The sequence below is a fragment of the Dendrobates tinctorius genome, unplaced genomic scaffold (genome assembly GCF_039654945.1).
Source record: "Dendrobates tinctorius isolate UK_male_01 unplaced genomic scaffold, ASM3965494v1 ptg000019l, whole genome shotgun sequence".
NCBI classification, from domain to species: Eukaryota; Metazoa; Chordata; class Amphibia; order Anura; family Dendrobatidae; genus Dendrobates; species Dendrobates tinctorius.
This window is the reverse complement of record NW_027361687.1, coordinates 58,088,011-58,232,189: the sequence shown is the minus strand read 5'-3', so window position 1 is coordinate 58,232,189 and position 144,179 is coordinate 58,088,011. Positions and strand designations below refer to the sequence as shown.

General features: G+C 46.6%; 1 protein-coding gene across 1 annotated transcript; it reads right to left on the bottom strand.

The window, feature by feature from the left end:
• Positions 1–31,844: 31,844 nt before the first annotated feature.
• On the bottom strand, positions 31,845–92,524 carry LOC141082976 (CD48 antigen-like). Its single transcript, XM_073567069.1, has 5 exons — positions 92,459–92,524; positions 39,275–39,583; positions 38,763–39,062; positions 36,390–36,485; positions 31,845–32,821 (listed from the first exon to the last, which is right to left on the bottom strand). Exons 1-4 carry the CDS (start codon positions 92,490–92,492, stop codon positions 36,397–36,399), a joined length of 732 nt encoding a protein of 243 aa, XP_073423170.1. The 5' UTR covers positions 92,493–92,524; the 3' UTR covers positions 31,845–32,821; positions 36,390–36,396.
• Positions 92,525–144,179: the final 51,655 nt, after the last annotated feature.

Sequence of the window (144,179 nt, the reverse complement as noted above, 5' to 3'; positions counted from 1 at the left end):
AGGGGACTGTTCATCGGATCGCAGTGATTACAGACCACAAGAACCTGTCCTACATTGAGTCTACCAAATGTTTGACTCCTATACAGGTGAGGTGGTTGCTTTTTTTTCTCGCTTTCATTTTTTCATCACCTTTCGACCTGGTTCCAAGAATGTTAAGGCTGATGCCGTATTTCGCAGCTTGGATCCGATATCACCTCCTGAACCTCCTTCCTCCATTCTTCAGCATGGGTTAGACATGGCACGAGTGTCCTCAGAATTGGATCAGGAGATTCGTGAGGCTCAGTCTTTCGCTCCTCCGGCTTTGCATGATAATAAGCTCTTCGTTTCTGTTCAGTATTGGTTGAGAGTGCTTCGGGAGTTCCAAGATTCTGCTCTCAGTGGGCATCCTGGAGCCTTGGCCACCCAGAGAGCTATTGCTAGGCTGTTTTGGTGGCCCTCTATGGCCTCTGATGTCGCCGTGTTGGTGTCATCTTGTGATAATTGTGCCTGTGCTAAAAGCTCCCATAACCGGCCGGCCGGGGAATTGGTGCCATTGCCAATTCCGGATAGACCTTGGATTCATTTGTCCATGAATTTTTATCACTGATCTCCCTCCTTCCAATGGCAAAACTGTGGTCTGGGCAGTGGTTGACAGATTCAGTAAGTAGGCACAATTTGTACCTTTGGCAGGTTTGCCTAATTCTGAGACACTATCTAAGTTGCTTGTCAAGCAAGTTGTGCGGTTACATGGCGTGCCTCTGAGTGTGGTTTCTGATAGGGAGGTACAATTTGTGTCCAGATTTTGGAGGGCTTTTTGTAAAAGGTTGGGCATTTTCTTGACCTTCTCCTTGACCTACCATCACAAGACCAACGGTCAGATGGAGAGGACCAATCAGTCACTTGAACAAATTTTGTGGTGTCTTGCCGTGTCTCAGCAGGATGATTGGTGCTCTTCATTGTCCGTGTCTGAATTTGCGTTTAATAGTGGAATTAATCAGTCCAATGGCACCTCTCCATTCTTTTATAACTATGGGTTTCACCGACATTTTGGTGAATTTTCAAGGTTGAATTCAGGATGTCCAGGGGCAGATTCGGCAGTTCAACGGTTAGGGGAGGTTTGGAGAGAAGTCCAGAAGAACATTGGGGAGGCCCAGGGCAAACATAAATATTTTGTTGATAAGCTACTATCTATAGGACCTGTATTTCTGGTAGAAGATAAAGTGTGGTTGTCGACTACCAAGAACATATGGTTGAATGCTCCTTCTGCTAAGCCGGGTCCCAAGTTTATAGGGCCTTATGAAATCATTGAGGTTGTCAATCCAGTTGCCTTTCATTTATGCTTACCTCCGTTGCTTCAAATTCCCAATGTGTTCCATAAGTCCTTCCTGAAGTCATTTGTACCTTCCACTATTGAGACTCCATCACCTGTCTCTGTGGATGGTCAGACTGAGTATGAAGTGGAATGGATTGTGGATTCTCACATGGTCCGCCATTCACTTCAGTATTTGGTTCATTGGAGGGGTTACGGCCCCAAGGATCGATCGTGGGTCCTGGCGTGATCTGTCCATGCTGACCGCCTGGTTTGGGTCTTTTATGCTCATTATCCTAGGAAGCCTGGGGGTCCGGTGGCCCTCCCTTGAGAGGTGGGTACTGTCATGATCCAGGCCTGGTTTTGTACCCTATCTCTCCTTCCCGGTCTGATCATGTCAAGGGTTAACTTTTATTTGCCTTGTTCTGACGTCAGGTCAGCTATTTCTCTCCACTGCATCCTGCAGGTGGTGTCAGTTATAGCTTTTGTCTACGGCATGTGTAGCTGACTCTGTGTACCCTGATTCATCCTGCTGTCTTTTCCCCTCTTGCCATCCCGATTCTGTGTTTCCCTTTCGTGTTTGGACTCCCTGGTTCTGGACTTAGCTTGGACACTGACCTGCTTTTTTGTCTCTTGTCTTTGGCATATCTGCTCCTGACCGATACTGACCCTTTTGGCTTGTTTCTGACACTGTGTTTGCTTATTCCTTTGGTACTGCGCTACAGAATAATATCAACCCAGCTTTTTTCACTATCTTCTGCCACCTGGTGGTGGCCTCGCAGCTATGCTGCAGGTCTGCTCTTGCTGTGTGCTGTCCTCCCTTCACTCCATGGCCATCTAGTGGAGCTTGCTTCTACCTGCATTGCAGCAGCATGATACCAACCTTAAACTCTGAACTGAGCCTTGGGGAACACCGAAAGACAGGTGTGGGAGAAGGAGGCAATGATTGTCCCACTAACAGTCTTGTTGTTTTTTAAAGACCACCTCAAAAAGGCCATTTGCACCACTGGTCGTGTCAACATCAGCAGGGGTAGCAAAACTACCAGCCTTACCACCACCAGCATGATCAGGCACATGGCAGTAAAGCACCCGACATTGTTGGTTGAACTCCAGGCTCCATTAACAGTGTCTGCGGGTGGTACCACTGCTTGTTCCACTGTTGTGCATGCAAGCCAATCCCCTGTCCATGGTGCATGCAAAGATGCATCCTACCCTGCATCTGGAGTTGCACACAAACTCAACTAGCACCATTAACAAGCACGTCCATGACCTTGTCCCAATGCAGCGTTCAGTTGTCCATACCCCAGTCCTTGGAATGCAAGCAGAAATACGCAGTCAATGCCATAGTACTAAATGCACACATTTCTCGTCTGCTTGCGCTCGAAATGTTGCATTTTAGGCTCATTGGAGATGGAAGCTTTCTGTAACCTGATGGCAGTGACGATCACAAGGTACTCGGTCCCCACCCGCCACAAATTTCTCCTGGTCTGTCGTCACAACATTACACAAGCAAGCACGTGTGTGGCGACTCCTGGAGTGGACCCTCTGGGTCGTGGCACCAACCCTCCCAGGGCAAGCTGACCTAGTGAGGACCACCCCCTATACAGGGAGTGTCAGGAGCAAGCCCAAGGGGGTAAGGTACCACGACTGCTGGCACCAGGTGGTCAGCTCACAGGAGATACGAGTGAGTGTATCTGCAGGAACATGCAAAGAGTAGACACAGGGACACGCCGGGTACAGGACAGTACAGGGCGAGTGTACGGAGGCACGGAGAGAACTGGACAATACAAGGCAGAGTACAGGATCAGAGCGTGTGCGAGGAGGCACAACTGAGCACAAGGCAGAGGACCCAAATACAGTGCACAGCCAGGTAAGGGCAAGGCAGACCAAGCCCGGAAGCACAACAATAATCAGGCACCTCCCATAGGAAGAGGTAGCCTGAAATAGCACATGATCACTAGGACTTCCGGGTCAAGTCCTCCAATACCATAGAGAGGACAGGTCCGGAGACAGAACTGAGAAGAGCATGCGTGCGCACAAATAACATGGTGCAAACATGAACCTAAGTACGAGAGGTCTGCGTGCACACCCGACGGGAGCCCTGGAGCAGCCGTGGCTCCAGAAGAGGTGATGTCGGGACCGAGGTTCCACTCCCAGGTTAGAGCGGCATGACAGGCGGTGTGACAGTACCCCCCCTTTACACCCCCTCTTTCTAAGGCTGGAGAGGAAGTTAGACAAAATCTGGGGTGCGTGGATATTCTCCCTGGGTTCCCATGACCTTTCCTCAGGGCCAAAACCCTTCCAATCAATTAAGAACAGGGTTCTCCCTCTTACCTTCTTCATGGCCAAAATGTCATTCACCTCAAACTCATCCCCCATGCCAACAGGCTGGGAAGTGTGGCTTGGAGAAGGATGAAACCGGTTAAGTACCACAGGTTTAAGGAGTGACACATGGAAGGAATTGGGGATACAGAGCGAAAGGGGTAACTTCAGTTTTATGCAACATCATTAATACGCATGAGAACCTCAAAAGGACCAATGTAACGGGGAACCAGTTTATAAGACGGTACCTTAAGGCGGATGTATTTGGAGGAAAGCCACACCTTGTCACCAGGGAGATATGGAGGAATGTCCAGGCGCCTCTTGTCAGCGTGTAGTTTCTTTCTGTCTTGTGCTTTCTCGAGAGCGGTTTTTGTCTCCTGCCATACCCTGGAGAACTCCATGGACAGAGAGTCAGCAGCAGGTACCCCCGAAACAGGAAGTACCGGTAGAGGCACACTGGGATGCTGTCCAAAGTCGATGAAGAAAGGAGACTTGGTGGACGATTCACTGGAGTGGTTACTGTAGGCGAACTCAGCCCAAGGAAGTAGACTGACTCAGTTATTCTGATGAGCATTTGAAAAGTGCCAGAGATAAGATGTAAGGATTTGGCTGGTACGTTCCACCTGCCCATTGGTTTGGGGATGATAGGTGAAAGAGAAGTCCAATGACACTTTCATGAGTCTGCATAGAGCTCTCCAGAACCGTGAGGTGAATTGGACTCCTCTGTCCAACACGATGTGCAGAGGGAAGCCGTGAATTCCGAAGATGTGGGAAATGAAGATCTTTGCCAAGTCAGGAGCAGAGGGTAAACCGGGAAGAGCAATGAAGTGGGCCATCTTCGAGAATTGGTCTACAACCAGTAGGACTACAGTGCAACCGAAGGAACGAGGCAAATCAGTAGTGAAATCCATGGCTATGTGCTGCCATGGAGCCGACGGTACGGGAAGTGGGAGCAGAAGACCGGAGGGTGGGTATCTTGTTCTGGGCGCAGGAAGGGCAGATGCCACAAAGTCTTTAACATCATTTAAAACCACCAATAGTATCGAGAGATTAGGGAAAAAGTATTTTTGACACCAACGTGGCCGGCAATCTTGGACGAATGTCCCCAGTTTAACACTCGTTTTCGGTTGTTCTCTGCCACAAAGGTTCTTCCCTTAGGTAATGTGGTTAACTTGATAGGAGCCACGGTAATTACCTTGGATGGGTCAATGATATGAGAAGGTTCTTCTTCTGTATCAGATTACAGGAAAGATCTTGACAACGATCTTGTGACCCGTTGAAGCGCTTGAGTAGTGCGAAACGGCCGTTGTCAGTCTTTTTGCACTCTAGATGTCACCTTCCCGACTATGACATGTAACGTGTCAATAAATTTGAAGAATTTATCCCTACGAGTGCGACCTTTCTTCTACAAGGATACCTAGTTGTGATTTCTTCGAGGTCAAGCACCCGGGATCCCTGGCTGTTGGGCTTCTGATTGCCGCACATCACCTACACATTAACGGTAAAAGCGGTGCCGTCCGCATTTTTTCTTGTTGTGGTTGTAAGAAAAGAACAAGAACCACCTGGCTTGCCGAGGGTTGAGCCTCTGTGCGGACTAGATGTACGTCAGGTTTTTATGGTCCGTGAAGATCTTGAACGGATGTATGGCAGCTTCCAGTAAGTATCTCCATTCCTCCAAGGCTAATTTAATGGCCAATAGCTCTTTGTCGCCAATGGAGTAGTTCTGCTCAGTTGAGGAGAATACTTTAGAAAGCAAGCCACAGGTGACTATGTGTCCAGAAGAAGATTTCTGCAGAAGGACTGCGCCTGCCCTGGTAGAGGATGTGTCCACCTCCAGAGTGAAAGGTCTACTAACCTCAGGATGATGAAGCGCCGGAGCAGAGGCGAAGGCTTGTTTCAAGGACTGGACGGCCTCTTCAGCCACAGGGGACAAAGCATTTGGGTTAGCTCTTTTACGGATAAGGGATGAGATGGGGCGAACCAATGAGGAGAAATGGGGAACGAACTGTCGGTAGTAGTTCGCAAAACCAAGGAAGTGTTGGATTGCCTTCACCCCATGGGGCCGTGACCAATTGAGAACGGCAGACACCTTTGCCGGATCCATGCGTAGTCCAGATTCTGAGATAATGTACCCCAAGAATGGCAACGAAGTCTGCTCAAAGGCACATTTCTCGAGCTTGGCGTAAAGGCAGTTCTCCCTCAGGTGCTGGAGGACTTGACGCATGTTCTTTCTGTGGGCAGAGAGATCTGGAGAAAAAACAAGGATGTCATCCAAATAGACTACCATTTAGTACAGCATATCCCGGAAGACATCATTCACGAACTCCTGGAACACCGCTGGGGCGCTGCAGAGGCCGAAGGGCATGACCAAGTACTCTTAGTGACCATATCGTCACCGGAACGAATGCGGATCAAGTTGTAGGCCCCACAAAGATCCAGTTTGGTGAAAATTCGAGCTCTTCTTAGCCGGTCAAAGAGCTCCGGGATCAATGGCAATGGGTACTTTTTCTTGACCGTGATATCGTTCAGCCCTCGGTAGTCTATGCAGGGACGGAGGGAGACGTCCTTCTTTTTGACAAAGAAAAATCCAGCTCATGCGGGTGAGGAGGACTTACGGATAAAACCTCTATCAAGGTTCTCCTGAATATAGTCAGACATGGCTTGGGTTTCAGCAGGAGATAGCAGATATATTCTACCCCTGGGCGGAGTAGAACCAGGAACGAGGTCAATCGGACAGTCGTATGGCCGATGGAGAGGCAGAGTCTCGGCCTCCTTTTTGTTGAAGGCATCTGTAAAGGACCAATAAGCTGACGGCAGACCTGTAGGTACCGGGGACGGAGAGGCAGGTCTCATCGGATGGACGGGCAACAGGCACTTCTCCTGACAGAATGGTCCTCAGCGGAGTCCAGGGTTGGCTCATGAGTAAGTAGCCAAAGGAGACCTGGAAGAAGCGTATGAGACATAGTAGTCAAGACATGGAAGGAGATCTTCTCTTGGTGCAGGGCTCCGATCTGTAGCTCGATCTCTTCGGTGGCCTGGGTAACGGTCTCCTGCAAGGATGTACCGGTGACCGAAACAATCGACCGAGGAGTTTCCAGGGATCTGACAGGAATCCGGTATTTTTTAACCGCCTCGAGTGTGATAAAATTCCCAGCCACACCGGAATCTAGAAAAGCCTCCTCTGAATAACGCTTGGTACCAAGATTCAGTAAAACAGAGACGACCAGGAAGGAAGAGGAATCACGTACACCTAGGGAGACCTTTCCTAACAATCCTAGGCGGAGAAGTTTCCTGGGTTCTTGAAACAGGAATGAAGGAGATGAGAGGGACTTCCACAGTAAAATCAGAGACCAAGAATAAGCCTCTCCTCGCTACGCCGTTCAGCTGACTTGCAATGGTCCACCTCCATACTCTCTGCCATGGGGACCGCAGAAGCCATGGGGAGCGAGTTGAGAGGTCTGCGGGTAGTCGAAGGGAGATGAGGAGGCCTTCTTTCTCAGGCTGATTCATGGGCACGCTCTGGAATCGCAGATGTATGCATCTCCCTAGAGAGATCAGATCCTCTAAAGAGGTGGGGGTATCCTGACCTGCCAGTTCATCTTTGATCCGAGCAGACAGGCCACACCAAAAGACCCCTATGAGGGCCTCGTTGTTCCAACCGAATTGGGAGGACAAGGTACGAAAACGGATGGCATACTGTCCTACCGATAGGGCACCCTGATGGAGGTTAAAGAGGGACTTGGTGGTGGAAGCCAGATGACCCAGATCATCGAACACCTTGCGGAAGGAGTCCAAAAAGGTGGAAAGCTGAGAGACGAGTGGATCATTACGCTCTCAGAGGGGATTCACCCATGCTAACGCCTCCCCCTCTAAGTGGGAAACAATATAGGCTATTTTAGCGGCTCGGTGGGATAGTGCTGTGGCAAAAGCTCAAAATGTAACTGGTATTGGTTCAAAAATCCTCGACAAAACTTAGGGTCACCACTATACCGGGGTGGCTTGCATAAGCGCGGCAGCGGGTGCAGGGCCGAGGCCTGGGCAGAAACGGATTGTATGGAAAGGAGACGATTATCCACCGACGCCATATAGTTGAGGATATTGGCCTGGGCGTCGTGTTGCTCCGTAAGTTCTTGCTGGAGGCTGGCCAACTGTGAAGCATTCCCAGGATCAGTAGAATGTAATGCAAAAAAATGGGACTCCATGGACTTCAGAAATGACATAATCCTGGTCTGGTTTTCCCGGAGGAACACCAGCTCTGTGACGACTCCTGGAGTGGACCCTCTGGGTTGTGGCACCAACCCACCCAGGGCAAGCTGACTTAGTGAGGACCACCCCCTATACAGGGAGTGTCAGGAGCAAGCCCAAGGGGGTAAGGTACCACGACTGCTGGCACCAGGTGGCCGGCTCACAGGAGACATAAGTGAGTGTATCTGCAGGAACGTGCAAAGCGTAGACACAGGTACACGCCGGGTACAGGACAGTACAGGACGAGTGTACGGAGGTACGGAGAGTACTGGACAATACAAGGCAGATTATAGGATCACAGTGTGTGCGAGGAGGAACAACTGAGCACAAGCCAGAGTACAGGATCAGAGCGTGTGCCAGGAGGCACAACTGAGCACAAGGCAGAAGACTCGAATACAGCGCACAGCCAGGCAAGGACAAGACAGACCAAGCCAGGAAGCACAACAATAATCAGGCACCTCCCATAGGAAGAGGTAGTCTGATATAGCAAATGATCACTAGGACTTCCGGGTCAAGTCCTCCAATACCATAGAGAGGACAGGCCCAGAGACAGAGCTGAGAAGAGCATGCGTGCGCACAAGAACATGGTGCAAACATGAACCTAAGTACAAGAGGTGTGCATGCGCACCCGACGGGAGCCCCCAGAGTGGCCGCAGCTCCGGAAGAGGTGATGTCGGGACTGAGGTCCCGCCCCCAGATGAGAGCGGCGTGACAGGCGGCGTGACGTGTCTCACAACGTTACCTGGACCCTCAACAATGCTGTTACAGGGAAAGTGCACCTAACCACGGACACATAGACAAGTGCTTGTGGACAGGGATGGTACATCTCGCTGACGGCACACTGGGTTAGCTTAGAAGTAATGACCCTGTCGGACATTGGGAGACCATGTCACAGATGTGTGGAGGAGACAGAATGTGGAAGCCTTTGTACGTCATAGTTAGGGTTTTGAACAGTAGCCTATGGGCAATAGGAAGGCAGTGAAGGGCCAGGCAGAGAGGAAAGGCTGGGGAATAACAGAGGGACAGTTTGATTACTCTGGCAGCAAAGTTTAGGATAGATTTGAGTGGTGCAAGAGTGCTAGAGGGGAGGCCAGAGAATAGAAAGTTGCAATAGTCGAGGCAGGAGATAATGAGGGAGTGCACAAACATTTTTGAAGTTTCTTGGAATGTACGGATCCATGAAATATTTTTGAGTTGTAGTGGGCAGGAGGAGGCAAGGTCTTGGATATGTAGCTTGAAAGAGAGGGCAGAGTCGAGGATCACCCCGAGGCCATGAACATACAGGACTATTTGTCCCGGTGTGCCGTCTCAGCATTAGACAGGCACGTGTCCCACAACATTACCTGTGCCACCACAATGCTGTTACAGGGAAAGTCCACCTAACCACAAACAAGTGGACAAGTGCTTGTGGTCAGGGACGGTACATCACACTGAGTGCACACTGGGTTAACATAATGGAAGCCGGGACCCACTCCGACCTTGGCATGGTGCACATCCCATTCTCCCAACTCCAAGTATTGCGGACCCTACGTCAATCTGGGTTGCCCACACAGTCTACAGCTTCTGCATCTCCTCCTTCTTTGCCTTCACTTCAGCCTCCATCTCCAAAAGTGTGCTTATGTGACAAACGGCACAATGATGAAGAGTTGTGGACAGCTCTGAAAGAGCAGGCAGATCTGTGGCTGACATCGCTGAACCCACAGCCAGGCATGGTTGTGTGTGACAATGGCTGGAACCTGGTAGCTGCTCTGTGGCGAGGTTAGCTCACACACGTGCCATGCTTGGCTCATGCGCTTAACCTCATTGGTTAATGTTTTCTGAAAAACGACACGGAGCTGCCAGATCTGCTAGGAAAAGTACAACGTTCTGCGTACCAATTTTAGAAAGTCAGCTACAGCTTCATCCGCCCTTGCCGTGCTTCAGCAGTGCTTGCAGCTTCTGGCTCACCGAATGGTGTGTGATGTATCCAGGCATTGGAACTCTACACTGCAGATGTTGGAAAGGATTTGTGAGCAGAAGATTGAAGTTGGTGACTAGACTACCAGCATCAGCAAGGTTGTCGGTATTCAGTTCTGACTTCACACATAAGATCTCAGAAGTGGACATGGATGTCAGACATATGTACCATCCTCCAAAACTTTGAGGAATCCACCAAGATGGTGAGCGTCAATGACACCATAATTAACATCTCCATCCTGCTTCTCTGTGTTCTAATATTAATATTTATAGTTATTTATATAGCGCAAACATATTTACAGTTTAACAGTTTCAAACACAACAGTCCTAAGTAACAATGATAACAATAATACAATAATTAAACCAAAATAAAACGACCCTGTTAATGACAGCTCACAATCTACACTAAGTAAATATGATAACAATAATTAAACCCCAAAAAACAAGTCTGTTCTTAACAACTTACAATCTACAATGAGGTGGGGGAGATAAAAACTTCAGGGTGTACTTACAAGAATATATTTACAATGCTGTTTTTACAAAGATATTACTGAGGTTAGTCGAAAGTCATGGAGGCCTGAGGACAAGGAGGAGGAGGAGAGCATGGTCAGTCATCTTCTTGGTGAGGACACGGAAGTATTGACTGTTAGCAGTATTGCACGCATGGCTGAGTTTATGTGACGCTGCCTTTCCTGTCACCCTCACGTTTTCCAAATTTTGTGTGATGGCAATACTGATTGGTGACACTTCTAGACCCACGCTACCAGGAGAAATTTATATCTCTTATTTCAGAGGCAGACAGGTGTACTAAAATGTTAGAAGACCAGAAGGCCCTTCTTACGGAATTACTAAAAAAATTCCCATATGAAAACGCTGGTAGCAGAGGTCACAGTTCGTTGGCGAAGCAAGGAGTACAGGTGAGAGAGACACAACTCCAATCCAGCAGAAGCAGTGGAACACTGGCAAAGTTAGGGGAGAGTTTTCTCAGACCCTCCCATCGCCCTGGCCCTGAGGCACGGGGGACTCTCACAAGGAGTGCAAAGTTTGGGAAAATGCTGAGGGAGTACCTTGCTGACCGTACCAATGTCCTCTGTCATTTTTCTGTGCTTTATAATTATTGGTTATCCACGCTAAACACGTGGCATGAACTGTCTCTCTCTCTACAGTGCACGTGCGCTGTACTCACAGTCAAGGAGTACATGGCACCTTGCTCTCTGGCGGTCACTGGGCACACGGTGCCTCACTCTCTGGCAGTACCGCTTTTAGTAGCAGGAGCCAACGGGAACAGTCCTTTGCAGCGCCAGTGCTCTAAGGGTGGAGCACTCTGCTAAACTTCCTATGCGCTGCTTGTCCACACCAAAAATCTCTGCTGTCGTGCCCGTTTTCTCTTAAGCTGGCTCCCTGCCTCTAGGTCACCTGATCTGTCTGTCTGCTGCAGTTCGTCACAGCGTCAGCGCGGACTCACTCCTGCTTTGCATTTTTTTCCCTCAGCTTCCGACCAGGTTCCCTGTCTAAACACGCCCCCTCTTCCTGGGTAATGGGCCCTGTCCATTTCCATATTCCTTCCCCTGGGAAACAGGGGATGCAGCCTTGACAGTTCCGGATCCAGCGCAGCACAGGTACCCGCAGCCTGGTCATCCTCACGCCGTACATATCTGGCCAATCAATTCTTTAATGCAAGCATCATAGAAGGCATGATCTTCCAATTTTCAAGAGAAAATTGTACATTACATACAGAACAGTTTCACTTTGAAGGACTTTGTGGCTCATATCAATCCACAAGATGACACTAGTCTCATACTTCAAAATTTCGGTGGTAAATCAATTCCCCACTGATAGGTTGTGTATGTTCTGACTTATGTAACATCATTTGGGTGATAATAATTCTTTATACCTATTTGCTTCACAATCACAATATATTCATCTTTTTCTTCAAGGCTTCGAGATATATTGTTGTAAAAGTGAAAGCAAGTTGGTGAAGTGTGTTTTAACTCAAATGGGAAACTAATTGTCATCTTTACTATTTCTCCATTCTGTGTGCGGCTAACCACCTCATTGAGTTTCTTTGGCAAGAAAACAACAGCTCCATCAATACCACGTGCTTTTCCTATTAATTAATCATGCTGGTAAAGTAGAGGTGAGATTAGGGATCTAGATAACATCTGTCGACTGTAGTCAACATGACACTGTGCCAAGACCCACAGGGGTCTAGCTACCAATTTGACATAGTTTGTGCACAGCTGAACAGAGTTGTCAGAAAAACAAGATTATGCTTCAATATCATCTTGATGCATTGTCTAGTGGAAACACCCATATAGTATTATTATTATTATTATTATTATTATTATTATTATTATTTATATAATGCCATTAATTCCATGGTGCTGTACATGAGAAGGGGTTACATACAAAGTAATAGATATTGTTTACAGTAAAGAAATTCACAATGACAGACTGGTACAGAGGGGAGAGGACCTTGTCCTTGAGGACTTACATTCTACGGGATAATGGGGAAGAGACAGAAGGTCAGGGATGCGGCACCTCGGGTGGTGGAGAGGCAGCAGCTTGGGTGATGGTGTAGAAGTCACATCTACGACTACCATGTCTCCAATTGACACCTCTTGAAATGCAGCTGAAATGTCAAAATCTCTAGCTTCTGTAATAGAAAATGCAGGGGCTCCTTTTTGACATCATTGTCCAACCAGTTCAGTATTAGTATTTGATGGATTGTCAGAATCCAGCCCAGGAGTACCAGGCTTCAGTAATTGCGAGTCCTGGCCCAGTGCTCTTCCACGTGCTCTTGCTCTGGCTCTTCCAGTCCATGATTTATTCTAGAACATTTTGCCTTCATAATCCAGAGACAGAGTACAACACTGCCCAAGAATTTACCCTCTGCTCCTAAGACTTTCATTCTGCGCAGTGGCTGCCTTTAGGCAGAAGATGATGATGATGGTGGTGGTAGTAGATGGAGCATTTAAGACAGTCATGAAGCAGCCATAACAACTTAAAACAAAAGTATTTTTACCGAGATACCACACTGCTCAATATGTGGCCTGTATATTTACCCCAAAATAGTGTAGAGTACTAGGGTAACTGACAGTAAATACAGTGGAATGTAGGCCTGAATTGCCACAATTTGTAGGCCACAAATACATCAACCATCTGACAGCGACACCAGACTGTTCAATATGTGGCCTGTATTTTTTTTACTCCAAAATAGTGCAGAGAACTAGGGTAACTGACAGCAAATGCAGTGGAATGTAGGCCTGAATTGCCACAGTTTGTAGGCCACAAATTCATCAGACGTCTGACAGCGACACCAGACTGTTCAGTAAGTGTCCAGTATTTTTTACTCCAAAATAGTGTAGAGAACTAGGGTAACTCACAGGAAATATAGTGAAATGCAGGCCTGAGTTGCCACAATTTGTAGGTCACAAATACATCAGACGTCTGACAGCGACACCAGACTGTTCACTGTGTGTCCTTTATTTTTTTACTCCAAAATAGTGTAGAGAACTAGGGTAACTGACAGCAAATACAGTGGAATGTAGGCCTGAATTGCCACAATTTGTAGGCCACAAATACATCAGACGCCTGACAGCAATACCAGACTGTTCAGTATGTGTCCTGTATTTTTTTTACTCCAAAATAGTGTAGAGAACTAGGGTAACTGACAACAAATACAGTGGAATGTAGGCCTGAATTGCCACAATTTGTAGGTCACAAATACATCAGACGTCTGACAGCTGTACCAGACTGTTCAATTTGTGGCTTGTTCTTTTTTTAAAATGCAAAATAGCGCTGTATATAACTGGAGTAACAGACAGGAAAAACATTGGAATACCAGCCTAAAATGCCCAAACTTGGAGCACACAGATAAAAGAGGCCTGTCACAGAGATACCACACTGCCAAATATGTGGCCTGTTTTTTTTAAATGCAAAATAGTGCTGTATATAACTAGAGTGATAGACAGGAAAACACTCGAATACTGGCCTAAAATGGCCGGACTTGGACCACGCAGATATATGAGGCCTGGCATGGAGATACCACACTGCCAAATATGTGGCCTGTTTCAGCAGCAGACAGTAATGGAATGGACACTCTTGATGCATGCAATGATATCTATATACACACTTACAGTGCCTGCAGGCCTTGCACTGATATGTATAGAGCGACGTACACTCCCCTGCCTACCTGCAACCTACTGTCTATACTACGGAATTAGTACATAGAAGGACTGTTGTTTTAGCTGGATTAGAGTAGTTTAGGATGGTAGACCCCACACTGACTAATAAATTCCCAAATCTGACCCTATCTTGGCAGCAGCTCTTCCAACACTATCTAAATCCGGAGCTGAATGTTCCGAGCAGGGCGGCATCCATTCTCTTATACCCCTGATGATACTGTGCAGCCAGCCAATCCCTGCAAGGCCACAACAAAGATGGCTGTGGCGTTACAGTGCCTGGCAGACAATCCCTGCATGGTGATTGGGTCTTTAAAGACCACCAAAAATGCAGGGTGGAGACCCGAGTTCCCGCCGAGTAATCCCAGAAATGCTCGCTGATCGTCGAGTACACCGAGTACAGTGATACTTGGGCGAGTAGCGAGTAGTGGCGAGCATGTTCGCTCATCACTAGTGTCAATAACTTGCCTAAGACACTGCAACAAAATTTAAATTGAGGCCCAAATTGGACAATTTTCAGTGCACTGATATGCAATCCATGTGGCGGACAAACCCCAGTGTAAAATATCTGGCTTGTAGGTAACTATTTTTTTCAGTAATCTGGTGTCAATAACTTGCCTAAGACACTGCAAAAAATTTAAATTGAGGCCTGAAATGGCACAATTTTGAGCGCTTTGATATGCGATCCGTGTGGTGGACAAACCCCAGTGTAAAATATCTGGCCTGTATGTAAATATTTTTTTTTCAGCAAACTGGTGTTTTATCTAAGACACTACTGTACAATAAACTTTAACAGTAGACCAAAAATGTCAGAATTTTCAATGCACTGAGATCCATGTGACGGCCAACCTCCTGTTTAAAAGAGCTGGATTTTTTACACTGTAATATAGAAAGGATCTGGCTGTATTCTGCAGTGCCAACAAGCAAGTGGAGCAGAAAAATGGTGTGCTCTGGATTGCTTTTAAAGAAAATCAGGATTAAGATCCAAAAAATTTTTTTCTGGCCCTTGATACCAGGGACTATGTATATAAATATCTGTAATAACCAGCAGCGTCAGACAGTACTGGAATGGACCCTCGTAATATGCAATGAAGTCTGCCACATACACTGCCTTCCTAGCACTGATATCTATATACCCAAATACACTGCCTGCCTGCCTAGTACTGAAATCTATATACCTACATACACTGCCTACCTGCCTGACTAGCACTGATATCTACATACACCTTGATTAGTCCTCAGAAGGACTGTTAGTTGAGATGGTTATGTGTATATCAGATGGTATACCCACACTAACTAATAAAATTGAAAATCTCTCCCTATCTCAACAGCAACTCCCCCCATATTGCCTGATTCTGTAGCAGACTGTGACGAGCATGGCGGTGCCAGGTCTGATATAGACCTGATGACGCTGTGCGGCCAGCCATTCACTGTAATACCACAACCAACATGGCTGCGGCATTACAGTGTATGGCAGACTATCCCTGCATGTTGACTGGCGCTCTAAAGAGCGCCAAACATGCAGGGCGGGGACCCGAACTCCTGCCGAGCAACCCCTGAAATACTCGGCGAGCTGCGAGCATTGCGATACTGGGGCGAGCACCGAGTAGTGACGAGCTTGCTCACTCATCACTAATTTTGGGTAGATGAGTAATAGTTGTAGGCTGTATCCTGGATCTTGTACTTCCCATAGCCGCCATGTTATTGATCCTGTTGTACGTTCCCATTCCCACCCCAAAAAATTCTTCTGCTACTAATGTCATACAGCAGGGGACGTATCTCTTTTAAATTGATTGGAGCATCCACTCAATCCTTTACAGGCCTTATCGACAGGCCCAAAAAATTCTTCTGTTACTAATGTCATACAGCGGGGGACATGTCACTTTGAATTTTTTTGGAGCCTATCTTCTAGATTATGTGCATCTTTGGCATCCAATTTCTCATGGTCATCTTTTATACCTAAAATAGCTTGAGACATGCATCTGTTACATCTATTTTCTGATGAGCATCGCACGCTCTATGGTAATTGGTGTTGGATAGATGAGTAATAGTTGTAAGCTGGATCCTGGATCTTGTACTTCCCATAGCCGCCCTGTTATTGATCCTATTGTATGTTCCCATTTCCACCCAAAAAAGTTCTTCAGTTACTAACGTCATAGAGTAAGGAACATCTCACTTTTAAACTGTTTTGAGCATGCACTCAATCTTATACAGGCCTTATCGACAGGCCCAAAAAAATTCTTCTGTTACTAACGTCTTACAGTAGAGGACATGTGACTTTGAAATTGTTTGGAGCATCTGCTCAATTTTATACAGGCCTTATCGACAGGCCCAAAAAATTCTTCTGTTACTAAAGTCATACAGTAGGGGAGATCTCAGTTTTAAATTGTTTGGAGCACATCTTTGTCATATAGGCCTCATCCACACAGATTTTTTTTTTCTGTGACTAACTCGATTCAGCACACCACATTTCACCTCCTCATTTAGTGCCACTGAAATTTGGCTGTGCAGAGGTGGTGCAGAGTAAAAAAATCTAATTTTTAGTTGCTAATACTGGCCCATAGCACACTATGTGAGAAACATGACTGGGAAAAAGCTAGGTCTTGGTGGAAGGGTGATTAGGCTCGGTGTTCGAGGTCTAAATGGGGTAGGTGGTGAAATTGATGCCACTTTATTGGTGTCTGCCAATAATTTTGGAAATATGTACACTTTTGGTTGGGTGTCCATTTGCTGGGTTAGCTTTAGTGGAAGATGCATCAGTCCCTATTATACTATTTCTACTCTCTTGAAATTGATACCACTTTGTTGGTGTCCAAAGAAGAAAATATAGTCCAGCTCTTGGTTCCTTAAAACAATTTTTTTTCTTTCTTTATTAGGCAAAAATGATTAAGATCCAACTTCATATAAATAGCATATTGTCACCACCATCATAAGGGACACTAGAACAGATGCGTTTCGAGCTCAATAGCTCTTATTCTTAATCAGAGAGCAATGAGCCGGGACTTGTCGGTCCCTATTATACTATTTCTGCTGTGGTGAAATTCATGTCACTTTGTTGGTGTCTGCCAATACATTTTTGGAAATGTGCAGACTTCTGGTTGAGTCTCCTTCATGTGTGTTGCCTGTAGCAGTAGGCTTCCGAGACTGGCAGTTCTCCACCTTAATTGAGTCAACTACCCGTGTTACTATTCTTACATTTTTCTGACAATAGTACTCAGCGAAACTGATATTTGTGCCATCTGAGTGTGGCTGAGCATCAATTTCAAATTTTTTTTTATCACTTATGTAGCATCAATAATTCAACATTCAATTTACAGACATTTACAGATATTACTGCCACTGTCACCATTGGGACTCAAAATCAAAATTTAACCCCTTTCTGCTATTGGACGTTATAGTACATCCAATGGCAGTACCCCAGCTTTGATAAGGGCTCCTGCGGTGAGTCCGCATCAAAGCCAGGACATGTCAGCTGTTTTGACATGTTTTGAGTTACAAAAAGTTAGGGTTCAGGTACCAGAACAGAACCAGGACCCAAACTCAACCCATTCACTTGAAAGGGGGGCCCGAACGTCCTGTGTTTTCTGCGGCAAACACCGCTTCTGATCTGTGATAAAATCATCCCTGCTCGTCAGAGATCAAAAGACATCGCTCACCTGTGATCGGAGGTATCTCTGTTATTAGTGGCAGCAGTGTCGGATGATGGGAGCAGTAGTCCCATCAGCTGACACCAGTGACTGGAGGTAACCTTTATACCACCGATCACAGCTGAGCGCTCACGCTGTCTTTTGACAGCATGGGAACAGCGGTTCTCTGACCGGCGAGGATGATGTCACCGCCAATCAGAAGCGGTGTATGCCGCATTGCTATGCACATGACAGCATGACAAGCACTCCTGATGAAGTTCGTGTTCAGTGTCTGAGCCCAAACAGTAGGTGTTCGGTATGGACGCCGAACTTTACTGTTCAGGTTAGCCAATCTCTAGTCCAAAGGTCTGGACTCTGTGTTTATACATGCCCTTTGATTGACACTGATTTACCGTCATTTGGAATGATAGATAGATAGATAGATAGATAGATAGGTGTGAACAGAGTCTTAGTAACACAATCTTGACTGAGCGCTCATCTAATACTAATGTTATTGTGCCAATTCATGGCTCCCTGGTGATATCATAGATATGTCATTATTTTACAACTCACAGCCTCATAACATTTTAACCTCTCTCAAACCTTTGACGTACTATCATGTCCAGGTGACCTGGGCCTATCTAACCATGGATGGAATAGTACGTCATGCCCTTTAATACGACTCTGCAACTTAAGTCGCGTTGTCCGTATTAAAATTTCGACACCATCTTACCTGTAGGAAGATGATGTCGGCATCCCAGGCTGTGTCCTCTGCAATCTGGTCTTCTGATCGCTGTGATTGGCTGTTCAATTCTGAACAGCCAATCGCAGCCTTTTTTCACTGTTTCAGCCAATCAGATTGGTTAAAACATTGAGGTCCCATGCTAGGATCGACTACTGATGTACCCGATCCTAGGCGGGTGCCTGGCAACACCAGTCATCAGCCAAAACTTTTTAAAATAGGCGCGATAGACTGTCACATCGATCGTGCCAACTGCAGGGCACAGCGACGGTGTTACAGTGCTGTGCCCTGCCGGTGCCTGCCTGGATCTGTGCTGAAATAGCACCGATCATAGGCTGGTGCCTAGGACAGGCCCAGCAAGGCCTGCAGCTGCTGATTGGCGAGATCAATATAATCTTTGATCTCGCCAATCACAGGGCACAGCTGCGGTGTGACGGCGCTGTGCCTTGCTGGTGACCTGCCAGTGACCTGTCTAGGATCGGAACTGTGAGCACATATGGGGTATCAGCTTACTCAGGCCAAATTGAACAACAACTTTTGGGGTCCAATTTCTCCTGTTACTCTTGGTAAAATTAAAATTGGGGACTAAAAGATCATTTTTGTGCGAAAAAAATAGGATTTTATATTTTCACGCCCGGGCATTATAAACTTTAGTGAAACACTTGGGGATTCAAAGTTCTCACCACACATCTAAATAAGTTCCTTTGGGGGTCTAGTTTCCAAAATGAGGTCACTTGTGGGGGGTTTCTACTGTTTAGGTACATCCGGGGCTCTGCAAACAGAGCATGACGCCCGCAGACCGCTCCATCAAAGTCTGCATTCCAAAACGTCACTACTTCCCTTCCGAGCCTCGACGTGTCCCCATACAGTAGTTTTCTCCCACATATGGGTTATCAGCGAACTCAGTACAAATTGGGCAACAATTTTTGGGGTCTAATTTCTCCTGTTACCCTTGGGAAAATAAAAAATTGTGGACTAAGCGATCATGTTTGTGGAAAAAATATGATTTTTTATTTTCATGCCCAGGCATTATAAACTTCTGTGAAGTATTTGGGGGTTCAAAGTGCTCACCACACATCTAGATAAGTTCCTTAGGGGGTCTAGTTTCCAAAATGGGGTCACTTGTGGGGGTTTTCCACTGTTTAGGCACATCAGGGACTCGCCAAATGCGACATGGTGTCCTATCTCAATTTTCAGCCAATTTTAGTTTGAAAAAGTCAAATGGTGCTCCTTACTTTCTGAGCCCTGACGTACCTCCAAACAGTAGTCCCCCCCATATATGGGGTATCAGCGTACTCAGGACAAATTGTGACTAAAATGTTAAATATTCATTTTTTCCTTCCACTTTGCTGCTGCTCCTGTGAAACAGCTGAAGGGTTAATAAACTTCTTGAATGTGGTTTTGATCAGCTTGAGGGGTGCAGTTTTTAGAATGGTGTCACTTTTGGGTATTTTCTGCCATATAGACCCCTAAAAATGACTTCAAATGTGAGGTGGTCCTTTAAAAAATGGTTTTGTACATTTTGTTGTAAAAATGAGAAATCACTGGTCAACTTTTAATGCTTAGAATTCCCTAACAATAAAAAAATTGTTTCCAAAATTTTGCTCATGGAAAGTAGACATGTGGGAAATGTTATTTATTAAATATTTTGTGTGATATGACTCTTTAAATTTAAGGGCATAAAAAATTCAAAGTATGAAAATTTCAAAATTTTTAAAATTTTTGCCATATTTCTGCTTTTTTCATAAATAAGCAGAAGTCATATCGAAGAAATGTTACCACTAACATGAAGTACTATATGTCACAAAAAACTTTCTCAGAATCGCCAAGATCCATTGAAACATAGAGTTGAGCGACTTTTGTTTTTTTAGGGTCGCGTTTCGTTTCGTGAAACCCGACTTTTCCAAAAGTCGGGTCGAGCAAGATCGTCCGATTATAGGGAAAAGTCGGGGTCGTCCCGAAACACGAAACCCAATGTAAGTCAATGGGGAATAAAAGTCGGCAGTGAGAGGAGGACAGGAAATACACCAACAGTGCCCATTTGAATGCCAAAAGCATCAATTCTTCTTACTTAAGCTTGTCAACCTTAATTAACTTCATAATACAAGTTACGCACTGAAAAATGGGGGTTATTTGGCTAAAGTTGTGGGGGGGGGGAGGGCTGGCTGCAGGTTTTCATGTGCCCTGGGCGAAAGAGCGCCCCTTTAACACATACCACAACTCATCATGCTCCGATACGGCAGAGAAATAGCAGTATAGTACAATGAAAAATACTTCACTTTTTACATCTCATGACGAGGCCCATCTATTTCTCCATACAGAATCATTGGTCCCATATAATGTTTGAAACAGTATATGATGAGCTCCACATAATGCTACAGTATATGTTGGTCCCCATGGATGAAGCTCCACTGTCTTATGGGCCCAAATAATGCTCCAAACATAATGGGCCCCATTTCTAATGCTCTAGTGTATAATGGGCCCTGTAAATGCTGCTCCAGTGTCTGATGTCCACCTTTGGAATGTTCCAGTGTATGGTGGGCCCCATCTATAATTCTCCAGAGTATAGTGCTCCCCAAAAATTGCTGTCCCAACATTGAAAACAATCAAATAAGTCTCCTCGCTAGGGAATCCCTGTACTTGTCTGGATTCCTCGTCGTCCCCATCTTCCATCTCACAGCACAGTATTTCAACTTTGCAAGTGCTGTGATCCTGAGCAAGCAGGGGGGGGCCCACTCGTTGGCGAAGTCACTGGCACAGGGCCCCTGATAGTACGGTGGTGTGTCTGATGGCGGGTGGGCCGAACCTGCACTTTCATCTGCAGCTTCCTCTTTGTCACCGTGTAAGATGGAACTGTATATGGGAAGGGTAACCTGAGTTTCATCAGGGTCAGATTCAGGTCGTGTAGCGTGCGAGGGGAATGTAGTGGTCTGGGTCAATGTACCAGCAGATTCATCGAGCAGTGGCTGGGCATCAGTGCACTTGTGTCGCCCCCAGGAGTATGGTCGCCACAGTGGCATTACCTTCTTCCTAGGGAGTGTGATGTCATGCTTGGGAGCAACGAAGGATCTCTCTAGCAGGTTAACTGATTTCGCGGCGTTATTCCCATGAGTCATGACCCTCCAAACAGCATTCATGAAGGCAAAGTGTTTGTTTTACGTGGGCAGTATGGTTGCAAAGCTGAACCTTAAAGGAATGTCCAGAAGGGCAACACCAGGAGTGGAGCCTACGGTTAAATTCGACTCCACCTGGGAAACCTCAACCATACCAGCTACAGAACAGATGCACACATTGCAAGCTTAATTCCGTTAACGAACGAGACTCCGTCATGCCCCACGGTCCGAGTCCGGCTTACTAGAGGGACACGTGAGGCTCTGGCACATGAGATTGGCCAATAACTGGTGTGTCATGCCCTTACATGTCCGTGGCTGCATGTGCGCTACACTGAAAAGGCCAGCGTTTGTCGCTTACAGGTGCAGATAACCCGCTGAACAATGTTAGTGATGGGGATCACTGATTACAATTATTACCCGCGAACAATGATTTCCCAGTAAGTGCAGGTCAACCGCAGTTCCGGAATTAGGCCTAACCGTCATTCCTGAAAAAATGAAAAACTTACGTGTGCAAACCACAGGTGCTGTAGCTTGCTTAACAGCTCGCCAGCCGTTCTCACGCCCAGTATGGATTACACGTGATTGCACAAAGGTGAGAAAGGGTACCGTATCCCCAGATAACATGTATGGATAGCGTACACATTCAAAATATATGTCTCAGGAGGCAGGCTCAGACGGTGTTAGGCCCAGTATGGATTGCACGTGATTGCACAAAGGTTAGAAAGGGTACCGTATCCCCGGATAACATGTATGGATAGCATACACATTCAAAATATATGTCTCAGGAGGCAGGCTCAGACGGTGTTAGGCCCAGTATGGATTGCACGTGATTGCACAAAGGTTAGAAAGGGTACCGTATCCCCGGATAACATGTATGGATAGCGTACACATTCAAAATATATGTCTCAGGAGGCAGGCTCAGACGTTGTTAGGCCCAGTATGGATTGCACGTGATTGCACAAAGGTTAGAAAGGGTACCGTTTCCCCGGATAACATGTATGGATAGCGTACACATTCAAAATATATGTTTCAGGAGGCAGGCTCAGACGGTGTCAGGCACAGTATGGATTTGACGGCCCAGACTACACAGCGGAGGAGCAGGGAGAGGTAAAGATTGCAAATGCTGGGGCCCTGCCCAAGCAAGGGGGCCCACTTGTGGGCGTCGGTACTGGCACTGGGCCCCTCATAGTACGGCGGTGTGTCTGACGGCGGGTGTGCACCACCACCGTCAGAGACACTTGATTGCACTATGAAGGACCCTGTACCAGTGCCCGCGCCCAAGAGTCGGCCTACCCACCTGTCCAGGGCAACGGCACTCACACGGTGTCGTGCGCTAGGTGGTGACCCCGGCCATGGGGGGGGGAGGCAGCACAGTTAGGGAGTTTTAGAAAGTGGCATATGTTGATGTTGGACATTCAGCTGATGCAAAAGGTGAAATAGGTCAAGTCCCAGGAAGAAGAGGACCAAAGCAAGACATTTTTCTGTCACCCTATGTGTCATCAGAGGAAGGTGGGACAAAATCCTTGGAAACCCATGCGTGGTTCATTTTAATGAAGGTTAGATCATCCACATTTTGGGTTGACAGACGGGTCCTTTTTTCTGTCAGGATTGATCCAGCTGCACTGAAGACTCTTTCCGATAGCACACTTGCAGCTGGGCAAGCGAGCTCCTGTAAGGCATATTGTGCCAATTCAGGCCAGGTGTCCAGTTTAGTGGCCCAATAGTCAAAGGGGAATGACCTGTGTGGGAGAACATCGATATGGGAGGAAAAGTAGTTTGTAACCATAGTTGACAACTGCTGTCTCCTGTCACTTTCCATCGATGCAGGTATTACCAGTTGTGTGAGCGGTACTTGAAAAATCAGTCCACAACATTGTCATGAAACCCCTGTCTCCAACGCCACTTCTGCTGCGTGCACCACGAACACCTCTGCCAAGCTGCCCCCGGCCCGTACGGCTCGTGTGAGAACCATCACCGCTGCTGTGTGCTGGGAATGCCTCAAGCAACCGATTTACCAGAGTTGCTTGTTTATTAGCCAATATTAGGTCAAGGTTCTCCTGTGGCATGATGTTTTGTAATTTGCCTTTATAGCGTGGATCCAGGATGCTGGCCAACCAGTAGTCGTCATGGTTCATCATTTTGGCAATGCGTGGGTCCCTTTTTAGGATCTGCAAGGCATAATCTGACATGTGGGCAATGTTCCCGGTGTCAATGATGCACTGCGAGTGCTGGTTGGAGGAGCACTTTCTGGCAAATCCACATCCCTCCAGTCACGCACAAACCCTGTACCAGACCTTGCCACGCCAACATTTTCACTTGCCCCACGAGATGCATCCTCCTCCCCTAAGTAATCATCCCCATCATCCTCCTCCTCCTCCTCTTCTTCCTCCACCTCGTCCAGGAGAGGTCCCTGAGCAGACAATGGCTGAATGTCATCAAGGATTCCCTACTCCTCTTCCTCCTCATCAACATTGGCTGCAGACGCCTGCTCCTTAAGGTGCGTCAAAGTTTGCATGAGCAGACGCATAAGTGGGATGCTCATGCTTAGGATGGCGTCGTCTGCGCTTACCAGCCGTGTGCATTCCTCAAACCACTGAAGGACTTTACAGAGGTCTTTCAGCTTCGACCAATGCACACCTGTCAACTCCATGTCTGCTCTCAAAGTTCCTGGCCATGTATCCTCCCACAAATGCATTATGGCCTGCCTCTGCTCGCACAGCCGCTCCACCATGTGCAGGGTGGAGTTCCACCTTGTTGCAATGTCGATAATGAGGCGGTGGTTGGGAAGGTGGAGCAATCGCTGCAGCTTCTGCATACGAACGGAGTGTACAGGCGACCGGCGGATGTGCGCGCACAGTCTTCGCACCTTCTGGAGCAGGGCTGTTAACTCCGGATAATTTTTGAGGAAGCACTGCACCACCAGGTTCAAGGTGTGAGCCAAGCAAGGTATATGGCTGAGTTTTGAAAGGGCTATGGCTGCCACAAAATTACGGCCGTTATCACAAACTACCTTGCCTGCCTCAAGATGTACACTGCCCAGCCATGACTCAGTTTGTCGCTTCAAGTACTCGGCCAGCACCTCGGCGGTGTGTCTGTTGCCCAAACACAACATCTGCAACACAGACTGCTGACGCTTTCCACTAGCTGCTCGATAGGGGGACACATCGTGTGCAACAGTGGCAGCTGCAGATGGAGTGCTCGTACGACTGCGCTCTGTGGACGAGCTTTCTCTTCTGGAGGAGGAGGAGGGTCGAACGCCTACAGCCAACTGTTTCCTATACCGTGGGCTAGGCAGCACTGTCCCACCACCGCTGTCCCCTGTGGACCCTGCATCCACCACATTAACCCAGTGCGCAGTGATGGACACGTAACGGCCCTGGCCATGCCGACTGGACCATGCATCAGTTGTGAGGTGCACCTTTCCGCTCACTGACTGCTTGAGTGCATGGACAATGTGGTCTTTCACATGATGGTGGAGGGCTGGGATGGCTTTGCGAGAGAAGAAGTGGCGACTGGGTAGGTCATAGCATGGTACTGCATAGGCCATGAGTTCGCGGAAAGCTGTGCTTTCCACCAACCGAAAGGGCATCATCTCAAACGAGATTAGTTTGGCAATGTGGGCGTTCAAACCCAGTGTACACGGATGAGAGACTGAGTACTTTCTTGACCTACTCATAGTGTCTGGGAGGGTGAGCTGGACTTGAGAGCTGCATATGGTGGAAGTAGCGGTGGACAGGGCGGACTGAGAGAGGGTTGATGATGGTGATGGAGTTGGTGTTCTTTCTGATGGCCTAGAATCAGTCTTTCGTTGATATAACAGTGGGATTCCCTGACTGCTGTGGCCTTGCAACGACAACTCAACATTTGCTGCTGTGCTAACCGGTGGGCTTACAGTGGGGGAAACAATGTAGCGTTGCTGACTACCTTCGTTGTGATCAGTTGCACATGTGACACTTGAGGTTTGGTGTTGTGTCCACGCTTGCAAGTGCATGCTGGTTAAATGTCTAAGCATGCAACTGGTATTCAAATTTTTCAGATTTTTCCCTCGGCTAAAGGTCTTTGCGCACTTCTTACAGATAACCTTGGCCTGATCATGAGGATTTTGGTCAAAAAAGTGCCACACTGCACTCTTCCTACTTTGGCAGACATTTTGCGGCCTAGCACGCTGTGCTATTTTGACCGTCTGGCCAAGCAGTCCAGCAACTTTTTGGCTTTTTGTAACCCGTTTTTGGACTGCTCCGTGCCTGCCAGATAACAGCTGTTGCGATGTCGATGCCTGCTGTGGATGCTCCTCCTCCTCTTCGGAGCTATTAGCAGTGGCACCCTCTTCCCCCAATGGATGCCAATCTGGGTCAACAACTGGGTCATCCATCACCTCCTCTTCAATGTCATGTGCACCTTCCTCTGTGGCACCGTGTACGGTGGTATAGTATGCGGGAAGGGGCACCTGAGTTTCATCAGGGTCAGAATCTGGCACAGTACACTGCGAGGACAATGTCGTGCTCTGAGTGAATGTACCAGCAGAATCATCCATCAGCGGCTGTGCATCAGTGCACTCCATGTCAGATTCATCTTGGCCTGGGTAATTCACCATTTGACTTGATAATCCAGGCATGGTATGTGAAAACAGCTCCATGGAGTAATCAGTAGTATGGCCTGCGTCATCCTTCAATCTTGGTTGGGGTGAAGGACACAAGGAAAGGTGTGGTTCATGAACATGAGCCTCCAATGACGACTCAGTGCTTTTACTTTTTACAACTGAAGAAGAAGAGGCGATAGAGCTGGAGGCTGAGTCAGCAATGTAAGACAAAACTTTTTCCTGATGCTCTGGCTTTAAAAGCGGTTTGCCAACTCCTAGAAAACTAAGCGCTCGAGGCCTTATGTAGCCAGACGATGACGCAGGCTCAACACCTCCTGCATTCGGTCCTATTTTGCTCTTGCCACTACCATCAGATCCACCACCAACACCATCATTACCAGCTGCCAACCCCCGCCCAATTCCACGGCCTCTTCCACCAGCCTTCCTCATTTTTGGTAGAAATGTAGACAAAATCCAACAAACTATATAGTAATGTAAAACAATGTACAAGGTGTCTATAGGACAGGGGAGATTTTGAATTTCTGCACACACTTGTGGACACTGGACACTTTTGGATTGTGTGAGGCCCAATGAATATCTGAGCGCTATGTGACAGGCTCGATGGCACAGCTGTGACAAAAGTGACTAGAGGATAAGGGAGATTTTGAATCTCTGCACACACTTTTGGACACTGGACACTTTTGGATTGTGTGAGGCCCAATGAATATCTGAGCACTATGTGACAGGCTCGATGGCACAGCTGTGACAAAAGTGACTAGAGGATAAGGGAGATTTTGAATCTCTGCACACACTTTTGGACACTGGACACTTTTGGATTGTGTGAGGCCCAATGAATATCTGAGCGCTATGTGACAGGCTCGATGGCACAGCTGTGACAAAAGTGACTAGAGGATAAGGGAGATTTTGAATCTCTGCACACACTTTTGGACACTGGACACTTTTGGATTGTGTGAGGCCCAATGAATATCTGAGCGCTATGTGACAGGCTCTATGGCACAGCTGTGACAAAAGTGACTAGAGGATAAGGGAGATTTTGAATCTCTGCACACACTTTTGGACACTGGACACTTTTGGATTGTGTGAGGCCCAATGAATATCTGAGCGCTATGTGACAGGCTCAATGGCACAGCTGTGACAAAAGTGACTAGAGGATAAGGGAGATTTTGAATCTCTGCACACACTTTTGGACACTGGACACGTTTGGATTGTGTGAGGCCCAATGAATATCTGAGCGCTATGTGACAGGCTCGATGGCACAGCTGTGACAAAAGTGACTAGAGGATAAGGGAGATTGGATTGCTTTTAAAAAAGCAGTTTGCAGAGCAGTGGGTAAACAGCAATGCCAGCCTGTCAGGAAGCCTTAAAAGGCAGCCCAACAACCAACACCACTGATACACCACTATATAGCCTCCCCTTGCACTGCACACACAGTGACTGGTGTGTTGTGCAGGCCAAATCGCTAGCAGCAGAAGCAGTTTTTTTGTCTTCTTCCCTGCCTAACGCTCTCCCTACAGAATCAGCAGCAACCTCTCCCTATACTGAGATCGGCAGAAGTAAGATGGCGGTCGGCGTGCACGCCCTTTTATACCCCCTGTGACGCCCACCAAAGCAAGCCAATCACTTGCATGCCCTTCTGAAAAATGGTGGTGACCCCTGCCTATGTCATCACGTTGCCCACAGTGTCCGTGGATCCTGATTGGCTGAAAAAGAGCGCAAAACAAACTTTTGAAACGCGACTTTGGCGCGTAAGTCGCCGACCTCGTGGCCGACCTCATCCTAGGGTCGGGTTTCGTTTCATGAAACCCGACTTTGCCAAAAGTCGGCGACTTTTGAAATTTTTCGACCCGTTTCGCTCAACTCTATTGAAACATTCCAGAGTTATTACCTCATAAAGTGACAGTGGTCAGAACTGGAAAAATTGGCCCAATCATTAACGTGCAAACCACCCTTGGGGGTAAAGGGGTTAAAGAGTCTGAAAATAAAAGAAGAATGATTGTAGAGTCTGTGCAGACATTTATTATAGCCATAAAAAATTAGCAAGAGCTGATATAGATAAATTATCATATGAAAAATAAAGAAAGGTAGAAAAACATATAAAACAATCCTGTCATGTCGGACACTGTTCACACCAGGGTGTCCGACAGACAGCGGTAGTACCCTGTTCCACTACAGTATTGTCAGGTCGGACACTGTTCACACCAGGGTGTCCGGCAGACAGCGGTAATACCCTATTCCACTACAGTATGCTCAGGGACTTTGTTGGGTATTCTGTTCCAGTCGGGATAGGGTTAACCAGGTTGTCATGCTGGCTGAGGGCTGGGCCACGCCCTTGGTCTTTAAATAGTCCGTCCTGACTATGGGCGTCGCCGACTATAGCTTTTGCCTAGTGCTAGCAATACCGGTCAGCAGTGGTGGTTTTGGAGCGTCTGATATTTGGTGCAGTATATCTCTCAGTTGTTCTTTCTCCTATCTGTTATATATATATATATATATATATATTTGGTTGCCCTTGCACATTATTGTATTCCCTTGTGTATTAACGGTGTGGTGTTTCTTTTACCCCTGTCCATACGTATTTGTGGGGTCTGGTGTCTGGTCCCCTCACTGGGTGGAGGGTGGTGGGTTCAGCTTAGGGCTGGACAGGAGACAGGGACAGGGTGGAGGCCCAGGCAGGCACACCTTCAGTGTAAACCCTGGGTTGAGGGACAGACAGGGTTTTCCCTAGTCTGAGGGACACCGCAGGGCTCCCGGGGTTTTAGCCTAAAGTAACCTAGGCATACCATGACATTATAGTCGGCCCAAATACTAAATTAAAAAAAAAAGTATAAGATAGGGAATATAGGGGTTACTTACTATGGATCCTATACTTTCCCTAACCAAGCAGCTGGAGGCTCTATCCATACAGGTCACTGAACTTAGGGGGGCGGTCCAGCAACAAGGCCTGTCAGCTCCTGCAGTACCTGCTGAGGCTGCAGCCAGGGCAGCTGAACCCAAGTTTCCCCTTCCTGAACGATTTGCTGGTGATCGTGGTAAGTTCACGGTTTTTCGTGAATCATGCAAATTGTATTTCCGTATGCATCCACATTCCTCAGGTAATGAGGCTCAACGCGTGGGCTTGGTGATTTCTTTGCTGAGTGGTGATCCACAGGCTTGGGCCTTTTCACTCCCGTCTGACTCACCGGCATTTGAGTCTGTAGATTTTTTTTTCTCTGCTCTGGGTTTGATCTATGACGATCTGGATAGATTAAACTTAGCAGAGTCTAAGATACGCTCACTACTACAGGGTGAGCGACCAGCTGAGGATTACTGCATGGAATTCCGGCGCTAAGCGGTGGACACGCAGTGGAATGACCCTGCGCTTAGAAGTCAATTTTTGCATGGGGTTTCTGGAAGGGTTAAACAGACTCTCCTAATGTACGAGACTCCCGCCTCTCTGGAGGCTGCGATGGCACTTGTAGTACGCATAGACCGCCGTCTCCGTCAGGGGGCGCTGGTTTCATTGCCTCCGGGAGGTGGGGGAGTTGTAGGTGAGGTTGCCTCGGGTGAATCCGTGGAACCCATGCAGATCGCTGGTATAGCACAGTCACCGAGTAACAAGCCTAAACGTCCTTGGCACAGAAGGCAGGGGGTTTGTTTTTTTTGTGGCAAAGGAGGACATTTTATTAACGCTTGCCCCCTGGTACCTAAGAAAGGCGCGCTGGCGGAAAACTGATAGGCTCAGAGGGTTTGGAGGAGTCTAGTCTGAGCCTTTGTGTATCCTCCGTCATGGTTTCCCAGTGTATTCTCCCTGCTAGGGTAGCACTTGGGGGGCAAATGCTCTCTATTACAGTGTTTGTTGATAGTGGCTCAGCTGCCAATCTCATTGATGAGAAGTTCGCGCATACAGCGGGATTTCCGGTGGAGAAATTGCCGAACCCCATCCGGGTGGTTACCATCAATGCTTCCCCGTTGTCTCAAGGGGAGATCACAGAGTGTGTGTTGGATATACAACTCCACATTGGAGTATTACACTCAGAGCGGGTAACTTGTAAGGTGCTTAGTAACTTACTGGCTCAGATGGTTCTGGGCTTTCCATGGTTGTCAATGCATAATCCTGTTATTGATTGGAAGACCCAGGACATAATTCAGTGGAGCAAGGAGTGTCAGGAGAGGTGCCTGGCTACATGTATTTCCGCTTTGACTCCCAGTATCCCGGAGCCGTTGCTGGACTATGCGGATGTATTTTCTGAGAAGGGTTGTTCAGAACTACCACCGCATCGCCCCTATGACTGTGCTATTAGGTTGAAACCAGGGGCCAAGTTACCTAAAGCTAGAATGTTTAATATCTCAGGTCCCGAGAGGCTAGCTCTCAAGGAAGCGTCATACAGTCTGATCAAGAAATACGTGTCCCAGTATTACCCCAAGCTCAAGGTGGAAGTGAGGCCTCAGCTCCTGAAGAACGCTCTGCAGAGGGCCGTGGAGAAGGGTCAGCTGGAGCAGATCACAGGAAAGGGAGCTTCTGGCACATTCCAGCTGAAGCGAGCAGGAGATAAGCCCCTTCTGAGTGGAGGAGGATTTGAGGATGCCATCCTGTCTGCCTTCACGGCCATGAACGAGCCTAAGACCTGCTCCACCACTGCGATCAAGAAATATGTGCTGGAGAACCACCCTGGGGTGAACTCCAGCTTCCAGGTTCATCTGCTGAAGAGAACCCTGCAGAAGTGTGAGAAGAATGGCTGGATGGAGCAGATCTCCGGGAAGGGCTTCAGTGGCACATACCAGCTCAGCTTTCCATATTACCCCAGTCCCATCATACTGTTTCCGGATAAGGCAAAGTTTTGGAGAGCTTTTTGTTCTCGCCTTGGGATCAAATTATCTCATTCCTCGGCTTTCCACCCTCAGTCGAATGGGCAGACTGAGCGGATGAACCAAAACCTGGAGCAATACTTGCGCTGCTTTGTTTCCGACAATCAGGAAGAGTGGTCAGCGTTTCTTCCTCTGGCAGAATTCGCAATAAACAACCATTGCCAGGAATCGTCTGGGGAATCTCCTTTTTTTTTGTGTGTATGGTCAACATCCTCAATTTTGTACCTTGCGTCAGGGGTGCTCGGTTGGCGTCCCTGAGGAGGACCAGTTGGGAGCTCAATTGCCGTCTGTTTGGAGGAGAGTTAAGCAGCGCTTAGGTGGGTTCCAGGTACAAACGGGTGGCTGACTGCAGACGTGTGCCAGGTCTGGACCTGTGTGTGGGTGATTGGGTGTGGTTATCTACAAGGAACATCAAGCTCAAAATACCGTCACTTAAGTTGGGTCCCAGGTTCATTGGCCCATTTAGGATCTCCACAGTGATCAACCCCGTGGCATTTCGTTTGGAGTTGCCGGCTGTGTATAAGATTCATAATGTGTTTCACAAAGCATTGCTAAAAAAGGTCGTGGGTTTGGCGAATGATTCTCCCGGGCCATAACCTCCCGTCTTGGTGGATGGCGCGTTGGAATTTGAGGTGTCCAAAGTGGTGGACTCTAGGGTTGTGCGTCGCACTCTACAGTACCTGGTCCACTGGCGTGGCTATGGTCCTGAGGAGAGGACATGGGTGCCGGCCTCAGACATTCATGCTGATCGACTGGTTACTCTGTTCCATCGTCGCCATCCGGACAAGCCAGGTCCTCGACATGGTGAGGTTCCGGAGGTCCCTCGTAGAAGGCGGGGTACTGTCATGTCGGACACTGTTCACACCAGGGTGTCCGGCAGACAGCGGTAGTACCCTGTTCCACTACAGTATTGTCAGGTCGGACACTGTTCACACCAGGGTGTCTGGCAGACAGCGGTAATACCCTATTCCACTACAGTATGCTCAGGGACTTTGTTGGGTATTCTGTTCCAGTCGGGATAGGGTTAACCAGGTTGTCATGCTGGCTGAGGGCTGGGCCACGCCCTTGGTCTTTAAATAGTCCGTCCTGACTATGGGCGTCGCCGACTATAGCTTTTGCTAGTGCTAGCAATACCGGTCAGCAGTGGTGGTTTTGGAGCGTCTGATATTTGGTGCAGTATATCTCTCAGTTGTTCTTTCTCCTATCTGTTATATATATATATTTGGTTGCCCTTGCACATTATTGTATTCCCTTGTGTATTAACGGTGTGGTGTTTCTTTTACCCCTGTCCATACGTATTTGTGGGGTCTGGTGTCTGGTCCCCTCACTGGGTGGAGGGTGGTGGGTTCAGCTTAGGGCTGGACAGGAGACAGGGACAGGGTGGAGGCCCAGGCAGGCACACCTTCAGTGTAAACCCTGGGTTGAGGGACAGACAGGGTTTCCCTAGTCTGAGGGACACCGCAGGGCTCCCGGGGTTTTAGCCTAAAGTAACCTAGGCATACCATGACAAATCCCTATTAAATATCAATAAATTAAATGATAATTTATTAACCGTCTTTGTATTATTTACATGTTTCTAAAAGCAATTGTACAAGATTATAAAAATGAGATTTAAAAGGAAAGGGAAAGGAAGAAAGGAAGAAAGGAAGGAAGGGTGGGAGGAGGGGGATGCAGCTGCAGTGTCGTTTCATCTGTGTGCTTGATAGGAGGAGCTGCAAGTTGGAGATGTGTGATTATCTCAGATTATGAATCACATTCAAAAAATCTGGCCAACTTAGTGGACCCCAAAAGCTACACCTTTCTGGAGATCGATAGCTTAAAGTTAAGCATCTTCAAGGTCAACACGTTCCTGATAGCCATTGTCTCCAGTGAAGATTGTTTGATCATGGAAGAGATGTGTCTGATGAAAAAAAGAAAAGATGAGTACATTAATTAAAAAAAAGTTACTTTTATTTGGCTACAGAATCATCTGGCATAATTACGAAATATTCTACTGTATAGGACAACAGTGCTGGAGTAGACTCCAATGTCCACAATGGCGCAGATTATCCTCCTATACCAGCAGGAAGTATTCCGACAAATCCACTTGTTGCTAGGTAAACTGCAATAATAAGAGTGAACTTTTTTGTTACATGGTCACTGAATACAGTAAATGACCCCTCTAGTGCCACATGTTATAAAGTGTCTGATAGCAACCATCTCATCTCCTTCCTTTTGATGGGGCACAGTTCTTGGTATGCCTTGCACGGATAAAAATCTGCATTTACTGTAGGCTTCCGCTGTTTGGTTCCACTTGTTGTTTGGTTCCTGCATAGTTTTAGCTTTACAATAGGTGAATTTAGGAAAACTAGAAGTTCACCTATAACTTTATCCTCATGTAATGTATGGTAGTGTTTTTAAATTATGTTTCTCAATAATTTTGTGTTACAGTAAAGGAGGTGGCGGTGACCCTCACGTGCCCTCCCTCTCCTGGACGCTGTTCATACAACAACATGCGGCACCTCAGCGTTTATTGAAGTATTGTTGTATACCGCAGGCACGAGAAAAAGAAATGAACGCTGAGGAGGCAGCACCAAATTCAAAAGCAGGACATGACTGACGTATGTAAGGCGTCTGTGTCTGGGGGAAAGACTTGCCCCCCCTGTCAAAATTCAGGTATGTCTGACCGATTTTAAAAACAATTATTTCAGCGGTGGAAGGGACGCTAAATAAAAGAGTCACCTTGACAGAATGCAGCATTAGTGCTGCACAAGGTGGCTCTTTTACTTAAAAATGCCTGGGGGGGTAACAGGTTCCCTATAATGTGTGTTCTGCATAGAGTTAGGGTTAGAATAGGAAGTAGTATAGGACCATAGGAGGATTAGAATCAAGGGGGCACATTAGAGATAGTGAATAGGATAGATAAGAGGATGGATAAGAGTGTTAGGTTAGGCACAGGCCGCAAGGGGCTATTCAGTGGGGAGGAGTTAGAACAGAGCATCACAGAGCAGGGGGGTATAGGACAGATACTTCCTGGTTCTATCAGACACCAGGGCAGCCTGCCCAAGGGCAGGATGTATGCATTAGACTGTGGCAAGCCATGGGGATAAGTCTGCAGATGGCAGTAATGGGCTCCAGGCTGGAGAACAGTGTAAACAGGCACCAGCTCAACAGAATCATCCCCTGGAAGGATTTGGGGTCTAAGACCGGGGCAGGAGCAGCTGAGATGGCGTTATCAGCACCTTTTCCTAATGGAACCGGACGAGGGGCTGACAGGTAGCTGGTGACATGGAAAGTACAGATGGGAGACAGATTATCCAAAGAGGTTGCCCAGATGGCAGATAAAAGGAAGGCACAGATGGGACATTGATTGTCCAACGATGCAGGCGGGATTACAGGTAATGGGAGCTGCTAGAAGGAACAGGATCTGTCCAGATGACAGGGAGAACGCAGGATGTGAGACTCTGTAAGGACTGTGCCGCAAAAGTGCTGTGTGCTCCTGTTATTAGTAAAGTTGAACTGTTGGAAAAGAATTGTGACTCTGAAGTGTTAAATTGGACCTAGAATCCTGAAGCTGGAGTGGCAGAGACCGAGGGCACTCCAGCAACTGAAGCGAGTACTCTGCTGCACACATCACACACAACAGAAAGAACTTTGTATTTCATCTGTAGGGTGTGGGAACAGTACAACTCGTTGCCATGACTACCACCCTGGCTGCCTTACATTAGCATTATACTGGATGATTATGGGTATACTCACTTTATTTGAGTCTTCCCCCTGCTGCTCTTAACCCATTGATGACCAGAAGTATTTCTGCTTTTGCTTTTTCATTTTTTGCTCCCCTTCATCCCAGAGCCATAACTTTTTTATTTTTTAGTCAAAATGGCTTTATGAGGGTTTGTTTTTTGCGGAACAAGTTGTAATTTTGAGGGACTCCATTGGTTTTAAAATATCCTGTACTGGAAAACTGAAAAAAAATTCCAAGTATGGTGAAATTGCAAAAAAAAAAATGCAATCCCTCAATTGTTTTTTGTTTTGTTTTTTCATCATGTTCACTAAATGCGAAAATTGACCTGCCATTATGATTCTCCAGGTCATTATGAGTTCATGGACACCAAACATGTATAGGCTCTTTTTTATTTAAGTGGTGAAAAAAATTCCAAACTTTGTTAAAAAAAAATTGTGCCAGTTTCCGATACCCGTAGCGTCTTCATTTTTCATGATCTCGGGTTAGGGCTTATTTTTGAGTGCCAATCTGACGTTTTTAATGATACCATTTTGGTTCAGATGCGATCTTTTGATTGCCCATTATTGCATTTTGATACAATGTTGCGGTGACCAAAGAAAGTAATTCTGGCGTTTTGCCTTTTTTTCTCTCTACGCCGTTTAGCTATCTAGTTTATTCTTTTTATATTGATAGATCGGGTGATTCTGAATGCGGCACTACCAAATATGTGTATGTTTGTTTTTTTTTATTTTGAATGTGGCGAATGTGGGGTGATTTGAACTGTTATATTTTTTAAATTTTTTAAATATTTTAAAAAACATTTTTTTTACTTTTGGCATGCTTCAATAGTCTCCATGGGAGACTAGAAGCTGCAATACTTTGATCTGCTACATAAAGGTTATGATCAGATTGCCTGTATGTAGCAGAAATGCTCACTTGCTATGAGTGCCGATCGCCGGGCGGCACTCACAGCAATCTGGCAGTGACAACGATAGAGATCTGGAGACCTCTGGTTGTCATGTCAACCCGCGGTCACCAATGGGTGGGATTTCTGGTGCACTTGCCGGAAGCACGAGTTAAATGCCGCTGTCAGCGACTGTTGCTGGCTCATGTTAGTTGTAGATATCAGCCATCATATGCCCAGAAAGGTGCTGACTCGGCGCCTGAACCCGCACCAAACAGAGGGAGTCCGACATTGGAGTACTATTACACGTGATGTCGGAAAGGGGTTAATAAATACATTAGATGCACAAGGCACTTTAAAGTGCCACTGGACATACACTAAATGTGATTTACCCACCTACTCTTACTCTAAGGCAAGCATTTGTCCGGCCCTCATATCATGCCCCTCCCCTTTTTAAATTCTCACAGTGTCATCAGGGGCTCTGTTATCAAATTTATTAGTGACCAGTGACGTTCCCACAAAGGTTGAGAACACTAGATTTCTCTCTTCAGCGTTCATAGAATTTTTGGCAAATTTAAAGCCACACCTCTTTCAAGAAACCACGCTCAATTTATGACACACCCAATTGATGAGACGTAAAAATGAATAAAACACAATAAATGATGAAGTACAGTGTCAGTTTTTGGGGCCAAAATTGAAGAGCATTTATCTTAGTAAATCCTACAAATATATAGATTCTACAGTATATGGAGTGTTCATTTACATATTGCCATTGAATTTTTTAATCTGTCAGCAGAAAATTGGAGAACCATCATTATCATCATTCTGATAATTGTCATTGGTCATATAAAGAGTTACCTGTGTATTACTGATAACAGCGAGACAGGCATATGGAGAACAGGGATATGAGCAGGAAAGTGGCAATCAGTCCGGACCTCAGATACAAATAACAACCTGGAGGCAAAACATAATGATAGAGTTGTAAGGATTCTGGAGCGTAAATTAAAGGAGACATAAGAAAAAGCTAAGAAGACACTTCTAGCAGATCCTGGCAGACACAAAGGTAAAATTAGGTGTCAGGGATTAGAAATGATAGTTTTAATTGTAAACTGCCCTAATCATGGCAGTGTCTGAAACTGCATTTTAGGTCCATTCACTTGAATGTTGCTAAGATGTACTAAAAAATACAGCGGAGAAGTGTAGATAGATAGAGATACTCCTCAACATCGAAACTGCAACACCAAGAAGGAAAAGTGGTGGAATAATGGAAATCAGAGAATGTAGAAGTCACTGATCTGCAAATGGTGAAAACTGGAAACACTTTTCAAAACACCTGGAATTATGGTTTCTGGAGTATGGGCATGACATCCAGAGATGCCTACAATTACAACCTCAGCTTCTATCAATGAGGCTATTAATGGTCATCTGATGAAGGCTTTACCACTGAATGTACTTGGGCAAATCATCAAGGTTCGCTGCTGGCAGCTCCTGTGTAATCACCGACAAATGACGTCCCAGATGTGCTTAATGGGAAACAATTTCGGAGTGCAGGCCTTAATAGTAAGTCTAAGCTACATAAGTGCTCACAGTAGCACCAGCAACATGTGACCTGGCATTGTTGTGCTGAAAAATAACTTCTCAGACCCTTTGGAGAAATGGCTGTACCACTAGTTCCACCACCAAATCAGTGTATCGCAGAGCTGTTAGTGCGCCTGGAGTGAAGACTAGAGGGGTCCGGCTACTGTACATTGTACCACGACACACCGATTTGACGTTCCATCACAAAGACCACTTTATGAACTCATACCACCGCTCTCAAAGGCTATCATGGTGCAGAGCAAAAAGTCAATGAAGGCTAGAATGGAGATGTATCCTCTTCAGCAATGTCCCACTTTTGACTTAGATGCAATCATAGCTGTAGATTGGTCTAGAGACCATGAGATCACTTGGGCAACATCATCAAAAGGCCTTCACGAGAGAACATGAAAGTGTCCCAGGAGCCATTTTTCAACACAACAACGCCAGACCGCATGTTGCTGCTGTTACTCGTGAGCAGCCTGTGTGGCATAAATCTGCTCCTATGGCTGTAGCATCTCTGGATTTGTCTTTCATCAAGCACATATGGGACGTCATTGGTTGGTAATTGCACAGGAGCTGCCAGCAGTGGATCTTGATTATTTGCCAAAGTGAATTCAGCGGCAGAACCTTAATCGATGACAAATATTAACCTCACTGATGGCAGTCAAGACTGTAAGTGCAGGAATTTTTGCACATGACTCATACTCCAGACTGAATAAATCCAGATGTTTTGAAAATTGTATCCATTTTTTAATCACTTGCAGATCAGTATATTATGCCAACCTTAATCTCAGGAGTGCGACCAGAATGATATTCCTTTGTGATGACCTCTTCAAGACCAATTTCCAGTTATCAGTTCATCCAAAACAAAATCAGAACCCACTGCTAAAGAGGTTAGAACCCCATTACAGCTTCTATTGCCGTCTTGCTCTGCACCATGATAGCCTTTGAGATCGGTAGCATGAGGTCAATGGACACCTGTATCTGGACATGTGGCTCTTAGCCCAATGTCACATAAATGCCTCTTGATGGTTTGTGTAGACTCTGTGTGAATCGGTGCCTTAGATCTGGTACTTTTTGGAAGCACAGAATTGGCAACTACGCACCATTCTTCTAATCTGATGCAGCTTTTCACCTCTGTACATCTCTTGCTGTCAATCCAGTTTGCCTTTGTACTCAAAACCATGGGGACACATGACATTGACTGGTGTTGACATCTCAGAAATCTGCCAGAGTGATAAACCAAGGTCTCTCAGCTCAAGGATTCTCTCCCTCCCAGTTTTAGACAATTGGCTATAACTGGAACATCAGTGAAGAGGAGGCATTGCATATTCATCCTACAAGACCTGATCTGATTTTTGAAGCTTCTTGTGGCTACAAAAAATTTCTTTCAATCTGGCTTTTATTTGATTATTTTCAGATCTTAGCGACACCAGCTATTTCCTCGATTAGCAGTACCTTATGGCTTGTCCTCCTTGCTGTTGCAATTTCAATGTTGAGGATTGTAAATCAATAAGTTATATCAGAAATATAGATGATGTTTTTAGTCAAATTCTGTTGGCATTATTAGTCATACTGGCACAGTTTATAGAAGGGCATTCTGCTGGCACATTTATTCTTTACACATATATGTAGAGAAAGGTCTTACGTCACCTCTGTTTTTCATCATATTAGCCACCCCACAAAGCCATCCTAGATGGACAGAGACATTTTTCTGGTCGGCCGGGTTCTGGATTATACACAGGAACTCCATGGGCTGGTGGTCTGGGGTTAGTGTTATCTGGATGGTGCTTCCATTACTATGCAGATTATACTCTATGTCCTGGTATCGGTATTTCCAAGTATAAAACAAAACTGATGTACGAGATGGAGCCGAACAATGGAGGGTGACGTTACATTGGTCTCCACTATATTCCATCCATTCCGTCTTTATTGCCGGAGTGGGAATGGGATCTGTAATGAAAATGATGCAACACTGATTACATAAAATAAAGAAACCAAAAAAGTCACATAAACGCCAATATTGTATTACCAAAATTTTGGAAAATTTTTGCCACCTGTGTGGATTAATATTCAAGCGATCCCATTTCTCAACATTTTCATGCTTTTGGGTTTGGTTCTAAGTCATAAGGTCATAAGATGGATATCTGGACATATTAACGTACCGTACACAGTGAGGTTAAATGTCGACTTGAGGATGACTTTGCTGGTAAGCACGATCTCCGCACGGTATTCCCCCGTATCTTTTAAGCTCAGATGTCGGATGGTAATGATTGTTCCATTATTGGAAGCATCAACACGGTTCTTGAATTGATCACTGTACGTCAAAAATGAATTATTCCCAGCCTCTGCCACTTTAACTGTGCTGCCTCCAGATGCAAACTTCCATATAGTTTCTTTTACAGGAAGTGGGAGGTGCTGGTAGGTGGAGAGTTCTACAGAGTGGTTCACCAGGCCGATCACCGACACAGGCTCTTGATTGGTTAAAAGAAACCAAAAGCAAAAATTAGCAATGACACAAAGCAATAAAAAGGACTTTTTAGTTCTAAATTCTTTTTAACTGTTACATATCTGTTATATGTGGCTATGCTGGGAAATACTTTAGTGGGCACCAAGCTCACTCTTTTCTCGTGTAAAGAAAATTAACTATAAGTAGGTTGCAGAGGTCCCAAAATACTGGTACATTTCCAAAATTTATTTATAGGATTTGAAGTAATATATTAACAAAATATCCAGTCCCACATTTTCTTTCCACCAGTTATGTATTGAAACCATTGTCCTCCAAGGACAAATGTTATATTGTATTTTCAGAAAATAATTAGCCCTTTGATCTTTTGGCTATTTTATGCTGAAATCTGATATACAGTGGGTACGGAAAGTATTCAGACCCCATTAAATTTTTCACTCTTTGTTTCATTGCAGCCATTTGGTAAATTCAAAATAGTTCATTTTTTTCTCATTAATGTACACTCTGCACACCATGTTTGAAAAAAACAGAAATGTAGAAATTTTTGCAAATGTATTAAAAAAAAAACTAAAATATCACATGGTCATAAGTATTCAGACCCTTTGCTCAGTATTGAGTGGAAGAACCCTTTTGAGCTAGTACAGCCATGAATCTTCTTGGTAATGATGCAACAAGGTTTTCACACCAGGATTTGGGTATCCTCTGCCATTCTTCCTTGCAGATCCTCTCCAGTTCCGTCAGGATGAATGGTGAATGTTGGTTGACAGCCATTTTCAGGTCTCTCCAGAGATGCTCAATTGGGTTTAGGTCAGGGCTCTGGCTGGGCCAGTCAAGAATGGTAACAAAGTTGTTCCGAAGCCACTTCTCTGTAATTTTAGCTGTGTGCTTAGGGTCATTGTCTTGTTGGAAGGTGAACCTTCAGCCAAGTCTGAGGTCCAGAGCACTCTGGAAGAGGTTTTCATCCATGATATCTCTGTACTTTGCTGCAATCATGTTTCTTCAATGGCAACCAGTCGTCCTGTCCATGCAGCTGAAAAACACTCCCATAGCATGATGCTGCCACCACCATGTTTCACTGTTGGGATTTTATTGGGAATGTGATGAGCAGTGCCTGGTTTTCTCCACACATACTGCTTAAAAATATCATCAAAAAGATCTATCTTTGTCTCATCAGACCAGAGAATATTATTTCTCATAGTCTGGGAGTCCTTCATGTGCTTTATAGCAAACTCTATCCGGGATTTCATGTCTTGCACTGAGGAGAGGCTTCCGTCTGGCCACTTTACCATAAAGGCTCAATTGGTGGAGGTCTGCAGTGATAGTTGTCTTTTGTGGAACTTTCTCCCATCTATATACTGCATCTCTGGAGCTCAGCCACAGTGATCTTGGGATTCTTCTTTACCTCTCTCACCAAGGCTCTTCTCCCATGATTGCTCAGTTTGGCTGGATGGCCGGGTCTAGGAAGACTTCTGGTGGTCCCAAACTTCTTCCATTTAAAGATTATGGAGGCCACTGTGCTCTTAGGAACCTTGAGAACTGCAGAAATTATTTTGTAACCTTGGCCAGATCTGTTCCTTGCCACAATTCTGTCTCTGAGCTACTTGGCCAGTTCCTTTGACCTCATGATTCTCATTTGGTCTGACATGCACTGCGAGCTGTGAGGTCTTACATAGACAGGTATGTGCCTTTCCAAATCAAGTCCTATCAGTTTAATTAAACACAGCTGGACTCCAATGAAGAAGTAGAACCATCTCAAGGAGGATCACAAGGAAATGGATAGAATGTGACTTAAATATGAGTGTCTGAGTAAAGGGTCTGAATACTTAAGACCATGTGATATTTTAGTTTTTCTTTTTTAATATATTTGCAAACATTTCTACATTTCTGTTTTTTTCCATCAAGATGGGGTGCAGAGTGTATATTAATGAGAAAAAAATGAACTTTTTTGAATTTACCAAATGGCTGCAATGAAAAAAAGAGTAACAAATTTAAAGGGGTCTGAATACTTTCCGTACCCACTGTAACATTTTAAAAATAAAAAGTTATACTTGGTAATATTTGTTTCATGCTTTTTTTATATTTTTGTGTAAAATGAAAATATTTTAGTAACCTAACTGTAAACTCATCTGTTGGAATATGTTTGGAGCAACAACTCCATTCCTGTCTATGAGTGTTTAGTTGCAAGATTTGTATGCTGTTCATAAAGTTAGAACAAAAAAAACTCCCAGTGGCTCACACAGGGATAGCATGCGACTGTATTTCCTGTTTTTCCTGTGTCTGTGTATGGAAGATGAATCAGCATGCTGCAGATGCTGCACAGATAGACACACAAATTATTTATTCCTGATCTGTTAAGCTTATCATATATTGCTCCTGATTGTTCCTGAATAAAGAAGCTCTGTTGCCACATGCTTGGAGAATATCCTGAATAAACCACTGCCAACAGGTTATGTACCCAGAATGGCACAGAACCCCAGAAGCAAAACAGAAGCAACAGAAGTCCAGAGCAAAAGCAGCACAGAACAACAGAGAAGATGTCCACTATCAGCAATGCTGTCAAGTTCTCGGTGCCAAGCCTCACTAACCAGAACTACCTGTCCTGGAAATTCAAGGTGAAGATGATGCTCATAAGAGAAGGTATGTAGAAATATACTCAAGAACAAGTGCCTCATCCATTACCAGATGATTGGCTAGAGAAGGATCAGAAAGCATAAAGCACAATCTCCCTCAGTGTAGATGATAATCAGATTGTGCATATATGCAAGTGTGCAACTGCAAAGGAGATGCGGCATGAGTTACAGAAAGTGCAGGAAAGATCAAATCTCAGCAATAAGCTTTATCTCATGAGAACGCTGTATCAGTGTAAGCTAAGTGATGGACAGAATATGCAGAACTATATAAGAAACACCTTAGAGATTGTGAAGCATCTCAGGGGCATTGCAGAAGACATTAAAGATTTTCATTTTGCTGCACTTCTATTAAGTGGTCTTCCAGAGAGTTATGACACACTTGTGACTGTCCTAGATGCAGAGCTAGATAATGAGCTGACACTAGAGTATGTTATAGCAAAAATTTGGAACGCAGCATATAAGCAGCAGTAATAAATCCAGAACAAAAACAGCATTAAAGACTCAGGATTTCCATAAATATAAGAGCAATCTAAGAGAAACTCGTGAATGTTTTGTCTGTAAAAAGCCCGGCCACCTTAAAGCAGACTGCAGAATTTGGAAAGCAAGAATGAGTCAGCTTAAAAAGCAGAACAGTCATCAAAGGGTTAAAACAGCTGTAAAGGAAGATTCTGCATGTGTTTAAACTGCATTACTACCAGTACAGGCCCATCTGCAAAGCATATATGGTGTATAGATACTGGTGCAAGCAGTCATCTGTCAAATAAGGATTTCTACACTGACCTTAATGAAAGCAAGTCAGAAAAGGTCATCTTAGCTAATCGTCACTATATGACTTCAGAAGGAGTTGGAGACAGCTACCTCCACTGTCCAGTTTCCTCAGCACAAGGCCAAAAGATCCCAATAAAGGATGTTCTCTATGTTCCTAGCTTTGAAAGCAAACTTCTGTCAGTAAAGAAGCTCACGCAAAAGGGGAATGTAGTTACTTTTAAAGATAAGTTTATGCTTCGAACATACAACACTGCCCTTCACCTCTCAAAACAAACCTATTTCAACACCCTCATCACCTCACTGTCCTATAACCCTAAATGTTTCTTTGATACTTTTCATTCTCTACTCAACCCAAGAGTACAGGCCCCAACCATGGATCTTCGAGCTGACGATCTGGCCAATTGCTTCAAAGAAAAAATTGACCAGATCCGACAGGAAATTATCTCCCAATCACCTCATACCATGCACTGTCCTCCCTCCCCCACTACATCTAGCTCATTCTCTAATTTTGAACCAGTCACAGAAGAAGTAAGCAGGCTCCTTGCATCTTCTCGCCCAACCACTTGCACCAGTGACCCATTTCTGTCACATCTCCTCCAGTCCATTTCCCCTGCTGTCATCCCTCACCTAACTAAAATATTTAACCTCTCTCTCTCCTGGTATCTTTCCCTCCTTATTTAAGCATGCCATCATACATCCACTACTTAAAAAATCATCCCTCAACCAAAACAGTGCCGCTAACTATAGACCTGTCTCTAATCTTCCCTTCATCTCTAAACTCCTGGAACACCTGGTCCACTCCCGTCTTATCCGCTATCTCTTTGATAACTCTCTTCTCAACCCTCTCCAATCCGGTTTCCGATCTTTACACTCTACTGAAACTGCCCTCACTAAAGTCTCCAATGATCTATTAGCAGCTAAATCTAATGGTCACTACTAGAGTTGAGCGACTTTTGGTTTTTTAGGGTCGAGTTTCGTTTCGTGAAACCCGACTTTTCCAAAAGTCGGGTCGAGCAAGATCGGCCGATTATAGGGAAAAGTCGGGGTCGTCCCAAAACACGAAACCCAATGTAAGTCAATGGGGAATAAAAGTCGGCAGTGAGAGGAGGACAGGAAACGCACCTACAGTGCCCATTTGAATGCCAAAAGCATCAATTCTTCTTACTTAAGCTTGTCAACCTTAATTAACTTCATAATACAAGTTACGCACTGAAAAATGGGGGTTATTTGGCGAAAGTTGTGGGGGGAGGGCTGGCTCCAGGTTTTCATGTGCCCTGGGCGAAAGAGCGCCCATTTAACATGGGAGTTGGAAGTTTCGCCCCCAGCAGTTCGCCCCCAGCATTTCGCCCCCAGCAGTTCGCCCCCAGCAGTTCGCCCCCAGGTACACTTCGCCCCCGAACATTTCGCCCCCAGCATTTCGCCCCCAGGTTGTTTCGCCCCCGCACATTTCGCCCCCGCACATTTCACCCCCAGCAGTTCGCCCCTGCACATTTCGCCCCCGCACATTTCGCCCCCAGCAGTTCGCCCCCGGATGTTTCGCCCCCGGATGTTTCGCCCCCAGCAGTTCGCCCCCGGATGTTTCGCCCCCAGCAGTTCGCCTCCAGCAGTTCACCCCCGGATGTTTCGTCCCCAGCAGTTCGCCCCCAGCAGTTCGTACCCGGATGTTTCGCCCCCAGCAGTTCGCCCCCGGATGTTTCGCCCCCAGCAGTTCGCCCCCGGATGTTTCACCCCCGGATGTTTCGCCCCCTGTCAGTTCGCCCCCAGCAGTTCATCCCTGGATGTTTTGCCTCTAGCAATTTGCTCCTGGATCTTTCGCATCCGGGAAAAACCTGCCTGAACTGAACATTGGCAGGTTTGCTTATCACTAATAATACACCATATGAGTCTAAGATATACAATTCTGATCAAATTAGTTTTTTTTATTCTCAAACTTTGTTTTCTAGATGAGTAATTTTACAAACAGACAGGAAAATAGTAGGATTTCATTGGTTACTAAGGAGGTCGTGCCCCCTTGGGAGCAGAACGGATCCTGGCTCCCTATGATACATTCAGGGCTGCTTGTTCACAGCCCTCTGCAAAGCTCCCCTTCACCCTCCGCTCATGTGCTCTGTCCTGGACAAGAGGAGGGCTCCCCCCTGCCTGTGTAAAGCCGTTACAGGACGGAACACATAGGGGGGGCTTTGCAGAGGGCTGTAAACCAGCAGCCCTTTATACATCATAGGGAATATATTGTTAGCTGCATGCTCCTGTGCAGCCACGCCCTCTAGAATCCATCCACAAGTACTGCTACTAAGGAGAAACAACCTCCCTAGCAACCACTGAAATCCTGCAGCACATGGAGCTTTAACTTGGATGAGACTTTTCACACAGAAGTGAAGCTGCTGGAAGGTCTCCTTTGGAAATGAATATCATGGGCACAGGTACTATAACATAACATGTTTTTTGTAGAGTTATGCTTTAACTGTATATATCAAAACTGTTTTAACAAGAAACATAAAAAGGTATAGAGGGGAAGGATTAGAGAAAAAGAGAAAATACAAATTGCAGGTTATAATGCTTGAATTATTTTGCAGCTAAAAACACTGCTCTCAAAACATACAATATGCGACCATGAACTAAAAATCAAAGCTGTAGGCAATGCCTCTCAGATAATCCATCAAGCTTCTATTATCGAAATCTTGCACGATACGTTTAACCCTTGCTGAAATTGCAGCATACTTTTTGTTTCTTGCAGCGATGGGATTTCCTGCTATTATCTGAATAATTTCAAAACTATGGAGCTCTTGCTGATGTTTCAGACAGTTAATGAACCGGTATATATTTTGGAAAAGAGTACCACATGTTTCTCGAAAGCTACGGTGCCATCCTTCGACATCATTATTTGTTCGCTGTTGATCATTCAATGTTCGTTCATACACATTCCAGAATTGAACTGGAAACAAAGGTGCTTGACGTCCTCTGCGATTCATTCGACCAATATAGCTGTCTTCAAAATAGTTGGCAATAGGTATTGCTTCTTGTGGAAAGTCAGGATCTTCCACCAATTCTTCAAATGATTGCACAACATTCTGTGGTGGTAGAAAGGCCAGGGCAGGTATCATGCGTATCCAACGGGCAAATTCATGGTCACCTTGGTATTGCATCTTGAGTCCATCATTTTGAACTTTACGCCAAACCGACTGTGATAGGTGGAAAAAGCAACCAGTCTTCACAAGGTTGGGGAATTCACTTTCAAATGCCTGTATTGCAGCTAGTTCAAAATCCAACATCAGGTTGTCTGGCTGCAGTCCAGGCTGCAAGTTCTTCAGCTCTTGCTGCAACCTCTGGTATGTAGAACGGCTCTTGTCTGTCAGCAAGGTGTACACTACAGGAACAACAAGGCCGCTGTGGACTACATGGATTGTGTAAAGTTGCTTAAACAAGGCTGGTGTAGTGAAAAACATGCCATCAGCAAACCACTCTTTACTTTGTGCCAGTAGATGGAGATTGTCTCTTGTTCCAAATATCAACATACGGCTGTGTCCATTTCCTAATTTAAAATGAAAGTATTAGTAGAGGAAATAACAGACAAAGTGTAACAAGCAGCAGACAGAGTTTTGGGATAAATTCACAAAAAAAATATCCTAATCAGAAGACTCTGTTCATATCTCACATTAAATACTCACATTTTGCTCCAGATTTTCTGATTTCATAATAAAAAACTGAAGCAAAATCTAGTGTGAAGGGGCCAACCAATAGTTTTTTACAACATATATTGTCCCAGTGGAAAATTATATATTTTTGTTTAAAATTAAAATTACTTCCAAACTTGAAATAGGTCACATTTTTAGGGTACCTTTAGACCCTCCAACTAGACGGCCGTTCAGCACGGCCGATCGCCACTATGCTGAACGGGCCGTCTAGTTGACAGCCGCATCCAGACGCGGCGTGCGGCTGGACGTCTGAATGAACGACTGGGCGGTCCGCCCGCCTGAATGGGGCATTCCATTCAGGCGGATGGGCACGCTAGTCGTCGGGTGGGCAGCGCGGACGTTCGTGACGTCCGCGCTGCCTATGCTGTGTCATTGAGAGGATTGTGCAGGACGCAAAAAACGCCAGTAAAATCACCAGTGTGCTTTTGGCCTAAGGCATAACTGAATGGTCCATTAGGCTGGGGTCATATGCAGCATTAATGTGTAAATCCCATCCACATGCTGATGAAAAAATTTTGTTTACAAAAAAAAACATGCAGTGCAGCATGTCAATGTATGCTGCCATTATACAAACAAAATTCCAGCCATTCAGACAAGGGGCTGAAATCCTGCACTAAAACCTGCACCTAAATCCATAGAGTTAAGTGAAGATTTTGATACAGAATTAGGGTACCACAATAGTGGCCACAATTGCAGGCACAAATAGATTCCTGTGGGATCTCCAATTGCTACCGCAATTACAGCCGCTGCGGAGATGCCGCTCCACAATCCCCTTCCGTCAGTGGGCACGAGGCCTCAGGCTTTATCCAGACAAGCTGGATTTACAGGCGTATTCCGTGCTGTGTTTCCTGCCTGAAACCCGCCCTTTCATGTCTATGGTGCGGGTTACGGGCGGATTCCGGCCGGGGCCGGAAAACGCCCCACCTTGAAGCTATTTTTCCGGCGGATCCCGGAAGGAATGGGAATGGGCAAGAGGGAAACCTCCCGAAAAATGCCTGCAAACCATGCCAAATACGCTCGGTTTAGGCCATAGCAGGGCATGGCCACGCCCATAGCAGAGTTTGGCCACGTCCCCTATTTGCAGAAGCGTTTTGCCAAAGCGCTTGCAAAGTGCTTAAAAAGTGCTTGGAAGCAGCAGGCAAAATGCATCTGCAAATCATGGCGTATCTCACCTGAGCTCCGGAGTTCAGCCCGACCTGTCCACGGATCTGCAGGACTGAACTACGAGAGCCGAGGAATCAGCCGGCGATGGCAGTTCAGTCCGTGCATGCCGCAGACAGGCGAGGCTGAACTCCGGGGCAGCATCCAGGACAGGTATGGCCAGTACAATGCTGCATATTTGGAATTAGTGTTGGCCGGTCCGATCACTGAAGATCGTAATTTATTACGATTTTCAGGCTGATCGTTATTTCAAATTACGATCCGATTTGTAGCCAGATCATGATGATGATCTGAATTAGAAATCGGAATCCTCCGTAATCTGAAAACACTGTCCGGGCATACACTCCCGAACAGTGGAGAGTGATCCCAGGACCGCTCACTAGACGGTCCTGGGAAAGCACCACATCACGTCACAGAACAGCCCGGCACATGTGCAGAGGTGGTGATGCACAACCCAGAATGCATAGCATTGGGATTTCGGAATTCCCTGCACCGCCGGAGACAGCGCTGGACACCGGAGAGAGAGTTGAATAACTGGGTTTGTTTATTTTTTAACAGCGCAGCTTGGGGCCATTATATATATGCAAGAAAGCTGGAAGAAGAGTGGCTCAACTGAGATTGTTGCTGAGGACTCAGTGTGCTGCTAGAGCAGGGGTTGGCTTCCGCCCGTACTTAACATGCATCCATGAAGAAAGACCTCCGCGCTCCTGAAGTCCTATACAAATCCTTTATTGCATTTCAGAGATCCAAAAGTGCCAGACCACCATCACCCACCCACATATATGCATATATATACATACACACACTGTTCGGGCGTACAGTGTGCATATATATATATATCTACATCTAGCTCTGGAGATTGGATCTGAATTAATTCCAATCTTTCGGTATGATCAGCCCGATCTGATCCTATCTTTCCAGTGATCGGCTAACACTAGTTGGAGTCAGTAGGCCTCACTACATTATATTACCCTCAAAGTTTCCCTTGAAGGCAAAAATCACATAGTATTTTATATCAGCACCTTATAGTGTAGCATTTTTCACATTTGTGCAAAATAAACTTTGCAATAATTATGCATAATGGAATTGTTTTAATACAATGTTAAATGGTTAAGTAGCTTACCAGAGTCATGCAGAAGGAACTGCTGCTGGACACCATCAATACTGATCTCCTGGAACTTGAGGGGGATAACAAGTTGATCAAGGGTTTGAGGTAACCTTGGGATATTGCCAAGTTGCCTTGCTAATCGTATTGTCCTCTTCAGTGATGCTTTCCTTGGGAGAAGTGCTGCAACATTAGAATGGGCTCCTGAAACGACGTCTGTGAGAATCTGTTGTGGTGTCTCCTGTGTTGTCCTTGCCCTGGTGAGTGCCTCATTGCCAAGTCGGATTGCTTCAGGTCTTGTAGCTTGTGCTGCGTGATTGTGAAGATTGACTACTTTCACAACTTCGCCAAATTCTTCATTGTCCAAACACGTCCCTTGCAAGTCGACCGTTTTTCACATACCCAGATGGAATGGACATCATCAGCGGTTCGTTTGGAAAATAAGTAAATGTGATTCTCATGGACCAACTTGCTCCTTCCACGTTTGGACAGAACTGAATTCATAGTTGTAGAAAGTGAATTGCTGTGGAAGCTGACTGATTTTTTGTGGCAGTACACTTCTCTCTTTGTGGAGATTTCAGACACTGCTATATTCTGATATACAGATGGAATAAAAGCTAGTCTAATGTAACTCCATGTGACCTGCTACTTGTTACATCTGCAACAAAACTTGCAACAAAGCAGGTCAGTGCTGGGTCAGGTAAAAGTTCAAAATTGTTTAGATTTTAGGCCTCTTGCACACTGTAATTTTAGAGTGGTTTCACACTTGTGTTTGTGGCCACCAGAGGTCGATCCGCTCTGGATCTGACATCCAGCTGACCCCAGGGCAATGCTGGCTGAATGCTGGCATTCCGCTTGCATTGCCCATAGAAGTGAACGGCTGGGTTCCGCGATCTGCAGACGCCCGTTCGCTTCTGTAATGCCGCATTCCGCTATCAGTGTCAGAACAAAAAGAAGAGCATTTTCTTCTTTTCGTTCCGCTGCAGGTTAGCGGAATGCGGCATTACAGAAGCGAACGGGCGGCCTGTAGTGCATATGTAGCGGAAGTGTGAAAGCACCCTTATGCTGCCACTGTTTTAGAACTCCAAAGCACGTGCTTTACTGGCATTTTTCAGAGCGCTTTTGTGAGCGCTCTCGGTAATGACCCATAAGATACAGGCTATTGATGAACGCTAAGTGCTCAAAAATAGCTCCTGTAATAAAATAAAAAGAGCTGGCCGAAACAACACCTCACTTTTCTAGCCATTGACTTATCTACTATATAATTGTCTAAGGGTCACTTTCGTCTTTCTGTCTGTAACGTTTTATTCGTATATTCATTGGTCGCGGCGTCTGTCTGTCATGTAAATCCAAGTCGCTGATTGGTCTTGGCAAAACGCCCACGACCAATCAGCGACGGTCACAGTCTGCCATAAAAATGGCCGCTGCTTCACTGCCCTGCACTCACCGCTGACCGCTCACACAGGGTTAATGCCAGCGTTAACGGATCGCGGTGTACCGCACTCCGTTAACGCTGCTATTAACCCTGTGTGACCAACTTTTCACTATTGATGGTGCTTATGCAGCATCAATAGTGAAAAGATGTAATGCTAAAAATAATAATGATAAAAAAAAAAAGTTATTCTCACCCCCTCCAACGTCGCGCTGTCCTCCGCGCCTCTTTCCAATGCACACCGTCCAGGACCTGCGATGATGTCACGGTCATGTGACCGCGACATCATCGCAGGTCCTACGCTCAGACCGGAAGCCACCGCCAGCACTGCAGAGAGGCGCGAGGACTTCAGGGCCCGTGGCTGAGGTGAGTATATCTTTATTATTTTTTTTTAAACACGAATATAGTGCCCACATTCCTAGACTACGTGGACAGTGCAATATACTACGTGACCTGTGCAATATCCTACGTTGGTTGGCCAATATACTATGTGCGCTGTGTAATTTACTATGTGGACTGTGCAATTTACTACGTGCGCTGTCCAAAATACTACGTCGGCTGTCCTATATACTACGTGGCCTGTACAATGTACTACGTGGACTGTCCAATATACTACATAACCTGTGCAACATACCACGTGGCTGTGCCTTCTAGAATACCCGATACATTAGAATCGGGCCACCATGTAGTATATTCAAAATTGGCAATCTTCTTAGCAATTTTCCAGTGCTTAGCACTTGGGAAAGTGGCTACTGTGAAAGCGGTCTTAGGGCTAAAACACAAGGCCAAAATTCCCTGCCTAATTTGGGGCCGAAACATCTGGGGGCAAAAAGCAGGGGGCGAAACATCCGGGGGCGAACTGCTGGGGACAAAACATCTGGGGGCGAACTGCTGGGGGCAAAACATCTGGGGGAGAACTGCTGGGGATGAAACATCCGGGGGCGAACTGCTGGGGGCGAAACATCCGGGGGCGAACTGCTGGGGGCGAAACATTCGGGTACGAACTGCTGGGGGCGAACTGCTGGGGGCGAAACATCCGGGGGTGAACTGCTGGAGGCGAACTGCTGGGGGCGAAACATCCGGGGGCGAACTGCTGGGGGCGAAACATCCGGGGGCGAACTGCTGGGGGCGAAACATCCGAGGGCGAACTGCTGGGGGGCGAAACATCCGGGGGCGAAACATCCGGGGGCGAAACATCCGGGGGCGAACTGCTGGAGGCGAAACATCCGGGGGCGAACTGCTGGGGGCGAAACATCCAGGGGCGAACTGTGGGGGCGAAACATCCGGGGGCGAAACATCCGGGGGCGAAACATCCGGGGGCGAACTGCTGGGGGCGAAACAGCCGGGGGCGAACTGCTGGGGGCGAAACATCCGGGGGCAAACTGCTGGGGGCGAAACATCCGGGGGCGAAACATCCAGGGGCGAACTGCTGGGGGCGAAATGTGCGGGGGCGAAACAACCTGGGGGCGAAATGCTGGGGGCGAAATATTCGGGGGCGAAGTGTACCTGGGGGCGAACTGCTGGGGGCGAACTGCTGGGGGCGAAATTCTGGGGGCGAACTGCTGGGGGCGAAATGCTGGGGTGAACTGCTGGGGGCGAAACTTCCTAAAACCCTTTAACACATACCACAACTCATCATGCTCCGATACGGCAGAGAAATAGCGGTATAGTACAATGAAAAATACTTCACTTTTTACATCTCATGACGAGGCCCATCTATTTCGCCATACAGAATCATTGGTCCCATATAATGTTTGAAACAGTATATGATGAGCTCCACATAATGCTACAGTATATGTTGGTCCCCATGGATGAAGCTCCACTGTGTTATGGGCCCAAATAATGCTCCAAACATAATGGGCCCCATTTCTAATGCTCTAGTGTATAATGGGCCCTGTAAATGCTGCTCCAGTGTCTGATGTCCACCTTTGGAATGTTCCAGTGTATGGTGGGCCCCATCTATCATTCTCCAGAGTATAGTGCTCCCCAAAAATTGCTGTCCCAACATTGAAAACAATCAAATAAGTCTCCTCGCTAGGGAATCCCTGTACTAGTCTGGACTCCTCGTCGTCCCCATCTTCCATCTCACTGCACAGTATTTCAACCTTGCAAGTGCTGTGATCCTGAGCAAGCAGGGGGGGCCCACTCGTTGGCGACGGCACTGGCACAGGGCCCCTGATAGTACGGTGGTGTGTCTGATGGCGGGTGGGCCGAACCTGCACTTTCATCTGCAGCTTCCTCTTTGTCACCGTGTAAGATGGAACTGTATATGGGAAGGGTAACCTGAGTTTCATCAGGGTCAGATTCAGGCCGTGTAGCGAGTGAGGGGAATGTAGTGGTCTGGGTCAATGTACCAGCAGATTCATCGAGCAGTGGCTGGGCATCAGTGCACTTGTGTTGCCCCAGGAGTACGGTCGCCACAGTGGCATTACCTTCCTCCTAAGGAGTGTGATGTCATGCTTGGGAGCAACGAAGGATATCTCTAGCAGGTTAACTGATTGGGCAGCGTTATTCCCACGAGTCATGACCCTCCAAACAGCGTTCATGAAGGCAAAGTGTTTGTTTTACGTGGGCAGTATGGTTGCAAAGCTGAACCTTAAAGGAATGTCCAGAAGGGCACCACCAGGAGTGGAGCCTACGGTTTAATTCGACTCCACTTGGGAAACCTCAACCATGCCAGCTACAGAAAAGATGCACACATTACAAGCTTAATTCCGTTAACGAACGAGACTTCGTCATGCCCCGCGGTCCGAGTCCGGTTTACTAGAGGGACACGTGAGGCTCTGGCACATGAGATTGGCCAATAACTGGTGTGTCATGCCCTTACATGTCCGTGGCTGCATGTGCGCTACACTGAAAAGGCCAGCGTTTGTCGCTTACAGGTGCAGATAACCCGCTGAACAACGTTAGTGAAGGGGATCTGTGATTACAATTATTACCCGCGAACGATGATTTCCCAGTAAATGCAGGTCAACCGCAGTTCCGGAATTAGGCCTAACCGTCATTCCTGAAAAAATTAAAAACTTACGTGTGCAAACCACAGGTGCTGTAGCTTGCTTAACAGCTCGCCAGCCGGTCTCACGCCCAGTATGGATTACACGTGATTGCACAAAGGTGAGAAAGGGTACCGTATCCCCAGATAACATGTATGGATAGCGTACACATTCAAAATATATGTCTATACATCAGGAGGCAGGCTCAGACGGTGTTAGGCCCAGTATGGATTGCACATGATTGCACAAAGGTTAGAAAGGGTACCGTATCGCCGGATAACATGTATGGATAGCATAGTGTACAGATTCAAAATATATGTCTATACATCAGGAGGCAGGCTCAGACGGTGTTAGGCCCAGTATGGATTGCACGTGATTGCACAAAGGTTAGAAAGGGTACCGTATCCCCGGATAACATGTATGGATAGCATAGTGTACACATTCAAAACATATGTCTATACATCAGGAGGCAGGCTCAAACGGTTTTAGGCCCAGTATGGATTGCACATGATTGCACAAAGGTTAGAAAGGGTACCGTATCCCCGGATAACATGTATGGATAGCATAGTGTACACATTCAAAATATATGTCTATACATCAGGAGGCAGGCTCAGACGGTGTTAGGCCCAGTATGGATTGCACGTGATTGCACAAAGGTTAGAAAGGGTACCGTATCCCCAGATAACATGTATGGATAGCGTACACATTCAAAATATATGTCTATACATCAGGAGGCAGGCTCAGATGGTGTTAGGCCCAGTATGGCTTGCAGGTGATTGCACAAAGGTGAGAAAGGGTACCGTATCCCCGGATAACATGTATGGATAGCGTACACATTCAAAATATATGTCTATACATCAGGAGGCAGGCTCAGACGGTGTCAGGCACAGTATGGATTTGACGGCCCAGATTACACAGCGGAGGAGCAGGGAGAGGTAAAGATTGCAAATGCTGGGGCCCTGCCCAAGCAAGGGGGGCCCACTCGTGGGAGTCGGTACTGGCACTGGGCCCCTCATAGTACAGCGGTGTGTTTGACGGCGGGTGTGCACCACCACCGTCAGAGACACTTGATTGCACTATGAGGGACCCTGTGCCAGTGCCCGCGCCCAAGAGTCGGCCTACCCACCTGTCCAGGGCAACGGCACTCGCACGGTGTCATGCGCTAGGTGGTGACCCCGGCCATGAGGGGGGAGGCAGCACAGTTAGGGAGTTTTAGAAAGTGGCATATGTTGATGTTGGACATTCAGCTGATGCAAAAGGCGAAATAGGTGAAGTCCCAGGAAGAGGTGGACCAAAGCAAGACATTTTTCTGTCACCCTATGTGTCATCAGGGGAAGGTGGGACAAAATCCTTGGAAACCCATGCATGGTTCATTTTAATGAAGGTTAGATCATCCACATTTTGGGTTGACAGACGGGTCCTTTTTTCTGTCAGGATTGATCCAACTGCACTGAAGACTCTTTCCGATAGCACACTTGCAGCTGGGCAAGCGAGCTCCTGTAAGGCATATTGGGCCAATTCAGGCCAGGTGCCCAATAGTTAAAGGGGAATGACCTGTGTGGGAGAACATCGATATGGGAGGAAAAGTAGTTTGTAACCATAGTTGACAACTGCTGTCTCCTGTCACTTTCCATCGATGCTGTATTACCAGTTGTGTGAACGGTATTTGAAAAATCAGTCCACAACATTGTCATGAAACCCGTCTCCAACGCCACTTCTGCTGTGTGCACCACGAACACCTCTGCCAAGCTGCCCCCGGCCCGTACGGCTCGTGTGAGAACCATCACCGCTGCTGTGTGCTGGGAATGCCTCAAGCAACCGATTTACCAGAGTTGCTTGTTTATTAGCCAATATTAGGTCAAGGTTCTCCTGTGGCATGATGTTTTGTAATTTGCCTTTATAGCGTGGATCCAGGATGCTGGCCAACCAGTAGTCGTCATCGTTCATCATTTTGGCAATGCGGGGGTCCCTTTTTAGGATCTGCAAGGCATAATCTGACATGTGGGCCAATGTTCCCGGTGTCAATGATGCACTGCGAGTGCTGGTTGGAGGAGCACTTTCTGGCAAATCCACATCCCTCCAGTCACGCACAAACCCTGTACCAGACTTTGCCACGCCAACATTTTCACTTGCCCCACGAGATGCATCCTCCTCCCCTAAGTAATCATCCCCATCATCATCCTCCTCTTCTTCCTCCACCTCGTCCAGGAGAGGTCCCTGAGCAGACAATGGCTGAATGTCATCAAGGATTCCCTCCTCCTCTTCCTCCTCATCAACATTGGCTGCAGACGCCTGCTCCTTAAGGTGCGTCAAAGTTTGCATGAGCAGACGCATAAGTGGGATGCTCATGCTTAGGATGGCGTCGTCTGCGCTTACCAGCCATGTGCATTCCTCAAAACACTGAAGGACTTTACAGAGGTCTTTCAGCTTCGACCACTGAACACCTGTCAACTCCATGTCTGCTCTCAAAGTGCCTGGCCGTGTATCCTCCCACAAATGCATTATGGCCTACCTCTGCTCGCACAGCCGGTGGAGTTCCACCTTGTTGCAATGTCGATAATGAGGCGGTGGTTGGGAAGGTGGAGCAATCGCTGCAGCATCTGCATAAGAACGGAGTGTACAAGCGACCGGCGGATGTGCGCGCACAGTCTTCGCACCTTCTGGAGCAGGGCTGTTAACTCCGGATAATTTTTGAGGAAGCACTGCACCACCAGGTTCAAGGTGTGAGCCAAGCAAGGTATGTGGCTGAGTTTTGAAAGGGCTATGGCTGCCACAAAATTACGGCCGTTATCACTAACTACCTTGCCTGCCTCAAGATGTACACTGCCCAGCCATGACTCAGTTTGTCGCTTCAAGTACTCGGCCAGCACTCGGCGGTGTGTCTGTTGCCCAAACACATCATCTGCAACACAGCCTGCTGACGCTTTCCACTAGCTGCTCGATAGGGGGACACATCGTGTGCAACAGTGGCAGCTGCAGATGCTCGTACGACTGCGCTCTGTGGACGAGCTTTCGCTTCTGGAGGAGGAGGAGGAGGAGGGTCGAACGCCTACAGCCAACTGTTTCCTATACCGTGGGCTAGGCAGCACTGTCCCACCACCGCTGTCCCCTGTGGACCCTGCATCCACCACATTAACCCAGTGCTCAGTGATGGACACGTAACGGCCCTGGCCATGCTGACTGGACCATGCATCAGTTGTGAGGTGCACCTTTCCGCTCACTGACTGCTTGAGTGCATGGACAATGCGGTCTTTCACATGATGGTGGAGGGTTGGGATGGCTTTGCGGGAGAAAAAGTGGCGCTTAAGTCGCCGACCTCGTGGCCGACCTCATCCTAGGGTCGGGTTTCGTTTCATGGAACCCGACTTTGCCAAAAGTCGGCAACTTTTGAAATTTTTCTACCCGTTTCGCTCAACTCTAGTCACTACTCCATGCTAATTCTCTTGGATCTTTCTGCAGCATTCGACACGGTGCATCAGCTCCTCCACACTATGCTCCGTTCCATTGGCCTCAAGGACACCACACCGTTCTCTCCTGGTTTTCCTATCTCTCTGACCATTCCTTTACTGTATATTTTGCTGGTTCCTCCTCCTCTCATCTTCCCCTTACTGTTGGGGTCCCTCAAGGATCAGTCCTAGGCCCCCTCCTCTTCTCTTTGTACACTGCCCCTATTGGTCAAATAATCAGTAGATTTGGTTTCCAGTACCATCTCTATACTGATGACACCCAATTATACGCTTCTTCTCCTGACATCACGCCAGCCTTTCTACAAAACACCAGCGATTGTCTAAACGCTGTATCTAACATCATGTCCTCACTATATCTGAAACTGAACCTGTCAAAGATTGAACTCCTTGTGTTTCCTCCCTCTACTAATGTACCTATACCCGACATTACCATTTCCGTGTGTGGTTCCACTATTACTCCCCAGCAACATGCCCGCTGTCTTGGTGTCATACTTGACTCCGAACTTTCCTTTGCCCCTCACATACGATCACTGGCTCGCTCTTGTTATCTGCACCTCAAAAACATTTCTATTATTTGACCTTTTCTTACTTTTGACTCCGTAAAAACTCTTACTGTTTCTCTAATTCATTCTCGTCTCGACTATTGTAACTCCATTCTAATCGGTCTCCCTCTTACCAAACTCTCCCCTCTCCAATCTGTCTTGAATGCTGCAGCCAGGATCATATTCCTCACCAATCGTTACACCGATGCCTCTACCTTGTGCCAGTCATTACACTGGCTACCCATCCACTCCAGAATTCAGTACAAACTTATTACCCTCACTCACAAAGCTCTTCATGGCTCAGCACCACCCTACATCTCCTCCCTTGTTTCAGTATACCACCCTACCTGCGCCCTCCATTCTGCTGATGACCTGAGGTTAGAATCCTCAATAATCATAACCACTCACTCCCTTCTCCAAGACTATACACGTGCTGCGTCAATTCTTTGGAATGCACTTCCCAGGTCAATACGATTAGTCCCCAATCCCCACAATTTTAAGCATGCCCTGAAAACGCATTTATTCAGACTGGCCTACAGCCTCAGTACATTAACCTAATCTATCCCTGTGTGGCACATCCAAAAGTTTTTACCATAACCAGGTTCCCCGCCTCATGTTCCCATATGCTTTATGCATCCATTAGCCCTCTGTGTCTGTACTGTTACACACTTAACATTATGGCTGGTCCATACATTCAGGGCAATTGTTACCACCCACCTTTCGTGTCTCCCTTTTTTCCTCATAGATTGTAAGCTTGCGAGCAGGGCCCTCATTCCTCTTGGTATCTGTTATGATCTATATGATTATTGTTATGCTGTAATGTCTATTGTCTGTAGAAATCCCCTCTGAAATGTAAAGTGCTGCGGAATATGTCAGCGCTATAGAAATAAAATTTATTATTACTATTAGATAACAGCTGCATCATCTCAAAGAAGGGTCACACTCTTGCAGAAGGAAAAATCTAAAATGATCTTTATCAGGTAAAATGCAGAGAAAGAGTGTACAATGCTAGATAAGATCTATGTAAGAACTGTATCCATGTATAGCATAGACGTCTTGGGCACAGAGACCCAGAAGCAGTAAGGAAGCTAGCTCAACTTGTAAATGGTATTGAAATCAACCAGTGTAGTCAAATGATGAAGTGCATTAGTTGTCTTAAAGGGAAAATTTCCAGAAAATCCTTTCCTAAAATAAGCACCACTAGATCTGCACAGCCTTTGGATCTGATACATACAGATGTATGTGGTCCAATGAGTGTTCAAACTACTAGCAAGAAGAGATATTTTCTCATAATTATTGATGACTACTCCAGCTATACTGTCATCGACCTGCTTCACAGTAAGGATGAAGTTCCACAGAAACTTGAAGAATATCTTGCTGTAGTGCTTAACAAATTTGGAAGAATGCCAAAAGCCCCAAGTGCAGATAATGGAACCGAAGATACAAGTGGTAAGGTGCAAACCATTTTGAAAAAGGATGGAATCGTGTTCCAGACTACCATTCCATACAACCCAGAACAAAATGGCATTGAAGAGAGAAAGAACCGTACTCTCTGTGAAAACGGAAGAAGTATGTTGTTTGATGCGAATCTACCTACAACATATTGGGGAGAAGCCATAATGACAGCTTGCTATCTAAAAAAATAAGAGTGCCAGGTAATGCCACAAATAAAACTCCATATGAGCTATGGAACTGCGAGAAGCCTAACCTGAAGCACCTCAGGATATTTGGAAGCAAAACGTTTATGTATGTTCCTAAAGAAAAACGTTCCAAGTGGGAATCACACGCAAAGCAAGGAGTCCTGGTGGGCTATAGTGAAGCCCAAAAGGGATACAGAATCCTGCACCCAACCAACACAGTAACAATCAGCAGAGATCTAGTGATTGATGAAAACTCTCTATCGCTCAAATTCCGTGAAGTTACGCCAGTTATTTAACCTAAGAAGCAAGAACAAGAATCTCAATCACCAAACCCAAACACTGAAAAGGAAAACAGTGAAGTGTGGATAAGCTCTGAAGCCACCAAAGAAGACACAGAAGAACCAAATCAACCTCCAGTCAGGAGATCAGAAAGGACAAACAAAGGTATCCCAGCTAGACACCTTTCTTATATGGTCAGAACACTTCCTGAACCAGAGCCACAGTCATGGCAAGAGATGCAAAAACTGCCTGTCCACGAGAAGCAGAAGTGGATAAATGCTGCTAATGAGGAGATGGAGTCCCTTCACCAACTCCGGACATGGGAGCTTACTGAACTACCACAAGGAAAAGAGCTAATGGATGTAAGTGGGTCTTCGAAAACAAATATGACACAGAAGGTAAACGTCACCGGTTACTTGTAAAAATATGGTGAAGATTATGATACTACATTTTCTCCAGTTGCGAAGCAAACCACATTCAGAATTTCATTGTCCGTAGCTGTAGTTCAACAGATGACAGTGAGATATTTTGACATCAAAACAGCCTTGATACATGGTGACATTGAAGAAGAATTGTACATGAGCCAACCCGAGGGATATATTAAAAAGGGGGAAGAGCACCTTGTTTGTAAAATGCAAAAATCTCTCTATGGACGTAAGCAGTCGGCAAGAGCATGGAACTCGAAAATGAACAAAGTTTTGATGGTTGAAGGATTTTAAAAGATGTCAAGTTGATCCATGTATGTATATGAAAAATGTATCGAAGGAGTGGATGTATGTTCTCCTATTTGTAGATGATGTAATCATGTCTCATCAAGATGTAAAGGGAATTGTAAAGCTAGGTGAAATTCTCAACCAGCACTTTTAGACTAAGGACCTTGGAAATGTGACATACTAAGACCTTGGAAATGTGGCATATTTGGGAATCCAAATCCAGAGAGAGGAAGATGGGAGTTGTCTTCTCAACCAAAGTTCTAAAATTTCCGCAATCCAAAACCAGTTTGGAATGTCAGAAGCCAAAAGTGCGTCAACACCAATGGATCCGTCCTACTTAAAGTTGGAAGGAGAAGATCTGCTTCCCAGCAATGAGAGTTACAGACAAGCAAACACAACTCGTCCGGATATCACAGCCACAGTTGGAATTCTCTGCTGATGTGTTAGCAAGGCACGTTAAAGAGACTGGAATGCAATTAAAAGAATTCTTCAATATCTTAAAGAAACTCAAAGGCTAAATCTTAAGATAGCTGCATCAAGAGATCACCCTCTCAGAGGTTATGTGGATGCAGATTGGGCTGGAGATTCAAGTGATCGGAAATTAACAAGTGGTTACTTGTTCAAGTTAGGAGAAAATTCAATTTCTTGGTCCAGCAGAAAACAAGTGTCAATCGCATTATTGTAACAACCCTGCTGGCATCACTGCATGGCCTCCCATCCCCCGCACACCAACTTACTTTCTGCTTCAAGCCATGCTGTGAATTCTGTCTGTTGCCAGCTCTGTGCCTCTGCTCTCCATGTTTCCAGACTGTGTGTATAGGGGGGCGGCGCCTGAACTCTCTGGTTCTTATGCAGTCAGGGTGCACCTGTGTAATCTGTTCCTTACCAATCACCTAGAGCCCTTGACTTTTTAGTTTCGCCACATCCACTGACCTTTGCCTGTGCAATGTCTATACTCAGTTAGTATCTTGCTGCTGAGGAAGCCAGGCCCTGTTCTGTGTATCTCCTTCTCTGTATGAATACTCTTTGTCTCGCTTTGTACCTTGTCCGCCTGCCAGGAGGCAGAATATCCTGGCCCTTGTGTCTTGTTCCCAGTGCCTTGTCTGTTCTCTGTCCGCCTGCCAGGAGGCAGAATATCCTGGTCCCTGTGTCTTTGTCCCGGTGTCTCTGTCTGAACTCAGTCTTACCTCTGTCTGTCAGTCTCCTTGTTTGTGGTTCCTTCTCTGCCGTGTCTTTCCTTGTGTCCCCCCTGTCTGTGCATCTGCACCCTCGCAGCTTTATCTGTGCATCTGCACCCTCGCAGTTTTATCTGTGCATCTGCACCCTCGCAGCTTTATCTGTGCATCTGCACCCTAGCCGCTCTGTCTGCACGGCTCCCTAGCCGCTCTGTCTGCACGGCTCCCTAGCCGCTCTGCCTGCTCCGCACTCCTGCGGCTCTGCCTGCTCCGCACTCCTGCGGCTCTGCCTACCTACACCTCCTGTGTGAACAGGTCTAAACCTGTTCCTTCATATTCCACTCCTTCCTGGCTATATCCATACCTGCACCTCTTGTGTGAACAGGTCCAAACCTGTTCTCTCATACACCACTCCCTCCTGCCTACACCTGCTGTGTGAACAGGTCCCTACCTGCCCCTTCTCTTACCATGCCAGTCTGTCCTGTGTCTCCAAGCCGTGCCCGCCTGTCCTGTGTCTCCAAGCCGTGCCCGCCTGTCCTGTGTCTCCAAGCTGTGCCCGCCTGTCCTGTGTCTCCAAGCCGTGCCCGCCTGTCCTGTGTCTCCAAGCAGTGCCCACCTGTCCTGTGTCTCCAAGCCGTGCCCGCCTGTCCTGTGTCTCCAAGCCGTGCCCGCCTGTCCTGTGTCTCCAAGCCGTGCCCGCCTGTCCTGTGTCTCAGCCTGCTTGTCACTCGCACCTGTCCAGGTGTCCTGTTGCCGAGTGGGATCAGCAGCCACAGCCAGACACCACTCTGGAGTGGCACCTGGCAGCTACCTGCCGCACAAGCCTGACCTCACCATCAGAAGCTCCAGTGAAGACCAAGGTAGCTGCCGTAGTTACACCCCTTCCAGGGTAGTCTGGTTTGTGGCCCAGTGGGGCCACAACCCCCGGCTCGCGCCATTCAGTCAAGGCGCAAGCGTGACAATTATCTTATACAGAAGCAGAATATATGTCTGCTAATTTTGCAAGTCAAGAAGTAATTTTGTTGAAACAACTTTTGGAAGATTTCGGCAAGCCGTTAGCTCAACCAACAATTATCTACGAGCAAAGCCAAGGATGCATTAAACTTGTCAGCAGTGAGAAGATTAGTGCAAGGACTAAGCACATTGATGTAAAACATCACCACTTACTGTACGTAACTTAGTGGAACATGGTGTACTCGAGTTTGTTTATATCAAGTTTGTTTATTGAGTGGACCAGATGCATATGATCATCAAAATCAGTTGCGATCCCGTGCCATCCTGTCTGTATACTCTTTTGCATCCTCCCCTGCCCAGGAGATGTGGTATGATCAGACCATGTTTCTGCATGATGATACTTATATGTCCAAAAGACAGATAGCCTTTAGATACTTCAAATACTATATATCAACAATTGTCTATTGTGGCAAGTTGCCACTAGACCAGAAGAGATTCCAACAAAAATTAGATAAAAAAAATAATTGTTTATTAATAACTAGTGTTGAGCATTCCGATACCGCAAGTATCGGGTATCGGCCGATACTTGCTGTATCGGAATTCCGATACCGACTTCCGATATTTTTTCAATATCGGAATTCGGCATCGGAATCGGAAGTTCAAAGTTGATTGACAGACTGACGTCATCATGATGCGCGGTGTGTGCGCATCATGATGCGCCGTCATTTCGGGCCTTCCGGGGGTCTCTGCCGGCCTGCCGGGGGGCTGTGCCGGCCTGCCGGGGGGCTGTGTGGACTGCCCGGGGTCTGTACCGGCCTGCCGGGGGGCTGTGCCGGCCTGCCGGTGGTCTGTGCACCCTGTGGGGGTCTGTACCGGCCTGCCGGGGGGCTGTGCCGGCCTGCCGGTGGTCTGTGCACCCTGTGGGGGTCTGTACCGGCCTGCCGGGGGGCTGTGCCGGCCTGCCGGTGGTCTGTGCACCCTGTGGGGGTCTGTACCGGCCTGCCGGGGGGCTGTGCCGGCCTGCCGGGGGGCTGTGCTGATGTCCGGGGGTCTGTGCAAGCATCGTCCGATGGGACTACAAGTCCCATCGGGCGATGCCTGCTACCATGACAGTGATTGACACATTAGCCAATGATGGGACAGTAGTAGTCCCATCATCCGGCTAATGTGTTAAATGTTAAAAAAAAAAAAAAAAATACTACATACATACTACATGCATGCTACATACATACTACATGCTACATACATACTACATATATACTACATACATACTACATGCATGCTACATACATACTACATGCATGCTACATACATACTACATACATACTACATATATACTACATACATACTACATATATACTACATGCTACATACATACTACTTATATACTACATACATACTACATACATGCTACATACATACTACATGCATGCTACATACATACTACATGCTACATACATACTACATGCATGCTACATACATACTACATGCTACATACATACTACATATATACTACATACATACTACATACATGCTACATACATACTGCATGCTACATACATACTACATGCATGCTACATACATACTACATGCATGCTACATGCATGCTACATACATACTACATGCTACATACATACCACATACATACTACATACATACTACATACTACATATATACTACATGCATGCTACATACATACTACATGCATGCTACATACTACATACATACTACATACATGCTACATACTACATACATACTACATACATACTACATGCATGCTACATGCATACTACATGCATGCTACATACATACTACATGCCACATACATACCACATACATACTACATACATACTACATACATACTACATGCTACATACATACTACATATATACTACATGCATGCTACATACATACTACATGCTACATACATACCACATACATACTACATACATGCTACATATATACTACATGCATGCTACATACATACTACATATATACTACATGCATGCTACATACATACTACATGCTACATGCATGCTACATACATACTACATACATACTACATGCTACATACATACCACATATATACTACATACATACAATACATTCATACAATACATACATAGACATACAGTACATATAACATAGAGTAACATACTTACCAATACTTGTCACATTGTTCCCCGAAGCCATTGTCTTTTCCGGAATAAATATTAACATAACAAACCACAAAAATACTCACCCACGATCCGAAGCAGTCCACGAGTGTGTCCCACGACGATCTTGGGTAGAAAACTGCAGCATCAGATGATGCTGCCGTTCTCTACGGGCTGCAGGAATCCAATGACGGAAGGTAGGTATCCTTCCGCACTGTATTCCTCCGCCACTTAAAAAAAAAAAAAGTCCCTAGTCTCACTTTATGCCATTGCTGCATGGGAAATTCCCACACAGCAATGGCATAAAGTGAGACTAGGGACTTTTTTTTTTTTAAGTGGCGGAGGAATACAGTGCGGAAGGATACCTACCTTCCGTCATTGGATTCCTGCAGCCCGTAGAGAACGGCAGCAACAGCTGATGCTGCAGTTCTCTACCCAAGATCGTCGTGGGACACACTCGTGGACTGCTTCGGATCGTGGGTGAGTATTTTTGTGGTTTGTTATGTTAATATTTATTCCGGAAAAGACAATGGCTTCGGGGAACAATGTGACAAGTATTGGTAAGTATGTTACTCTATGTTATATGTACTGTATGTCTATGTATGTATTGTATGAATGTATTGTATGTATGTAGTATATATGTGGTATGTATGTAGCATGTAGTATGTATGTAGTATGTATGTAGCATGCATGTAGCATGTAGTATGTATGTAGCATGCATGTAGTATATATGTAGTATGTATGTAGTATGTATGTAGTATGTATGTAGCATGCAGTATGTATGTAGCATGCATGTAGTATATATGTAGTATGTATGTGGTATGTATGTAGCATGTAGTATGTATGTAGCATGCATGTAGTATGTATGTAGCATGCATGTAGTATATATGTAGTATGTATGTAGCATGTAGTATGTAGCATGCATGTAGTATATATGTAGTATGTATGTAGCATGTAGTATGTATGTAGCATGTAGTATGTATGTAGCATGCATGTAGTATATATGTAGTATGTATGTAGCATGTAGTATGTATGTAGCATGTAGTATGTATGTAGCATGTAGTATGTATGTAGCATGCATGTAGTATGTATGTAGCATGCATGTAGTATGTATATGGTATGTATGTAGCATGTAGTATGTATGTAGCATGCATGTAGTATATATGTGTTATGTATGTGGTATGTATGTAGCATGCATGTAGCATGCATGTAGTATGTATGTAGTATGTATGTAGTATATATGTAGTATGTATGTAGCATGTAGTATGTATGTAGCATGCATGTAGTATATATGTAGTATGTAGCATGTAGTATGTATGTAGCATGCATGTAGTATATATGTAGTATGTAGCATGTAGCATGCATGTAGTATATATGTGTTATGTATGTAGCATGTAGCATGCATGTAGTATGTATGTAGTATATATGTGGTATGTATGTAGCATGCAGTATGTATGTAGCATGCATGTAGTATATATGTAGTATGTATGTTGCATGTAGTATTTATGTAGTATGAATGTAGCATGTATGTAGTATGTAGTATGAATGTAGCATGTATGTAGTATGCATGTTGTATGTATGTAGCATGTAATTTTTTTTTTTTTTTTTTTTTTACATTTAACACATTAGCCGGATGATGGGACTACTACTGTCCCATCATTGGCTAATGTATCAATCACTGTCATGGTAGCAGGCATCGCCCGATGGGACTTGTAGTACCATCGGACGATGCCTGCACAGACCCCCAGAGCCTGCACAGACCACCGGCAGGCCGGCACAGCCCCCCGGCAGGCCGGCACAGCCCCCCGGAGCCTGCACAGCCCCCCGGCAGGCCGGCACAGCCCCCCGGCAGGCCGGCACAGCCCCCCGGAGCCTGCACAGACCACCGGCAGGCCGGCACAGACCACCGGAGCCTGCACAGACCCCCTGGCAGGCCGGCACAGCCCCCCGAAAGGCCCGTACAGACCCCAGAGAGGCTGTACAAGGGCAGGAAAGGGTTTTTCTTATTCCGATACCGGAAGTCCCATAGACTTGAATGGGACTTCCGGTATCGGAATCGGCGATACCGATACTTTTTTTAAAGATCGGCCGATACCATCCGATACGATACTTTGAAGTATCGGACGGTATCGCTCAACTCTATTAATAACAGGTTAAAAAGTAAAAAAATATGATTGAATTCTAAAAAATAGACAGGGCTAAAGCCTCAAAAACAAGGAGAGAAGAACACAGTCCAAAAGCCACAGCACAGTAATATCAATCAATATCAGAACTGTGCATATATAAAAACATAAGGAAACAAAAGCTGTCACTATATTATATCTATTAATGCTGTCAACTAATAAAATATATTGGTATAATCCATACAAAGCTTCATAAGTGACATACAGAAAATCACTATCACGCTGTAATACTGAGGGTTAATGCAGAGTAACCCAAACTCCACTAGATGGCAGCCGAGTGGAGAATGAGCTGAAAATCCTGCAATGAAGCAAACCAGTAGAAATACAGCGAAGCAACCACTAGGTGGCAGCGGAATAGTCAGAGAGCCGAATCGATACCAGAGAATAATGCAGTACAAAGAGGAAATCCAAAACACAGAATCAGAAGAGAGCAAAAGATCAATGCCGGTCAATAGCTGAGCTAACAGATGGGAGAGTCAAGATCAGGTCAGGGATGAACTAAAGTCAAATACCGGGGAATCCAGACACACAGGGAAATAGGGAGCAGGGTCGGGTAGGAGGAAGCTCAACAGACACGGGTAGGGTTAGATGAACGCAGCAGAACAGATCAGGAACTCACCAGAGCCAGCTAAACACACCAAAGGTAAGCAATATAACTGGCACTGCATACAGGTTGCAGCACAGAGATATAGCAGACCGGACACAAGAACGAGGCAGGAAAAATTAACCCCTGACATGACCAGACCAGGAAAAGAAAGACAAGACAAAACACCTGGCCTGGATCATGACAATCACATAGTGGAAAACCAATGTAGCCAACAAAACTGTAAAGAGATAAGGATTAACCCAGAGCAGGAAAACAAATGTGCAAAAATATTGTATCCTAAGCAGAGGCTATCCTATTCTAGTTGGCAGTGGTATCTGATAAATCCAAGGACCTATTTTACATAATATCCACGTAGAAAAGGCTGGGATAATTCCCCTTTATAATAAATGTATTAGGCTGGTTTCACATTAGCGCTTTTTAAGCGCACGGCCGGGGGTAGCTCCGCCCCCGAGCCGGCTCTCTGCCTGGCGTGCCCGCCCCTTGCTTGTAGCGCCGCCTCCTAGCGGACAGCGGCGCCTGCGATCGGCACACCCTATCTTTAGCATAGGGTGCGCAGATCGTGCGCAGGCCGTGCGCTAGTTGTGCTTTGACCTGCGCTGCGCACTTTTGACGGTGCGCCGTGCGCGCCAAAATCCAAAAAGTTCGATTTTGGCACGCACGGCGCACCGTCAAAAGTGCGCAGCGCAGGTCAAAGCACAACTAGCGCACGGCCTGCGCACGATCTGCGCACCCTATGCTAAAGATAGGGTGCGCCGATCGCAGGCGCCGCTGTCCGCTAGGAGGCGGCGCTACAAGCAAGGGGCAGGCACGCCGGGCAGAGAGCCGGCTCGGGGGCGGAGCTACCCCCGGCCGTGCATGCGCTTAAAAAGCGCTAATGTGAAACCAGCCTTACCCGGGCAAAGTCAATAGATAAACGTGTAGCTATAGGTGCTGACCAAGGATGATGTAGCAGAGCTTTGCTACCCTCCCGCCGGATGGGCGCTGTTTCACTGCTCGCTTCTTCCAGTGGTGTTTTTTTTAGGCTTTAGCCCTGTCTATTTTTTAGTATCCAATCACATTTTTTAACCTGTTATTAATAAACATTTATATTTTCACCTCATTTTTGTTGGAATTTCTTCTGGTCTAGTGGCAACTTGCCACAATAGACAATTGTTGATACATGTTCCTGCATGATCAGACATGGACATTACACAGTACACAACGGGGGCACATTTATAGGATTATCTCAGCACAGGAACATTTTTTACTTATGCATCCAATTTTGACATTTTTGAAACTTATTTTTATTCCAAGATCTGTTAATTAAAATGCACTTTATTCATCAGAAAACCCCTTTAAAGTTCATTATAATATTAGTTACGGGGAATGTTTTTAATTAAAATGTCTATGTTTCTACTCTCACAAAACTACAAATAAATAGGAGAGGTGGGGAGCTGTGGGACAGCACAGTGCAACCTTTCTCATATCAGTTGCTACCTATACAGTGCGGAGCAATTGAGATGAGTTACTCTTCAGATGTGATGTGCTGCATAGACAGTTAGTGATATGAGTAAGCCCACAATATGATAAAGTGAGCTTTGTTATCTTGGTCAATGTATATGCAGAGCGCAACAGCCGATGACAAACTCATTTTGACTGCTGTGCTCGGCATAGGTACTTGTGGCGCAGATGGAAATATCATCCCTTACAGTGCCCTTGCAACTCTGCAAGTGAGTGCACCACTATAGAATTTGGCATCCGCCCCTGTATTCTCCATGCAACGCCACTGGCGCACATACACATTGCGCACGCGCATTGACATCTATGGGAGAGAAGAATTGACTATGTCCATAAGTCCCATTGAAGTGAATGAAGAGGTCATAAAACATACACACCACAGCGCTCTATTCACACAAGTTACTTTAAAGGGGTTGTCCACTACTAGGACAACCCCTTCTTAAACTAAATGTTTGGCGTCGTTAAAATAATAAAGTCTATACTCCCCTCCCATGCCGACTCATTTCCCTCAATGTTGATACTCACTCCCCCTGGGGCTCTTGCGTTGTGTTTTGACATGTGACATTGAGCGAAACGGGTCGAAAAATTTCAAAAGTCGCCGACTTTTGGCAAAGTCGGGTTTCATGAAACGAAACCCGACCCTAGGATGAGGTCGGCCACGAGGTCGGCGACTTAAGCGCCAAAGTCGCGTTTCAAAAGTTTGTTTTGCGCTCTTTTTCAGCCAATCAGGATCCACGGACGCTGTGGGCAATGTGATGACATAGGCAGGGGTCACCACCATCTTTCAGAAGGGCATGCAAGTGATTGGCTTGCTTTGGTGGGCGTCACAGGGGGTATAAAAGGGCGTGCACGCCGACCGCCATGTTACTCATGCTGATCTCAGAATAGGGAGAGCTGCTGCTGCTGCTGATTTTGTAGGGAGAGCGTTAGGCAGGGAAGAAGACACCAAAAACTGCTTCTGCTGCTAGCGATTTTGCCTGTACAACACACCAGTCACTGTGTGTGCAGTGCAAGTGGAGGCTATATTTTGCTGGATCAGCGGTGTTGGTTGTTAGGCTGCCTTCTAAGGCTTCCTGACGGCTGCATTGCTGTTTACCCACTGCTCTGCAAACTGCTTTTTTAAAAGCAATCCCAATTTTTTTTTTTTTGTCCTGGTGAGGTACTGAGCGTGCATTTTTTCACACCATACAGCGGTGCACATTCCTCACACAGTACCGTGTAACGGCTATTATCACAGCCACAGTGAAGCTATCTGTATGTCACTCTGTAAGAATAAGTCGAGGACATGTTCCATTCTTACAGACCTACACCTTCTAGTTTTGTCTAGCTTTCAAACAGTTAAATATATTTGCTGTATGATCACATTCAAAACTGTAGAGAGACAGCGTGTGTCAGTCCGTATACTTAAAAAACACGGAGCTTGACAATTTTACGTACACCGGACAGCCGTGTACGTGCACGCTCGTCTCAGTACCGTGTAATGGCTGTTATCACGGCCACAGTGAAGCTATCTGTGTGTCGCTCTGTAAGGATAAGTCGAGGACATGATCCGTTCTTACAGACCTGCACCTTCTAGTTTTGTCTAGTTTTCAAACAGTTAAATATATTTGCTGTTTGATCACATTTAAAACTATAGAGAGAGAGCGTGTGTCAGTCTGTAGACTTAAAAAACACGGAGCTTGACAATTTTACGTACACCGGACAGCCGTGTACATGCAAGCTCCTCTCTCAGTACCGTGTAACGGCTGTAATCACGGCCACAGTGAAGCTATCTTTGTGTCGCTCTGTAAGGATAAGTCGAGGACTTGTACCGTTCTTACAGACCTACACTCTAGGGAGATTCCTATTCTGCCCAATTCTATATACACCTTGTAGTTTGTCATACACAAGCCAATTTCTGCCTTTGACATAGCGCTGTGATATTCAGTGGGCCTCACACAATCCAAAAGTGTCCAGTGTCCACAAGTGTGTGCAGAAATTCAAAATCTCCGTTATCCTCTAGTGACATTTTTCACACCTGCGACATCGAGCCTGTGACATAGCGCTGTGATATTCAGTGGGCCTCACACAATCCAAAAGTGTCCAGCGTCCACAAGTGTGTGCAGAAATTCAAAATCTCCCCTGTCCTATAGACACCTTGTACCTTGTTTTACATTACTATATAGTTTGTTGGATTTTGTCTACATTTCTACCAAAAATGAGGAAGGCTGGTGGAAGAGGCCGTGGAATTGGGTGGGGGTTGGCAGCTGGTAATGATGGTGTTGGTGGTGGATCTGATGGTAGTGGCAAAAGCAAAATAGGACCGAATGCAGGAGGTGTTGAGCCTGCGTCATCGTCTGGCTCCACAAGGCCTCGAAGGCTTAGTTTTCTAGGAGTTGGCAAACCGCTTTTAAAGCCAGAGCTTCAGGAAAAAGTTTTGTCTTACATTGCTGACTCAGCCTCCAGCTCTATCGCCTCCTCTTCTGAAGTTGTAAAAAATAAAAGCACTGAGTCGTCATTGGACGCTCATGTTCATGAACCACACCTTTCCTTGTGTCCTTCACCCCAACCAAGATTGAAGGATGACGCAGGCCATACTACTGATTACTCCATGGAGCTGTTTTCACATACATGCCTGGATTATCAAGTGAAATGGTGAATTACCCAGGCCAAGATGAATCTGACATGGAGTGCACTGATGCACAGCCACTGATAGATGATTCTGCTGGTACATTCACTCAGAGCACTACATTGTCCTCGCAGTGTACAGAGCCAGATTCTGACCCTGTACAGACTCAGGTGCCCCTTCCCGCACACTATACCACCATACACAGTGACATAGAGGAAGGTGCACATGACATTGAAGAGGAGGTGATGGATGACCCAGTTGTTGACTCAGATTGGCATCCATTGGGGGAAGAGGGTGCTGCTTCCAATAGCTCTGATGAGGAGGAGGAGCATCCACAGCAGACATCGACATCGCAACAGCTGTTATCTGGCAGGCCCGGAGCACTCCAAAGACAGGTTCCAAAAATCAAAAGAGTTGCTGGACAGCTTGTCCAGAGGGTCAAAATATCACAGCGTGCTAGGCCGCAAAATGTCTGCCAAAGTAGGAAGAGTGCAGTGTGGCACTTTTTTGAACAAAATCCTCATGATCAGGCCAAGGTTATCTGTAAGAAGTGCGCAAAGACCTTTAGCCGAGGGAAAAATCTGAAAAATTTGAATACCAGTTGCATGCTTAGACATTTAACCAGCATGCACTTGCAAGCGTGGACACAACACCAAACCTCAAGTGCCACATGTGCAACTGATCACAACGAAGGTAGTCAGCAACGCTACATTGTTTCCCCCACTGTAAGCCCACCGGTTAGCACAGCAGCAAATGTTGAGGTGTCGTTGCAAGGCCACAGCAGTCAGGGAATCCCACTGTTATATCAACGAAAGACTGAATCTAGGCCATCAGAAAGAACACCAACTCCATCACCATCATCAACCCTCTCTCAGTCCGCCCTGTCCACCGCTACTTCCACCATATGCAGCTCTCAAGTCCAGCTCACCCTCCCAGACACTATGAGTAGGTCAAGAAAGTACTCAGTCTCTCATCCGCGTACACTGGGTTTGAACACCCACATTGCCAAACTAATCTCGTTAGAGATGATGCCCTATCGTTTGGTAGAAAGCGCAGCTTTCCGTGAACTCATGGCCTATGCAGTACCACGCTATGACCTACCCAGTCGCCACTTCTTCTCTCGCAAAGCCATCCCAGCCCTCCACCATCATGTGAAAGACCGCATTGTCCATGCACTCAAGTAGTCAGTGAGTGGAAAGGTGCACCTCACAACTGATGCATGGTCCAGTCGGCATGGCCAGGGCCGTTACATGTCCATCACTGCGCACTGGGTTAATGTGGTGGATGCAGGCTCCACAGGGGACAGCGGTGGTGGGACAGTGCTGCCTAGCCCACGGTATAGGAAACAGTTGGCTGTAGGCGTTCGACCCTCCTCCTCCAGAAGCGAAAGCTCGTCCACAGAGCGCAGTCGTACGAGCACTCCATCTGCAGCTGCCACTGTTGCACACGATGTGTCCCCCTATCGAGCAGCTAGTGGAAAGCGTCAGCAGGCTGTGTTGCAGATGATGTGTTTGGGCGACAGACACACCGCCGAGGTGCTGACTGAGTACTTTCAGCGACAAACTGAGTCATGGCTGGGCAGTACACATCTTGAGACAGGCAAGGTAGTTAGTGATAATGGCCGTAATTTTGTGGCAACCATAGCCCTTTCAAAACTCAGCCACATACCTTGCTTGGCTCACACCTTGAACCTGGTGGTGCAGTGCTTCCTCAATAATTATCCGGAGTTAACAGCCCTGCTCCAGAAGGTGCGAAGACTGTGCGCGCACATCCGCCGGTCGCCTGTACACTCTGTTCGTATGCAGAAGCTGCAGCGATTGCTCCACCTTCCCAACCACCGCCTCATTATCGACATTGCAACAAGGTGGAACTCCACCCTGCACATGGTTGAGCGGCTGTGCGAGCAGAGGCAGGCCATAATGCATTTGTTGGAGGATACACGGCCAGGCACTTTGAGAGCAGACATGGAGTTGACAGGTGTGCAGTGGTCAAAGTTGAAAGACCTCTGTAAAGTCCTTCAGTGTTTTGAGGAATGCACACGGCTGGTAAGCGCAGACGACGCGATCCTAAGCATGAGCATCCCACTTATGCGTCTGCTCATGCAAACTTTGACGCACCTTAAGGAGCAGGCGTCTGCAGCCAATGTTGACGAGGAGGAAGAGGAGGAGGGAATCCTTGATGACATTCAGCCATTGTCTGCTCAGGGACCTCTCCTGGACGAGGTGGAGGAAGAAGTGGAGGAGGAGGATGATGATGGGGATGATTACTTAGGGGAGGAGGATGCATCTCATGGGGCAAGTGAAAATGTTGGCGTGGCAAGGTCTGGTACAGGGTTTGTGCGTGACTGGAGGGATGTGGATTTGCCAGAAAGTGCTCCTCCACCCAGCACTCACAGTGCATCATTGACACCGGGAACATTGGCCCACATGTCAGATTATGCCTTGCAGATCCTAAAAATGGACCCCCGCATTGCCAAAATGATGAACGATGACGACTACTGGTTGGCCAGCATCCTGTATCCACGCTATAAAGGCAAATTACAAAACATCATGCCACAGGAGAACCTTGACCTAATATTGGCTGCTAAACAAGCAACTCTGGTTAACCGGTTGGTTGAGGCATTCCCAGCACACAACAGCAGTGATGGTTCTCACACGAGCCGTACGGGCCGGGGGCAGCTTGGCAGAGGTGTTCGTGGTGCACACAGCAGAAGTGGCGTTGGAGACAGGGGTTTCATGACAATGTTGTGGACTGATTTTTCCCGGACCGCTCACACAACTGGTAATACTGCATCGATGGAAAGTGACAGGAGACAGCAGTTGTCAACTATGGTTAACAACTACTTTTCCTCCCATATCGATGTACTCCCACACAGGTCATTCCCCTTTGACTATTGGGCCGCTAAACTGGACACCTGGCCTGAATTGGCACAATATGCCTTACAGGAGCTCGCTTGCCCAGCTGCAAGTGTGCTATCGGAAAGAGTCTTCAGTGCAGCTGGATCAATCCTGACAGAAAAAAGGACCCGTCTTTCAACCCAAAATTTGGATGATCTAACCTTCATTAAAATGAACCATGCATGGGTTTCCAAGGATTTTGTCCCACCTTCCCTTGATGACACATAGGTTGCCAGAAAAATGGCTTGCTTTAGTCCTCCTCCTATTCCACGAACTTGACCTATTTCGCCTTTTGCAACAGCTGAATGACCCACATCTACATATGCCACTTTGTAAACCTCCCTAAGTGGGCGGCCCCCCCATGGCCGGGGTCACCACCTAGTGCACAAAACCGTGCGAGTGCCGTTGCCCTGGACAGGTGGGTAGGTCAACTCTTGGGCGCGGGCACTGGCATAGGGTCCCTCATAGTGCAATCAAGTGTCTCTGGCAGTGGTGGTGCACACCCGCCATCAGACACACCGCCGTACTATGAGGGGCCCAGTGCCAGTACCGACACCCACGAGTGTGCCCCCCTTGCTTGGGCAGGGCCCCAGCATTTGCAATGTTTACCTCTCCCTACTCCTCCGCTGTGTAGTCTGGGCTGTCAAATCCTTCACTGGGACTGCCACTACAAATTGATTGAACTGAAAGATGATGGTTAAGATGTAGCTATGCCCTGTCCTGCTGGCCGGGCTCTAGCTCCAGATGATCAGTGGCTCCCATTTCTTATGGATGTCGACTCACAATTACATGCAGTGGTGGTTTATCATCATCAGCTTTCACAGTTTTCCTACTCACAAACGTGTTACATTCCGGCGCACATTTCAAAATGTGCCCTCATGCCAATCAAATAGAATCGCCTACGGCCTGTGGCTTCTGTCTTTTGCACTCCAAAGTTACGTGACAGATCATGATAGCCAGTGAGCACCATGTTTACATCGCTCCCTGTGATAAAAATTGGATTGAGATGAGTAACAGTGATGGAATCCATGGAAGTGCGATACAGCAAGACTTTATTCACAAAAAAATGTTTTCACTGTCTCATCACACAAATTAATTGAGGGTCAGCATCACCTATGAGAATTGTGACGGAAGTTTTTCCCGTGAATAATAATTCCTAGATTTCTGCAATCAATAGCCTTTATGTCACTAATTGTATGCATCTCATTTCCTATTGCGGAGAGGCTGGACTGTATTACTGAGACAGAAATATATATGAAGATTTAAAAATAATACCAAAAGTATATAGCTGTGTACGCCTCAAATGCATTTCCTTTTTTCCACTTTTTAGATTGCTGTGTAATCCATACTGAGAACACGGAGATTTTACATGTTTAAACTATGCTATATATACCTGCTATACAGTGATAAAGTACCCTTTCTCAACTTTGTACAATCTGGTCAAATCCATACTGGGCCTGAGAACATCTGAGTCTGCCTCCTGATTTATAGACATATATTTTTAATGTGTAAACTAGGCTACATATATACGTGTTATGCGGTGAAACTGTACCCTTTATTAACTTTCTACAATGTTGTTGAATCCATACTGGGCCTGAGAATGGCTGCCAAGCTGTTAAGCAAGCTACAGCACCTGTGGTTTGGACACGTAATTTTTTCAGGAATGACGGTTAGGCCTAACTCCGGAATTGCGGTTGACCTGAACTTACTGGGAAATCATCGTTCACGGGGAATAATCTGAATCCCAGATCCCCATCATTAACGGAGTTCAGCAGGTTATGTGCACCTGTAAGCGACAAAAGCTGGTCCTTTCAGTGTAGCGTGCATGCAGCCCCGGACATGTACTGGAATGCTAGACCTGTAATTGCTCGATCTCACGTGCCACAGCCTCGCGTATCCCTCTAGTAAGCTTGACGCGTACCGCTGGGCCATGCCGAAGTCTCGGTCGTTAACGGAATAAAGCTGAGAAATCGCTAGCACAACTACAAACGGACATACCACACCACACACAGAATCGACAAAGCTTGCAATCTGTCCATCTTTTCTGTAGCTTGTATGGTAGTGGTTTCCCGGGTGCAGTCCAATTAAGCCACAGGCTCCAATCCTGGTGGTGCCCTTTTGGACATTCCTTTAAGGTTCAGCTTTGGAATCATACTGCCCCCGGAAACCAAAAACTTTGCCTTCAAGTTCGTGGGAATAACGCCGCCCGATCAGCAGTCGGCATATGGGTCGCCCTCCCAGGGCTGTGGGGTACTCGGTACCGGGCCGGTGTCAGTGGGATGTGTCACAGCAGCGGTGACCCGGACGGTGGCCCTGGGCGCCCATGTAAATGGCGTGGTATAATGGTAAAGAGTTTATATAGATAGTTTGACGCCACCTGTGGTGTTCAGCAACATAGATGTTAGGCCGACGCTGCATGCAGATCCTCTGGGACTGATGGTGTTGTGCAGCAAAGATGGTGAAGCTCCCCACAGGTGGAGCTGGAGTCCCAGGGAAGTGTAGATGTAGTGATGGGGGAAAGGCACAGGTGGTGTAGGTGCTGGTACCCAGATGTAGCAGTGCTGGAATAACTGTAGGACACCAGAGCGTGCAGTTCCAAAGCTTTACTCACAGTCTGCAGGTTACACAGATGCCTGCCTCCGTGCTGTGTCCTCCGGGTCAGGACCTCTGCCAACCTCCGGGACCAGAATGGAAAGCTCCCTTCCAACACTCCGCCAACATGTACCTTCCTGAACGTCTCCTTTCTAGCGCTTGTGGGGGAAGCACTCACAGGACCGTGGTTCACTGAAACGACTCCTGTCTAACAGATGTTCCTCAGACTTTACTTGTATGGCAGACAGCTGTAGCCTTTTCCTTCTGCCTCACACACGTCGATGCTGGGGCCTCCGAGCCTTAGTTGGGTACAGAGCATTTATAGCTGCTACTTCCCCCGTTTTCTGCAGCAGGAACGTCAGTGTCCCTACAAACTCGGAGACCGGAATCCGGACCATGCACTCCAGCTAGGAGTGAGCCTTAACTCTGCTCATCCTCCAGCTCCCCTTCTCATGTCCACACACTTCCCCTTCCCTGCACAGAGTGCCCTAACTTACCTCCTCCCGACCACAGAGAGCAGCACCTCAGCAGTCAGGTTCAGAGGTCTCCCTGCTGGCCTGGAGTGGGAAATGTGTTGTGTGTTGGTTTCACTGCTAGAGAGATCCTTCGTTGCTCCCAAGCTTGACAACACACTCCCTAGGAGGAAGGCAATGCCACAGTGGCGACCGTACTCTTGGGGACGTCAAAAGTGCACTGAGGCCCAGCCTCTGCTGGATGATGCTACTGGTACATTGACCCAGACCACTACATTCCCCTCACACTCTACGCAGCCAGAATCTGACCCAGAGGAAACTCAGGTTCCCCTTCCCGCATTCTATACCACCTTACACGGTGACAAAGAGGAAGGTGCAGATAAAAGTGCAGGTTCCTTGAGCAGGTGGGGGGGCATACTCATGGGCGATGGCACTGGCACAGGGCACCGCATAGTACGCAAAAGTGTCTCTGCCGGTGGGAGGGCCTAAACAGCCAAGTGCACTGAGATGGAAGATGGGGACGACAAGGAGTTCAGAGTAGTGCAGGGATTCCCTAGCAAGGAGACTTATGTAATTGTTTTCAATGTTGGGACAGCAATTTTTGGGGAGCACTATACTCTGGTGAATGATATATGGGGCCCACCATACACTAGAGCATTCCAAAGGTGGACATCAGACACTGGAGCAGCATTTACAGGACCCATTATACACTAGAGCAGTAGAAATGGGGCCCATTATATATGGAGCATTATTTGGGCCCATAAGACAGTGGAGCTTCATCCATTGGGACCAACATATACTGTAACATTACGTGGAGCTCATCATATACAGTTTGAAACATTATATGGGAATAATGATTCCGTATGGAGAAATATATGGGCCTCATTACTCTGTATAGCGCACTAAGCGCTGGCCATAATACTGTATGGAATTATATACTGTCCGTTTTTGGAGGTATTGGAGAATTTAAAATGGATATCAGTCATGAGATGTAAGAATTGAAGTATTTTTCATTGTACTATACTGCTATTTCTCTGCCGTTTCGGAGCATCATGAGTTGTGGTATGTGTTAAAGGGGCGCTCTTTGGCCCTGGGCCCACGAAAACCTGGAGCCAGCCCTCCCCCCCCACAACTGTAGCCAAATAACCCCCATTTTTCAGTGCGTAACTAGTATTATGAAGTTAATTAAGGTTGACAAGCTTCAGTAACAAGAATTTATGCTTTTGGCATTCAAATGGGCACTGTAGGTGTGTTTCCTGTCCTCCTCTCACTACCGACTTTAATTCTCCATTGACTTACATTGGGATTCGTGTTTCGGGATGACCCCGACTTTTCCCTATAGTCGGCCGATTTTGCTCGACCCGACTTTTGGAAAAGTCCGGTTTCATGAAACGAAACTCGACCCTAAAAAAACAAAAGTCGCTCAACACTAGTGACAGCCCCTTTAAAACCCCACAGTCAGACTCCCATTGATGAAACATTTACATCCATCCTTTGCAAAGGTGAGAAATATATTGGTCAAAGAAACTCTTGGTGCCAATTGTGAAATCCCCCCACAGAGAGACACATAGAGGAACTACTTCGATCTTGTTTTGAAGAGAAAATCACCTAACTTATTTTTATTATTGACCAACACACATCCTGTTCTACAGACCAGTTCATAGTAAAGTTTTCTCTGTGAAGTATTAATATAAGGTAAGGGAATCATATTTCTTTATGTGGAGACTTTCAGGCTGGCGCAGTGAGGCTTGCAGGGAAAAAGACTATACTAATTAAAAAGAAGGAAACTTGCTATTTGGTGGAAGTAACAATCCTATAAGTCAAAGTCCAACAAACCTTGCCACATGGATATTTAGTGTAACCACACTAATACCTTACTCTGCATTGACAGGTGATAATAACCCTTGAACCAACTGTCTACAGGGGATCTTTTGGAGAAGACTCTGGTTTAGCTAAAAGTCTCATGTTTTTGGCAATTATCTTGAAATGTCCAGGAAGCTCTTGGGAAACAGGGAGACTCCATTGATGTTCAGAAAAGTTGGAAAAATAACCAGTTGTATGCACGATATTCCAAAAAAATCAGTGCTTTTACTATGTGGGATTCTGTCTGGCATTACATCTGTGAGGGGGTGAAGTGCAAGAAGAGCCATGAGCAGGCTGCCCTCTCTGCTCCATGCCTCAAACAGTTAAACAGGACAGCAGGTTCCCAGGTTATTTCCTCAGCCTCTGATATTACCTTGTACAGCATTTTCTCTGTTATATTATATGTTTACCTCTTTTACTCCCTGTTAATAAACCTCCCCTTTTACTGTTGGTCTGTCTGTTCTGTGTTGACATATACTCCTCCTGCACCTTATTACATTTGGCGTAGTCGGCAGGATGTCACACGCAGGCACGGATGAGGCAGAGCAAGCAGTCAGGGAAGGCCCCAGGACTAGCATTCCACTGGGAGCCATGTTGAATAAGTTGTCGAGGTTTAAAGGGAGCAATGTGATGTTGTGGGGTTGGACGGAGCGTATCCGGGGAATGATGCGGATGCACCCCATGACACCAGCCCTAGAGGCAGAGATAGCATTGATGGCCCTGGAGGGGGAGGCACGGGATTCTGTCATGCATAGGTCCCCCCGGGAGAGAGATGCCCTGGACAAAGTATTACGGATACTTGAGGAGACGCATGGGGACCCCACTGACGTAGGGGAGCTGCGCATGCGACTATTTTGCCGGGTACAAAGAGAGGGGGAGACCGTGACTCAGTTTGTGAATGCCCTACAAGAGCTCCACACTGCTATTAAACGGAAGGATGGTGTAGGCATAGGGTCAATTGACATTGTGCTGCGAGACCAACTGGTGACGGGCTTGGGAGACGTGTTGATGAAGCAGGCCTTGCGAGAGCGCATGCGGGAGAAACCAGACATGACTTTCTCTCAGGTTGGGAGTGAGGTGCGCACGCGTAAGCAGGAGCAGGGAGTGTTAGCACCAGTGGGGAAAGTATGGAGCAGGGAGGTAGCTGCCCCTCAATGGGTGGAAGCCCTGAAAGAAGAGATTAAGCGGATCCGTCAGGAAATGGCCGAATATAAGAGGGCCCCTGCTATAGAAACTTCCCCCCAATGTGAGACTAGTGCTGCTCAGCGAAGAAGACCGTCTACATGCTGCAACTGTGGAGTTCTCAGCCCTAATGAAGAAGAGACGGCATGGAACCGGGATTCCCGGCGGAAGATAAGAAGAATCTGGAAGGAGATTGAGAGTCTGGGAGAGGCCCTCACTGCTGTCTTGGGAACCAGCGGCATGTCCCTAGGGAACGTGTGGAAGTACACAGAGAAAGATAGAGGAGGAGAAGTGCGGAGCATGAAGAAGATTTCAGCAACGGCTCCAGAGCGTAATCATGTGTCCAGGAGTGAAGGGCAACCACCGATGAGTGACGCTTCCCACCGAGGTCAGGAATATAGACCAAAGCGCCCACCAGATAGATGCAGCCGTGAGTGTTGGGCGTGCCGAAGAGTGGGACACCTGTCCAGAAATTGCCCTACCAGAGAACGGCGGTGGCAGAGACCTGCTCACCCCTCTGAGGGTCCTGCTAATTGGAGAGAGCGTCGCTCCCGGAAGGAAAGGTATGGCGGAAGAAGGTGAGCCCCACGCCGAGCAAGACAGTGTTCTGGTGTCAGACGCCATGAAGAGGCTGAAAGGATGTCCACTGTCCACGAACATATGTCTGCACTGTCCCGGCACAAGGAGGCAGGATTGGAAAAACCCCAACCTGGGTCTGGAGGCCCCGATGGTAAAGTTCGACCCATAGAGGAGGAGGAACCTATCGCCCGAATGGTCCATTGAGATGAGTTACTATCATACCCGCCATAAGCTACCGACCAAGGAGAGATGGAGACAAGAGTTTCTGAAATATCCGTACCTGCGGTTCCAGTCAATGAGGAAAAAGAGCCACTAGTGTCGTCCCCTGAGGTGGGGCCTGTGCCGTCTGCCAGCTCACAAGATTCCAACTGGGCAAATAAGATAGAACAGCGGTGTGAAACAGGGAGTGTGGCTGAAAAGTCCTGGAAAGTGACACCCAATGTGGATTTTGAAGATTCCCGCTTGAATGACCCTGATCTCTCCAGTTCTAGTTTGGACGAAAGTACTCCTGTCAAAGAGGGGGGAGCTGTGGTGAAGAATTGCCAGGACTATGTCTCCAAACTGAGGAGACCAGGCAAGAAGTCCCTATATTTCCCGTTGATGATGAAGTAAAGGGCGAAACGGCTGTTAGCGGCAAAGCAAAGAAGAAGAAAAAGAAGAAGACAGTAGAAGCCGTCGGAAGAGTTAATTCGATAACACAGAAGGCATCTGAGGAATTGTCTTTTACGGCTGACGATGAAGTAGAGGAAGAGCATCTAAACCTAACCGAAGAGCAACTCATAGATCAGTTAGCTCGGGAGTATTGGGCAGAAGAAAGACTGAAGCAGATGCGAGGTTCACAGGTATCTGTCTACCCGCAAGAGAGTAATGAGATGCACGAAGACCCCTCGCTCGTGGAATGGCGAGCTAAAAGAGAGGGAGAATGTAAGGGGGTGAAGTGCAAGAAGAGCCATGAGCAGGCTGCCCTCTCTGCTCCATGCCTCAAACAGTTAAACAGGACAGCAGGTTCCCCAGGAGACAGAGGAGGGGCTTAGCACAGGGGGCCAGGAGAGGAGAGCAGAGAGCGGGAATCTGGGCTTTTCAGTCAGTGCAGCCTTGGGATCTGAAGGGAAAGGACGCTGATAGAGACTGCAGAAGAGACAGATCTCCTAGTCACAGAGAGAGTCCAGGGTATCGTTGCAAAGGGACAGCAGAACGTTAGTACGTGAGCCTGTGTACTGTGGAGACAGTGGAGCTGCGTCCTGACCCCGTGGACAGACTGAGACCTGCAAAGAAGCAGAGACTGTATCCTGTGACTACTAACAGTTCGAGTCTGCAGTGACAGATAAGTTGTGTCCTGATCCCCCTCTGAAGTCTGTGTGTGCAGAGCAAGGGCTGTATGCTGTGACTAAAGACTTCCCTGTGAATCTTCTCAGAGAGACTGTGATAGTGGCAAGACTCTTCCTTGCAGACAGGCTGTATTCAGTGGCTGAGATGCTTCCCTGTGACCAAGGAGCAGACTGTAATGTGACACTGACCTACCAAGAGAGATTGGCACAGGCAGTTCCCCTGACCCTGGTGAGGGAACGCCGCTGCAGTGGCAGAGGCAAGGATATTGCATACAGGGGGATACCGCCATCATCATACCCCTTGAGTCTCCACGTTGACCCCCCCATACGCCAGTTGGACTATACCTAGGATACCAGAGACTGATGACATCAAGCATCCCTTGTGCCTGGGTGCCTACGTGGGAGAAGAGTGATTTCTACAATCAAGTTCTCCAGGAACTGATAAGTTACCATCCCAAAAGAGAATAACTGTCTGTTGTTGTGCACTTCTGTTATTTCCTCAGTCTCTGATATTACCTTGTACAGCATTTTCTCTGTTATATTATATGTTTCCCTGTTTTACTCCCTGTTAATAAACCTCCCCTTTTACTGTTGGTCTGTCTGTTTCGTGGTGACATATACTCCTCCTGCACCTTATTACACATCCATAGAGAGAAGGATTTGAAAAGTGTACCTCGAAGAACAGATGCTGTTTTGAAGGCAAAGAATGGTATCACCAAATGTTGATTGGATCACAGATGTCCAGGAAGGGATTATGAGAAGCCCAAGGAAACTGACATGAAAATGATTCAAGCAGATGCACATCGGTAGAAGAAAAAGATGACTTAATGAAATCACTTCATCTAATTGTAGGGAGGAGGACCCCCACACAGTGTCCGGGCCGGAACCAAGGGGACCGCCATCTGAGTTCCTAAGGAAACAGTACCCGGGGAACAGAGGAGGAGAGTTGACTGTTGAGAGTGACAGGACAGCAAGGGGAGGGGCGAGTATAAAAGGGACAGGGAGCGCGCAGAGGAGTCAGTTGGTGATACGTCAGACACAGAACAGGAGACGGAGGGGGCATGAGAGAAAGGGAAGGACATTGACAGTTGAGAGAAGAGACCAGCAGCAGAGGGTAGATATGCAGTGGCCCTCAGGAAAGTGGCGCCGAGCTTACTGACAGGGGAATGCCTCTTCACCCCAATCCCGGGTTACGATCTGCCCCTGGTCATCCTCGGCCGTTACCGCTGATCTTGAGCCCTCCGCGGCCTGTCCGTTCCCTCTCCCGGTTGCTGCCATCCCCCTTCAGCCTGTGGTTGCGGCCTGCCCGCTGCCACCCGCGGACGCTGCCATTTCACTTCAGCTCGTGGTTGCGGCCTGTCTATCACCATTCACAGCCGCCTTCACCCTGCTGCAGTCGGCAGTTGGGGCCTGTTCCTCGTCAAAAGAGACACTCTACACACAGCCCCAGGCTGTGTGTGTGACCAGTAAACCGTCACTCTTGAGCACTGCGACACAACCCTGCTTGGGGACAGGAGTCCCATTGAACTCATTAACAAGCGCAACCCCGCTGTTACAACAGGGGGTTACTTCATCTCTGGACTCCATCAGGGCCTGTTGTGCCCCAACTCCTCCTAGGCGCTGGAACGCCCGAAGACTACTCCAAATCTTCAGCAGCTGGGCCCAGCGGCTGTGACACCAAGGCAGCCTCATCAAAGATGCCAGAGCAGCCTCATCAAAGATGCCAGAGCAGCTTCATCAAAGATGCCAAAGCAGCCTTATCAAAGACGCCAAAGCAGCTTCATCAGCAACGCAGCTTCCACAGAGACGCCGAGGGACGTCAGGACGGATAAGTGACATTATAGAGTATAAGGACCCATAGACGGCCATACCGTGGCCCCATAGTAACCGGCCTCGGCCGGGTTAGTCGTGTTCTTTTCAAATAGTGTTTGGTTGTACTGAGTCCCTGCGAGGACAACTGTTGTTATCCCTTTTTGGTTGCTTAGTATAGCCCTAGCGGCTTCAAATTATAAAAGTTTGCTTTTCAAAGTTCAACCAGTCTCTCGTCTCATCACTGCATCCTGCAACCTGCTGTTACCTACATAATGATGGAAGATAACAGTTTTATCCATCAAATCATTTCAACATATTATTACGTGCCCCGATGCTCACCTGGGGTCCCCCTCCTCCCGGCGCATCCCTCCTTCATCCTCGCGCCGTGCCCTGTCTGGCTTTGCAGGGTCACGGCGCGTCAGAGGCACGCACATGCGCACTCGCTCGTTTCTCACCGCGGGGCATCCTGGGAGCACGTGACCCGGTGGCTCCTCCCCCAACATGGCGGCGCCCACCGGGTATTTCTGTCTGGCGTCTGGAATGGTAAGACGCCTGTTTGTCTTCCTCTGTGGCGCTTAGCGTTCCTGCGCAGCGTCGCACCCGACTCTCAGGTCCCCCCTCTCTCTGGTCTGCGCTCTGCTCTCCGCTCCATAGCCCCGACTGGACTCCCGCTCAGTCCCCTCTGCTGCCTCCGTGCCTGTACCTTGCCTGGTCCTTCTCTGCTCCTGTCACCGGTGGTTCCTTAGCTAGGGTTCCGTCCTCACCCCTAGGTCAGTCCCCCCTAACCTTTCTTCCTTCTTTCTTCCAGCGTTCCTGCTCTGGCTCCATCCTGATCGATCCTGGTTCCCTACGTTCTGTCTCCCTCCTGCTCCGGGTCTACTCTAGTCAGTATCCTTTGGCCTTTCCCTCTGTACACTCCCTGGGTCGTCCCTTTGGTTCCGGCTGCCGTGGTCTCACCCCCCTTGGGCCTGCCCCTAACACTCCCTGTATAGGGGGTGGTCATCACCTGGGCCGCTCGCCCTCGGGGGCTCTGGAGCCACGACCCAGAGGGTCCACTCTCCGGTTCCTACTAGAATCGTAACAGAACAAACAGGCCATGGACCCCGCTGGAGCCGCTGCGGCTCAAAAGGAGTTGCTGTTTTTGCGAGAGAATCAAACTCGTATCATGGCTTTCATGAAATCCATGGATTCTCATCTTTCCGGGCTCCAGTCCTCTGACCCTGGGAATGCCTCCCAACTGGCTGGACTGCAGCAGAACTGGCCCAGCAAAGAGATACCCAGACCCATATCCTTAGTTATATGGCCTCCATAGATGACCGCTTACTCTCCTTACAGTCGGCCGGTGCAGCCCCCGTTCCAGCCCAGGCGCCTCACCCGCCACCCCGTTTAGCTAAGCCGCCCCGCTATAACGGGGATCCCAAGCTGTGCCGAGGTTTCCTGAATCAATGCCGCCTCCATTTCGAACTCCTGCCCCTGCAATATCCCACTGAGCGGGCTAAGGTGGCTTTTATTGTCTCCCATCTTGAGGGAGACGCTTTAGCGTGGGTTAACCCCCTCTGGGAACGTGATGATCCGGTAGTCTCCCAGCTAGGTACTTTCTTCGAGACGTTTCGTCGAGTGTTCGACGAGCCGGGTCGCCTGGCCTCTACTACGGAATCTTTATTTAACCTCCACCAAGGGTCCCAAACCGTGGGTCAGTATGCCATCCGATTCCGAACCTTATCTTCTGATTTGGGATGGAATAACGAGGCCTTGGTTGGGGCCTTTTGGCGAGGCCTCGCGGGTTGAATTAAGGATGAGTTAGCTGGGCGGGATACTCCCACTGCCTTAGAAGATCTCATTTCGCTAGCTACACGTATCGACCTTCGGTTCCAGGAACGTGCTCGCAAGAGGAGACTTCCCCGTGCCTCCCCAACTATCCGCGCTCTACCCTGTCTTCGACCCGGAATATCCGCTTCTGTTTCCATGCCAGAACCCATGCAAGTAGACCGGCTTAAGGTATCTGCACAACGTCGGGAGGAAAGACGCACTCACGGTCTCTGCTTCTACTGTGGTAGTGACTCCCATCTGGTCCGTACCTGCCCGGAACGTCCGGAAAACTCCTCCGCCTAGGTCAGGTAAGAGAGGCCTCCCTAGGTGTGTATGATACCTCTCTACCCCTCACTCTGTCTGTCTTGTTGCACGTTGGTGGAAAACGTTTTTCTCTGGCCGCCTATGTGGATTCCGGCGCAGCGGGAAATTTTATTAGGCTCGAAGAGGTTCTTAAATTTTCGGTCCCGGTCAAGACCTTAGAAACTCCACGGATCCTTGCTTCCGTGGATGGTAAACCTCTCCAAGAGACCATTACCTTGGTCACCCATGAGGTAGAACTCCAGGTAGGGGCCCTACACAAGGAGAGGATCGCTTTTTATGTCCTAGCGAGCATCTCTCACCCTATCCTTCTAGGCCTTCCCTGGTTACGAGCCCACAGCCCTACCTTAGACTGGCATAAGGGTAATATCCTGCGCTGGGGGGAGTCCTGTGGGTCTAGGTGTCTGCTGCCGGTGCGTCCCGTGGGTGGTTCTCCTTCCCCCTCCTTACCCCCAGGGTTGCCCATTGCTTACAGCTCTTTTTCGGATGTTTTTGACAAGAGGGAGGCCGAGAACCTTCCGCCTCACCGACCCTATGATTGCCCCATCGAGCTCGTCCCTGGAGCCACCCCTCCGCGGGGTAGGATTTATCCGCTCTCGCCGGCAGAGACGCAAGCCATGTCGGAATACGTGCAAGAGAACTTAGCCAAGGGTTTCATACGGAAGTCTTCCTCCCCTGCGGGCGCAGGCTTCTTTTTTGTCAAGAAGAAGGACGGGTCGCTCCGTCCGTGCATTGATTACAGAGGTCTGAACAGCATCACGATTAAGAACAAGTACCCGTTACCCCTCATCCCCGAACTCTTTGATCGCCTGAGAGGGGCGCAAATATTTACCAAACTTGATCTTCGAGGAGCCTATAACTTGGTCCGAATTCGCGCTGGGGATGAGTGGAAGACCGCATTCAACACCCGTGACGGTCACTATGAATACCTGGTGATGCCGTTTGGCCTCTGTAACGCACCAGCGGTATTCCAGGAGCTCGTTAACGATATTTTTCGGGATCTCCTTTACTCCTGTGTCGTGGTTTATCTCGACGACATTCTTGTCTTCTCTCCAGATCTCTCCACCCATCGACGAGATGTACGGCAAGTGTTGCAGCGTCTAAGGGAGAACCACCTATTTGCCAAGTTGGAGAAATGCGCCTTCGAACAACCGTCCCTGCCGTTCCTTGGGTATATCGTTTCGAAGTCTGGATTGAGGATGGATCCCGAGAAAGTGTCCACGATCCTGGCCTGGCCCCGTCCCCTTGGTCTCAAAGCCATTCAACGCTTTCTCGGCTTTGCTAACTATTATAGGCAATTCGTTCCTCATTTTTCCACCATAACCAAGCCCATCTCTGCTCTTGTGCGCAAAGGAGTCAATCCCCGCCTCTGGCCTCCCGAGGCAGAAGACGCCTTTCAAACTCTGAAGAGAGAATTCGCTACAGCGCCCGTTCTCCACCGTCCTGATGCCGAGAGACCCTTCATTCTCGAGGTCGACGCATCCTCCGTGGGAGCGGGGGCGGTTCTCCTGCAAAGAACCTCCTCTGGCCGGACTGTCACCTGTGGGTTCTTTTCTAAAGCCTTTTCTCCCCCCGAACGCAATTACTCCATTGGGGACAAGGAACTACTGGCAATCAAACTGGCTTTAGAGGAATGGCGTTACCTTCTCGAAGGAGCGGTCCATCCCTTTACGATATTTACCGACCACAAGAATTTGGCCTATGTTCAGTCTGCCCAAAGGCTCAATCCCCGGCAAGCCCGATGGTCCCTATTTTTTGGACGCTTTGATTTCGAGCTCCGCTTTCGTCCGGGTAATAAGAACATCAGAGCTGATGCCTTATCAAGATCATTTCTCCCGACCGATGAAGAGGAGAGCTCCGCTCACATCATCGATCCAGCAAAGATCGTCACCCTAGCCCCTCTAAGTTTGGTCAACCCATCACCAGGCAAGACCTTGGTATTGGACCATGACAGACTAAGGGTTCTGCACTGGGGACACTCTTCTAAGATCGCCGGGCATGTCGGAGCCAAGAGGACTCTATCCCTCATCTCCCGCCATTATTGGTGGCCTTCACTCCGCCAGGATGTCCTGGAATTTACCGCTTCTTGCTCATCCTGCGCCCGGAATAAGATTCCACGACAGCTACCCTCTGGTCTCTTACATCCTTTGCCGGTTCCATCAGTTCCCTGGAGCCACATCGCCATGGATTTCGTCACGGATCTACCTCCATCTTCCGGCTGCTCTGTCATTTTGGTGGTGGTAGACCGTTTTTCCAAAATGGCTCATTTCATCCCGCTACCTGGTCTGCCTTCTGCGCCCGAGTTGGCGAAGATCTTCGTGCATCATGTTTTCCGACTTCATGGTTTTCCCCAGCACATCGTGTCTGACCGTGGTGTTCAATTCACCTCTCGTTTCTGGAGAGCTCTCTCTAGCTCAATGGGGGTAGTCATGGACTTCTCCTCCGCCTATCATCCACAATCCAACGGCCAAGTGGAGCGGATCAATCAGGTGTTAACCACTTATCTTTGACATTTTTATAATGCACACCAAAGTAACTGGGTCTCACTGCTACCCTGGGCGGAATTTGCTCACAACAATCACCCCAACGAGTCCTCTTCCAAGTCTCACTTTTTTGTAGTTTTTGGGCAGCATCCGGGCATTCCTCTTCCCGTGTCCCCCACCTCGGGCGTGCCGGCGGCGGACTCCTTGTCCTCAGAATTCTCTAAAATTTGGGAGGAGACTAAGACGTCCCTTGAGACAGCTAGAGATCGGATGAAAAGATACGCCGACAAGAGGCGCCTGGACACCCCTCCTTATCATCCAGGCGATAAGGTCTGGCTGTCCTCGCGCTTCCTCCGACTTAAAATCCCCTCTTATAAGTTAGGTCCACGTTACGTTGGTCCCTTTGAGGTTTTGACTCGCATCAATGATGTAACCTATAAACTAAAATTGCCTGCCTCCCTGCGGATCCCCAACACTTTCCATGTCTCGCTTCTCAAACCCACAGTGTTTAATCGCTTTCAGCCAGCCTCGTCCCCCGCTCCGCAACCTAGCTCCGCTGGGGACGTCTTTGATGTCAGGGACATCCTGGCAAAGAAGACCGTTCGAGGTAGAACCTTCTTTCTGGTAGATTGGGAGGGATTCGGTCCTGAGGAAAGGTCATGGGAGCCCCGGGAGAACATCAATGCTCCTCATATCATGAGAAGGTTTCTATCCCGCCTGAAGAAGGAGGGGAGTAAGAGAGGGGGTACTATTACGCGCCCCGATGCTCACCTGGGGTCCCCCTCCTCCCGGCGCATCCCTCCTTCATCCTCGCGCCGTGCCCTGTCTGGCTTTGCAGGGTCACGGCGCGTCAGAGGCACGCACATGCGCACTCGCTCGTTTCTCACCGCGGGGCATCCTGGGAGCATGTGACCCGGTGGCTCCTCCCCCAACATGGCGGCGCCCACCGGGTATTTCTGTCTGGCGTCTGAAATGGTAAGACGCCTGTTTGTCTTCCTCTGTGGCGCTTAGCGTTCCTGCGCAGCGTCGCACCCGACTCTCAGGTCGCCCCTCTCTCTGGTCTGCGCTCTGCTCTCCGCTCCATAGCCCCGACTGGACTCCCGCTCAGTCCCCTCTGCTGCCTCCGTGCCTGTACCTCGCCTGGTCCTTCTCTGCTCCTGTCACCGGTGGTTCCTTAGCTAGGGTTCCGTCCTCACCCCTAGGTCAGTCCCCCCTAACCTTTCTTCCTTCTTTCTTCCAGCGTTCCTGCTCTGGCTCCATCCTGATCGGTCCTGGTTCCCTACGTTCTGTCTCCCTCCTGCTCCGGGTCTACTCTAGTCAGTATCCTTTGGCCTTTCCCTCTGTACACTCCCTGGGTCGTCCCTTTGGTTCCGGCTGTCGTGGTCTCCCCCCCCTTGGGCCTGCCCCTAACACTCCCTGTATAGGGGGTGGTCATCACCTGGGCCGCTCGCCCTCGGGGGCTCTGGAGCCACGACCCAGAGGGTCCACTCTCCGGTTCCTACTAGAATCGTAACACATATGAGCTTATAAGAGGGTAACAATGGGATGTGAGTGTTCTCCTCCTTTAAAAGTGCTTGCCCTTCAATTATATTTGAAGTCCATGCACTGTGACACGTATTGCACTTAAATTGGTGTACGTTAACTTTATGTTGTGTGACATAAGAACATGCGGATATGGTTTTGGGACTAGTGAAAACAGCCCTTGGGATGCCATGTTCTAGATGAACAGGCTTGTACGGTGCTAAGTAGTGATGAGCGAGTATACTCGTTGCTCAAGTTTCCCCGAGCATACTCGGATGGTCTCCGAGTATTTTGTTGTGCTCGGAGATTTAGTTTTCTTCATCTCAGCTGCATGATTTGTGACTGCAAGACAGGCTGATTACATGTGTGGAATTCCTGCTTGTTAGGGTATTCCCACAAGTATTCAGCTTGTTTATCAGCTGCAAATCGATCAGCTGAGACAGCGAAAACTAAATCTCCGAGCACGCCAAAATACTCGGAGATCACCTGAGCAACGATACTACTCGCCCATCACTAGTGCTAAGCTGTTTATATGGAGAGTGACTTGGAGGTGTGTACTTGAGAAAAGCATGGATAAACATTGTAGTTGTGATTCACGTAAAAACAAACTTAAGGGCTGGGTTCTCTACACTCGGGATCAGTCATAGAGGGCATGAGCTAGGTTATCGCTACTCAGGGTCAGTCTGAGAGGTTACGAGCCAGATTACCTCCACTCAGGGTCAGTCACAGAGGGCACAAGCTAAATTATCTCTACTCAAGGTCAGTCACTGAGGGCATGAGCTAAATTATCTCTACTTAGGCTCATTCTGAGATGGCATGAGCCAGATTGCCTTCACTCAGGGTCAGTCAATGAGGGCACAAGCTAAACCTTCTCTACTCGGGGTCAGTCATTAAAATTATGAGCTAGATTATCTCTACTTAGGGTCAGACAGAGAGGGCATGGGCCAGATTGCCTCCACCCAAAGTCAGCCACAGAGGGCAGGAGCCAAATTACCTCTACTCAGGGTCAGTCAGAGAGGACACAAACTAGATTGTCTCCACTCAGAGTCAGTCACAGAAGACATCAACCAGATTTCCTCCACTCAGGGTCAGTCAGTCACAGAGGGCACAAGCCAGATTGTCTCCACTCAGGATTAGTCACAGAGAGTACAAGAAGCAAGTTGGGACTCCAAATCCTTAAAAGCAATCAACTTGTACATATTTCTGTTGTGATGTGCTGCACAAGGCTACGTCAAGGAGGGAACATTACCTCTGTGATTGTCTCAGAGGGGAATCTTGGCCACTATATTAGGTAGCTGCCTCCATAGTGAATGAGAGCATAGAGTTCAGCCATAGTTAGAGAGGAGGACCACTTTTGCAATGACTGGTAAAGTCTGACATCAGAGAATGAGGTATAGTAGCCAATATGAGGAAAGTTATGCAAGCCTAAATGAAGATGACTAACATGAAAGATGGCTGTGAAAGACTCAGGAGTGATCGTACATGAATGAAGAGTGTACCACTACAGGGATGGGGCCTGCCGTGTGAGAGATGAGAAAAGCTGTGATAAAGACAAAAAAATAGATGTCCAAAGTGTGAACTATATAGGAAAATAGTTCAGCAACTACTGAATCTGCACCTCAGTTCTCTAGCTCAGTCATGTAGACAAATAATTGGACACTTAGCTGTGCTCCCATGAAAGTAATTTTTATGTTTTCACTAGTTACCTTATCTACAATCAGGATTTTGCAATATGGTATATTCACATAAGGATGAAAAAGAGCTGAATTTGTCATTCATCATTTTCAGGCTGTCAGATTTACTATTTTTGGTCAACGCACTTTAACCCAAAAAATGCATATCAACCGCAAATATGTTACCTCAGTCTACAATAAATCAAGCCTCAAGACTCAGCTCCATCAACGAAAAAAAAAAAACAGCGAAGAGTTTTAGAAAATGCCGACACAAATAATTTTGTTCCTTTTACAAATTTCTGAGTTTTTTTCTCCATCAAAATAATAAAAAGTACACCAGTTTGGTATCCCCTTAATCATGCTGGGATAGAAAATCATGTAACCATACAATGAAAGCTAGAGTAACAAAACTCTAAATCTAGTGGCATAATTGGATTTTTTTTTCGTTTTTCAGTACATTATATGGTGAAGTGAATGGTGTCTTTCAAAACTAGAACTCATCCCAGAAAAACGAGCCCTCGTGCGGGGATGTAGACGGAAAAAAATTAAAAAGTTTTTGGCTTGGTAGAAAGGAAGGAAAAAGCTAAAGAGCAAAAACAAAAAATATCCTCCTTACTGTAAGGCTTAAAAAATGATGCCAGATTATCTGCAGTGCCAGGAAAAAAAAGCACAGATAATGTCTCATGATTCCTCCACTGGCTGCGCCAAAAGACAAAGTAGCAGAATATCTATCTGAAGGCCTCTTACCTGAAGAATGGACCAGAAGAAAGATGGGCACCATTACAGAGAGCTGGATTTGGGTTATTTGCAACATCCTCTCACCGTGATGACAAATGAAAGTGCACTTCCCTCAGTTGATCTAAATAACGCCTAACACAACCACCTCTGTCAGTCACGTAGTCACTGATCTTATTTTATCCACATTGTGGCTTTACCAACCATGAAAACAAATAAAAGGTATTAAAACTGTATTATAAGTAATTCTGTATCTGAAAACTCTAAACCTCCTCCCTCTCTCTGGGATTTATCACCCAACGTTCTCAGTCTTGAAAGTGTCAGATAATGGTTTATGCTAAGAAGATTTACTGTTCAGATTTAAAAAAATAAAATTTTATATTTTTTTGGGTGAAAGGGCTCTTTAAGAATAGTACTACAGCTGTCAAAGATCCACCCCCGAGGAACATACCCAATATAATCCCTTCTGCATGGGCTGTCTCTAGTATTTAGGTAAATGGGAATTAGCTGCAATAACAGACACAGTCCATTTATCAGGGTGATGCTGTTTTTGGAAGAAAGCCTACATTGTTTTTAAATCTTATTCAGCCCAGTTAAATGAGTCTGTATGGCACTTAAAGGGGCATGTTTATGGCTAGCAAATATGGCACTGATTGTAAAATTAGGGTCTCATGCTCAAGATACCCAGGTCAGCAAGATCTGTAGCTCTACTTCTTCACTCGTTAAAAGTCAAATATCCCAATGGGGTATAAGACAATAAACGGGAAGTCTTTGGCAAGCACTTTTCAGACACAACTATTACTGTAATTTTGGAGTGTCCTTGACAGATAGTTACAAGGGATTTCTCGTATAAGTGTCTCGTATAAATTTCTCGTATAAACCTCGTATAAGGGATTTCTATATTTGGCACTAATAGGGCATTTGCATCAAGTACAAATTAAAGTATCACAGCAAAGCACTTATAGAGGTACCTCTGACAATCGATAATGCAGGCTGAGACTATTTAAAGGGTTAAATGTGTGGTTTGCACACTTTGCTAAAGGGAATGTCCTCTACTTTAAAAATCAACCCTAATTGGACCAGGGTGGTTTAAAAAGTGAAAACAAAACAATACTCAAATACCAGGCCAGTGCTGTTCCTCTATATTCTGTAATGTGTCCCTGCCAGTCTCCTGACATCAGCATCCAAAGAGGAAGTATTACTTGACTGCTGCAGCCAATCAAGAAGCCTGTTGTTCAGACAAAATGTGTAGGCTGAAAATCAACAGTAGCAGCCAATTGGCTGCAATCGTCAAGTGACTCCACCTTCTGAGTGCTAAAACGAGGAGACGTATGGAGGACATAGTACCAACTGTGGAGGAGTGGTGCCATTCTGGTCAGTTTGTTTTTTATTTCTTACACCTTCCTGGGCTAAAAGTTAATTTTTAAAGTATTGGACTATTTCTTACACCTCAGTAGGCTGCAAAAGTTAATTTTTGAAATATTGGACATCCCCTTTAAGGAAACTTGTTGACTTTGTAAACCGGGGCAATATAAAACCAAACTTAACAAAATCTCCATTGTAGCGTGAGGACAAGTCAGAGACACTTCTCATAAGATATTTTTGACTTTGAATATAGATAGAGGGACCTTCATTTTGAACAGAATCCTGACTACCTGCAGCCAGCACTACATGAAGCTAAAGAGCTTACTGCATACGCTGAAAGTTTGACATGTCTGAATGTAACCTGCCTTTGTTTAACATAGGAACCAATCACAGCGCAGATTTTTAATTTTTAAAGGAAGAACATGGAATGTAAAATGCATGAAGCTATACACTGTTTGTTGTAGTCAAAAAAGGGACACATTTGGTGTTCTGTCCTTACTGAATGAGACAGACGTCCTTGCAGCTTATGCAGGCAGCTAAACCGCTATATCGCGTCCAATAAGGAGACTGTAGGTTGAATCTGTGCTTTATTGAACGTGATGGTATATTGGCGCGGTGAAACTACAAACAAAAATATATATGCATACTATCAATACTGGGTTCATCAGGGATTCACATATACATAATACATCATCCGCACTAATAGCTAACCAGGAGAGAATTAACTAAATTGGCTAGTATGAGACAGGAATTGGATACAAGAAACATGAATGCAATCCAGCGATGCTATCACAAGGGAAGAAGAGAAATGAGATGCTTCCTGAATGCAGGTTGAAGGAAAATGGTGGACTGGAGAGAAATTCCATAATCCTTTGCAAAAGGCTACCAGGATGCATTGCAAAACTTACCAGGATGCACTGCAACAGAGGGAAAATACAGCAAAGTGAAAGTAAAACACAATAACACTGGGGTTACGGGTCTGGTCACTAGATGGAGCCAAAAACACAGAAAACATTAACAAGCAGATAGTAAATCAGATGTTGGAGACAGAACATTTGGAGAAACCCCTATCAACTGCTACTCATAGTAAGTACAGTTGTGGCCAAAAGTATTGACACCCCTGCAATTCTGTCCTGAAAATGATTGCAAACACAAATTCTTTGGTATTATTATCTTCATTTAATTTGTCTTAAATGAAAAAACACAAAAGAGAATGAAGCAAAAAGCAAAACATTGATCATTTCACACAAAACTCCAAAAATGGGCCAGACAAAAGTATTGGTACCCTCAGCCTAATACTTGGTTGCACAACCATTAGCCAAAATAACTGCAACTGCGACCAACCGCTTCCGGTAACCATCAATGAGTTTCTTACAATGCTCTGCTGGAATTTTAGACCATTCTTCTTTGGCAAACTGCTCCAGGTCCCTGATATTTGAAGGGTGCCTTCTCCAAACTGCCATTTTTAGATCTCTCCACAGGTGTTCTATGGGATTCAGGTCTGGACTCATTGCTGGCCACCTTAGAAGTCTCCAGTGCTTTCTCTCAAACCATTTTCTAGTGCTTTTTGAAGTGTGTTTTGGGTCATTGTTCTGCTAGAAGACCCATGACCTCTGAGGGAGACCCAGCTTTCTCACACTGGGCCCTACATTATGCTGCAAAATTTGTTGGTAGTCTTTTGACTTCATAATGCCATGCACACGGTCAAGCAGTCCAGTGCCAGAGGCAGCAAAGCAACCCCAAAACATCAGGGAACCTCCGCCATGTTTGACTGTAGGGACCGTGTTTTTTTCTTTGAATGCCTCTTTTTTTCTCCTGTAAACTCTATGTTGATGTCTTTGCCCAAAAAGCTCTACTTTTGTCTCATCTGACCAGAGAACATTCTTCCAAATTGTTTTAGGCTTTTTCAGGTAAGTTTTGGCAAACTCCAGCCTGGCTTTTTTTATCTCTTGGGGTAAGAAGTGGGGTCTTCCTGGGTCTCCTACCATACAGTCCCTTTTCATTCAGACGCCGACGGATAGTACGGGTTGACACTGTTGTACCCTCGGACTGCAGGGCAGCTTGAACTTGTTTGGATGTTAGTCGAGGTTCTTTATCTAACATCCGCACAATCTTGCGTTGAAATCTCTTGTCAATTTTTGTTTTCCGTCCACATCTAGGGAGGTTAGCCACAGTGCCATGGGCTTTAAACTTCTTGATGACACTGCGCACGGTAGACACAGGAACATTCAGGTCTTTGGAGATGGACTTGTAGCCTTGAGATTGCTCATGCTTCCTCACAATTAGGTTTCTCAAGTCCTCAGACAGTTCTTTGGTCTTCTTTCTTATCTCCATGCTCAATGTGGTACACACAAGGACACAGGACAGAGGTTGAATCAACTTTAATCCATGTCAACTGGCTGCAAGTGTGGTTTAGTTATTGCCAACACCTGTTAGGTGCCACAGGTAAGTTACAGGTGCTGTTAATTACGCAAATTAGAGAAGCATCACATGATTTTTCGAACAGTGCTAATACTTTTGTCCACCCTCTTTTTTATGTTTGGTGTGGAATTATATCCAATTTGGCTTTAGGACAATTCTTTTTGTGCTTTTTCATTTAAGACAAATTAAATGAAGATAATAATACCAAAGAATTTGTGTTTGAAATCATTTTCAGGAAGGACTGAGTATTATCTGACAGAATTGCAGGGGTGTCAATACTTTTGGCCACAACTGTAATTACTATACATGCATGTCCCTGAGATACAAGAGTGAACATAATGCTGAGAGGTTGGTATGGCAGATCCTGTCTGTTTGCTGTGGGTGTTGATCATATGAAACCTTTCTTTTCAGAGCATGACAATGGACTGGCTGAGATAAAAGTGACCCACACACATAGTGGTAAGGTGTAGCGAGACCGAACGACAAGCCCTCAGCTTCCTGTGGTTTTGCAGCATGTAGGATCAGCTCTCAGCTTCCTTCCTGATGTTCACTGCTGGACAAGAAGCAAGAAATGAAAGTTATTAGATCTGATTTCTAAAATTACAACTCTCAACAGGCTGTTGCCAAGCTATGCCAGGAGTTGTGGTGCCAAAAGTTGAAGCCATCTCACAACCTATATTAGCCAACAATTATCACAGTGACATGACTACACTCTGAACTTACCCAAAGCTGGAAAAACTATTGCATGCTAAAAAAAAGTGACAGCCCCACCTTTGTCTTAAGGCTATGCCTGGTACTGCAGCTGAATTACATTAATTTTAATGGAACTGAACACAGACTTCAGTCAAAAGAGGCGCTATTGTTCAATAATAAAACAATAGAGTACAGAATAAATTTAAACCAATACCATACCCAAATAAATAAAGACTCCTAACTTCAAACAGATGTAAAACCAAAATCTAAAATATTACAAACCTCAAAGCAGACCCCCCCCCCCCAAGTGCATGCAGACCTCTAAAATACTGTAGACCCCCAGATAAGGCCCTGAAATGTAAAATGAACTCTAGAGCAGACAATAAAATAAAGACCCCAGACCAGACTTTAGAAAATGTATCATGTGAATGATGTTGTGTATTTCTGCTTTTAGAAGAATCATTCAGGACTTGGACATTGTGGAGGAATGAGCTTTTTTTGTCAGACACATATGAGAATGTTCTCCAGACACCTTATGACACAAGATGGCGTAATTATGTATTACTTACAATCTTCTGTACTCCATCTAATTGACATTGGTGCAGTGCCCGGAGAACTGGTTCCCCTTAATCTATTTTGTACGACTTATTGATCACTGTTTATTACACTTTTTGGAAAAAAACACAGTAAATCAGGAATTTATTTTTTAAACACTGTTAACTTTGTCAATTTTATTGAATAGTAAACTCGATTCTGCAGGTCAATACGATAATGACAAAGTCCAATTTGTGGTTTTTTTTGCGTGTTTTACTACTTTTATACAGTGGGTATGGAAAGTATTCAGACCTCTTTAAATTTTTCTCTCTGTGTTTCATTGCAGCCATTTGGTAAATTCAAAAAAGTTCATTTTTTTCTCATTAATGTACACTTTGCACCCCATCTTGATGGGTGCAAAACAGAAATGTAGAAATGTTTGCAAATTTATTAAAAAAAGAAAAACCAGAATTTTCGCATGGTCATAAATATTCAGACCCTTTGCTCAGACACTCATATTTAAGTCACATGCTGTCCATTTCCTTGTGATCCTCCTTGAGATGGTTCTACTCCTTCATTTGAGTCCAGCTGTGTTTAATTAAACTGATAGGACTTGATTTGTAAAGGCACACCTGTCTATATAAGCCCTCACAGTGCAACTCACACCAAATGAGAATTATGAGGTCAAAGGAACTGGCCAAGGAACTCAGAGACAGAATTGTGGCAATGCATAGATCTGGCCAAGATTACAAAAGAATTTCTGCTATACTCAAGGTTCCTAAGAGCACAGTGGCCAACATAATCCTTAAATGGAAGAAGTTTGGGACCACCAGAAGTCTTCCTAGACCTGGCCATCCAACCAAACTGAGCAATTGTGGGAGAAGAACCTTGGTGAGAGAGGTAAAGAAGAATCCCAAGATCACTGTAGCTGAGCTCCAGAGATGCAGTAGGGAGATGGGAGAAAGTTTCACAAAGTCAACTATCACTGCAGCCCTCCACCAGTCGGTCCTTTATGGCAGAGTGGCCCGACGGAAGCCTCTCCTCAGTGCAAGACATATGAAATCCCAAATAGAGTTTGCTAAAAACCACGTGATGGATTCCCAGAATATAAGAAATAAGATTCTCTGGTCTTATGAGACAAAGACCTTTTTGGTGATAATTTTAAGCGGTATGTGTGGAGAAAACCAGGCACTGCTTATCACCTGCCCAATACAATCCCAACAGTAAAGCATGGTGGTGGCAGCATCATGCTATGAGGGTGTTTTTCAGCTGCAGGGACAGAACAACCGGTGCCATTGAAGGAAATATGAATGGGCCCAAGTACAGACATATCCTGGATGAAAACCTCTTTGAGTGTTCTGGATCTCATCCTTGGCCAAAGGTTCACCTTCCAAAAGACAATGACCCTAAGCATACAGCTAAAATAACAAAGGAGTGGCTTTGGAACAACTCTGTGACCATTCTTGATTGGCTCAGCCAGAGTCCCGACCTAAACCCAATTGAGCATCTCTGGAGAGACCTGAAAATGGCTGTCTACCAACGTTCACCATCCAACCTGATGGAACTGGAGAGGATCTGCAAGGAAAAATGGTAGAGGATACCCAAATCCAGGTGTGAAAAACTTGTTGCATCATTCCCAAGAAAACTCATGGCTGTACTAGCTCAAACGGGTCCTTCTACTCAATACTGAGCAAAGGGTCTGAATACTCATGACCATGTGATATTTCAGTTTTCATTTTTTAATAAATTTGCAAAAATTTCTACATTTCTGTTTTTTTTCTATCAAGATGGGGTGCAGAGTGTACATTAATGAGAAAAAAATGAACTTTTTTTTGAATTTACCAAAAGGCTACAATGAAACAAAGAGTGAAAAATAGTGGGGTCTGAATACTTACAGTACCCAATGTATATAAAAAGAGATACATTTAGAAAAATCATTTTGGGGGGATTCGCCATGTTCCGAGACTCATAATTATTTTTTATTTTTTCATAAACTGAGTTGTATGAGGACTTATTTTTTGTGAGACATACAGTTGTGGCCAAAAGTATTGACACCCCTACAATTTTGTCAGATAATACTCAGTTTCTTCCTGAAAATTATTGCAAACACAAATTCTTTGGTATTATTATCTTCATTTAATTTGTCTTAAATGAAAAAAACACAAAAAGAATTGTCCTAAAGCCAAATTGGATATAATTCCACACCAAACATAAAAAGAGGGTGGACAAAAGTATTGGCACTGTTCGAAAAATCATGTGATGCTTCTCTAATTTGTGTAATTAACAGCACCTGTAACTTACCTGTGGCACCTAACAGGTGTTGGCAATAACTAAATCACACTTGCAGCTAGTTGACATGGATTAAAGTTGACTCAACCTCTGTCCTGTGTCCTTGTGTGTACCACATTGAGCATGGAGAAAAGAAAGAAGACCAAAGAACTGTCTGAGGACTTGAGAAACCAAATTGTGAGGACGCATGAGCAATCTCAAGGCTACAAGTCCATCTCCAAAGACCTGAATGTTCCTGTGTCTACCGTGCGCAGTGTCATCAAGAAGTATAAAGCCCATGGCACTGTGGCTAACCTCCCTAGATGTGGACGGAAAAGAAAAATTGACAAGCGATTTCAATGCAAGATTGTGCGGATGCTGGATAAAGAACCTTGACTAACATCCAAACAAGTTCAAGCTGCCCTGCAGTGTGAGGGTACAACAGTGTCAACCCGTACTATCCGTCGGCGTCTGAATGAAAAGGGACTGTATGGTAGGAGACCCAGGAAGTCCCCACTTCTTACCCCGAGACATAAAAAAGCCAGGCTGGAGTATGCCAAAACTTACCTGAAAAAGCCTAAAACGATTTGGAAGAATGTTCTCTGGTCAGATGAGACAAAAGTAGAGCTTTTTGGGCAAAGGCATCAACATAGAGTTTACAGGAGAAAAAAAGAGGCATTCAAAGAAAAAAACACGGTCCCTACAGTCAAACATGGCAGAGGTTCCCTGATGTTTTGGGGTTGCTTTGCTGCCTCTGGCACTGGACTGCTTGACCGTGTGAATGGCATTATGAAGTCTGAAGACTACCAACAAATTTTGCAGCATAATGTAGGGCCCAGTGTGAGAAAGCTGGGTCTCCCTCAGAGGTCATGGGTCTTCCAGCAGGACAATGACCCAAAACACACTTCAAAAAGCACTAGAAAATAGTTTGAGAGAAAGCACTGGAGACTTCTAAGGTGGCCAGCAATGAGTCCAGACCTGAATCCCATAGAACACCTGTGGAGAGATCTAAAAATGGCAGTTTGGAGAAGGCACCCTTCAAATATCAGGGACCTGGAGCAGTTTGCCAAAAAAGAATGGTCTAAAATTCCAGCAGAACATTGTAAGAAACTCATTGATGGTTACCGGAAGCGGTTGGTCGCAGTTATTTTGGCTAATGGTTGTGCAACCAGGTATTAGGCTGAGGGTGCCAATACTTTTATCTGGCCCATTTTTGGAGTTTTGTGTGAAATAATCAATGTTTTGCTTTTTGCTTCATTCTCTTTTGTGTTTTTTCATTTAAGACAAATTAACTGAAGATAATAATACCAAAGCATTTGTGATTGCAATCATTTTGAGGAAGAAACTGAGTATTATCTGACAAAATTGCAGGGGTGTCAATACTTTTGGCCACAATTGTACAACTTTTGATCACTGTTTACCAAATTTTTTTTTAGTCTGGATGAGCGAAATCCAGCAATTTTGATATTGTTTGTTTTCAGATTTTTGTTCTTAGAATGTACAGTGGGGAAAAAAAGTATTTAGTCAGCCACCAATTGTGCAAGTTGTCCCACTTAAAAAGTTGAGAGAGGCCTGTAATTGACATCATAGGTAGACCACAACTATGACAGTCAAAATGAAAAAACAAATCCAGAGAATCATCTTGCTTGATTCGGCAAGATTTAGGACTATCCAGCGCTCCCGCTGCCTTCTTTCCGGAATAACCTCACGAATCAACTGGTCCTTCGTGGCCGCAGGTACATGGGATTCATGCTCACCCCTGCCATGGGTGCCAGTCAGAACGGGTGCGACCTGGGGAAGCGCAGGGGCCATCGCTGCTGAAGACGACAGAGGGGACCGACGGGACAGCTCCTGTGAAGATGGCAGGGCCATGGAAAGCAGGTGATCAGAGTGCGAGGTGGCAGGACGGCCAGGTGGGTTGGCCAGGATGCCTGGTGACAGTCCTCTAGCACGGCCACCAGGGTCAGCAATTGCGACAGCCATGATGCCTCACAGGACCGCCACAAGAGTCTTCCGTACGCCTGTGGGCTTCAGTGGGGGCATCGCCAGTCCTTCTTCCACATCGTAGTCCTCAGCCTCCACAGGTGGCTGATGCGGCCGCCGGAACAAGGGCCGCTCCTCCAGTTCTTCTGACCACCAGGCCTTGAAGCATAGGCCCACCTCCACCCGGGCCATGGATCGTCTCCAGCCCTGGCGGCAGCTGCCGTCGATGAACACTGCTGCCAAGGAATGACATGCTGTATCTCTCCATGTCAGCCGGCAATGGCGTCTCTCTCACAAGCACGCAGTCAGTCTCCTTCAGGTGCCACCCATTCATGGGTTATGTCACCTTCTGCTGCTACATCCATTTCTCCTGGTTTGGCTGGGATGGCGGCAGCTTCTTTCTTGCCCGCACCCATTTTGGGCGGGCTTTCTTTGCTACGGGACGTGGCTTCCTTCTTTTTGGCACCAAGATGCTTCCTTGACACCCACGAAAATCAGCTCCATCCCCAGTTTTCGTGCCAATGGCCGCCATCTTTTTGGTAGCAGTCAGCGCCATTTTTTAATCAACAACATCCGCCATCTTCACTACTTCTACAGGATTTCAAAGTCCTCGTTGGCCGCCTGCAAGGCCATCACTGCAGGCAACAAAATTCAAGTCACAAGAAGAGTTGAGCGAAACGGGTTGGTCATATTCAAAAGTCGGCGACTTTCGCTGAAGTCGGGTTTCATGAAACGAAACCCGACCATAGTGTGAGGTCGGCCACGAGGTCGGCGACCAGAGCACCAAAGTCGCGTTTCAAAAGATGCTTCCAGCGCCCTTTTTCAGCCAATGATACAGGACACACACTGTGGGCAATGCGATGACATATGCATCGGTCACCACCATCTTTGAGAAGGGCATGCAAGTGATTAGCTGGCTTTGTGTGGCGTCACAGGGGCTATAAAAGGGCGTGAACACCGACCGCCATCTTACTTCTGCTGATCTTAGCAGGGAGAGGTTGCTGCTGCTGATTCAGAAAAAGGGAGAGCGTTAGGCAGGGAAGAAGAACTTAAAAACTGCTTCTGCTGTTAGCGATTTCCACTTACAACACAACAATGTGTGCAGTGACAGGGGAGGCACTATTTTTGTGCATCAGCTCTGTTGGTTATTAGGATGCCTTATAAGGCTCCCTGATAGCTGCATTGCTGTTTACACACTGCTGTGCAAACTGCTTTTTTAAAAGCAAAAACACTTTTCTTCCTCTTTTCTGCACAGTTACCAAGCGTTCGCTTTTCCACCCTTTTGTGTGTGCACTGTGCAGCAGTCCTGCTTATTAGGCTGCCTGCATCCATACTTGGACTGAGAGCATCATTGTCAGCATCCTCAAATCTCTAGTGAGATCCAAATTCTCACCAACCCTTTAGACACCCTCCACCTTTTCATACACCATCCAATTTCAGCCTGTTACATTGAGGTGTAATCTCTCCTGGGCCTGAGACAATAGTTATGCGTCCTCAAATCTATAGTGAGATTCAAAATCTCACCAATCCTATAGACACCCTCTACCTTGTCATACACCATCCAATTTCAGCCTGTTACATTGAGGTATAATCTCTCCTGGGCCTGAGAAAATAGTTCAGCGTCCTCAAATCTATAGTGAGATTCAAAATCTCACTAATCCTATAGACACCCTCCACCTTGTCATACACCATCCAATTTCAGCCTGTTACATTGAGGTGTAATCTCTCCTGGGCCTGAGACAATAGATCAGTGTCCTCAAATCTATACAGGAAAGATGTATATCTTTGTACCGTGTTAGCCAGTAGATAGAAAAATATTCAGAATTGAGAGTCCTCAGTGGTTGATACCTTTTAATGGCTAACTGAAAAAATGGTAACACATTGCAAGCTTTCGAGACTACTCAGGTCTCTTCTTCAGGCTGGAATAATACAAAATCTGAAGAGTCACATATTTATGCACAATACAACACAGAAAAAATGCAATGGATAAGACAAGTGACGTGAAGCAGAACTATCAATATGGGAGAGGGAGAAACATAAATATTGGACCAGTGCATAGATAAGGAGTCCGGATGTTTTATAGTCCTCTGATTGGGGTCTCCTAATGTGTTGTGATGCCCCCACCAGGTCTTGAAAGCAAATTCCTTAATTGATGAAAAAAGACATAAATCCATGCAACACATTCATTCCAGCACTGAGAGTGTCAAAGGTCATCATAAATTTATACTCCCAAACACGTCTCTCTCTCTCTGAGATGTGAAGTTACCTTTCAATACCATACAGGAAAGAGGTATATCTTTGTACCGTGTTAGCCAGTAGATAGAAAAATATTCAGAATTGAGAGTCCTCAGTGGTTGATACCTTTTAATGGCTAACTGAAAAGGTGGTAACACATTGCAAGGTTTCGAGACTACTCAGGTCTCTTCATCAGGCTAGACTAATACAAAATCTGAAGTCACATATTTATGCACAATACAGCCGAGAAAAAATGCAATAGATAAGACAAGTGACGTGAAGCAGAACTATCAATATGGGAGAGGGAGAAACATAAATATAAACATTGGACCAGTTCATAGATAAGGAGTCTGGATGTTTTATGGTCCTCTGATTGGGGTCTAGTTCTGTGTTGTGATGCCCCCACAAGGTTTTAAAAGGAAATTGCATACAATCGTTTATGTTCCAACCCCATGGATAGAGACAAACACCTTGGTCGCGTCAAAAAGACCTTTTTGAATCAGGGTTACCATCCAAGAACAATTGAAAACCAAATTACAAGAGCCACCAGATTGTCAAGGAATCACCTGCTACATGACAAAGCTAAAGAAGAAAATAACCGAGTGCCTCTAGTAGTCACCTACCCAAATTTGGAGGTGCTAAGGGGAGCTGCACGGAAATTACAACCTTTACTACAAAAAGATAGCCGATTAAAATCCATTTTTCCAGACCCCCCACTGCTGTGTTTTAGGCAGCCCCCAAATTTAAGAAGCATCATTGTCAGAAGCTCCCTGTCCTCTCCAACAGCTGTAGGAACCTTTCCTTGCAACCAGAAAAAATGTAAAACCTGTCCATTTATAATGACCACGGACAAGATAAAGATCCCCAACTCACATCAGGACTACAAGATCCCAGGTACTTTCACCTGCATTACATCTCATGTGGTGTACTTAATTATTTGTACTAAATGTCCAACTGGGGGTCTGTATGTGGGGGAGACAGGGCAAAAGCTTAGAACAAGGATGAATGCTCATTGTCACACAATAAGAGAAAAAAGAATGGATCTACTTGTGGCAAAACATTTCTGTATCTCTGATCACAGCACCATGGATATGAAATTACTAGCATTGAAAGGTAACTTCAATTCTCAGAGAGAGAGACGAGTTTGGGAGTACAAATTTTTGACGAACTTTGACACTCTCAGTGCTGGAATGAATGTGTTGCATGGATTTATGTCTTTTTACATCAGTTAAGGAATTTGCTTTCAAGACCTGGTGGGGGCATCACAACACATTAGGAGTAGTGTTGAGCATTCCGATACCGCAAGTATCGGGTATCGGCCGATACTTGCTGTATCGGAATTCCGATACCGACTTCCGATATTTTTTCAATATCGGAATTCGGCATCGGAATCGGAAGTTCAGTTGATTGACAGCCTGACGTCATCATGATGCGCGGTGTGTGCGCATCATGATGCGCTGTCATTTCGGGCCTTCCGGGGGTCTCTGCCGGCCTGCCGGGGGGCTGTGTGGACTGCCCGGGGTCTGTACCGGCCTGCCGGGGGGCTGTGCCGGCCTGCCGGTGGTCTGTGCACCCTGTGGGGGTCTGTACCGGCCTGCCGGGGGGCTGTGCCGGCCTGCCGGTGGTCTGTGCACCCTGTGGGGGTCTGTACCGGCCTGCCGGGGGGCTGTGCCGGCCTGCCGGTGGTCTGTGCACCCTGTGGGGGTCTGTACCGGCCTGCCGGGGGGCTGTGCTGATGTCCGGGGGTCTGTGCAAGCATCGTCCGATGGGACTACAAGTCCCATCTGGCGATGCCTGCTACCATGACAGTGATTGACACATTAGCCAATGATGGGACAGTAGTAGTCCCATCATCCGGCTAATGTGTTAAATGTTAAAAAAAAAAAATACTACATACATACTACATGCTACATACATACTACATGCTACATACATACTACATATATACTACATACATACTACATACATGCTACATACATGCTACATACATGCTGCATGCTACATACATACTACATACATACTACATGCATGCTACATGCATGCTACATACATACATGCATGCTACATACATACTACATGCATGCTACATACATACTACATGCATGCTACATACATACTACATGCTACATACATACCACATACATACTACATACTACATACTACATATATACTACATGCATGCTACATACATACTACATGCTACATACATACCACATACATGCTACATACATACTACATATATACTACATACATACTACATGCATACTACATACATACTACATGCATGCTACATACATACTACATGCATGCTACATACATACTACATGCTACATACATACTACATGCTACATACATACCACATACATGCTACATACATACTACATATATACTACATACATACTACATACATACTACATGCATGCTACATACATACTACATGTTACATACATACCACATACATACTACATACATACTACATGCTACATACATACTACATATATACTACATGCATGCTACATACATACTACATGCTACATACATACCACATACATACCACATACATGCTACATACATGCTACATGCATACTACATGCATACTACATACATACTACATGCATGCTACATACATACTACATGCTACATACATACCACATACATACTACATACATACTACATACTACATATATACTACATGCATGCTACATACATACTACATGCTACATACATACCACATACATACTACATACATGCTACATACATACTACATATATACTACATGCATGCTACATACATACTACATATATACTACATGCATGCTACATACATACTGCATGCTACATGCATGCTACATACATACTACATACATACTACATGCTACATACATACCACATATATACTACATACATACAATACATTCATACAATACATACATAGACATATAGTACATATAACATAGAGTAACATACTTACCAATACTTGTCACATTGTTCCCCGAAGCCATTGTCTTTTCCGGAATAAATATTAACATAACAAACCACAAAAATACTCACCCACGATCCGAAGCAGTCCACGAGTGTGTCCCACGACGATCTTGGGTAGAGAACTGCAGCATCAGATGATGCTGCCGTTCTCTACGGGCTGCAGGAATCCAATGACGGAAGGTAGGTATCCTTCCGCACTGTATTCCTCCGCCACTTAAAAAAAAAAAAAGTCCCTAGTCTCACTTTATGCCATTGCTGTGTGGGAATTTCCCACACAGCAATGGCATAAAGTGAGACTAGGGACTTTTTTTTTTTTAAGTGGCGGAGGAATACAGTGCGGAAGGATACCTACCTTCCGTCATTGGATTCCTGCAGCCCGTAGAGAACGGCAGCATCATCTGATGCTGCAGTTCTCTACCCAAGATCGTCGTGGGACACACTCGTGGACTGCTTCGGATCGTGGGTGAGTATTTTTGTGGTTTGTTATGTTAATATTTATTCCGGAAAAGACAATGGCTTCGGGGAACAATGTGACAAGTATTGGTAAGTATGTTACTCTATGTTATATGTACTGTATGTCTATGTATGTATTGTATGAATGTATTGTATGTATGTAGTATATATGTGGTATGTATGTAGCATGTAGTATGTATGTAGTATGTATGTAGCATGCATGTAGCATGCAGTATGTATGTAGCATGCATGTAGTATATATGTAGTATGTATGTAGCATGCATGTAGTATATATGTATGAATGTATGTAGCATGTAGTATGTATGTAGTATGTATGTGGTATGTATGTAGCATGTAGTATGTATGTAGTATGTATGTAGTATATATGTAGTATGTATGTAGCATGTAGTATGTATGTAGCATGTAGTATGTATGTAGTATGTATGTAGTATATATGTAGTATGTATGTAGCATGTAGTATGTATGTAGTATGTATGTAGTATATATGTAGTATGTATGTAGCATGCATGTAGTATATATGTAGTATATATGTAGCATGTAGCATGTATGTAGTATGTATGTGGTATGTATGTAGCATGTAGTATGTATGTAGCATGCATGTAGTATATATGTAGTATGTATGTAGCATGTAGTATGTATGTAGTATGTATGTAGTATATATGTAGTATGTATGTAGCATGTAGTATGTATGTAGCATGCATGTAGTATATATGTAGTATATATGTAGCATGTATGTAGTATGTATGTGGTATGTATGTAGCATGTAGTATGTATGTAGCATGCATGTAGTATATACGTAGTATGTATGTAGCATGTAGTATGTATGTAGCATGCATGTAGTATATATGTAGTATGTATGTAGCATGTAGTATGTATGTAGCATGCATGTAGTATATATGTAGTATGTATGTAGCATGTAGTATGTATGTAGCATGCATGTAGTATATATGTAGTATGTAGCATGTAGTATGTATGTAGCATGCATGTAGTATATATGTAGTATGTAGCATGTAGTATGTATGTAGCATGCATGTAGCATGTACTATGTATGTAGCATGCATGTAGTATATATGTGTTATGTATGTAGCATGTAGCATGCATGTAGCATGCATGTAGTATGTATGTAGTATGTATGTAGTATATATGTGGTATGTATGTAGCATGTAGTATGTATGTAGCATGTAGTATGTATGTAGCATGCAGTATGTATGTAGCATGCATGTAGTATATATGTAGTATGTATGTAGTATATATGTAGTATGTATGTTGCATGTAGTATTTATGTAGTATGAATGTAGCATGTATGTAGCATGTATGTAGTATGTAGTATGAATGTAGCATGTATGTAGTATGCATGTTGTATGTATGTAGCATGTAATTTTTTTTTTTTTTTTTTACATTCAACACATTAGCCGGATGATAGGACTACTACTGTCCCATCATTGGCTAATGTGTCAATCACTGTCATGGTAGCAGGCATCGCCCGATGGGACTTGTAGTCCCATCGGACGATGCCTGCACAGACCCCCGAAGCCTGCACAGACCACCGGCAGGCCGGCACAGCCCCCCGGCAGGCCGGCACAGCCCCCCGGAGCCTGCACAGCCCCCCGGCAGGCCGGCACAGCCCCCCGGCAGGCCGGCACAGCCCACCGGAGCCTGCACAGACCACCGGCAGGCCGGCACAGCCCCCCGGCAGGCCGGCACAGACCACCGGAGCCTGCACAGACCCCCTGGCAGGCCGGCACAGCCCCCCGAAAGGCCCGTACAGACCCCAGAGAGGCTGTACAAGGGCAGGAAAGGGTTTTTCTTATTCCGATACCGGAAGTCCCATAGACTTGAATGGGACTTCCTGTATCGGAATCGGCGATACCGATACTTTTTTTAAAGATCGGCCGATACCATCCGATACGATACTTTGAAGTATCGGACGGTATCGCTCAACTCTAATTAGGAGACCCCAATCAGAGGACTATAAAACATCCGGACTCCTTATCTATGCACTGGTCCAATATTTATATTTCTCCCTCTCCCATATTGATAGTTCTGCTTCACGTCATTTGTCTTATCCATTGCATTTTTTCTGTGTTGTATTGTGCATAAATATGTGACTCTTCAGATTTTGTATTATTCCAGCCTGAAGAAGAGACCTGAGTAGTCTCGAAAGCTTGCAATGTGTTACCATCTTTCCAGTTAGCATTAAAAGGTATCAACCACTGAGGACTCTCAATTCTGAATATTTTTCTCAAATCTATAGTGAGATTCAAATTCTCTCCAATCCTATAGACATCCTCCACCTTGTCTTACACCATCCAATTTCAGCCTGTTACATTGAGGTGTAATCTCTCCTGGACCTGAGACAATAGTTCTGCGTCCTCAAATCTATAGTGAGATCCAAATTCTCACCAATCCTATAGACACCCTCCACCTTGTCATACACCATCCAATTTCAGCCTGTTACATTGAGGTGTAATCTCGCCTGGGCCTGAGACAATAGATCTGTGTTGTGAGTTCATTTTCCCCTTCACCATTGAGGTCTGATTAACTCCCTCTTCTGGTGAAGGAAGGTAGTGAGGCTGATTACCAAGCACCTGGATATGATGATGATGACTGGGTGACGGGAATTGCTGACTGGATATAAGGCAGCCGACGCCCTTCTGCCTTGCTGGTGATCTCTTTGAGGGATTCTAGGAGACCAGTCTGATTCCTGCTCCTCAAAAGCTAAGTTTTCTGCATTGCTTTTTGCATTTGTGTTTTGTTTTGTTTTGTCTTGTTTTTCTGAATTTCTGCCATTCCCTGCTGGGGTGAGTTGAATTCCTTTTTGCTCTGTCTTTAGAAAATACCTGAGTGCTGATATAGTCTTTTTGAAGCCTAGCGTCTTCAGGGCCTTTTTCCCTATCAGCCTGTTGGCCCTTGTTTTGATAGGGTTTTTGGTGGATTGCAGACAGCAGCTTTCCTATCCTGTCCTATTTAGTTAGCTTGGGCCCCATCATTTGCTCAGCCTATCTTTCTATCTGTGTGAGTGTTTTTTCATCTTGCTTCACCGTCATTATATGTTGGGGGCTGCCTATTGCTTTGGGGTCTGCTCTGGGGCAGTTTAGATTTCCCTTTCTGTCTTTAGGCTATGTAGTTCTCCGGCTGTGATCGAGGGGTCTAGGGCACCGTAGGGACCCCCCATGGCTACTGCTAGTTGTTGTTGATAGGTTCAGGGGTCTGCAATCCGATAGCTGCCAACTTCTCTGGTTTTCTGGACTTAGCTAGCATTTCTGTTTTTACCTCCTACGGTGACGCATTCATAACAGAATCACCAGCCATAACGCAGATCCTAGGGTACTCAATAGCAGGAAAGAATTGTAAAAAAAAAAAAAAAAAAGAAAAAGTGTGTATATTCTTTCCTCTATATCTCTGAGGCCGTAGGGGGAATTTTTTATCTCTCAATGGAGATAAAGCAATTGTCTGATCGTGTGGAGCAGCTCGCTGCGGAAGTGCGGGGAATTTCCGCCTACCTTGCTCATTCACATGCTGCTGAACCAAAGATCCCTACTCCTGATGTGTTTTTTGGGGATCGGTCTAAATTTTTGAATTTCAAAAATAATTGTAAATTATTTTTTGCATTGAAGCCTAACTCGTCAGGGAGCTCAGCGCAGCAGGTTAAAATTGTCATCTCTTTGCTGCGTGGCGATCCCCAGGATTGGGCGTTTTCTTTGAAACCAGATGATCATATTCTGGCTAATGTGAACGCATTTTTTCAAGCCTTGGGGTTGTTGTATGATGAACCTAATTCTATTGATCAGGCTGAAAAGACCCTGTTGGCATTGAGCCAGGGTCGAGATTCTGCAGAATTGTACTGTCAAAAATTCCGAAAGTGGGCGGTCCTTACTACCTGGAATGATAATGCCTTGGCAGCTCTCTTTTGGAAGGGTTTGTCAGAAGCCGTAAAAGATACTATGGTGGGATTTCCTGATCCCTCTGGTCTTGACGATTCTATGTCATTAGCCATTCAGGTTGATCGGCGTTTACGTGAACGCAGGACTGCACGAGAGGTGTTGCCACCTGTTGAACAAGTGTCTGAACCTATGCAATGTGATAGAGTTTTGTCCAGGGAGCAACGTCAGGAGTTCAGAAGGCGTAATAAGCTGTATTTTTTTGTGGCGATGCCTCGCATATTATTTCTGTCTGTCCTAAACGAGAGAAACGTTTTGCACACATGTTTTCTGTGGGTGGTGTTCAACCTAAGTTTCTTCTGGCAATTACTCTGATCTGCTCCCTGTCCACATTTTCTGCCAAGGCTTTTGTGGATTCGGGAGCAGCCCTGAACCTAATGGACTTGGATTTTGCTAAACGTTGTGGATTTCCGATGACACCTCTGCGGATGCCTATCCCTTTGAGAGGGATTGATGCCACTCCTTTGGCGAAAAATAAACCTCAGTTTTGGACCCAGGTGGTAATGCGGGTCGCCCCAGACCATCAAGAAAATTGCAGATTTTTGGTGTTGCATAATTTGCATGATACCATTGTTCTGTGGTTTCCCTGGTTGCAAATTCATAATCCAGTTTTGGATTGGAAATCTGTGTCTGTGGTGAGTTGGGGTTGTCGGTGTGCCCTTAGTGAGGCTCCGGTTTTTTCCACCTCTCCTCAGTCGCATGATGTTCCTGACTATTTGGCGGACTTTTATGATGTATTTAGTGAGAATAAGTCTGCGTCTTTGCCTCCTCATAGGAGTTATGATTGTGCAATTGAACTGAGCCCGGGGTGTAAATTTCCCAAGGGTCGGCTCTTCAATTTATCTGTACCCGAGCACGAGGCTATGCGATCCTATATTAAGGAGGTGTTGGAAAAGGGTCATATTAGACCATCCTCTTCACCCTTAGGTGCTGTTTTTTTTTCGTGGCCAAAAAGGATGGTTCATTAAGGCCTTGTATTGATTATCGTGCCCTCAACAAAATTACTATTAAATATCAGTATCCGTTACCCCTGATTTCGGATCTATTCTCCAGAGTTAAAGGTGCTTGCTGGTTTACCAAGCTTGACCTCAGAGAGCGTATAATCTTATCCGCATTAAGCATGGGGATGAAGGGAAGACGGCGTTTAATACTCCGGATGGACATTTTGAGTACCTGGTGATGCCTTTTGGGCTCACTAATGCCCCTTCTGTCTTCCAGTGCTTCATGAACGACATTTTCCGAGACTTTGTGGATAAATTTTTGATTATATATCTGGATGATATATTGATCTTCTCCAAGGATTGGGATTCTCATGTGGAACATGTTCGGACTGTGTCCCGGATTTTGAGGGAGAATTCCCTGTATGTCAAGGGATCGAAATGCCTTTTTGGGGTACAGAGGGTTTCATTTTTGGGATTTATTTTGTCTCCGTCAACTATTGAAATGGACCCGGCCAAGGTACAGGCCATTTATGATTGGGTTCAGCCCACTTCTTTGAAGGCCCTCCAGAAGTTTTTGGGTTTTGCTAATTTTTATCGGAAATTTATAGCTAATTTTTCTGGTATTGCCAAGCCATTGACGGATTTGACTAGGAAGGGTGCTGATGTGCTGAATTGGTCTCCGGAGGCTGTTTCTTCCTTTCAGGAGCTGAAGCGAAGATTCACTTCTGCTCCGGTTTTGCGGCAACCTGATGTCTCACTCCCGTTTCAGGTGGAGGTGGACGCTTCTGAGATTGGTGAAGGAGCGGTGTTGTCCCAAAAAGATCCTGTGACATCTAAAATGAATCCTTGTGCTTTCTTTTCCCGAAAGTTCTTCCCATCCGAACGTAACTATGATGTTGGTAATCGGGAACTGTTGGCCATGAAATGGGCATTTGAGGAGTGGAGACATTGGTTGGAGGGAGCTAAACATCAAGTCGTGGTCCTCACTGACCACAAGAATTTGATTTACCTGGAGTTGGCCAAACGCTTGAACCCTAGACAGGCTAGGTGGGCCTTGTTTTTTACACGTTTTGACTTTGTGGTCTCTTTTCTTCCTGGCACTAAGAATGTAAAGGCTGACGCTCTTTCTAGGAGCTTCTTTGCTGATTCTCCTGTGGTGGCCAAGCCTGCTACCATCTTAGGCGAAGGGGTAGTTCTTTCTGCCATCTCGCCCGATTTGAGACGTGCTCTGGAAGAGTTCCAGGAGGACAAACTTGAGCGTTGTCCCAGGGGAAAGTTGTATGTTCCTGACCAGTGGAAGAAGAGGGTGATGTCTGAAGTTCATTGCTCTGCATTGGCTGGTCATCCAGGTATTTTTGGTACTAGAGATATGGTGAGTCGGTCTTTTTGGTGGCCCGCCTTGTCTCGTGATGTCAGGAATTTTGTGCAGTCCTGTGGGACTTGCTCCCGGTCTAAACCTTGTTCTCGCTCTAGTGGGTTGTTGATGCTTTTGCCAGTCCCCAGGAGGCCATGGGCCCTATTTTTCAATGGATTTCATCTCTGATATGCCTGTCTCTCAGAGAATGACTGTTATTTGGGTGATTTGTGATAGGTTCTCTAAGATGGTTCATCTTGTACCACTCCCTAAGTTGCCATCTTCCTCTGAGTTGGTGCCCCTGTTTTTGCAACAGGTGGTTCGCTTGCACCGGATTCCTGAGAACATTGTATCTGACAGAGGAGTTCAGTTTGTGTCTAGATTTTGGAGGACTTTCTGTTCCAAGCTGGGAATTCAGTTGTCCTTCTCCTCTGCTTTTCACTCTCAGACCAATGTGCAGATGGAGAGAACAAACCAGACCTTGGAGTCGTATTTGAGATGTTTTATTTCTGCTGATCAGGATGATTGGGTTTCATTTTTGCCCTTGGCCGAATTTGCTTTAAATAATAGAGCTAGTTCTGCCACTTTGATGTCACCTTTTTTTGTAACTTTGGGTTTCATCCTCGATTTTCTTCAGGGCAGGTGGAGCCTTCTGCCTGCCCAGGTGTTGACACTGTGGTGGAGAGAATGCACCAGATCTGGGACCAAGTGGTGGATAAGTTATCTCTCTCCCATGAAAAGGCCCAGCGGTTTTCCAACCGACATAGGACCATTGGTCTCCAGTTTAAGGTTGGTGATATGGTTTGGTTATCATCAAAAGATATCGCTATGAAGGTGTAACGCTAGGGGTACCTAAGATAGAGAGTGGACCCTCTGGATCGCGGATCCGGAGCCCCAGGGTCGAGCACACCAGGTGAAGACCGACCCCTATACAGGGATCGTTTGGGGCAGGACCACAGAGGACGGAGGCGCGACAGCCGGAACCAAGAGGGACGGCTCCACGGACAGAAGGAGAGGGAAGGCAAAGGTACGTGGGAGGACCTAGACGGGCAGAAGGAGGAGGACGGCACCGGAGATGGGAGACAGTGCACAGGCAGGCTGGGAGGGAAGGACGCAGGAGAAAGGGAGCGACAGGGAGTGTCAGGCGGAACGCGGAAAGCTACAGTAGAACTGTAGAGGCCAGAGAGTGCAGGAAAACTACACGATCGTCAGGCGTCCTCCTAACTGCGAGGACGCCTGAAGTACAGCAGCCCCCGGATGCTCGTCACCAAAACCCGCCCTTCGGCGCCGCCCATCGCAGGGGAGACCAGGCCCGCCCCTCAGCGCCGCCCATCATGGGAGAGAGAGGAAAGACGGAGGCGAGCGCGAACCAGGGGGCGGGAAGGAGGAGCCGAGGAGAAGAGGAACTGACGGCGGGCACGTGACCGAGCGGGAGCGCGCAGGTGAGGGGATGCCGCAGCGGCCGCCGCAGCGAAAGGGGCATCGGCGGGCATAACCGCCGATGTCACAGTACCTCCCCCCTTACGGCGTCCCTTAGCGAGATTGGCCAAAAACTTCTTTAGAATGCGAGGGGCGTTGATATTCTCCCGGGGCTCCCAGGACCTCTCCTCGGGACCAAAACCCACCCAATCGATAAGAAAAAGGGTCTTACCCCGGGCTTTTTTCATAGCCAAGATGTCCTTGACCTCGAAGACGTTATCAGAGATGGCAGGAGGAGGAACGATGGAAACCGGTTGGAACCGGTTCAGGACTACGGGTTTCAGGAGCGAGACATGGAAGGCGTTGGGCACCCGGAGCGAAGCAGGCAACTTTAGTTTGTAAGCCACGGCATTAATACGTCCAATCACCTCAAACGGTCCAATGTACCGAGGACTCAGCTTGTAAGAGGGAACTCTCAGACGGATATGTCGAGTTGAAAGCCAGACCTTGTCACCAGGATGGTACGGGGGTACGTCCTTCCGTCTCTTGTCGGCATGCTTCTTGATTCGGTCGTTGGCACTTTTGAGCGCATCCCGGGTCTCTCTCCAAATCTGCGAGAATTTTTTAGCAAGAGAATCAGCTGCGGGTACCTCGGTAGAGGTAGAAAAAGGCAATGGAATATTTGGGTTCTGACCGGTTACCACAAAAAAAGGTGACCTGGTGGTAGATTCACTGGGATGATTATTGTGTGAGAATTCAGCCCAAGGTAAGAGCGCAACCCAGTCGTCTTGATGAGCGTTGGTAAAGTGACATAGGAAGGTGGTTAACCCCTGATTAATTCGTTCCACTTGCCCGTTGGTCTGAGGATGATATGCGGAGGAAAAGTCGAGAGATGTACCCATAAGCCGGCAAAGTGCCCTCCAGAAGCGGGAGGTGAACTGGACCCCCCGATCCGACAGAATCCGCTGAGGAAGACCATGCAGCCTGAAGACCTGGTGGATGAAGATCTCAGCCAACTTTGGGGCGGACGGTAGTCCCGATAAGGGAATAAAATGGGCCATCTTAGAAAAGCGATCTGCCACGACTAAGATGGTGGTACATCCGGCCGAGCGGGGCAAATCGGTCACAAAGTCCATGGCGATCTGTTGCCAGGGGGCTTCAGGAACTGGCAACGGATGAAGAAGACCGGCGGGCAAGGTCCTAGCCACCTTGTTCTGGGCACAGATTGTGCAAGAGGCCACGTAGTCCATCACATCCTGGCGAAGCGTAGGCCACCAATAATACCGGGAAAGCAGGAAGAGAGTCTTCTTGGTCCCCACGTGTCCAGCAATTTTGGAGGAATGTCCCCAGCACAACACCTCTATACGTTTGCCTGGAGGGACGAAGGTCTTACCGGGCGGAGGGGTAGCAAAATTCACAGGAGCCACGGTGATCATCCTGGAAGGCTCGATGATACAGGATGGGATTTCGTCCCTCTCTGAAGACTGCAACGACCTGGAAAGGGCATCGGCCTTGATGTTCCTATTACCCGGTCGGAAGTGAAGTTGGAAGTCAAAGCGGGAAAAAAACAAGGCCCACCTGGCTTGTCGGGCATTGAGCCTTTGGGCGGATTGCAGATAGGCCAGGTTTTTGTGGTCTGTGAGGATGGTAAAGGGATGTACAGCTCCCTCGAGTAAATACCGCCATTCAGTTAAGGCCATCTTAATGGCCAGTAATTCACGGTCTCCAATGGAGTAGTTGCACTCCGCCGGTGAAAAGATTTTAGAGAAAAAACCGCATGGAACCAGCCGTCCGGACGAAGCCTGCTGGGACAAGACCGCCCCAGCTCCAGTGGAGGAGGCATCCACTTCCAGGACAAAGGGTCTGCTGGCCACAGGCCGATGCAAAATGGGTGCTGAGGCAAAAGAACGTTTCAGAGTTTGGAAAGCTTCCTCCGCTTCAGGGGACCAGCTGTTGGTCTTCGTTCCTTTACGGGTCAGGTTCGTGATGGGTTTGGTAACCGTGGAAAAGTGAGGCACAAACTGGCGGTAATAGTTTGCGAACCCAAGAAACCGCTGGATGGCCTTAATCCCCACAGGACGAGGCCACTTGAGAACCGCATCGAGTTTTTCGGGATCCATGCTTAGACCGGAGTCGGAAACGACATATCCCAAGAAGGGTAGTGACGACTGCTCAAAAAGGCATTTCTCGATCTTGGCGTAGAGTTGGTTCTCTCGGAGACGATGCAAGACCAAGCGTACACTCCTGCGATGAGAAGGCAGATCGGGGGAGAAAACGAGGATGTCGTCCAGGTAGATGACAACACAAGAATAGAGTAGATCCCGGAATACCTCATTGATAAATTCTTGGAACACAGCGGGGGCATTGCAAAGGCCAAATGGCATGACTAGATATTCATAATGCCCGTCACGAGTATTGAAGGCCGTTTTCCACTCGTCCCCAGCACGGATTCGGACCAAATTGTAGGCTCCCCGCAGGTCTAACTTCGTGAAGATCCGGGCTCCTCTCAACCGGTCAAAAAGCTCCGGAATCAACGGAAGAGGGTAACGATTCTTGATGGTGATTTTGTTCAGGCCCCGGTAATCAATGCAAGGCCGCAGTGATCCATCTTTCTTCCGGACGAAGAAAAAACCTGCGCCTGCAGGAGAGGAAGACTTTCGGATAAACCCCTTGGAGAGGTTTTCGTGGATATATTCCATCATGGCAGTGGTCTCGGCTGGAGAGAGAGGGTATGTTCTACCTCTGGGAGGAATCGCTCCAGGCATCAGGTCGATGGGGCAGTCATATGACCGGTGCGGTGGCAGGGAATCCGCCTCTCTTTTGCAGAAAACATCAGCATAAGCGTGATATGGCACAGGAAGACCAGGGAGGTCTGTAGGCTTGCGCTGAGGCTGGGGACGAACCAGGTTACGTAAACAGCTTGCATGGCAGGCGTGCCCCCAGCGCAGGATCTCTCCGGAGCGCCAATCGATAACAGGCTCATGCCGCCTGAGCCAAGGTAGCCCCAAAAGAATGGCGTGGGACAACTGAGGCAAGACATAAAAGGCAATCCTTTCAGAGTGGAGGGCGCCAACTTGCAGGTTTACTTCAGTGGTTACCGAGGTGACGAGGCCAGGAAGAGGTTTGCCGTCAACGGAGGTGATTGCTCGAGGATTACTTAGGACGACCACGGGAATCTGGAGCCTGTCCACCTCCTCCTGGTGGATGAAGTTGCCTGCCGCGCCCGAGTCCACATACGCCTCCACAGAGCTACGCCCCCGTCCTGAAATAAGCAGAGCTGAAACAGTAAGTGGAAGAGAGGGGGTAGAATCACCTAGGGGGCCCTCTCCTACCTGGCCTAGGCGGATGCGTTTCCCGGTCTCTCAGGACAAGTGCGTATGAAGTGGTTGGCCCCTCCACAATAGAGACAGAGTCCCTTGGACATTCTCTCCCTACGCCGTTGTTCAGACAACTTGATGCGATCAACTTGCATGGGTTCAGGAGCGGTGTTACTAGGAGGGGCAACGGTGCGCGGAATAGGAGCTTGGTATAACCTAAAGGACCTCTTCTCCCTAGCCGACTCTCGGGCGCGCTCCTGAAAACGCAGATCAATACGAGTAGCCAAGGAGATGAGATCCTCCAGGGTGGTAGGGAGGTCACGCCCGGCCAACTCGTCTTTGATTTTACCAGAAAGTCCTCTCCAAAACGCACCAACCAGGGCTTCATTATTCCACCCCAGCTCCGAGGACAAGGTCCGAAAACGGATGGCGTATTGCCCTACCGTAAGGGACCCCTGGCAGAGGTTAAAAAGGGCCTCAGTGGAGGAAGCAAGGCGTCCAGGTTCATCGAAAACCTTGCGAAATGTCTCCAAAAAACACTGGATGTTGGTCACCACCGGGTCATCCCTCTCCCATAATGGATTCACCCAAGCCAACGCCTCCCCCTCAAGGTGGGAGATTATAAAGGCCACTTTAGCACGGTCCGTAGGATACTGTTGGGGCGAAAGATCAAAGTGCAACCTGCACTGATTTAAAAATCCCCTACACAATTTTGGGTCCCCACAGTACCTGGGTGGTTTACCGAGACGGGGAGGGGGAGTAGAGACGGTGTCCCGGGCTAGGGTAGAAGCGGCCGTGGAGGACTGCAAAGAAAGCAGCCTATCATCCACGGAGGCCATATACCCCAAAATGTGAGACTGAGCATCGCGCTGTTGTGCGAGCTCCTGCTGGAGACTGACTAATAGGGGTGCGTGTGCTGGGTCTGCGGTCTGAAGAGCGGAGAGCCGGGTGTCCATGGACTTCATGAATGACATGATACGGTTCTGATTTTCTCTAAGGAAGAGCAGTTCCTTTTGAGTGGCAGCCGCGGCACCGGCGGGGTCCATGGCCTGACGATACTGTAACGCTAGGGGTACCTAAGATAGAGAGTGGACCCTCTGGATCGCGGATCCGGAGCCCCAGGGTCGAGCACACCAGGTGAAGACCGACCCCTATACAGGGATCGTTTGGGGCAGGACCACAGAGGACGGAGGCGCGACAGCCGGAACCAAGAGGGACGGCTCCACGGACAGAAGGAGAGGGAAGGCAAAGGTACGTGGGAGGACCTAGACGGGCAGAAGGAGGAGGACGGCACCGGAGATGGGAGACAGTGCACAGGCAGGCTGGGAGGGAAGGACGCAGGAGAAAGGGAGCGACAGGGAGTGTCAGGCGGAACGCGGAAAGCTACAGTAGAACTGTAGAGGCCAGAGAGTGCAGGAAAACTACACGATCGTCAGGCGTCCTCCTAACTGCGAGGACGCCTGAAGTACAGCAGCCCCCGGATGCTCGTCACCAAAACCCGCCCTTCGGCGCCGCCCATCGCAGGGGAGACCAGGCCCGCCCCTCAGCGCCGCCCATCATGGGAGAGAGAGGAAAGACGGAGGCGAGCGCGAACCAGGGGGCGGGAAGGAGGAGCCGAGGAGAAGAGGAACTGACGGCGGGCACGTGACCGAGCGGGAGCGCGCAGGTGAGGGGATGCCGCAGCGGCCGCCGCAGCGAAAGGGGCATCGGCGGGCATAACCGCCGATGTCACAGAAGGTGGCTTCTCCTAAGTTTAAGCTTAGATTTATTGGACCTTACAAGATTTTGGAGATTATTAATCCGGTCTCTTTTCGTTTGGCTCTTCCTGTCACATTTAAAATCCATAATGTGTTTCATAAGTCCTTGTTGAAGAGGTTTGTTGAACCAGTAGTTCATGGTGTGGCACCTCCGGACCCTGTATTGGTTGAAGGTAACATGGAATATGAGGTAGAGAAAATACTGGATTCCCGTCTGGCTAGACGGAGACTCCAGTATTTGGTTAAGTGGAAGGGTTATGGTCAGGAAGATAATTCCTGGGTCTCTGCTTCTGATATTCATGCCAAAAGATTGGTGCGTGCCTTTTATCGGGCTCACCCTGATCGCCCTGGTGGCGTGGATGAGGGTTTGGTGACCCCTCCTCAAGGGGGAGGTACTGTTGTGAGTTCATTTTCCCCTTCACCATTGAGGTCTGATGAACTCCCTCTTCTGGTGAAGGAAGGTAGTGAAACTTGTTTTTCTGAATTTCTGCCATTCCCTGCTGGGGTGAGTTGAATTCCTTTTTGCTCTGTCTTTAGAAAATACCTGAGTGCTGATATAGTCTTTTTGAAGCCTAGCGTCTTCAGGGCCTTTTTCCCTATCAGCCTGTTGGCCCTTGTTTTGATAGGGTTTTTGGCGGATTGCAGACAGCAGCTTTCCTATCCTGTCCTATTTAGTTAGCTTGGGCCCCATCATTTGCTCAGCCTATCTTTCTATCTGTGTGAGTGTTTTTTCATCTTGCTTCACCGTCATTATATGTTGGGGGCTGCCTATTGCCTTGGGGTCTGCTCTGGGGCAGTTTAGATTTCCCTTTCTGTCTTTAGGCTATGTAGTTCTCCGGCTGTGATCGAGGGGTCTAGGGCACCGTAGGAGCCCCCCACGGCTACTGCTAGTTGTTGTTGATAGGTTCAGGGGTCTGCAATCCGATAGCTGCCAACTTCTCTGGTTTTCTGGACTTAGCTAGTATTTCTGTTTTTGCCTCCTACGGTGACTCATTCATAACAGATCTGTGTCCTCAAATCTATAGTGAGATTCAAATTCTCACCAATCCTATAGACACCCTCCACCTTGTCATACACCATCCAATTTCAGCCTTTTACATTGAGGTGTAATCTCTCCTGGGCCTGAGACAATAGTTTTGTGTCCTTAAATCTATAGTGAGATTCAAATTCTCACCAATCCTATAGACACCCTCCACCTTGTCATACACCATCCAATTTCAGCCTGTTACATTGAGGTGTAATCTCTTCTTGGCCTGAGACAATAGTTCTGCGTCCTCAAATCTATAGTGAGATTCAAAATCTCACCAATCCTAGAGACACCCTTCACCTTGTCATACACCATCCAATTTCAGCCTTTTACATTGAGGTGTAATCTCTCCTGGGCCTGAGACAATAGTTCTGTGTCCTTAAATCTATAGTGAGATTCAAATTCTCACCAATCATATAGACACCCTCCACCTTGTCATTCACCATCCAATTTCAGCCTGTTACATTGAGGTGTAATGTCTCCTGGGCCTGAGACAATAGTTCTGCGTCCTCAAATCTATAGTGAGATTCAAAATCTCACCAATCCTATAGACACCCTCCACCTTGTCATACACCATCCAATTTCAGCCTGTTACATTGAGGTGTAATCTCTACTGGGCCTGAGACAATAGTTCTGCGTCCTCAAATCTATAGTGAGATTCAAATTCTCACCAATAGTAGATACACCTTCTACCTTATTTTACAGTACCATATAGCTGGTGGTATTTTGGGTACATTTTCACAAAAATGAGGAAGTATGGTGGAAGATGCCATGGAAGTGGGCCGGGGTTGCCAGCTGGTCCCGATGGTGGTGGTGGTGTTGCATCTGTTGGTAGTGGCAAAAGCACAATAGCACCTAAGGCAGGAGTTGTTGAGCCTGTGTCATCGTCTGGCTCCACAAGGCCTCGAAGGCTCTCTTTTCAGGGAGTAGGTAAACCACTTTTAAAGCAGGAGCTTCAGGAACAAGTTTCTCGTTAGAGATGATGCCCTACCGGTTGCTGACACAGTCTCCAACTCTCTCGCCTCCTCTTCTGAAGTTTCAAAATTTTAAGCACTGAGTCGTCAGTGGAGACTCCTGGTCAGGAACAACACTTTTCCTTGTGTCCTTCACCCCTACCAAAAGTGAAGGATGTGGTAGGCCACACTACCGATTACTCCATGGAGCACTTTTCACATACTATTCCTGGGTTAGCAAGTCAAATCGTGAATTCCCCAGTCTAAAATGAATCTGACATGGAGTGCACTGATGCACACCCACTGCTAGATTTTTCTGCTGGTACATTCACTCAGAGCACTACATTGTCCTCGCAGTGTACTGAGGCAGAATCAGACCCTGATGAAACTCAGGTGCCCCTTCCCACATACTATACCACCTTACACGGTGACACAGAGGAAGGTGCACGTAAAATTGAAGAGGAGGTGATGGATGACCCAGTTGTTGACCCAGATTGGCATCCATTGGGGGAAGAGGGTGCCACTGCCAATAGCTCCGAAGAGCAGGAGGAGGATCCACAGCAGGCAACGACATCGCAACAGCTGTTATCTGGCATGACCGTAGCAGTCCAGGAACGTGTTACAAAAACCAAAAGAGTTGCAGGACAGCTTGGCCAGATGGTCAAATTAGCACAGCGTGCAAGGTCTCAAAATGTCTTCCATAGTAGGAAGAGTGCAGTGTGGCACTTTTTTGAACAAAATCCTGATGATCAGGCAAAAGTTATCTGTAAGAAGTGCTCAAAGACGTTTAGCCGAGGGAAAAATCTGAGAAATTTGAATACCAGTTGCATGCTTAGACATTTAACCACCATGCACTTGCAAGCGTGGACGGACTACCAAACCTCACGTACCACATGTGCACATGCTCCGAATGAAGGTAGTCAGCAATGCTACATCGCTTCCCCCACTGTAAACCCACCGGTTAGCACACCACCAGCAGCAAATGTCGAGGTGTCGTTGCAAGGGCAAAGCAGTCATGGAATCACAATGTTATTGCTACGAAAGACTGAATCTAGGCCATCAGCAACACCACCAACACCATCACCAACCCTATCTCAGTCCACCATGTCCACCGCTAGTTCCACCATATGCAGCTCTCAAATCCAGCTCACCCTACCAGTGACTCTGAGTAGGTACTCATCCTCTCATCTGTGTACACTGGCTTTGAACACGCACATTGCCAAACTAATCTCGTTAGAGGTGATGCACTACCGTTTGGTTGAAAGCAAAGCTTTCCCCGAGCTCATGGCCTATGCTGTACCACGCTATGACCTACCCAGTCGCCACTTCTTCTCTCGCAAAGCCATCCCAGCCCTCCACCATCATGTGAAAGACCGCATTGTCCATGCACTCAAGCAGTCAGTGAGCGGAAAGGTGCACCTCACAACTGATGCATGGTCCAGTCGGCATGGCCAGGGCCGTTACGTGTCCATCACTGCACACTGGGTTAATGTGGTGGATGCAGGGTCCACAGGGGACAGCGGTGGTGGGACAGTGCTGCCTAGCCCATGGTATAGGAAACAGTTGGCTGTAGGCGTTCGACCCTCCTCCTCTCCTCCTCCAGAAGCGAAAGCTCGTCCACAGAGCGCAGTCGTATGAGCACTCCATCTGCAGCTGCCACTGTTGCACACGATATGTCCCCCTATCGAGCAGCTAGTGGAAAGCGTCAGCAGGTTGTGTTGCAGATGATGTGTTTGGGCGACAGACACACCGCCGAGGTGCTGGCCGAGTACTTTCAGCGACAAACTAAGTCATGGCTGGGCAGTGTACATTTTGAGGCAGGCAAGGTAGTAAGTGATAACGGCCGTAATTTTGTGGCAGCCATAGCCCTTTCAAAACTCAGCCACATACCTTGCTTGGCTCACACCTTGAACCTGGTGGTGCAGTGCTTCCTCAAAAATTATCCGGAGTTAACAGCCCTGCTCCAGAAGGTGCGAAGACTGTGCGCGCACATCCGCCGGTCGCCTGTACACTCCGTTCGTTTGCAGAAGCTGCAGTGATTGCTCCACCTTCCCAACCACTGCCTCATTATCGACATTGCAACAAGGTGGAACTCCACCCTGCACATGGTGGAGCGGCTGTGCGAGCAGAGGCAGGCCATAATGCATTTGTGGGAGGATACACGGCCAGGCACTTTGAGAGCAGACATGGAGTTGACAGGTGTGCAGTGGTCGAAGCTGAAAGACCTCTGTAAAGTCCTTCAGTGTTTTGAGGAATGCACACGGCTGGTAAGCGCAGACGACGCCATCCTAAGCATGAGCATCCCACTTATGCGTCTGCTCATGCAAACTTTGACGCACCTTAAGGAGCAGGCGTCTGCAGCCAATGTTGATGAGGAGGAAGAGGAGGAGGGAATCCTTGATGACATTCAGCCATTGTCTGCTCAGGGACCTCTCCTGGACGAGGTGGAGGAAGAAGAGGAGGAGGAGGAGGATGATGGGGATGATTACTTAGGGGAGGAGGATGCATCTCGTGGGGCAAGTGAAAATGTTGGCATGGCAAGGTCTGGTACAGGGTTTGTGCGTGACTGGAGGGATGTGGATTTGCCAGAAAGTGCTCCTCCAACCAGCACTCGCAGTGCATCATTGACACCGGGAACATTGGCCCACATGTCAGATTATGCCTTGCAGATCCTAAAAAGGGACTCCCGCATTGCCAAAATGATGAACGATGACGACTACTGGTTGGCCAGCATCCTGGATCCACGCTATAAAGGCAAATTACAAAACATCATGCCACAGGAGAACCTTGACCTAATATTGGCTAATAAACAAGCAACTCTGGTAAATCGGTTGCTTGAGGCATTCCCAGCACACAGCAGCGGTGATGGTTCTCACACGAGCCGTACGGGCCGGGGGCAGCTTGGCAGAGGTGTTCGTGGTGCACACAGCAGAAGTGGCGTTGGAGACAGGGGTTTCATGACAATGTTGTGGACTGATTTTTCAAATACCGCTCACACAACTGGTAATATTGCATCGATGGAAAGTGACAGGAGACAGCAGTTGTCAACTATGGTTACAAACTACTTTTCCTCCCATATCGATGTTCTCCCACACAGGTCATTCCTCTTTGACTATTGGGCCGCTAAACTGGACACCTGGCCTGAATTGGCCCAATATGCCTTACAGGAGCTCGCTTGCCCAGCTGCAAGTGTGCTATCGGAAAGAGTCTTCAGTGCAGCTGTATCAATCCTGACAGAAAAAAGGACCCGTCTGTCAACCCAAAATGTGGATGATCTAACCTTCATTAAAATGAACCATGCATGGGTTTCCAAGGATTTTGTCCCACCTTCCCCTGATGACACATAGAGTGACAGAAAAATGGCTTGCTTTGGTCCACCTCTTCCTGGGACTTCACCTATTTCGCCTTTTGCATCAGCTGAATGTCCAACATCAACATATGCCACTTTCTAAAACTCCCTAACTGTGCTGCCCCCCCCATGGCCGGGGTCACCACCTAGCGCACGACACTGTGCGAGTGCCGTTGCCCTGGACAGGTGGGTAGGCCGACTCTTGGGCGCGGGCACTGGCACAGGGTCCCTCATAGTGCAATCAAGTGTCTCTGACGGTGGTGGTGCACACCCGCCGTCAGACACACCGCTGTACTATGAGGGGCCCAGTGCCAGTACCGACGCCCACCGTCTGAGCCTGCCTCCTGATGTATAGACATATATTTTGAATGTGTACGCTATCCATACATGTTATCCGGGGATACGGTACCCTTTCTCACCTTTGTGCAATCACCTGCAAGCCATACTGGGCCTAACACCGTCTGAGCCTGCCTCCTGATGTATAGACATATATTTTGAATGTGTACGCTATCCATACATGTTATCCGGGGATACAGTACCCTTTCTCACCTTTGTGCAATCACCTGCAAGCCATACTGGGCCTAACACCGTCTGAGCCTGCCTCCTGATGTATAGACATATATTTTGAATGTGTACGCTATCCTTACTTGTTATCTGGGGATACGGTACCCTTTCTCACCTTTGTGCAATCACCTGCAAGCCATACTGGGCCTAACACCTTCTGAGCCTGCCTCCTGATGTATAGACATATATTTTGAATGTGTACGCTATCCATACATGTTATCCGGGGATACGGTACCCTTTCTCACCTTTGTGCAATCACCTGCAAGCCATACTGGGCCTAACACCGTCTGAGCCTGCCTCCTGATGTATAGACATATATTTTGAATGTGTACGCTATCCATACATGTTATTCGGGGATACGGTACCCTTTCTCACCTTTGTGCAATCACCTGCAAGTCATACTGGGCCTAACACCGTCTGAGCCTGCCTCCTGATATATAGACATATATTTTGAATGTGTACGCTATCCTTACTTGTTATCCGGGGATACGGTACCCTTTCTCACCTTTGTGCAATCACCTGCAAGCCATACTGGGCCTAACACCGTCTGAGCCTGCCTCCTGATGTATAGACATATATTTTGAATGTGTACGCTATCCATACATGTTATCCGGGGATACGGTACTCTTTCTCACCTTTGTGCAATCACCTGCAAGCCATACTGGGCCTAACACCGTCTGAGCCTGCCTCCTGATGTATAGACATATATTTTGAATGTGTACGCTATCCATACATGTTATCCGGGGATACGGTACCCTTTCTCACCTTTGTGCAATCACCTGCAAGCCATACTGGGCCTAACACCGTCTGAGCCTGCCTCCTGATGTATAGACATATATTTTGAATGTGTACGCTATCCATACATGTTATCCGGGGATACGGTACCCTTTCTCACCTTTGTGCAATCACCTGCAAGCCATACTGGGCCTAACACCGTCTGAGCCTGCCTCCTGATGTATAGACATATATTTTGAATGTGTACGCTATCCATACATGTTATCCGGGGATACGGTACCCTTTCTCACCTTTGTGCAATCACCTGCAAGCCATACTGGGCCTAACACTGTCTGAGCCTGCCTCCTGATGTATAGACATATATTTTGAATGTGTACGCTATCCTTACTTGTTATCCGGGGATACGGTACCCTTTCTCACCTTTGTGCAATCACCTGCAAGCCATACTGGGCCTAACACCGTCTGAGCCTGCCTCCTGATGTATAGACATATATTTTGAATGTGTACGCTATCCATACATGTTATCCGGGGATACGCTACCCTTTCTCACCTTTGTGCAATCACGTGTAATCCATACTGGGCCTGAGAACGGCTGGCGAGCTGTTAAGCAAGCTTCAGCACCTGTGGTTTGCACACGTAAGTTTTCATTTTTCAGGAATGACGGTTAGGCCTAATTCCGGAACTGCGGTTGACCTGCACTTACTGGGAAATCAGCGTTCGCGGGTAATAATTGTAATCACAGATCCCCATCACTAACGTTGTTCAGCGGGTTATCTGCACCTGTAAGCGACAAACGCTGGCCTTTTCAGTGTAGCGCACATGCAGCCACGGACATGTAAGGGCATGACACACCAGTTATTGGCCAATCTCATGTGCCAGAGCCTCACGTGTCCCTCTAGTAAGCCGGACTCGGACCGCGGGGCATGACGGAGTCTCGTTCGTTAACGGAATTAAGCTTGCAGTCTGTGCATCTTTTCTGTAGCTTGCATGGTTGAGGTTTCCCAGGTGGAGTCGAATTAAACCGTAGGCTCCACTCCTGGTGGTGCCCTTCTGGACATTCCTTTAAGGTTCAGCTTTGCAACCATACTGCCCACGTAAAACAAACACTTTGCCTTCATGAACGCTGTTTGGAGGGTCATGACTCGTGGGAATAACGCCGCCCAATCAGTTAACCTGCTAGAGAGATCCTTCGTTGCTCCCAAGCATGACATCACACTCCCTAGGACGAAGGTAATGCCACTGTGGTGACCGTACTCCTGGGGGCGACACAAGTGCACTGATGCCCAGCCACTGCTCGATGAATCTGCTGGTACATTGACCCAGACCACTACATTCCCCTCGCACGCTACACGGTCTGAATCTGACCCTGATGAAACTCAGGTTACCCTTCCCATAATCAGTTCCATCTTACACGGTGACAAAGAGGAAACTGCAGATGAAAGTGCAGGTTCGGCCCACCCGCCATCAGACACACCACCGTACTATCAGGGGCCCTGTGCCAGTGTCGTCGCCAACGAGTGGGCCCCCCCTGCTTGCTCAGGATCACAGCACTTGCAAGGTTGAAATACTGTGCAGTGAGATGGAAGATGGGGACGACGAGGAGTCCAGACTAGTACAGGGATTCCTTAGCGAGGAGACTTATTTGATTGTTTTCAATGTTGGGACAGCAATTTTTGGGGAGCACTATACTCTGGAGAATGATAGATGGGGCCCACCATACACTGGAACATTCCAAAGGTGGACATCAGACACTGGAGCAGCATTTACAGGGCCCATTATACACTAGAGCATTAGAAATGGGGCCCATTATGTTTGGAGCATTATTTGGGCCCATAAGACAGTGGAGCTTCATCCATGGGGACCAACATATACTGTAGCATTATGTGGAGCTCATCATATACTGTTTCAAACATTATATGGGACCAATGATTCTGTATGGAGAAATAGATGGGCCTCGTCATGAGATGTAAAAAGTGAAGTATTTTTCATTGTACTATACCGCTATTTCTCTGCCGTATCGGAGCATGATGAGTTGTGGTATGTGTTAAAGGGGCGCTCTTTGGCCCTGGGCCCACGAAAACCTGGAGCCAGCCCTCCCCCCCACAACTGTAGCCAAATAACCCCCATTTTTCAGTGCGTAACTTGTATTATGAAGTTAATTAAGGTTGACAAGCTTAAGTAAGAAGAATTGATGCTTTTGGCATTCAAATGGGCACTGTAGGTGTGTTTCCTGTCCTCCTCTCACTGCCAACTTTTATTCCCCATTGACTTACATTGGGTTTCGTGTTTCGGGACAACCCCGACTTTTCCCTATAATCGGACGATCTTGCTCGACCCGACTTCACGAAACGAATCTTGACCCTAAAAAACCAAAAGTCGCTCAACTCTAATCCTGACATTATAACTGACCGTTAAGTTTTTTTTTTCTTTTTTTTTCCTTTCTCTGCTGAGAAATATGGATCCCATACAATCTCTTGCTGAGCAAATGAAACATCTGAGTCAGATGTTTCAGGGTTTAGCTCTGGAGCAGCAAGCTCTGACTCGTTCTCAGCTGCAGGTTTCTGAGACAGTGCGGGGGTCTTTAGCTGCTAGGTCTCTGGGGGCTGGGACGAGTGAAGTTGTTTTGGTGTCCCCAGAACCACCTGTTAAACTGCCTGATTTTTTTTCTGGGAACAAAAAGGAGTTCAGGGTCTTCATGGAGGGGTGCAAACTCTTCTTTAGTTTGAGGCCATGTTCCTCTGGGGACGAAAGTCAGAAGGTTGGGGTCATTATGTCTCTGTTAAGAGGGTCCCCACAAGCTTGGGCTTTCTCCCTTCCTCCCACTGCCCCTGAGAGAGTGTCTGTGAGTGCGTTTTTTGAGGCCCTCGGGCACATATATGATGAGCCAGACCGAGTGCGTTTGGCAGAGGACATGGTCATGAGTGTCTGTCAGAGGAAACACTCGGCTGAGTGATTTTGTACAGACTTCCGCCGCTGGGCTGCAGAGGTCTCTTGGGATGACTCCGCACTCCAAGGATTCTTTCGCAGAGGCTTATCCGAGCGGTTACAGGATGCCTTGGCATTACATTCCCCACCTAACTCACTCGAGGATGCCATGACCCAGGCCGTCTGGATGGACCTCAGGCTGCGGGCCAGGGGGGTGATGCAGGCGGAGACTCCATTGATCCCTAGTGGAAAAGAGACTGTTTCTGTGCCTATGGACATAGGGGCTCTCTCCCTGAAGGAAAAGGAGAGACAACGCCAGAGAGAAAAGCAGTTATGCTTCTACTGTGGTAAAACGGGACATTGGAAAAGGGAGTGTCCTGATTGTCCATCCTCAACCAGGTCGACGGGAAACGACTATGTCTGGGTAGTCAGTGGGGAGACTACTCAGACCCTCAGGTACCCTTTTCCTCGTTTTCTAAGGTGTTGCTTCATGTGGAACTGTTAGTGGACGATTGTTGTTTTCCCTCTACAGCTTTCGTGGACTGTGGATCATCCATCAATCTCATTGACTCCCAATTGGTCGCACGCTGTAAGATAGGGACAGTTACACTTAAGGTTCCGATCTAAGTGGTGGCCATTGACTCCTCCCCCCCACTAAAGAGGGAAGTCTCTTTATGTCTGACTTGTTTTCGCTCAAAGTGGGCACTATCCATGTGGAAAGATTAAGTTGTTTGGTTCTGGACAATCTACCAGCAGGATTGGTGTTGGGCATGCCCTGGTTACAACGCCATAATCCAGTCATTAACTGGAAAACGGGGGAGATTGTTCAGTGGGGGTTTAATGATTCGATATTATGCACTAGAGATGAGCGATTTTGCCTTTTTTCGGGTCGAGTCGGGTTTCATGAAACCCGACTTTCTCAAAAGTCGGGTAGAACGAAATCGGCCAATAATCGTGAAAAGTCGAAGGCCAACTGAAACACGAAACCCAATGCAAGTCAATGGGGAAGCAAAGTCGGCAGGGAGTGGAGGACATAAAACACACCTACAGTGCCCATTTGAATGGCAAAAACATCAATTTTTATTACTGAAGCTTGTCAACATTAATTTACTTCATAATACTAGTTATGCACTGAAAACTGGGGGTTATTTGGCTAAAGTTGTGGGGGGGGGGTAGGGCTGGCTCCAGGATTTCATGTGCCCTGGGCCAAAGAGCGCCCCTTTAACACATACCACAACTCATGATGCTCCGATACGGCAGAGAAATAGCGGTATAGTACAATGAAAAATACTTCACTTTTTACATCTCATAACTGATATCCATTTTAAATTCTCCAATAGCTCCAAAACCAGACAGTATATAACTCCATACAGTTTTATGGGCAGCGCATAGTGCGCTATACAGAGTAATGAGGCCTATACATTTCTCCATACAGAATCATTGGTCCCATATAATGTTTGAAACACTATATGATGAGCTCCACATAATGCTACAGTATATTTTGGTCCCCATGGATGATGCTCCACTGTCTTATGGGCCCAAATAATACTCCATATATAATGGGCCCCATTTCTAATGCTCTAGTGTATAATGGGCCCTGTAAATGCTGATCCAGGGACCTGTTGAAGCGTATTGAGCGCAAAATGGCTGTTGTCCGTCTTCCAGCACATTGCTCCCGTGCCTATGCCGATGCCTTGTGTATGTGAAATAAAGTGATTTGATTCACATGAACGGTGAGTGCCATCCTATTTTTTCTTTCTCTTCACAATGGAATGTTGTGTTTTTTCAACATGGGATTGAGCACCCGTTCCAAGTGGGATTAAGGTGTTTTTTTATTAATGTGAAAAATATATGTGCAGACATCCAGGGTATTTTTCCACACAACGGTGCTGGATATCTATTTTCTCAATTTGTGGACAATTAAATAAGTCTCCTCGCTAGGGAATCCCTGTACTAGTCTGGACTCCTCGTCGTCCCCATCTTCCATCTCACTGCACTTGGCTGTTTAGGCAGAGGGCGTACAAACGTGATGTCATTGCTCTCTCTGATCAGAATATCACTGTCAGGAAACGCGGAAGACTTCATGGTGGTGGAGCAGGGAGAGGTAAGTATTTCAACTTTGCAAGTGCTGTGATCTGGAGCAAGCAGGGGGGCCCACTCATTGGCGACGGCACTGGCACAGGGCCCCTCATAGTACGGCGGTGTGTGGCAGTGTGTCTGACGGCGGGTGGGGCCCTCCCACCGGCAGAGACACTTTTGCGTACTGTGAGGGGCCCTGTGCCAGTGCCGTCGCCCATGAGTATGCCCCCCCACCTTCTCAAGGAACCTGCACTTTCATCTGCACCTTCCTCTTTGTCACCGTGTAAGGTGGTATAGTATGCGGGAAGGGGAACCTGAGTTTCCTCAGGGTCAGATTCTGGCTGTGTAGAGTGTGAGGGGAATGTAGTGGTCTGGGTCAATGTACCAGCAGAATCATCTAGCAGTGGCTGGGCATCAGTGCACTTGTGGCATCCCCAGGAGTACGGTCGCCACAGTGGCATTACCTTCCTCGTAGGGAGTGTGATGTCATGCTTGGGAGCAACGAAGGATCTCTCTAGCAGTTAAACCAACACACAACACATTTCCCACTCCAGGCCAACAGGGAGACCTCTGAACCTGACTGCTGAGGAGCTGCTCTCTGTGGTCGGGAGGAGGTAAGTTAGGGCATTCTGTGCATGGAAGGGGAAGTGTGTGGACATGAGAAGGGGAGCTGGAAGATGAGCAGAGTTAAGGCTCACTCCTAGCTGGAGCGCATCGTCCGGATTCCGGTCTCCGAGTTTGTAGGGACACTGACGTTCCTGCAGCAGAAGCCGGAGGACGTAGCAGCTGTAAATGCTCTGTACCCAACTAAGGCTCGGAGACCCCAGCATCGAAGTGTGGGAGCCAGAAGGAAAAGGCTACGGCTGCCTGCCATACGAGAAAGTTCCAAAAGAGAGTGAATAGGGGGAACTTCATTGAACTCAGCACTGCGAGTACCTCAGATAAGTGCTAGAACGGAGGCCACACTACCTATCTGCAGAGAGAGAATTCGAAATTGGCTTCCAGGCTGGCCAACTCCTTCTCCATCTGTACTCTGGGTCCTGGAAGGCACTTACCAAGTACAGGTAAAGGAACTGCACGACTGTGTCTGTCATCTTTCTCCTGCGCCTGGCGCATGGCTCTGCTACATCCTGCACTGCACACCATCTACCAACTCTTTCATCTGTCCTGCGACTACGGCCCTACCTGGGCAGGGCTTCTACATCTTAGCTGCACTACAAAATCTGTCCCAGAGAAGCGACACTGCAGCGCTGGTCAATCTAATCAGAAACCACTGATGGCGTCACGTATCATTCACCTATAAACGTAATTCACCCCTTTGCATGGACGCCCAGGGCCACAGAACGGGTCACCACCACCGTGACACATCCCTGTGAGACACTGGCCCAGTACCGATTAACCCAACTGCCCTGGCTGGCCACCCACACTCCATGTCAGATTCATTTTTGACTTGGGAATTCACGATTTGACTTGATAACCCAGGCATGGTATGATAGAAAGAGCTACATGGACTAATGTGAAGTGTGGCCTGCTGCATCATTCACTTTTGGTGGGGGTGAAGGACACAAGGAAAGGGGTTCTGCCTGACCAGGAGCCAGCACTTGACGACTCAAGCTTGCATTTTTTGAAACTTCAGAAGAGGAGGGCATATTTGCTGGAGTCTGTTTCGGCAATGTAAGCAAAACCAGTTCCTCATGGTCCGGCTTTAAAAGCGGTTAACCTACTCCCAGAAAAGGTAGCCTTCCAGGCGTTCCGGAGCCAGACCATGACGCAGGCTCAACACCTCCTGCCTTAGCTGCTATTGTGATTTTGCCACTACCAGCAGATGCACCACCACCATCAGCACCAGCTGACCCCCCCACGCCCACATCCGCGGCCTCTTACACCAAACTTCAAAATTCAGCACAAAATAGACACAAAATAAAATCAGATATATGGCAATGGCACTGTATCAGAAGCGTACAGCTCTATTCAGTCAAAGGATAATTGTCAATCTCCATATATTCCATCAGTCACACAGAGACGCTCATAGGCTCAGTATGGATTACACAAGAATATAAAAAGTAGACAAAGTGTACAGTATCAGCAGATAGCAGGTATATATAGCATAGTTTAAACATTAACAATGTACATCTATATATCAGGAGCAGTGTTGAGCCACCCCGCTAGTGTTTTGGTTCGTCGCACAGGAGGCAAGTTCGTCGAATGTTCGTCGAACCACACTGAAAACAATGGCAGGCAAACACAAACACACACAAACACATAGAAAAAAAAATGCAAAACACCTTAAACGGTGTCCCAAAGCAGACAAAATGCTCAGAAGACAAAAATAACATATGGAAAAGGGCAACTACATTTAGAAAAGATAATATAAGAAATCTCCAATTCATCATACCTAATTAGTGGTGGAAAAATACCACCATGTTCAAACATGAACATATAAGCAACGACTCTGAATATAATTAGAACAGATAGAGAAAAATGAGTCTAAGCTAATATACAAAAATACTAAATTTTCTTTATTAATAAAAAAGTTGACATGTACAGACATTAGTACTAGCAACATTAAATAACAGACATGAGCAGAACAAAGTAGAAAAGGGTCGAGGATCAATCCTCAATGTAGTGACCTATAAACCCTAGAACGTAACAAATACCCTACCCATGGTAGAAGCACATATAGGACGGAAAATATGCCAATAAATTATATCAGTTGTCTGTATGCAAGAGAAGTGAAGTACAAAGAGTATAGATCACCCTAGTCATTGACCGCATACTCAGAACAAACCTGATAAAAGAAAAGTAACTATATGCAAAAGTACAATTGATTACCGGTCATAATGTAGTTCCCAGGGGCAGGGAAAAAGACCCCAAAGCACGTTTCGGTGTAGATGTCCTTCTTCAGGGGGCATGGCTTTAATGAGCCCACATTCCCATTTAAATACCCACTACATATGCTATTTAGCCAATCAGCGCATAGGTAGCAAATGACGCTGCTATGTCATCAGGTAGGCGTCTCACACATCTATGTTGGCTACACACAAAAGGAAATATTGATCAAAAACAATTAATGGATGTGGAGGAAGAAGCCTTACAGGCTTTAGAAGAACTACTTAAAGAACAAGATATGCTGCCTGAAGGTATGTTTCCTCACTCATCCTGCCCACGCTACACTAGGTTTCCCCCCTTGTCTTTATGTCCCTCAGTGGACATTTTTACTAGACTGGTTGCAGAAGATTTCAAGAAAATCTCTCATAGACGTAAAAAAGACAATCTCACGAATGCACAACGTGGGGCCTTGAGAGAATTACGTTCGTTAGATGACATAATCATCAAACCAGCAGACAAGGAGGAAAACATAGTGATTTGGCCGCAGGATATGTATGAAAAGGAGGCATACAGACAGCTTAAAGATAAAAACACCTACCTTAAACTTGATCACAGTCCCTTAAAGGCCTTTTCAGCAGAACTAGAAATCATTCTAAATCAAGCCTTTGAAAAAGGCATTATTCCTAAAAAGATATTAGATGGCCTATTAACTAAATTTCCAAAAATACCAACGATATATTTCATACCTAAAATTCATAAAAATGCCACCGACCCACCGGGACGCCCAATTGTGTCGGGCATAGGGGGGCTATGTGAACCCATATGCAAATTCATCGACTACTACCTTAAGCCCTTGGTTGGGGCCTTGCCCTCCTATGCCCGAGACACAATGGACGTCCTAGCCAGGATCGATGGCATGATTTTGGAACATGATATGATTCTGGTGACTGCTGATATCGAGGCACTTTATACATGCATTCGCCATCAGGATGGCCTTGAAGCCTGTCGCTTCTTTCTGACTAGTAGTGGCCTTGATGGTTCCCTCTGTGATTTGATTTTAGAGTTACTTGAATACATTCTGACTCGCAATTTCTTTGTTTTCAAGGAATGTTTTTATTTACAGAGATGCGGCACTGCAATGGGTGCGGCCTGTGCGCCCTCCTTCGCCAACCTCTTTCTGGGTTTCTGGGAGAGGGAGGTCTTTGGGGGGGAGGGGGCCCAGGCCGCTGACCATGTGCAGTGCTGGCTAAGATACATAGACGATGTATTCATCATCTGGCAGGGGACTGAACAACATCTGCATGAGTTTATGGAGAAACTAAATTATAATAATCTTAATATTAAATTAACCTATACGGTCAGTAAGACCGAGGTAGATTTTCTTGATATCAAAATCTTAGTTGATGAACATCTTCAACTACAAACAGATATATATCGTAAACCTACGTCAGTAAATTCATTACTCCATGCCAGCTCCTGCCATCCAGAGGCCACCATCAGGGCCATCCCTACAGGACAATTTCTTAGATTAAGGAGGGTCTGTTCGTCGGACCAAAGATTTGAAAATCAGGCTATGGACCTTAAATCTAGATTTCAGATGAGGGGCTATAGCAATAGGAACATAAAGTTTGGATATGAGAGGGCTAAGAGGAGTCATCGGACCTCCCTCTTGCACTCAAAGAACAGGAAAAGCAAACAAACTGATAGTCACATTAGATTTATCTCGACATATAACAATGAATGGTCAACTATGAGGGAGTGTCTACAACGGCACTGGAATATTCTCAAAATTGATCCATCCTTAGCAACCGTCTTACCAGAAAGGCCCTCTATGACAGCTAGGAGAGGTAATAACTTATCTGATATACTGGTACATAGCCATTATGCCCCACGAGTAAAAAGTATTTTCAACTCCAAAGGCCCACCCCAGGGATGTTTTCCTTGTGGAAATTGTATGTCCTGTAAAAATATTATACGTACTAATAACTTCACGTCGTCTGATGGTCATCAACAATTTTCAATTAGACAATATATTACCTGTAGCATGACACAAGTGATATACTATGCTACCTGTGGATGTAATAAAATTTATATTGGTTTAACTTCACGTCAACTTCGAACTCGCACATGGGAGCATGTACGGGACATCATGGCGGCAGCTACCGCCACAGACCTCTCGACTCTTAAGACCATACCAAAACATTATAAAGCATTCCATCAATGCAACCCAAAATCATTTTTGGTTAGGGGTATCCAACACGTTCATAGTGGAATACGAGGTGGAGATATACAGCGCTTATTAGCGCAGAAAGAATGCAGATGGATTACTATCCTTGGAACCATGTGTCCACAGGGTCTAAATGAGTCACAGGGCTTTGCCTCGTTTCTATGAACCATCTGTGCCTCAATCTCATGTTCCCCTATGATGTTTTCATTTATCCGTAAATTGCCTTGCCTGAATTTTAATTGGCTTTTAATTTAATGTTGGTGTCTATATGTGTCTTATCTGTTGTGTATTCTTTCTAGTGACAAATCCCCATCTTATCCCCCATCCCATTGACGATCCCCTAACAAGCTATTATCTGCTGCTATCAAGAGTCTGTGGACATCCTATCAAGATTTGGCAACTCTGAATAGGCTTTATATATACTTTCTAAACTGGACTTGGTTTGAGCATTATGGACTAGTGCCACCTACATAATTTACTATTGCATGTTTTATTGATCATATTTTCTTTTCTGTTTAATATACTGTATAGCATAAGCTTATTAGATGTCTATTTTCTCTGGATTTATTTTGTATATAGACATATATGTATGAATATCCAACTTAAGGATGAGACAGCATATTATCAGATTTGATTAATTTCTATTTTGGTCTATGTACTGACTGTTATAGAATTGTATTTATAACAATTTATATTTATGTAGTCCACTATTTACCACATCATATATAGAGACTTTTTATTATGATTGTCCTTTCATAGGAAAGTATATTGATATACATGCCGATCACTCCTGGTGCCTGCCGTATTTTGCCTTTTTTTCTTCTTTTTATTACCTGATTCTATATGACTCAGTGTATATGCACTAGATTCCCCGGGCATTTCCGGCGCGCACTTGCTACCCGTGTTTGTTGCCATGTTGCCTGGACACGGCCAGGCGCCGGCCGTTCCACGTGACTTGGTTTCCCTGGGCGGTAGTGATGCGTCGGTCTGTCACTGGAGGACACTCTACTTCCTCTCTCTAATATTGCGTCCTCCCGCCCCTTTTTGGGCGGAAGTGACGTTACGACATTAAGCTGGCAGCAGGAGTTCATCGTCTTCCTGTTTCTTTATTATTAGGCGCTAGTCGCCGCATATGACCCGCTTTCCCGGATGGTAATGACGTCCTTCCGCCCCATTGTGGGCGGAAGTGACGTTGTGGCACTAAGCTGGCAATAGGAGGTATCGCTCCTCCGCTTACTGATCCCCCGGGAATTGGCTAATGACGTTTTAGTATATTATTGGAGGACATGCCGATATTTGTTTAACTCCATTGGCCAACATAGATATGTGAGACGCCTACCTATGATGACATAGCAGCGTCATTTGCTACCTATGCGCTGATTGGCTAAATAGCATATGTAGTGGGTATTTAAATGGGAATGTGGGCTCATTAAAGCCATGCCCCCTGAAGAAGGACATCTACACCGAAACGTGCGTTGGGGTCTTTTTCCCTGCCCCTGGGAACTACATTATGACGGGTAATCAATTGTACTTTTGCATATAGTTACTTTTCTTTTATCAGGTTTGTTCTGAGTATGCGGTCAATGACTAGGGTGATCTATACTCTTTGTACTTCACTTCTCTTGCATACAGACAACTGATATAATTTATTGGCATATTTTCCGTCCTATATGTGCTTCTACCATGGGTAGGGTATTTGTTACGTTCTAGGGTTTATAGGTCACTACATTGAGGATTGATCCTCGACCCTTTTCTACTTTGTTCTGCTCATGTCTGTTATTTAATGTTGCTAGTACTAATGTCTGTACATGTCAACTTTTTTATTAATAAAGAAAATTTAGTATTTTTGTATATTAGCTTAGACTCATTTTTCTCTATCTGTTCTAATTACATTTAGAAAAGAGGTGGAGGAGTAAAAGGAGGAGGTGGAGGAGACACAGATATAGGCTTGTTATGCCCTTATGAAGTCAAGAAAAGCTGGACTAAAAATGTAAAAACAAACCAAAAAAAAAAAAATGAAATCGAACACGATCATATACCGTCGGACTTCCCACCACTTATAAATTATGCCAATTGGTTATCGGGCGGCGTTATTCCCACGAACATCCAAACAGCGTCCATGAAGGCAAAGTGTTTGCTTTCCGGGGGCTGTATGATTGCAAAGCTGAACCTTAAAGGAATGTCCAAAAGGGCACCACCAGGAGTGGAGCCTGCAGCTTCATTGGACTCCACCCGGGAAACCACTACCATGCCACCTCAAGAAAAGATGCACACATTGAAAGCTTTGTTGATTTTGTGTGTGGTGTGGTATGTCCGTTAGTAGTTGTGCTAGCGATTTGTCAGCTTTATTCCGTTAACGAAAGAGACTCCGGCATGCCCCCGCGGTACGCATCAAGCTTACTAGAGGGATATGCGAGGCTCTGGCACGCGAGATCGAGCAATATCTGGTCTATCATGGCCTTACATGTCCGGGGCTGCATGCGCGCTACACTGAAAGGACCAGCTTTTGTCGCTTATAGGTGCTGATAACCCGCTGAACACCTTTAGTGATGGAAATCTGTGATTCCAAATATTCCCCGCAAACGATGATTTCCCAGTAAGTGCAGGTCAACCGCAATTACGGAATTAGGCCTAACTGGCATTCCTGACAAAATAAAAAAATTACGTGTCCAAACCACAGTTGCTGTAGCTTGCTTAACAGCTCGGCAGCCGTTCTCATGCCAAGTATGGATTCGACAAGATTCTTGAAAGTTGATAAAGGGTACAGTTTCACCGGATAACACGTATATATGTAGCATTGTTTACACATTAAAAACCTATGTATATAGATCAGGAGGCAGGCCCAGACGGTCTCAGGCCCAGTATGGATTTGACGTGATTAGACAAAGGTGAGAAAGGGTACATTATCACTGGATAACAGGTATATATAGCATAGTTTAAACATTTAAAATCTCCGTGTTCTCAGTATGGATTAGACAACAATCTAAAAAGTCGAAAAAAGGAAATGTGTTGTGAGTTCATTTTCCCCTTCACCATTGAGGTCTGATGAACTCCCTCCTCTGGTGAAGGAAGGTAGTGAGACTGATTACCAAACACCTGGGCAGCTAGATGATAACTGGGTGGCTGGAATTGAGGACTGGATATAAGGCTGCCGAAGCCCTTCTTCCTGGCTGGTGATTTTCCTGCTGGATTCTTGGAGACCAGTCTGATTCCTGCGTCTCAAAGCTAAGTTTTTCTGCTCTGCTTTGTACTCTTCAGTTTTGTTTTTGTTTTGCTTTGTTTTTTGGGAGTTCTGCCATCCCCGGGGTGAGCTGAATTCCATTTTTGTCTCTGATCTGTTGATCTTTGCTCTGTCTTCAGAATATACCTGAGTGCTGATATAGTCTTTTGAAGCCTAGCGACTTCAGGGCCTGTTTTTCCTATCAGTCGGTTGGCTCATTTTGATAGGGTTTTTGCGGATGGCAGACAGCAGCTTTCCTATCCTGTCCTATGTAGTTAGCTTGGGCCCCATCATTTGCTCAACCTATCTTTCTATCTGTGTTAGTGTTTTCATCTTGCTTCACCGTCAATATATGTTGGGGGCTGCCTATTGCTTTGGGGTCTGCTCTGGGGCAGTTTAGTTTTTCCCCTTTCTGTCTTTAGGCTATGTAGCTCTCCGGATGTGATCGAGGGGTCTAGGGCACCGTAGGAACCCCCCACGGCTACTGCTAGTTGTTGTGGATAGGTTCAGGGGTCTGCAATCCGATAGCTGCCAACCTCTCTGGTTTTTCTGGACTTAGCTGGTATTTTGTTTTTTCCTCCTTCGGTGACTCATCATAACAGAATCAGCAGCCATACCGCAGATCCTAGGGTACTCAAGAGCAGGAGAGAATTGTAAAAAAAAAAAAAATTAAGGAAAAAAAAAAAGTGTCAGAATTTTTTTATTTTTTATTTTTTTTTGTGTGCATATTTTTTCCTCTATATCTCTGAGGCAGTAGGGGGAATTTTTCTCTCAATGGAGATGAAGCAATTGTCTGATCATGTGGAGCAGCTCGCTGCTGAAGTGCAGGGAATTTCCACCTATCTTGCTCATTCACATGCTGCTGAACCAAAGATTCCTACTCCTGATGTGTTTTTTGGGGATTGGTCTAAATTCTTGAATTTCAAGAATAATTTTAAATTATTTTTTGCCTTGAAGCCTAACTCGTCGAGGAACTCCGCGCAGCAGGTTAAAATTGTCATCTCTTTGCTGCCCGGCAATCCCCAGGATTGGGCGTTTTCTTTGAAACCTGATGATCCTATTCTGAATAATGTGAACGCATTTTTTCAAGCCTTGGGGTTGTTGTATGATGAACCTAATGCTATTGATCAGGCTGAAAAGACTCTGTTGGCATTAAGCCAGGGTCGGGATTCGGCAGAGTTGTACTGTCAAAAATTCCGAAAGTGGGCGGTCCTTACTACCTGGAATGATGGTGCCTTGGCAGCCCTCTTTCGGAAGGGTTTGTTAGAAACTGTAAAAGATACTATGGTGGGATTTCCTGTTCCCTCTGGTCTTGACGATTCTATGTCATTAGCCATTCAGGTGGATCGGCGTTTACGTGAACGCAAAACTACACGAGAGATGTTGCCACCTGTTGAACAAATGTCTGAACCTATGCAATGTGATAGAGTTTTGTCTAGGGTGCAACGTCAGGAGTTCAGAAGGCGTAATAAGCTGTGTTTTTTTGTGGCGATGCCTCGCATATTATTTCTGTCTGCCCTAAACGAGAGAAACTTTGTGGACACACGTTTTCTGTGGGTGGTGTTCAACCTAAGTTTCTTCTGGCAATTATTCTGATCTGCTCCCTGTCCACATTTTCCACCAAGGCTTTTGTGGATTCAGGAGCAGCTCTGAACCTGATGGACTTGGATTTTGCTAAACGTTGTGGATTTCCTATGACGCCTCTGCGGATGCCTATCCCTTTGAGGGGTATTGATGCTACTCCTTTGGCGAAGAATAAACCTCAGTTTTGGACCCAGGTGGTAATGCGGGTCGCCCCAGACCATCAAGAAAATTGCAGATTTTTGGTGTTGCATAATTTGCATGATACCATTGTTCTGGGGTTTCCCTGGTTGCAAATCCATAATCCAGTTCTGGATTGGAAATCTTTGTCTGTGGTGAGTTGGGGTTGTCGGTGTGCCCTTAGTGATACTCCTGTTTTCTCCACCTCTCCCCAGTCGCATGATGTTCCTGACTATTTGGCTGACTTTTATGATGTATTTAGTGAGAATGAGTCTGCGTCTTTGCCTCCTCATAGGAGTTATGACTAGTGTTGAGCGATACCGTTCGATACCCAAAAATATCGTATCGGATGGTATCGCCCGATACGAAAAAAATATCGGGTATCGCCGATTCCGATACCGGAAGTCCCATTCAAGTCAATGGGACTTCCGGTATCGGAATTAAAAAAAGGCCTTTATTTCCTTGTTGGCTAATTCTACATATTTGAAAACAAATAAGAATCATGTAGAATGTATTGTGGGAGGTGGAGGAGACATTAAAAGCATAGTGGTTTATTCAAATCACATGGCATAGTATTAATTCCAATTTTTTTTTTTCAAGACGTTCAGAGTTAAAAAGATATTGACTATGTTAACCTTTTTTATATTTAGTCAGATATGTATGTTTCACAACTTCCATCCTCTTCACCTTCTTTTGTACTTCTCCCACACTTTCTCCTTCATGATCCGCAGCAGTAGCATTTTTTTCATCAACTTTTTCTTCACCTTATTCATCTTCTTCTTCTTCATCTTCTTCCCATTAATTTTTTTTTTCCATTCTTCATATTCTTCTTATTCAGCTATTATTAATTTTCATATGCTATTTCTTCATCTTCTTCCTATTCTTCTTTTTCTTCATTTTCTTATGGTGACAGGCATTCCTGTAGTACTTATCTATAAAAGTTATAAGATTACACCTTACGTTCTGCCTGTCACTAAAGATTTACAACAGGATTTGTCCGCATTCAGTTTGGCCTGCAGCAGCAGGCATTTTCCAGGGGCACCACGAGGAGGAACGGACTCACCCCCATTTACTGCTTAGTCTTCTTCTGCTTATAATTTTGATTTCTTCTATGCTGATTTTTTGTCTTATGCTTAATGTTCTTCTGCTTTCTGTTCTTCTGCTTTTGCTTCTTCTGCTTCTTGTTCTTCTGTCTTTTGTTCTGTATCTTGGTGGTTGTTCTTTGTCCTCTTGGTCTTATTATTTAGGGTCATATTTCTGGTCTTCTTTGGTGTGGTCTTCAGAGTCGTCATCATCAGGGTCATCGTCATGGAGATCAATAAGGATTACCAAAGACAATTTCAAAAAGCTTGATCTTGGAAATGTAGCAGAAGGTACAAGAAGGCTGAGAAACTGGCGAGAACCAGCAGACAGTGCTGGCACCCGGATGGGTAGCAGAAGGAACAAGAGCCAATGGCACTACCGAGGACGAACTGACGGTGCTGGACCACGGTTACTAAGCAGAAGGTACCTGTGCTAAAAAGCACTACCAAGGACCAGCTGACGGTGCTGGACCTCGGATACCGAGATGGAGGCACCTAGGCCAAAGGCTGTGGCGAGAACCAGCAGACAGTGCTGGCACCCGCATGGGTAGCAGAAGGAACAAGAGCCAATGGCACTACCGAGGACCAACTGACGGTGCTGGACCACGGTTACTAAGCAGAAGGTACCTGTGCTAAAAAGCACTACCAAGGACCAGCTGACGGTGCTGGACCTCGGATACCGAGATGGAGGCACCTAGGCCAAAGGCTGTGGCGAGAACCAGCAGACAGTGCTGGCACCCGGATGGGTAGCAGAAGGAACAAGAGCCAATGGCACTACCGAGGACCAACTGACGGTGCTGGACCACGGTTACTAGGCAGGAGGTACCTGTGCTAGAAAGCACTACCAAGGACCAGCTGACGGTGCTGGACCTCGGATACCGAGATGGAGGCACCTAGGCCAAAGGCTCTGGCGAGAACCAGCAGACAGTGCTGGAACCCGGGTGGGTAGCAGAAGGTACCCATTGAAAGCAAAGTAGCCAGGCCGCAAGCCGGCCGCAGTTACCGAAACCCACAGTCCTACAGGGGGTCCATGTCCCATTGGCACTACGGATCCAGCCTTCAGTGCCAGTTCCCGCAGCCCACATAGGAGTCACCTAAACTGCAGGCACCGTAGAGTCGGCTAACCCGGCCGCAAGATGACAGGACAACGGATTGGTGGCATAGTGACCTTGACACTACCCAGAAACAGCAGGCGTGCTGGAACCAGGTTGGGCAACAGGGAGTCCCCGTGCCAAAGACACTGCCGAGAACCAGCTGACGGTGCTGGAACCCAGATGGGTAGCAAAAGCTACAAGAGCC

Excerpts from the sequence above, each read along its gene's own strand:
- LOC141082976 (XM_073567069.1), bottom strand. The coding sequence starts at position 92,492 with ATGGTGCCCATCTTTCTTCTGGTCCATTCTTCAG. Across the intron at positions 39,063-39,274 it reads ATTTAACCTCACTGTGTACG|ATCCCATTCCCACTCCGGCA; the intron begins GTACGTTAATAT and ends TTTTCATTACAG. Across the intron at positions 36,486-38,762 it reads TAATATGATGAAAAACAGAG|GTTGTTATTTGTATCTGAGG; the intron begins GTGACGTAAGAC and ends TTTTGCCTCCAG.